At 32.8% G+C, this 124,193-nt stretch overlaps 5 protein-coding genes, 1 long non-coding RNA gene and 1 other non-coding gene across 15 annotated transcripts; 2 read left to right on the top strand and 5 right to left on the bottom strand.

Annotated features, from left to right (window-relative positions):
• The first annotated feature begins 8,782 nt into the window (after positions 1-8,782).
• LOC144545005 (phytosulfokine receptor 2-like) lies at positions 8,783-10,161 on the top strand. Its single transcript, XM_078293559.1, is given in 4 exon segments — positions 8,783-8,800; positions 9,119-9,296; positions 9,299-9,437; positions 9,439-10,161. Coding segments are annotated over 4 exon segments (999 nt in total). The 3' UTR covers positions 10,103-10,161.
• Positions 10,162-12,927: 2,766 nt separating this feature from the next.
• Positions 12,928-49,972, top strand: LOC144544736 (uncharacterized). The gene is made up of 2 exons (XR_013508320.1): positions 12,928-12,988; positions 49,654-49,972. It is a non-coding gene; the product is annotated as an uncharacterized LOC144544736 (long non-coding RNA).
• Positions 16,104-61,488, bottom strand: LOC144544727 (putative disease resistance protein RGA3). Of its 9 annotated transcripts, none has more exons than XM_078293281.1 (6): positions 60,286-61,488; positions 55,741-57,746; positions 55,558-55,641; positions 55,407-55,465; positions 51,602-51,849; positions 16,104-16,388 (listed from the first exon to the last, which is right to left on the bottom strand). In XM_078293281.1, exons 1-2 carry the CDS (start codon positions 61,312-61,314, stop codon positions 55,773-55,775), a joined length of 3,003 nt encoding a protein of 1,000 aa, XP_078149407.1. In that variant the 5' UTR covers positions 61,315-61,488; the 3' UTR covers positions 16,104-16,388; positions 51,602-51,849; positions 55,407-55,465; positions 55,558-55,641; positions 55,741-55,772. The 9 variants fall into 9 exon arrangements, with proteins under 9 accessions (XP_078149407.1, XP_078149398.1, XP_078149401.1 ...); XM_078293272.1 differs by having other exon boundaries at positions 55,554-55,636; positions 60,286-61,487; XM_078293275.1 differs by having other exon boundaries at positions 51,602-51,764; positions 55,554-55,636; positions 60,286-61,487.
• On the bottom strand, positions 18,594-24,802 carry LOC144544765 (putative disease resistance protein RGA3). The gene is made up of 2 exons (XM_078293325.1): positions 23,620-24,802; positions 18,594-20,586 (listed from the first exon to the last, which is right to left on the bottom strand). The coding sequence occupies exons 1-2, from the start codon at positions 24,670-24,672 to the stop codon at positions 18,628-18,630; spliced, it is 3,012 nt and encodes a 1,003-aa protein (XP_078149451.1). The 5' UTR covers positions 24,673-24,802; the 3' UTR covers positions 18,594-18,627.
• A 12,742-nt stretch (positions 61,489-74,230) lies between the features above and the next one.
• Positions 74,231-75,585, bottom strand: LOC144545004 (putative F-box protein PP2-B2). The gene is made up of 3 exons (XM_078293558.1): positions 75,271-75,585; positions 74,341-74,757; positions 74,231-74,257 (listed from the first exon to the last, which is right to left on the bottom strand). The coding sequence occupies exons 1-3, from the start codon at positions 75,583-75,585 to the stop codon at positions 74,231-74,233; spliced, it is 759 nt and encodes a 252-aa protein (XP_078149684.1).
• Positions 75,586-83,807: 8,222 nt separating this feature from the next.
• On the bottom strand, positions 83,808-88,609 carry LOC144545137 (cysteine-rich receptor-like protein kinase 6). The gene is made up of 9 exons (XM_078293722.1): positions 88,169-88,609; positions 87,523-87,843; positions 87,149-87,329; positions 86,455-86,586; positions 86,176-86,309; positions 85,721-85,931; positions 85,331-85,568; positions 84,788-84,938; positions 83,808-84,272 (listed from the first exon to the last, which is right to left on the bottom strand). The coding sequence occupies exons 1-9, from the start codon at positions 88,472-88,474 to the stop codon at positions 83,964-83,966; spliced, it is 1,983 nt and encodes a 660-aa protein (XP_078149848.1). The 5' UTR covers positions 88,475-88,609; the 3' UTR covers positions 83,808-83,963.
• Positions 88,610-106,385: 17,776 nt separating this feature from the next.
• Positions 106,386-106,492, bottom strand: LOC144545390 (small nucleolar RNA R71). The gene has a single exon (XR_013508492.1). It is a non-coding gene; the product is annotated as a small nucleolar RNA R71 (small nucleolar RNA).
• Between the last annotated feature and the right edge of the window lie 17,701 nt (positions 106,493-124,193).

Here is a 124,193-nt window from a genome sequence, read left to right as displayed (position 1 = left end):
AGAGACATTTTAGCTGAATTTTAAACATGGGAGCTCAAACGCAGAAGGTATTACCATAGCCATTACGTTAGCCGATAGGCCAAAAGTGAGGTCTCATCAGGACAACTATTATACAATTATTTTGATTTCAAACTGCATTGTCACAGTTGAATTTCAAAATATTATGTAATAAATAATGTAATATTTTCTGCAACTTGCTGGTAAAGGAATACTGGGCCAGCTGAAAAGAGGTTCATCAATTTTAGAATATTGTGATTGTTTTGACGAAATTTTAATTTATTTTTTCTTCGTCCATTAATTTCAGAAGAAATACCTAATTAATTTATGTCATTTAACAATCTATACAGAAAAAATACCTAATTAATTTATGTCATTTATGACACATCTTGACAGCATTATGTTTATAAGCCATTTTTACGATTTCAAAATTCAAGCAGTCGATCCGAACCGTTCAACATGATCTCCATATTAAAATGTGCTTGGAGATCAAATTTTACATTTATTTGAAAATTATTTACTACCTTTTTAGAACTTTTGAAAATCGCAGTGTTTCAATTGTTCAAAATTATCTAAAAACTGCAATTTTGTACACATCTCAAAATATATTAAAAAATTCAAAAAATATAAAATTTGGACTCCAAGCACATTTTAATATGGAAATCATGTTGAATGGTTCAGATCGACTGTTTAGACTTTTAAATCGCAAAATTGACTTATAAGCATATCGTGTCAAGATGTATCACTATAAAATGATGTAATTGGATGCCTCCTCTTTGAGAAAAATGCAATTATTTCTTTTCCAAAATTATTGTATAATTCTGTTGTAAAAAGATAATAATTACAAACAAACTATATATACACATAAATATAATCAATGTTGAGCTCATTCTGCTATCTATAGTGAAGTTTATAGACACCATAAATATTGATCTCAAAATATAGTCACTGTTGATCTCAAAAAATAATTTAAATTAAATTTGATATTGTTGTACCCCAAAAAGTTGGTATTTAGAAATAACTAAAAAAGAGCTAAAAAATAGAAGAAATGGAGATGTCCCTTTATAGTAAAATGGAGGGGATTGAATAAATCCATTTTTAAATTGGAGATAGTGCCCACGGCTCATGATATGCAATACAAATGAAATAAAATTAAGAAGGGATCAACCTTGGCCGATTAAATTGATTGATCTGGATTATGTAATAATTTAGATCAAATAAGAATAGGTTGGGGTAAATAAAACAAGTTGGGCTTCATCAAAATCAAGGAGAGCATCTTGGGCCAAGGTAAAATTGAGTCCATCAAAATTTATTTGCATCCCCTGGTTGCCTAGACCCGCTTCGTGAAATAGGTACACAAATCCAAAGCAAAAGCTCTGCTAAAACCATTTAAATCCAATATAGAAAATAGAAATAGGTAGATCTTACCATTGTTGCAATGTAAGAGACTCAAAAGTCTAGATTTTGTTTGTAATATAGCGATGAATCAATAAAAGGCTCCTTAATTACTAGGAGATTGAAATCTTGTGTTACTGTTTCATTGGCTTCTTTTATTCATTTTCTTCTTTGTTTTCTTATTTCTTCTCTGGATTGACCTGCTCTTGATCTGTTATAAATGGTAGTCGATAAACTGTGACTGGTAATCTGATCTTCTGATAAAAATAACAATAATGATGATTCTTTCCTGTGACAATCAATGTGACAGTGAAAGAAGTTTTTTTTAGTATAATGAGAGATGAGGCATGACCCAACTTAATAATTGAAAAAAACAAGAGAGCCTACTATAGGGCATGACCCGAACCTATTCTTATTTGCATTACTTTCTTCAACTTACTATAGGGACTATTTATTTATTTTTTATTTTTTTATGCTGGTAGCTACTACCATGCTTTTCAAAAAAACTTTCTTCAATTTATTTAGTCACTGTCTTTTATTATTTTCTGCTTCTTCTCTGTCTTCTTTAGTTAATTAGGTGTTTTTTATGAAGCTTGATGCTTTTGATTTGTTATCAAACCTTTTCTTACAAAAATATACACTTAAAAAGATATAAACAAATAAAGATTGCTTCTTTTTTCTTTTTCTTTTTTTTTTTTAAATTCATGAAGCTTTTCCTAAAGGCAATTAAGTAGAAAGAATGTCGGGGTTGAGCCAGCTGGTATCCCCCTTCATTTGATTTACTTGAAACTCTCATGAAGAAAGCCCAATGAAATAAAAGTTAAATTAGAAAATCATAGGAACACACAAGGTTTGGTAGTAGTCGAGCCAGCTGGCTCCTCTACCAGTTCCTCAGTCAAATTAAGGACCAAGTTACAAAAACGAAATCTCGGTTTAATCACTGTTATCAAAACCGGACCGGACCGGCCGGTTCGACCGGAATAAACCGGAACCGGATAGGTTTACGGTTTGGTTCGCTATTTGGACCGGATATGCAATAGAACCGGATATATGTAATTAAACCGGCTGATTTTATATAAAAAACCGGAGTAAAAGCAAAAAAAAACTGGTTTTATATTGGTTTTTTGTCCATTGTTGTCATGTGACTATTTTCAATTTTGAATGGAAATGAACAATTTTTTAGGAGAAAAGACAACAACTTTTTAGGAGAAAAAGTGAAATCTAATGTGTATTATTCTGTGGCTAACTTTGTGTAGTCATTTATATTTTGTAACATACTTTTGTAAATAATTATGTGTTTAAGAATAATCCAACATTTGTTGCAATATTATTTTTTTATAAACTAAATATTAATTATAATATGGATCATTAGGGGTTCACTTGATCACAAAAACTAAAGAATTTCTATGTAGTTATTCAATTTATTTATGAAGTATAAAATATAAAATTTCTTCGATGAAAAAAATATTTCATAATATTTTATTTAATTATTTTACTAATTCTAACAATAAGTTCTACATTTGAGCTACAATAGATATATTATTTTCTAATAAAAAATAATTATTCTTAATATATAAATTTACTTTTATAGTACATTGTTAATATGTATATTGAAAATTTTATTACATAAAACAAAATTATTTATAATAGTAATTATATCTTATAAATAAATATGTAAGTATTTAAAAAATCAGCAGTCAAACCGGTTGAACCATCGGTCTAACCAGTGAACCGTTAAACCGGAGCTTTACCGGGTCGACATCCGGTCCGGTTCTGATAACATTGGGTTTAATAGATGTTATGGCATTCATTGGCAAAATATCTATAAGATTGAGGGACCCCATTGTAAATTCGGTCGGAGTGAAGGTTCAAAATAAGAGAACATAAGGACTTATAATGCTCCCATGTTCCATTGATTGAGATAAAAAAATATATATATAAATAAATAAAACACAGGGTCATTTGTGAAAAATCTGTTTTGCTTCTCGTCTGACAATGCATTTGGATACTTTGATTGGAGTTTCTCTGACGAAGAGGAAACCCCTTATCGGAGTTTAACCTCTTGGCCCGCCGTGGTTGGAGTTTCTCTGACGAAGAAGAAACCGCTTATCGGAGCCAAAATCCTGAACAAGTCAAACCCGTGAAAGAATGAATCCGATGTAATCAGATAATTCAGCGCGAATCAAGGAGACAGGAGCACAGATCTTGACGCAGTTCAAACTCTTGTTAGCCAGCGCCAATGAAATGATTGATTGATGATTGGGGACCACATTGTCAGCTACGGATGAGTAAAACTCAAAAGAAAGGGAAAGAAATAGATTAAGCCCAAACAGTAAAGGCCCGAAATGAAACAAATTTTAGATAATCAAAGAGAATTGGAGAAAGCGTTTTTTGCAGAGTGGCTCTTCAAAACCCGAAAATCACTAAAGAGGTACCTTAAAAATTGCCAATGAGCCCCTTAACAATCTGAAAGTCCTCAATATATCCTTTTTTTTAATAATGATCCAAGTAAAGTTGAATGAATGTCACAAAATAATTATAAATTCCTATTAATCAAATTAAATATAAATAAAAGCCAAATTGTTCTAACCAAATTTAAAATCTTTAATAAACCTAAATAAAATCCATTTATAAATTTAAATGAAAAACAAAACTTAAATAAGCTTCAAGTAATAAACTCAATTAAACTCAATAAGTCCCGAATCAAATTCGGTTCAAGCCAAAGCCTAAAATATCCAAATTACCTCTGATTAAGTGTCACACCCCGCGGCCACGGGTCGTAACAGTCCCCCGCCGTAAGCATACCACGCCGTGTATGCTTACAAGGCTACTCACATTTCGGACCAAACAACAAGCAATTCAAACAAGTTTCTAATATATATATCAGAGTACACAGTCTGGTCAGCATATAATACAACAAAAGTATCTCATCCGGATACCAACCACGAGGCCTACCCTAAATCTATACAACAAAAGATATCTAGGGTCATATACTGGTAAGCTGCTAAGGCCTACTACTCTCGTGCCTCTCCGGAATCAGTCGCACCAATACCTGTAAAATAACGGGGAAGGTGGGGGTGAGAATAAATTCTCAGTGCGAATTTGCCACAGTTCAGACTATTGGACTTGCAATCAAACTCTATATTCAATAATGAAACCCAAACAACAACAATGCAAACAGTTATATAAGAAAACATAAATAACAGAATGCCACTACTCGACAACAGTAAATCAACCTGAAACACAGTTTACGGAATTTCCAAGATGAATCTCAAACACAACATATATTTTGGCTTAACTCGATTCCTAACTCAGTTCAGTAGGACTTGTAGCAATTACAGATGTTCTTTCGAGCTGAACCTTTATCAAACCCACATCTGTAGGGTTACTGACACCTACAGATGGCCAACCGCTGGACCCTTTATCTGACACCCATCTGCAACCGCTTGGCTTAACAGTTTATTAAGGTCTGGTTCAAATCATGTAAAGAAAATCCACTTTAGAATCGTTTCCAATATTCGTCATATTCAATCGACCATTCAAATGCATTAACACGTCGGAAAATGCCACAGACGTTACACAAGTCACCCACGATTTCCAATCACACATCTCATAACATGATCACCCTCCCTCGTCCCAACCGGTACTGGGAATATCGAGGGCCGTTCACCTAAGGCCATTTAGGATCCTGGGAATCCAAGTCAGCATACAGCCCGACTTGGCAAATTAATTGGATCCAAGTGCTTAACTTCGTAAATCCATTCACACACATATCAATCAAATCAAATCAATCGTGGTGACTTTCAATCAAATCAGATCATAATAGATCGACACAACCTACAACCATACCAGCATGCAAAAATCACTCAAGTCATATCAATTCGAGTTTAATTTGATTGGGCTATGCAAATGCTTTACACAATTGAGATGCAATCAATGATATTCAACATGACAAACGAATACACAGTTTAATTCCTGAAAATAAAGTATCAAACAAGTCCAAGAATCCCGCACCTTAGTATGACGAGCGTACCGCTTAATTTAAGGATCGGACGTCTCGTATTGTCTCGCAAGTTCTTGCTCGACCGAGCCTACACCTATATTATACGTATACTTGGTTTAATTTGGATTCAGTGGTCCATACGTTTACTTAGGGTTTGTACAGTCCTAAATCAATTCTTATGTTTTGGTATCGATTCTTTTCGGTTCTTTCTTTCTTACCAAAATCTCACATAACGGTACACAATTCCATCTAGGCCCTCTAGCCTTATACTATTTCAATTTGGTAACCATCAATCACCGTTTCACTACTTTGGTTCTCGGATCAATTCGATTCACCGTTTGGTTAACCCTAATTTGGTCAAAACCTCAAATCAGCCGTTAAATGTTCTAAAAATTCACGATCAGGAGGCAACCCTACCGATTACAAGTCTAATTGGTCGGGTTAAACAAATCAAATCACGATTATGCCAACTTTCAATTTTGGCACGAAACCCTAGAAATCAGATTTCACAAATCGGAAGAAATCGGGAAAAAGATTGACAAACAAACTAGTAAGAAGTGTAGAGGAACTAGTCCTCGAGCAATTCGAGCACAAATCTCGGGTTTAAAATGAGAATCCGAGAAATCGAGAAAATTCGAGGTTTCGAAAGTAAAAAGGAGAGAAAGAAATACCAAATAGAAGGGTTCTGAGAGATTCTCGGCTGCTTTCTCGGTTCCAAACTCGATTTCTCGCAACAATCGGGAGTCTGAACGAAACGGAAACTCACGGGATCTTTTCCTTCTCTCTTGGACGAATTTCACTTAGAAATGGGGAATGGTGGAAGAGAGAGAGAGAGAGAAGGTTTAATTTGGGTTTTAGGGTTAAAATTACCCTGAATGCGGATTAGCCAATCCGCACTGCGGGTTACCTAATCCGCACTCGAGACTTAGTCGGTTGTCAGCCAAATCCAGGAAAAGTCTGAGCCTACTGCGGATGAACCTGATCCGCACTGCGGTTCACCCTCGTCCGCACTCACTACTTAGCCGATTTCAGGAAAATTCAGTGCAATACAGAAATTCATGAGTGCGGCTAAACTCATCCGCACTGCGGATCCCTCACCCGCACTCACTACTTAGTCATTTTTTTGGCAAAAATTCCAGAAAAAGCCTGAGCCACTGCGGATGGCTTCCACCCGCACTGCGGTCAACCTAATCCGCACTGGGGCTATAAAATTCCGAAATCTCGAAATTTCGACGCGGTTTCAATTCACAATTAACTTACTTATTTAGGGGAACCTTAATTAAGGTTTAAACTTCCATTTTATTAACATGATTTATCGATTCTTTCTTTTAAATCATTCGAATTTAATTGTAAAAATTTCATAACGTAACATTAAGCCCCATTGAAATCTTATAAAACTTAAATTAGATTCATGTCTAATTAAATAAGACCGCAAAGTCTTTAAACTAAATCCATGTTTTCAAGTCCAAATTAAATCCAAATAGGACCTCAAAGTCCCTAAACTAGATATAAACCGGAAAGTCTCTAAACTATGCCAAACTCTTTTTGTGAAATCTCAAATAAATAAGTAAACAAGTTAATATATTTGCATTTCATAAATATTGTGCTCCTCGAACTGCATATGCATCATGACACACACACACATATATATATAGAGTAAGGCTTGGATGCTATGGATAGCATAGAGGGCCACCGTGCTATGGCTCAATATTCGAGTTTTCAAAATCCAAACGGTCGATCCGAACCATTCATCTTGTTCTCCATATTAATATGTGTTTGGAGACCAAATTTTATATTTTTTGAAATTTTTTTTACTATTTGTTTAGCTAGGTAGAAAATCACTTAATCTAAAAAATTCTGCACCATTAAGATATTTGATTTTTCTACCTATCTAAAAAAATAGTAAATTTTTTTCAAAAAATGTACAATTTGGTCTCCAAACACATATTAATATGGAGAACAAGATGAACGGTTCGGATTGACCGTTTGGATTTTGAAAACTCAAATATTGAGCTGTAGCACGGTGGCCCTCTATGCTATCCATATAGCACCCAAGCCTTACTCTATATATATATATATTAGTGAGAACCAACTAATATGATCAAAATCAATACATGAGCCCCTCTTTAGCCTTATACTTGGTTCACATCAAAATAGGCACAAATTTCGAAATGATAAATTATTCAGCAAATGGATATATTGGGAGATCCCGCTGATGTAATTAACCTGTATTTAAATGAGAAATCCGAACCGTATTTAACCTGTCTATTTTACGAGTGATGCATCTACATGTAACAATTCTAAATTTACAAATTAATTTTGTAAAGAATCAAGTGATAAAAAAACATTCAGAAAAATAAAATATATTTAAAATAAATTTATAAACCTTCTTTTTGACCGCTTTACTTTATACATCTTCTTGTTTAAAGTCAATTTAATATATTTTAGAATTAGAGTTCACAAAAAAGGTTGGTGAACTTGGGAATATCCTAGTGCTACTCGACTTAAGAGTCAACACTCAATACGAGAGGAAGGTAGTTCAACATTTTTGCAAAAGGACAATTATTGGTGTTGCCACATACAGGAACAAATTAGAAAAATTTAATAAGGAGGCAAAATTAAATATAAAATGTCAAATTTAACCAATATATTTAAATTCTAAATACAGCACACATTACCATTCTATGAAGCAGCTAAACTCTATAAAAAATTTAGAATAACAAATATTAATAAAATATCAAAATACATGATTAAAATTTTAACCACACCCACCTCATAGATAGATTTGCCCCTGCGTACAGGTTTAAGAGTAGAACAAGATTTGTTGTTAATCGATCTCACAGATATTTGGAGAGTTCAACTCCAAAACATATGAGAATAATTCAAATGACAAACTCAAACTGTTAAAACTGATATACTTCACGAGTAATGCATTTACATGTCATATTTATAATCTTTCAAATTAGTTTAGTATAAAGTCAAGCGGTTAAAAACAAAGAAGTTAAGGTTTATAAGTTAATTTATTATATTTATTTTTTATTGTTTTTGTCATTTGACTCTATAGTAAATTAACTCTAAAATATATAACTTTGATATGTATATAAATGCATCATTAATGTGGTAGATCAGTTTAAACTGTTTGAATTTGTCGTTTAAAATCAATTCTATAGATTTCAAAGAGTAAGCTCACTAAAATCTAGATGAGCTGAAAAAAACTCGGGTTCTACTCTAGGTTTAATGTGGCGGATAGGATCCTCACTTGTAATTACCTAATCTGGATGAAGGTGTGCATTTCATCGAACACCTTAGGTGTGTCAAAGGGCCACAAATATCCAGACCGCATAATGGAATTATGTGGGCTCAAATATTAGAGTCCGCACAGGCATTATGCAGCCTCAGACTGAGGTTCACATAACCAATATGAGACCCCAACTTTTTTTTATTTTTTACAAAATATATATTTATCAAAAACAAAAACAAAAAATAGTTTTTGTGCATGTCAGTAGTAACGTGGATGATTTTGGATTGTTGGTCACTTCAACAATCAAAATATCATTTGCAAAAGGAATAATAAAATAAAATTTACTTGGAGAATTGAAAAATATTAAGGTTCCCAAGACTTACCAGAGAAGTACTTTCCAAAAATCATCCAAGTTATTACCGGGTCTGCTTAGCTGTTGGTATTGTACTTATTTTAACATTTGTTCTTTTACACTTGTCAAGAAAAGACGAAGTAATCAGCTGAATTTGCATGAAACAGATACCGGGTCTGCTGATTCACCTGACCCAGATTCAAAACCCGTTATCTTCTTCCAAAACTCTGACACAAAAGACATTACCATACATGACCTTTTAAAATCTACCAACAATTTTGAGCAAGCAAACATAATTGGTTGCTGTGGGTCGGGTTAGTATACAAGGCATATTTACATGACGGGTCTAAAGTTGCTGTAAAACGACTTTCAGGCGATTGCAGTCAGATGGAAAGAGAGTTCCGTGCAGAAGTCGAGACCCTTTCTAGAGCTCAACACCCGAATTTAGTCTCTCAAAGGGTATTGCAAATATGGATCGGATCGGTTGCTAATCTATTCTTACATGGAGAATGTCAGCCTTGACTATTGGTTGCATGAGAAACCTGACGGTGGGTCCCACCTCAAATGGCCACTTAGACTCAAAATTGCACAGGGTTCAGCTAGAGGGTTATCCTATTTGCATAAATCTTGTGATCCGACTATAGTGCACCGTGATGTTAAATCAAGTAACATTTTATTAGGCGAAAAGTTTGAGGCACATTTAGCGGATTTTGGGTTGTCTAGGTTTATGAACCCGTATGCAACTCATGTGACAACCGATTTGGTTGGTACTTTGGGATATATACCACCTGAGTATAGTCAAGCATTAATGGCAACCTTAAAAGGTGACGTGTTTAGTTTTGGGGTTGTGTTACTGGAGCTGTTAACGGGTCGTCGACCCGTTGATATTTGCCGGGCAAAAGGAAGTAGGGATTTGGTATCATGGGTTTGTCAAATGAGAAAGGAGAAAAATGAAGAGGTGGTTTTTGATAGTTTGATTTGGGGAAAGTTGTATGAGAAAGAACTTATGAGTGTACTTGAAATTGCATGTAGGTGTATAAACTCGGACCCGAGATCGAGACCCGGTATCGAGCAGGTTGTTACTTGGCTTGATGCAGTTGGAGTAGATGAGTAGTTTTGTTAATTCATTTAGGTGCTGTATTAGTGGTAATGAATAATGAATAGTTGAAAAATGCAGTTTTGGGATTTGACAAATTATGGTCTGTTTTGTAAATATATATATATATATATATATATATATATATATATATTTTTTTTTTTTCTGATATGATTGAGATTGTATGGTGGATATTGTTTAGTTGTGATATTGCTTAATTTTAAGACAAGGCCCAAAAAACCAGGCCCAAATTAACCCAAAAAAAAATAAAAGAAGGAACAAAAGAGCATCCCAAAAAGGCAAAGCCCCTCTCCTTCTGCTAAGCTATAAATTTTAAGCATTTAACCTTTACAGTCTCTGCCAAGAATTAAAAAAAATAAAAAAAATTCAAGCATTTTGATCTCCAAACAATCTCTCAACACTGGTCTCCCGGTTCAGGTATAACATCTCTCTTACTGGTTCATTAAATTTACCTAATTAGTCCACTTTGATTAAATTTGGTTAATACATGCTGCTCTATATCAGTACCCTTTGATGAAATTTGAATACCTAATAAGTGCTACTTTGTCATTTAGAAGTAAAAATAAATTTCAAAATTAGGTCTATTTTGGTCAAATTGAAATTTGAGATGGGTTCTCTTCTAGGTACTACTTGAATTTGAAAATAAATTTGATGAAAATAGACCTGCTTTACCTCAACTCTCCGCGTACCACCTGTCTGGTACTAGTACTGGTACTTCTCCGTACCATCCTTCTTTACTGAGTAATCTCCCACCTGTACCACTTGAATTTGGTTCAAGCTCAGTACCAGTTTCACAAACCTAGGATTTAAACAACCAAGGGGCTACTAGATTGTTATCGTACCTGATCCTTTTAGTGAAATAGAGAAATTAAATAGTTTACTACCGAGATATATCAAGTCTAAAATCCTTACTAGTACCACTAGACTGGTACATAATGTCCTGGGACGGAAGCCTGAATGGTTAATGAGCAATAGATTTAGTGGTTTGGTCAACAGTACTAGTTAAACAAGGTTCTCAAGTAATAATAGCTATGCTATTTCTAATATCTGTTTAAATATAAACAGACCCCCATTTGTATAATCTTCTTTTTAAACAAAGTAACAAGTGAAACTAATTAGGGTTTCAACAACTTGGTTTAAGTTTCATTACCAGTTGCAAGCAACTAAATGTAATGTACCAGTAATGATCTAACTGATACATGACTAATTCCTGAGACTTCGACACTAGCCTTGTTACTTCCTGATTTGGTTTTATTATTAAATACATTGTTATTTCCAGTTCATTATAGTTCTTTTAAAGAATATAATGAATATATCTTATGATATAGAAACCTCTTCCAGGTGTACTGGTGCCAGATGTCAGACCAGGTTCAGCTGGGGCCCGCTCAGGCCTCCTTGCTGGTGACATTGTACTTTCTTCTCCTTCTGTCTCTGATCTGGTCATCGTAATTAAATCCAACACTGAAAAATCCATCAATGTAAAAGTCAAACGGAGCGGGTTGTCGGACCCGCTTGAAATCACCCCTGATTTGAGCCGGGATGGTACGGGCCGGATTGGGGTACAGTTATTGCCTAATTTTTGTGTTACAAGGCTGAAAGCAACTAATCTGGCCGAGGCAACATCTTTTGCCACCAAAGAGTTTGTTTTACTGACAGCATCGGTTTTTGAAGGGCTTAAACAGACCTATTTGAACTTTTTCTCAGGTAACTTTTTAAGTTTATCAACAGTTTTTAATTAAATGTTGTATTTGGAAATGACCCCCTTAACTGTGAGTTCGGATCCCCTAAAGTAACCCAATTTTTTAGTTTAGATCCGAATTGTCAAATTTGAATCGGGCCGTCAGATAAAGGGGCCCCGTGCTCTCCACCTCGGACTGGATTGGCCTGGATTCGAATCGGATGGTCCGGATTCGAATCGGATGGTCCGGATCTAAACTAAAAAATTGGGTTACTGACATTTATATATTCAATTGCACCTGACATTTATAGACAACAAACTTTGTAAGACTAACTTTAGTTTATTAAAACTGAATTAACTTCTTGATAATTAGGATGAACTATTTTCACTGATCCAACATCTAAACAAATATATTGTTTGGTTTTATTTATGTAATGGGTTATTGTTTTCATTGGAGATGAAGGGCAAATTTTTGTACATTTAATTGAATAAATGTTTCCATTAAACCAATAAAACAGTAATATCTACACTCAAAAATATTGGATTGTTAAATATTGTATCTAATTTGCGAGTGAGGCTATGGTACTATGCATAGCGCATATTGCTCCGTACTATGGATCAATATCTCTATTTTGAAACTTCATACAATCAATCTGAAATGTTCAACATAATCTCCATATGAAAATGTACTTGTTGATCAAATTTCACATTTTTTAGAACTTTTTTACTATATTTTTAGACAGGTAGAATATCACTTGATCTATAAATTTTAGACCATTCAAAAGTAGTGATTTTATACCTATCTAAAAGAATAGTAAATATTTTTTGAAAATCTAAAATTTAGTTTGTTAGTAAATTTTCATAGGAAAATCATGTTGAACGGTTCAGATCGACTATTTGAACTTTGAAGGCAAAGATATTGATCCATAGTACGGACCAATCCGCACTATACATAGTACCATAGAGTCACTCTTTAACTACTTGTAACAAGGATGAACTATTTTCACTAACCCAACATCTAAACCAATATGTTGTTTGGTTTTAACTTATTAATAATGAACTTGCTGGTTTTATTGTATCTATTTTGAACAAAGAAGAACATTATGTTAGTTCTTTTCTTTTTAACTCTGGTATTTAATCATTTCTTTTTTCAGTCAGCTGAGAAGGTTTCAGGACCAGCAGCAATTATAGCTGTTGGTGCTGAGGTAGCAAAATCAAGTGTTGAAGTTTTTATTGCAATTTGCAGCAATAATCAACCTGAACTTGGCTGCAATCAATCTCCTTCCTTTGCCTGCTCTGGACGGTGGGACCCTCGCTTTGCTTTTAGTTGAAGCGGCAAGAGGAGGCAGAAGGATTCCGAGAGAAGTTGAACACAGCATCACCTCGTCAGTTGTGTTGTTGGTAGTAATGTTGTGGTTGTTTCTTATTGCTAGAAACTAGAGTATTAATTATACCCGTTAAGGGTATACCCTACCCTACCTGCCCGTGCCCGCCACCCGGGGTACCCGGGCTCGGTCGGGTACTCGGGCACGCGGGTACGGGCAAAAAACGGACCGGACCGGTTTTTTTGGACAAATACCCGACCATACCCTACCCGACCATACCCGTAACCGACCTTACCCGTACCCGACTTTACCCTACCCGGGTACCCGTCTACCCTTACCCGTACCCGTACCCTTATACCTGACCCAATAATTCAAACCCCAAATTCAAATTTCCCCCCAAATTCAATTTAATTTCTGTTTTTAAAATTCTGTTTTTTAATTTCTGTTTTTAAAATTCTGTTTTTATTTCTGTTTTTTAATTTCTGTTTTTTAATTTCTGTTTTTAAAATTCTGTTTTTATTTCTGTTTTTTAATTTCTATTTTTTAATTTCTGTGTTTTAATTTCTGTTTTTTAATTTCTGTTTTTAAAATTCTGTTTTTATTTCTGTTTTTTAAATTATGTTTTTAATTTCTGTTTTGTAATTTCTGTTTTAATTTCTGTTTTGTTATTTATATTTATATTTATATTTTATTGTTTTAAAGTAAAAAAAAAATAACAAAAAAAAAATAACAGGAAAAAAACGGAAAAAAAAATGAAAACAAAAAAACCAGAAAAAAACAGCAAAAAAAAAAAAAATACCCGTACCCGGACCGCCCTACCCGTCAAGGGTACACAGGTACGGGTATAGGACGGGTAGGATATGGTTTTTGAAAAAATACCCGACATACCCGTACCCGAGACGTACCCGTACCCGTGCCCGGGTATACCCGGGGTACCCGTACCCACCCGACCATTAATACACTAGCTAGAAACACACTAAACCTAGATTTCATCAGAGTGATGTTATAATGTTTTTGCAAAGTGTGTGATTGTAGATGGTGTGAAAAAGACAATTTTTTATTATAGACATTATTATAAATAATAAAGGAAAACAATAAGAGTGCTGGGTTTTTTTTTTATGATATAGATGGATTAAAAAAATTCGGATCCGAACTTTGGAATATATTTTTTATTCCAATTCAAAGTGTCTTTCCTTTTCCTGAAAGAGTGTCTGGGTGTTTTTTTGAAACATAAAGAGTGATCGGTCCCGTTCGGCAACATGGATTAAGGGGTGAAGAATTAAGAGCTTAAGGAGCGTTAAGGAGTTCATGTTCGGCAAGGAAAAGATTAAGATAAAAGAAGAATTATGTATAGAAAAAGTCTATTTTATTATGTAATAAGAGACAAAGATCAATATACCCTCATCCTAGATTGTTATATAACATTATTGATAACAGTAGTTGATTCATTGTTTGCCATAGTATAATGCATTTATAAATTAAAGACACAAATTTATTATAAAATGGAAAAAGAACTAAATGTAATTTTTTTTTTATGCTTACAAGGCTCGTGCTAGAAATGTACTCGTGCTAGAATTACATTTCTGTAATTGAATTTTTTTCTAAACCAGCTATTTTTATTAGGGAGAATTTCATATATCCCCTCAAAATTTTCAATATTACGTATTTTTCCCTCCAAAATTGATAATTACATATTTATCCTTTAAAATTATAAAAATTCACGTATTTACCCAATACATCATATTTAACATTAACTTAATATTGATTCCTATTTTACCCTTATTTTGCAGATTTAACAAGATGGGTGTCAATGGAGAGAGCACGTCGAGAAGAATAGCTGTGCGGTGTCGGATTTAGAAATTATTCGTCGGAGAGCTATCAATTTACGCCGGAGAAATCAAGATTTTTCTTTCCCGCGCCTAGGGATGCGTTCCCACTCTAGACAAAGAAGATGACAGAAAATGAATTAAAAATACAAATGACCTTAAGGAGGTCAGCTAGTGAGGGCATAGTTGTAAAATAAATATACACTTTTTGGTCTTAAGGAAGCAATTTGGAGTCCAAAATCTTAAGGAAGGGGGTCCTCTGGATTAAGGCGTTGTGCTAAGGAGGAAATTTAATCTTGCAACAGGAGCTACTGTTCAGAAAGATTAACATGGATTAAGAGCTAAAAAAACCTTAAGGAGCCTTAATCTTGTTTAGTCCAACATGCACGATAAGATTTTCTTCTGAAACATCAGTTGAGGATTTTTTGAAATAAAAAGAGAGGGTGAATTTTTTTCTAAAATAGAAAACACTTTGGATCCAAAAAAAATATTTCGGACTTCAAAGTTTGGATCAGATTTTTTTTTCCGGATCCCTCTTTGCCATCGAAAAACATTATTTTTGTTTTTCTTTATTATTTAATAATAATTTCTATAAATAAAAATTCTCTGTGAAAATGGTTTTCCTGATTTATTGTTAAGGTAAAGGTATGAAGGTCTCTTTTATTTGGTATTCATCTTTGACACTGTAGAGATTGACAACAATTTTATTTTTCTCATTCTGTTTTGATTTTCTTTCTTTTTAACTCCCACTGATTCTCATTTAGGAGCAAATAAGGTTCAAATTTGTTTCATAGGAAGCATGGATTTGTACTTAACCCGATTATTTCATTTCAGAAACTTTTTATATATGCCCCTCTATTTTATAGAAATCCCATTGTTGTATTTTTGGCACCTGCAAATGCTTCCAATTCAAAATAATTATGATATTACTCACAGTAATTGTGCAAATTGATATTTGGAAATATCTTTGTCTGAATTGAATGCTTTGGAGGTGTTTGGATGCATTATTTTTAAATATTGTTTTGATTTAAATTTATAATTTATTAACGAGTTAAGGAGTTTAGATCCGGACAACCGTTAAAAAATTGATAATTTATTAACAAGGAGTTAACTTAATATTGTTTTGATAACCGTTAAAAAAATAATTCATTATTTTTGAAATATAACAATTAATCATAATCATCATAATATGCAAAATATTCAAATTGTCAATTTAGTCCAATTAATCATAATCATCATAATATGCAAAATAAAATATAACTTTTTTTGGAAATATTAATTACATCGGATTTATTTAGTGAAAAGAATAAAAAAAATGAAAAAGATTCAGCAGTTCTATTTGATAACAAGGAATGATTTTCCTTCCTGAACAAATAATCCTTTCCAAATGAATTATTTTACCGTCAATATTGTTCTTTTGCAGATTTCAACATTGGCACCTTCAGTTGCTAAATCTATAAAGCACAAACAGAAAACATAAATCAGCTGTTTAGTACTGATATTTGTATATGTGCACAAAATGCTCAAATTAACCAAAAAATATTGCTTAGATAAACCTATTGAAAAATCATCATTTAAGTGTTGCAATACACCTATATATCTCTCAGTTTTGTATTGAATGTTTATGATCAGTTGGTTAATTATAAAACCAGAATAATGCACAAAAAACTAAACCGCTATGACTGCTTCCAGAAATATTGTATGCATGCTATGAATCAGATAATTATGATATGGTCCTATTTGAGATAGCTGGCCAGAAATAGTTCATACTTCTTTCATAGTTGATGAAACAGGGGGCCAATAACAGACAAGAATATGCTACTCAAACACCCAGTTCAGTACCATACTGTTATGGAACTAAATCATTTGCATAGGTTCTTTTTGTATTTATAAGCTAAAGCAATAGGTACTAAAATTTGAATCTGTACCCGCTACACTCGTCTCTCCACATTAAATTTATATAAAAGTAGATAAAATATGAATCAGATATATGCTCATTAATATAAAGGTAAGCTAGTTAGACCATGCCAGATGAGGAATTAATTTACCTGAACAAAAAGAGTATTGGCATGAATAAGCTTTTTCTTGCTATCACATCATCTCTGACTTGACCTTGTACTTATAATTGGTGGTGAAACTGATCATGTATTCAAGTCGATTTGGACATAATCCAAATTCCAAAAACAAGTTAGATGGACTGTTATAAAAACAAAACAAAATAAATAAATAAAATAAGACAAATTTAAATTTGGAGGTTTTGTATCATGCTTTGTGGTAGTAAACTTGTGCATTACTGATCATGACTGTTACAATAGCTACATCCATTATTCAGGTTAGGGCTGCTAATGAGTTGAGCCGGTTTGTGAATCGGTGAGTTCAGTGGCTCAATATTTCATAACGAATCGGTCTCGATTCGACTCACTTTAGAAAGAAAAAACTCGGCTTAGCTCAGCTCATGTAAAGACTTACCTCGACTCGCGAGGTTGTGAGTCGGCTCGCGAGCCGGCTCATATTTTTTACTTATTTGCACTTTCCATTAAGCAAACATTTTTTATGAGCAATCGAGCAATTGTTTTGACTTTTGAGGGGTTAATACAAGCCTATTGCTTAATTTTTTTTATGCAGATAAATTTCAAAATTCAATTTCATTTTTTTTTTATGCGGATAAATTTCAAATTTCAAAGTTTTTTCAAATTTCAATTTTTTTTCAAATTCAATTTTTTTTTCAAATTTCAATTTTTTTCAAATTTCAATTTTTTTTAAATTTAAAATTTCAAAATTTTTCAAATTTAAAATATCAAAATATTTAATATTTCAATTTTTTGTTCAAATTTCAAAATTTTGAATTTTGAAAAAACTTTGAAATTTGAAAAAATAATTGAAATTTGGAAAAACTTTGAAATTTGAAAAAAAAAAATTGAAATTTGAAAACAATTTGAAATTTTGAAAAAAAATTTGGAATTTGAAAATAAAATTGAAATTTGAAATAACTTTGAAATTTATCCACACAAAAAATTGAAATTTATCCATATAAAAAAATTGAGTAATAGGCTTGCATTAACCCCTCAAAAGTCAAAACAATTGCTTTATTGTTCATAACAAATGCTTGCTTAATGGAAAGTGCAAATAAGTAAAAATATGAGCCAGCTCGCGAACTCACGAGTCTAACCAAGTGTTTACATGAGCCGAGCTCGAGTCGAGTTTGAGTCGAATCATTTTGCTTCTTTCATTGAGCCGAGCCGAACTTTAATCATTAACAGCCCTAATTGAGGTGCTTGAATGTAATACTAAATGAAAAGGGAGGGCAGAAATGTAAATTACCTCTTTGTTGGCTCTGTACAGTTGTTGTTGCAATTATCATACTTTAAATAATCTATATGCTGCATTTAATGTGGAAAGAAAAATCAAAATTCTTGGTTACATTGTGAAGATCTTACGATAAAAAATAAAACTACAAATACAATTCCAGCATACCCACGTTGCAAATGTGTTTGCATCTTTCTGTTCCAAGCCTAGCTAGTGATCCAGGCATTCGATTGCTGCATGTAATTTGATACCTACACTTTAAAAGAAAAAGATCGTTGATTATCAAATAAACAATGTTTGCTTCACAAAAGTCATAATAAAAAGTAAAAACTAAACACGGAAAAATTATAATTACACAGCATCAGAGTATATCCTTGGTTTATGACCTTAGCTGTGATCAGAATCAACTAGTGTGCCTGATAGGAATGTTTTCGCCCCATTGATAGTCACCTTGGGAATGTGCTTGAATTTGATCCTCTCAGAACCAGTTTCTTCTTGGCTTACAATCTTTGACAGCAACCTCTCAGTACAACGGTTGATCTCTAGCTTCTGTACCATTATTGTGGTCAAGTATTCTGGGAGGGTTTCCATTTCAGATTTCCACAATTCCATCGTCTGTACTTTAAGGTTACCCACAGTTATTAGATTGTCACAATATCTAATATGTAGGGACTCCAAGGAAGTAGCATGGTGGGAAAGACCCTCCGGAAGAGATCTCAAATGGGGACAATCTAGAATAGCTAAAATTTTCAGGTTGGGCATGGCTGGTTGTTCCTTATTCCACTGCCACTCTTTCCAATTGTGCATAAAGAAAAAACATAGTTTCCTCAATTTGGGAAATGCGGGCTTGACAGAACAACTCGTTGTTGTATCTCTGCTTTGAATACTCCCCAACAAGAACTCTTCTCCTATATTCACAACTGAATTGGCATCAGAAACCCCGAGAAACTCCAAATTAGGGAGTAGGCCTAATGATGCAACCTCCTCAAAGCAGGCACAATTATTGATCCATAGATCTTTCAAGTTTGGAAGGTATGCCCCAGAATTCAGCCAATTAGGAAGATGAGTACCGAAGTAATTTAGAATTGTAACAGATTCTACATAAAGTGGAGGACAAAGCTCATTTAAAACATTCTCGGTTGTCATCTTCTTCTCATTGGTTTGGGAAAGTTGTTCTTCCGAACTTAAATCAGTGTACTCTAGGGTTAGGTCTCGCAACTGATCCTTGCTCAAAAGGTTTGCTTGTTTTGCTAGGTTCATACCAGATACTTCCTCCAAACACTCTAAACTAAGAATAATTAGATTTGATAGAGTTTCTAACTCATCAAGGCTACTGAAGCCCTCCAAGTTGTTCCTATATGGCTTGAATCCGTGTAGTTCAATGAGCTTGTCTAGTTTTTTCAAGCCTGCAGGGATTTTCTCGATCCTTGATTCCGTAATATCGAGAAATTTCAGTTCTTGTAGATTGATGATATTTTGAGGGACATGTGATAAATTTGAGCAAAATGAAAGATTTAAATATACTAGATATTTGAAGTTTCCAATGGAATTCGGAAGTTCTGTTACCTCTGATCTTTTGACATCTAAGTATCTCAAATGCACGAGGTCACATAAAGAATTTGGTAGTATTGAGAAATTGGACTCACTCAGATCTAAGATGCGGAGGTTTGACAAGGCTTTACACAAATCATCAAGTCCAATTTCAGGTTTACTATGATGCAATAATAATGTTCTCAACCATTTTTCTTTTCTAATTACTCTAGAGTTCACCTCATTTCCTTCTATTGATAACCTTCGTATTTTCTGTGAACCCTCTGTTTTCACATCACTTGCCTCTCGTAATACACAATTCTCATTTTTTCCTAAATGGCGGGCGAAAGACCACAAAAGGTCATGCATTTTAAGAGATTTTTCACCATATTGATTTGTGCCAATCTCTTCCAAAAGATTCCGTAGCACTAACTCCGTATAGTGCCCTGTCCCCAAATTCCAAAAGTCTCTCTTATTTGGCAAAAATCCTTCTGCTAGCCACATATAAATTATATATGATTTCCTGTAGAAAAAATCTTCAGGAAAGAGGGAGCAAAAGATGAAGCACTGCTTCAGAGGTGATGAAAGGTCCTCGTAGCTCAAGTACAACGCTCGATGGACATCTTTTGGCAGTCCATCCTTGGACCAAACATCGCTTCTCAATACTGCTTGCCACTCGCCTTTTGTTTTGGGCTTCATGTAAAGCACACCACCTATGCTTTTAATAGCAAGAGGCAAACCATCACATTTTTCAACTAGTTGTAACCCAATTTGCTTAAATTCTTCAATCTCACTCTCCTTCTCATTTTGAAATACCTGTCAGATATATGTCAAGTGTCTTAGAAACTTAAGACCTTTAAACCAAATGACACATTGATAGATAACAAAAACTATTTTTCAAAGAAATGAAAAAAAAATGAGGATAGAAATCAGTGCAACCAACTTAATTTTGGATATATTATTTTCAAAAGCAGTGTAACCATCTAAAAATGAATTTAACACGTGAAACAAAAAGGTCGGTATTCTGTCCTATTAAACAGCTTATGCTTTTTTTTTTATTGGAGACCCGTAGGCATGCATTTAATAACAGTTCATTACATACTGGATAGAAAAGACAAATTTAAATTGCAGCTAAGATATTAAACCTAGTCCTAGATAAATTAAAACTAGAAAGTAAATGAACAGTATTGGTAAAAACTAAACTAAGTAAACAGCTTATGCTAATAGAGACTAATAAATTTAGTACAACTACTGCAGTCGACAATGGCTGAAACTGGATTTTCTTTTTTTCCTTTTAATTAAATTATTTAGATAGGCCCTTGCTTGCCATTTTTTTCTTAAAACAAGATGAAGATCTGAGCGAATTACTGAAACTGGAATTTAGTTTTACTAGATTTGAAATAGAGTAAATCAGTTTAAAACATAGTTGAAACATAGCTGCTTGATCTAAAAGAATGCAATTATTTTCAATTTCATATATTCTCTTTTGTAACGCAGGAATAGCATGATTTCTTTTATTTTCTTAAAATCCATGCAATGTTGAGACCACCAATAAGGAGTCTGGCTAGTATAACATTAGTGTAATTTCAGTCTATGTAACACCAACTCTAAAATCTATCGAATCGACTTCAAATGGTAAATCCAAATCATTAAAACCAATATACTTTATTAGTTGTGCATTTACATGCAAAATTTATAATTTTTCGAATTTATTTAGTATCAAGTCAAGCGGTCAAATGTGTGAGTTTTTAAATTAATTTCAATACATCCATTTTTCAATATTTTTACCGCTTGATTTGATACTAAAATAACTCAAAATTATAAAAAAAAAATTGCATATAAACACATCACTAATAAAATAAATCAGTTTGAACGATTTAAATTAGTCGTTTGAAATCTATTCAATCAATTTTAAAGTTAATATCATATCCCTAACACCTATGTCATACTACCCAGACTACCAATAAGGTTTAATCATGCAACTGTATAACTATATATGATACCTATTTAAAAAGAAAACTTCAAACTAAGATAAATCTAATTTATTAGATATATTTAAAATTTTCTCAGTAATCAGAATATGATACGGTCACAGTCTGCACGTATCGGTACGTCCCGATATTTAAAGGTTTCTAAACGGAGCGGTTATCAGATCCACCGCTTTAACGTATCTGGTATTTGTTGTTTGAAATATATTTATGTATCAAATGTGGGACTAAGGACACGCTAGTATCGGAACTGCTGCTCCATTCCGGACAGTGACGCTGGGTAATTTACTTGTTTCATGGAAAGAAAGCCCATTAAACTAATTGATTTTAACTTGAGATATCCGTTGTACGGTGGGGCAGCCTCTTTTTTTTTTTTTTTTCTTTTCTTCCTTCGGTTCATCTCTTCTCCTGTTCTCCATTTTTCTTTTCTTTTTTAATTTTTTTTACTTATTTTTTTTTAGTTTTATTAGTGGTTGTATTTCTTAATAATATAAATGTTAAATTAATTATAATATAAGTGTTGAATTAATAATATAAATAAAATAAAATAAATAATATATATATATATATATATATATATATATATATATATATATATATATATATAGAGTTAGGCTGGGGTGCTATGGATAGCATAGTGGCCTCCCGTGCTACGGCTCAATATTCAAGTTTTCAAAATCTAAACGGTCGATCCGAACCGTTCATCTTATTCTCCATATTAATATCTGCTTGGAGACCAAATTTCATAATTTTCTGAATTTTTTTACTATTTATTAAACCACTTTGAAAATCGCTCATCCAACGGTTTTACTGTTTTGTATAGCCACCGTTGGATTAACAATTTTGTAAAATACTTAATAAATAGTAAAAAAATTCACAAAAATGTAAAATTTGGTCTCCAAGCAGATATTAATATGGAGAATAAGATGAACGGTTCGGATCGACCGTTTGGATTTTGAAAACTTGAATATTGAGCCGTAGCATAGAGGCCTCTATGCTATCCATAGCACCCAAGCCTTACTCTATATATATATATATATAATTAGCTTATTGTCTCCTAAATTTTTGAAAATTATCGTATTGCCGTATTTGTTTCGTATCCGATACGATACCCATATCCGTATACATGCAACATAGCTATTAAGATACAAAAAAAATAATTTAGTTTTCTTTAAACCTCGAGATATAATAAATTGAATTAATTTTTACTTAAAATTGATAAATAAAATATTTGAATTAATCTTTAAAAATTAGGAAATTGAAAAGCTTCGAGGACTATTTTAGTAGAGCTTGCCAAACGAACTGGGGGGGGGGGGGGGGGGGGGGATTACAATGTAATGTTGATGCCGATTTTTTATAAATAAGAAATAAAAAAATAATAACGATAATAAGGAACATTTCTATGAAAATTCAAAATCTATGAAGAACGCTACTTTTCATTACGTCCAATGATATCTGCACGTTATGGAGGACGTCCTGTGTTTTTTTCTATTTCATTAACTAGCAATTAATTAGATATCGTTGATCAGAATGTTATAATTGATAACGTCTGCTAGACGTTATAAATTATGACGTTTTTCTTAGATTTCAAATTCTAATTCAACCTTTCACTATTGTCAATATTCTTTTTTTTTTTAAATTTCTTATTAATAAAATTTTGGCTGTTTATGTCATGTACCGTATTTTGTCCATCAATTAAAAAAAAATCTTATATGAAGAATAACAGAATCGATGACCAGTGTTTATATAGGATTAAATTATATTAGATTTGTTAATTAATCCACTATCTAATTGTTTGTTTAATTAAGGACCCAATACTTAAAATCATAATCTAAACAAAGTAGCAAGGCTAAGGCATTACCTGTTTTACTAAGAGAGACCAGCCATCCTCATCAGAGAGCTTCTTCACTCGATGTGATTTTGATGCTCCCATGCGATTCGCAACATTTCCATCCCGAGTAGTGACTAGTAGCCTACTCCCATGAGCTCCCCTACTCATGGGAGCACGCAACCAGTCTTTTAAAACTGCTTGACTCTCTTCCCAAACATCATCAAGAACAAAAAGAAACTTTTTACCCTGAACGAGGCTCTCGAGTAAAGGCACCAGCTCTGATCTCTCCTGAACATGCACAGCACCGTGATCACCTTGTGCCCCTCGGATTAAACACTTAAACACTTCCACTATTCTCACCTCCTTTGAGATGCATACCCAGATTTTTAACTGGAATCCCTCCTGAATTTTCGGATCATTGTAGATCCTTTTTGCGAGAGTGGTCTTCCCAATTCCTCCCATCCCAACAATACCATAAACACGGACATTTTCGTTCACATCATTCTCTTCTTGGGTCAGCCAGTTCACAAGAAGCTCAGTATCTTCTTCAATCTTTTTCCCCGCAATATCAGCTAGCACAATCGAGGGATCAGTCTTGCGCCTCATGACCGAGTCCACTCGGCTACCCTGATCGAAAGTCCCCGGTAAGATGGCCAAACCCAGATTAGCCTTACTCTTGGCAATCTCCTCTAGCCTCAAATTGATCTCCTTGATTTTGGAACCAATCTTATGAGCAAATGATGGGTTACGGAAGCAAGACAGAAAATGGCAGCCACAGTGAGCATTCAAAGAGGAACGGGAACTGGAGGTGGCAGGGTCCTCCTTTGCCTTGATTAGACAGAGGTCAATGACTTCATCGGCATCGTACATGACATCCTTGAGCTTCATAAGCCACCGCTCGATGGCACTGCTCGTGCTCTGCCTCCTCTCTGCATCAGCAAGGACACATTGGATGTCACGAACGGTCTCGTCGAGCTTCTCAATCTGGCCAGGGATGCCCAACAACATGCCCACCTCCTCCTGCACCATTTGCATGAGAAGTTCGCTAAACTTCGACAAGAAGGCATCAAGTATCATCGCCATTTTTGTTTAGAACGAGAGCTGCAGCTAGTGGTCAGAAGGGAAGAGAAAATGGAATGGAGAGAGTTGGAGAGTATGGTTCTGGAACTATAAAGAAAAAACTTCTATCGTTTTGAAATAAAGTTTATATCGTTTTGGGTTTTGGCTTCTCGTCTTGCTGGAAAGTAAGCTGTCAGCATCCCACGTGATTGAGACTTCGAGTTTTTTTTTTCTTCCAAGCCCGTATGCCACTTTTAGTACTTTGAGATAAAATTTAATAATAAATTAATATATAATTTTGATTATACATGATCTAATTGGAGGGATTTGATGTGTAACATGGTTTAATTTTTTGTATTATTTAGATTTTATACATAGATGATTTCAAAAATTATTAAAGATCTACTTCCGATTATTTTTGAATTATATTTGAATTATTCTGAAATCACGAATTTTTTAATCCGTCAAATCGAATCTACAAGTTTATTTTTTAAACATAATTCCCATTTATATAATTGATTAGCCCCCTAATTTGCTAGCCAAAATTAGAACAAAAAATATAATACAACATACATCATGAACATACAACATACAACATAAATTGATTCATCAGAAACATAAACAACACACACACACAATTAATTATACATACATGCTTACATTCATACATACAACATATCACGTGCAATTCTCTGTTACAGGCTTACAGTTCATCCAATACATATTTGTTTTTCACCCAATGGATTATGGATCTAACAAACAAAACTATGAATTTAATGTTTCGTACCTCGTTTACAACCTCATTCAATAACAGTGGGAATGGGAATAGGAACGGAAATAGAAAAAGTTTGAACTAAAATTTACTGTTCACGTGAGAAAAAAAAAATTCAATCTGAGTGAATTTTTTTTTTCCCACGTAAACAGTATTTTCGGAATTACATCCAAACAGGCCCTAAATGGGCGGGTGGGAATTAAAAGTTGATTGATAGGCAGGTGGCCCTGCTCCCATGTGGTGCATTATTTGGATGTTTTGTGCACGGACTTACTATTTATACTTGGAAGAAAACTTGTCATCCAAAAAAAGAATCAAACCTTCAAAGTTTTCTCAAGAGTGAAATATTTATAATGCATATTCTTAGAATATTTTATTTATTAGTCAGAAAAATTATAACTTCTTAAAAATGACTCTTATCAATATTTTTAGTACTTTAAGACATCCATGAAGGAAAACTTGAAAGAAGATATTACAGAAATTGTATTGAAAGCAATTTATTTATAAGCAAAAACATAAATTATTTTCTACAAGTGTTTAATTAAACCTCACCGTATAATTAAAAGTTTAGTTTTTTTAAGATTAAACTATATAAAACTGGAATTTCTCTTCGGACCTTGCTCCAAAAAAAATTTATTACAGTATAATTAAATTTTGTAGTTAATTTATATACAAAATAATATTCATTACACTATAATTTTTTTTACTATTTTTAAGATAGGTATAAAATCACTGTTTCGAAACAATACAAAAACAATGATTTTGTACCTATCTTAAAAAATAGTAAACAATTTTTAAAAAATTATAAAATTTCATCACCAATTATATTTTAAAATAAATATCATGTTGAGCTATTCAAATCGACATTTTGAACTTTAAAAAATGAAAATATAAAACATGAAGCATGATGAGGTATGCAAAGTATTAGTTATTGAAACCCTCCTAAAATTTTATAATATGTTCAAATTTCATAATGCACAAATCTTAGAAAATATTTTGATAGGGGTGTTGTTGGCCTTCTCCATAAGTGCAGCATGGGTCCACCCCCAACTAAGCTAACGTTGGAGCTGAGAAACATTTATTGGAGAGCGACAGGACCATCATGAATAAGAAAACTGACAAGGTACTTTTCAACAGAGCCCCTGCATTATTGGAAAATATTTTGTGAAAAAAATACTTAACAGTGAGCCATGAAATGCACAAAGAATTCGGAGAAAATTGGTCTTCCTAAATTAAGAACTACATTTCTTTTTTCTTAACTATTTTTTTGAGAATGTGGTTCCGGAACTAAATTTCTTTCATTATATATTTTTGCTTACTTTCTACTGGCTTTTGTATATTGCTAAATTTCTACTGCTTTTTGTATTGATTAGAGGACACCGAGTAAAACCTGTTATCTCAATAAAAAAATTGAAAAGAAAAGTCAAACCTTCGAATTGTTCTCAAAAGTGAGACGTTAAAATGATCTTGTAGGAATCATTTATTGCAAGTTAGAAAAATTATAACCTATTATATATCTCAATATTAATGTTTCAAAAGTGAGACTTTGTCAAGATATATTTTTTTTATACATGGAAGACATCCCGGAATAAAATCAAGAAAAAAGATCTTGGAAGCTGTGCAAAACATTCAGTATTTTGTTTAAATTAACTATATAAAACTAGAATTTGTTTATGGGATTTGCTTCAATAAAACAATCTTAATTAAGTCAAATAAATTTCATAATATTTTCTAATTTCAGGATACACAAATCTCACAAAATATTTTCATGCACGCCCCTTCATATGTTGAAATTGTATCATTGATTTAAAATAATAAAATCTGTAATCTAAAAATAAATAAAAGAATTATATTTTTACATGCGAATAACTTTTAGACTTAATAAACAAGATACATTAGTTAGATCTAATTTATTAATGTTTCCGGAGTTTATATTAGGGTTCTAAATAGATACGCTATAGCTTTTCCGAACCATAAACGCTAACCTATGAGATAAAATTGCGCTAACTCAGCTACGACCGCTATAGCTATAATAGCTGACCGCTATTACTGCTATATGAGACCCGCTATAGCTACCGCTATGCTACATTTTTTTTTTTTGCAATTTATATGGAATTCTGTACTTCTATTCTTATTTCTAATGCTACATGGTCTTCTACGATAAGTATACTAAACCAAACTATATGCTTCTATTTTTATTTGTGATTTATTTTATCATTCTATATCGAGAAATATTCAAATACTAATTCTTCATTTTGATTACTCTTTTTATAGTATTCATTTATAAAATTATTATCGTTCGTTTCAATGGAAAGCTGATTTTGATTATTATTATAATTATAAAATGTTTAAATATGTATATTGACTTCATTTACCTTATAAAATTAAATGCTCTTTGTCTATTATAATATGTAATACCATGAAGTATAAACTATTAAATAATGTTACTTTTTAAATTTTTTTCCTTCTTATTTGCGTAATTGATAAAAAATATAGACTTAGATTAGTTGTCATTTAGTTGTTACATCAATTCTCTAATATTGATTATGTTGATAATTAGTAGAAATATAGAATATAAAGTTTGAAAAGGGAATTCGCAATAGCTTTTTTTTTTAGTCTCCCTGCTATGCCGCTATAATCGCTATTTAGAACCTTGATTTATATACATGAGCAGCAAAAAGTTCACAATTTTGTAAATGTTAGAATAATCAACACATAATAAAAAAAATTCTAGAGTTAGATATATGGTGATCATTTCACAAAACAAAATATAAAATGTCAACCAAGCAAAGTATGAAACTGGCAACAATAGTTATTGCTTCAGCTAAATAATTTGTATTTGTTAAATATGGAAGCAATTTTGCTTATATTTACAATTTTAGAAAATAATATATATAAATTTTATTTGATAATTTCAGAAATCTCACATGTAGAAGAATTTTTCATAAGAGGATTCCAATTACACTTTTTTTGGTGACACATTATCACACCATTATGTTTATAAGTTGTTTTTTGCGATTTCAAAATTCAAGTAGTCGATCCGAATCGTTCAACATGATCTCCATATTAAAATGTGATTGGAGATCAAATTTTACATTTTTTTTAAAATTATGTACTAAAAATACTATAAAAAATAACAATTTTGTACACATCTCAAAAAATAGTAAAAAAATTAAAAAAAAATGTAGAATTTGGTCTCCAACCACATTTTAATATGGAAATCATATTTAACAGTTCGGATCGACTATTTGGACTTTGAAATCACAAAAATGGCTTATAAGCATATCGTGTCAAGATGTGTCACCATAAAATAGTGTAATTGGATGCCTTCTCTTTTTGAGAATAATGCAATTATGATCTTTTCCAAAATTATTGTATAATTCTAGTGTAAAAATATAATAATTACAAACAAACTATATATACACATGATCTCTAAATATAGTCAATGTTGGGCTCATTCTGCTATATGTAGTGAGATTTATAGACACCACAAATATTGATCTCAAAATTAATATAGTCACTGTTGATCTCAACAAATAATTTAAATTCAATTTAATATGTATAGTGAGGTTTATATGCACCATATGTAAATATAATAACGACATTATGCAAAATTTGAAAATTGCATTTTAGTCTTTTTAAAACTAATACATCACAATAAGATATCAATAATAACGTTGAAGCATATCTAATATGAGACTTACTTTGCTCTCAAAATGAAATATACTACGAAATCTAGATACACTTGACATATTTGATTTTTTGATCTATCATCTGATAATATGTTATTGAAATAAATAAATAATAGATGGACCTATATGTAATATTTATCATTATTAGACAGTAGCATGTGCGCAACATTTGTCCTTTTTACCAACAATTATAGCTAGAGACTCTTCGTCAATTAACGAGGAAACCTGTCTGTACTATACTTAGAATAAAGAAGACTTAAGAGTCAACACTCAATAGGAGAGGGAGGTAGTTCAAAATTATTGCAAAGGGACAATTATTGGTGTTGCCACTAGAGTGAAGAATTCGTATCTTGTGCATTAACGCACCGTGCGTTAATAGATTTGGACCGTTCGATTGAGATCTGCACTAATATTAAAGGGACCGTGCATCATAGACGAGGGTCTGATTGGTTCCAATCCTGATCAAACGGCCGGTATATATTAAACTCAAAAGAGAAGGCCGGTATATATTAAACTCAAAAGATTCTCTTTTGAGTTAATGCAGAGGATATATACGTGTTCCTAGGATGAAAACGGAGCAAATACGAAGCGGATAGTGGCAAAATTATATTCTTATTTCTTTTAAATATTTCAGATACTAATACGGATTGGATATTAGCCGGATACAAATATGGATACGGATCGGATTTGATATTTATTAAAATAATATTAAAAAATATCAAAGTTTATAATATTTATCTAATTTTAATGGTGAATAACAATATTTTTTCATGATATATATTAAAATATATGATATATATTTGTGTTCTGCATTAACGCACCATGTGTTAATAGATCTGGACCGTTCGATTGAGATCCGCAGTAATATTAAAGGGGCCCGTGCATCATAGACGGGGGCCTGATTGGCTCCGATCTTGATCAAACGGCTGATATGCATTAAACTCAAAAGATTTCCTTTTGAGTTAATGCAGAGGATACGTGTTCTTAGGGTGAAAACATGAATTCGTATCCCCTGATATATCTCAAATTTTGCATGACTTTATGGACAATCTCAACCGTTTAAATATGTTCTGCACGAATCTCAAAGCACACATAAGACTGGACTCCCTACATCACCCGAATAGGCACCGGACACGTTGGTCACGCAAAAATTGAGATATCTCAGAGGATACGCACTCTGAAAACAGAGCATATACGAAGCGGAATTCACATCCTCTCCATTACTGTAAAAGGGAATCTTTTACAATTACTAGGTCTGGACCGTTCTTTTTAACTTGGCACGTATCTCAAAGCCCAATAATACTTATGGTAGCCCGAATCTCAAACCGTAAGGTGAAGAGAATCTTTTACAGCAATGGAGAGGATACTTGTTCATACGAAGCGGATAGGTTTTGATTGCTTGACTTTATACTAAATTAATTCTAATGTTTCAAATTTTTACACATAGACGCATCACTTGTAAAGTAGGCGGATTTCGACAGTTCAGATTCATCATTTGAAGCCGATTCAATGGGTTTTAGACTTGAGTTCACCGAGGGCTTGGTGAACTCAAGAACACCCTAGTTCTACTCAATATATATATCTATTATTTGAATACGAATAATTGAAACGTAAAACCAGATTAGTATTCATATCCACACGGATATTCAGATATCGGATATCCACATGGAGTTTTTCAAATACAGATCGAATACAGATCGGATATTATCCATACCGTTTTCACCTCTAGTTGCCACAGATAGGACCAAATTAGAAAAATTTAAGAAGGGAGATAAATTAAATATAAAATGTCAAATTTAACCAATAAATTAAATTCTAACTAGAGCACACATGTACCATTTTATGAGTTATGAGGCAGCTGAACTATACTTTTTTTAGAGTGACGAATATTCAATCAAATATCAAAATACATGATTAAAATTTTCATAATGATGCGGTGGCAACGTATCCCCGGCTTATAGATAGATTCACCCCTGCGTATAGGTTTAAGGGTAGAACAAGGTTGTTCTTAATTAATCTCACTGATATTTTGGAGAGTTGAACTCCAAAAAAATGAGAATAATTCAAATGACGAGCTAAAATTGTTAAAACTGATATACTTTACGAATAATGTGTTTATATGTGTTTATATGTCAAATTTATAAATTAGTTTAGTATAATATTAAACAGTTAAAAACAAAGAAGTTAATGTTTATAAGTTAATTTTTTTATATTTATTTTTTATTGTTTTTGTAATTTGACTTTATACTAAATTAATTCTTAAGATATATAACTTTGATATGTAAATGTGATATACGCCCTATGTCTGGGAAATAGTAGGCCATACGTGAAAGGTTTGGGGTTGAACTTGTCCCGCCTTGGAAAGATGGTTCGAGATCAAGAATGTGAGATGTGGGCTCCCGAAGTGGGAAGTTTAGGAAGTATTTATATTCTTTTCTATATGATACCTCTCTTAGAAGTAAAAGTTCGACCCCGCATTAATGGGCTCTAAGTAAGTCGTCTCCCTAATTGTCTTTTCGCGATGTTAGAGCGGTTAGAGGAGTTCGCATAAAGGTGGTGATACTCGCATAAGCAGCGGTGGCCGTAATCCGAATCTGAGCTGGATCCGGCTGGGCTTTATCGGGTGAGCCTCAGATGGGCTTGTCAAGCGAGACCCAATTTGGGCCGAGTTGTTACCGGATCATGGGCTTTGCTTTCTTTAATTTTGGGTTGGCTCCTGATGGGAGTTCAAATCCCTTTTATTCTTAATCCAATAACAATTTGGTAAGGGCTTTTGACACATGACCCTATCAAAATGCATCATTCATGTGATAAATCAGTCTAAATAGTTTGATTCGTCATTTAAAATCAATTCTATAGATTTCAAAAATTTAAGCTCACTAAAATCTTAATGAGCTGAAAAACACTCTGGTTCTACTCTAGGTTTATTGCCGAATCTGAATGAAGGTGCGCATTTCATCGAACAGATTAGGTGTGTTAAAAGGTTAAAGGTAGGTGTGACTTGCTCGAGTAAATTCATCTAGGATTTAACAACCCAAATTTGGGCCGGGCCTACTTTGTGTCATGTGTTTTGTTTATTGACAATAATACCCAATAGAGACCTACACCAGCCGAAAACAGAGCATTAATTGGAGCAAAATACAACAGCTAGAACAAAAATTAATTTTCATCCATGGTTATAAAAATAAGTTTGGTTGAAAATTGAACATCTATTCCATCAACTTCAACATGCAAACTTTTCTGCTGTATTTTGAATTTGATGGATAAATTTGACGATTATATTAAGAAGAGGTAGAGATTAATTCATCCAACTATTTAATATATATCAAAGATCTTTCATTCATATTTCGAACTTGTGAACTTCCATATAGAGCAAACAATTTTATTCATTTATCAGCCAACTAGCACCTTGTTTGGATGGAGAGTAGAGGAAGGGAGGGAATGGAAAGAAAAGAAAATTTTATGTTAAATCATGTTTGGATGACAAAATTATGTCGGAGGTGAAGGATACAAGAGGTGGAAGGTTTAATTTTGTATAATTGTAATAAATAGAATTGGTTTCTCTCTCAATTTGAAGTGTAACAGATATAAATAAATTTTGTTGCAAATATTTTTTAAAAAAATAACACAAATGTCTAACTCTATATCTTAACTATATAATTTTCATACAAGTTTCTTTGTCACAAATCTACATCATGTACCGAATTTTTCATTAACCTTCTAAAATTTAATCATCCAAACACAAAAAGGTTAAATATGCGAATAACTTTTAGACTTAATAAGCAAGATAAAATAGTTAGATCTAATTTATTAATGTTTACGGAGAAGTTTATATACATGAGCAGCAAAAGGTTCACAATTTTGTAAATGTTAGAATAATCAACACATAATAAAAAAAAATTCTAGAGTTAGATTTATGGTGATCGTTTCACAAAACAAAATATAAAATGTGACTAGGCTTGTTCATCGATTCAGTTCGGTTAGAATTGAAATAAAATAGAAAAATCAAAGTTTTATTAGGTTTTCAAAAATAGAACTGAACCGACCAAAGTAAACATAGCAACTGATTAAAACCGAACCAAAATAAATTTCGGTTTGTTCGGTTAAACCGAACGAACCATTGTTTATTTGAGATTGTTATAGAACAAGGCATTTACAGCTCACAAGTTGAGATTAATACACTATAAATAATAAATTCAATAATAATATGAAACATTAATTGTACCACTGTACCACACTAGTGTAAACTGTAAAGATCATATTCACAACTTAACTTTTATGGGTACTGTGAATTAACACAAAAAATTCACTAGCAGCTGCCAATATATATTAATGATAAAACAACTACTTTACATCATGGTTTAATACTAAATAACAACCCTCTTCAACTACCCTTTTAGATCTAAAACAAACATAAATAATGTGAAAAGGGCACATGCATCGGAACTTCTCTTGTCCCTTGAATTTCCTCAATCAGGTACCAGCAGATATCAATAGGTACCCAGCGTCTAATTAAAAGTGAAAAGAACACATGCACCTAATTACCTCCTCATTAAAAGTTGAGATTATATTTGATAACCTGATTGCAATCAGAATAAAGATTAAATTCACAACAAGAATTAACAAAATTTACCTAATTACCTCCTCAGATTTACCCGTAATTGCTAAGTAGGTTAGGTGGGACTTGGGAGCTGGGTTTCATTGATTTGACCCGGGTGAAGGCGCGAAGACGAGATTTGGACTTTCGAGTACGTCATTGGTCGGTTCTGTTATTATGGTTTTTAGATATTATAACCCAACAAAATTTATAAAACTGAACAGTACAAAAATTTAAACTGAACCGGACCAATTAAACCAAAAAACCGAACAGTTTGGACTAAAATATTTTGGTTCGGTTAAAAACCAAATAAACCCGCCTCGATGAACACCCCTAAATGTGACACATCTTGACACCATTATGTTTATATGTTATTTTTGCGATTTCAAAATTCAAGCAGTCGATCTGAACCGTTCAACATGATCTCCATATTAAAATGTGCTTGGAGATCAAAATTTTACATTTTTTTGAAAATTATTTACTACCTTTTTAGAATTTTTGAAAATCACAGTTTTTCAATTGTTCAAAATTATCTAAAAACTGCAATTTTGTACACATCTCAAAATATATTAAAAAAATCTAAAAAATGTAAAATTTGGTCTCCAAGCACATTTTAATATGGAAATCATGTTGAATGGTTCAGATCAACTGTTTAGACTTTTAAATCGCAAAAATGACTTATAAGCATATCGTGTCAAGATGTATCACTATAAAATGGTGTAATTGGATGCCTCCTCTTTGAGAAAAATGCAATTATTTCTTTTCCAAAATTATTGTATAATTCTGTTGTAAAAAGATAATAATTACAAACAAACTATATATACACATAAATATAATCAATGTTGAGCTCATTCTGCTATCTATAGTGAAGTAATTTATAGACACCATAAATATTGATCTCAAAATATAGTCACTGTTGATCTCAAAAAATAATTTAAATTCAATTTGATATTGTTGTACCCTAAAAAGTTGACACTTAGAAATAAATAAAAAGGGCTAAAAAAATAGAAGAAATGGAGGTGTCCCTTTAGAGTAAAACGGAGGGGATTGAATAAATCCATTTTTACAATCGAGAGAGTGCCTATGGCTCATGATTTGCAATACAAATGAAATAAAATTAAGAAGGGATCAACGTGGGTCGATTAAATTGATTGATATGGATTATGTAATAATTTAGATCAAATAAGAATAGGTTGGGGTAAATAAAACAAGTTGGGCTTCATCAAAATCAAGGAGAGCATTTGGGCCAAGGCAAAATTGAGTCCATCAAATGAAGAAATCGGATGAGAAAAAGACAACAGCTTTACATTTATTTGCATCCCACAAATTTTCAACTATTCAATGGAATATTTTGGATTGCATGACATATTCGGTCCCTGAATATTGGTACAACTATAATTCTTAGGTTTTTTTCGTGCAAATCCAAGCTTTAGATGCCCATACATTGGAGCTTGATTATTCACATGTTAAATTGAAAATTTAAGCAATGCAGACCCTCAAATTAATATCCTAAAAATGCCTTACTTCTGTGCCTGATTTGAAAAGGGTACATCACTAGGCATGTTGGTCGGTTTGTTATCCATCTTTTCTGTGATCAATCAATATAAAAGGTTCGTGAAATAGGTACACAAATACAAAGCAAAAGCTCTGCTAAAACCATTTAAATCCAATATAGAAAATAGAAATAGGTAGATCTTGCCACTGTTGCAATGTAAGAGACTCAAAAGTCTAGATTTTGTTTGTAATATAGCCATGAATCAATAAAAGGCTCCTTACTAGGAGATTGAAATCTTGTGCATTTGTGTTACTGTTTCATTGGCTTTTTTTACTCATTTTGTTCTTTGTTTTCTTATTTCTTCTCTGGATTGACCTGTTCTTGATCTGTTCTAAATGGTAGTCGATAAACTGAGGTTTGGATTTCAGTCTTTACTGTGACTGGTAATCTGATCTTCGGATAAAAATAACAATAATGATGATAATTTCCTGTGGCAGTGAAAGAAGTTTTTTTAGTATAATGAGAAATGAGGCATGACCCAACTTAATAATTGATAAAAACAAGAGAACCTGTTATTCTCTAAAAAAGAAAAGTATAAAATGTGCATTCTTTTGTCTACTGTTATCTTCACAAAAATACAAAATCATTTGCATTACTTTCTTCAATTTATTTAGTCACTGTCTTTGATTATTTTCTGCCTCTTTTCTGTCTTCTTTAGTTAATTAGGTGTTTTTCATGAAGCTTGATACTTTTGATTTGTTATCAGACCTTTTCTTACAAAAATATACACTTAAAAAGATATAAACAAATAAAGATTGCTTTTTTTTAAAAAAAAAATTCATGAAGCTTTTCCTAAGGGCAATTAAGTAGAAAGAATGTCGGGGTTGAGCCAGCTAGTATTCCCCTTCATTTGATTTACTTGAAAACCTCATGAAGAGAGACTAATGAAATAAAAGTTAAATTAGAAAATCATAGGAACACCCAAGGTTTGGTAGTAGTCGACCCAGCTGGCTCCCCTACCAGTTCCTCAGTCAAATTAAGGGCCAAGTTACAAAAAGGAAATCTCGGTTTAATAAATTTTATGGCATTCATTAGCAAAATATCTATAAGATTGAGGGGCCTGATTGTAAATTTCGTGAGAGGGAAGGTTCAAATAAAAATGACAGTAGGTATTGTTGCCCAGGATCTGTCAAAATAAGAGAACCTAAGAACTTTTCTATGATCCCATGTTCCTTTGATTGAGATAAAAAAAAAATATATAAATAAATAAAACACAGGGTCATTTGTAAAAAAAATTTTGTTTCTTGTCTGACAATGCATTTGGATACTTTAAGCTTTGATCTTTGATTGTTGTCTTCTCTCTTGACATTTTTATCCCTTGTCTCTATTATCATGATTAGTTAGCATGGTTAAAACTCCAAAAATCTAACCTAACAGTAACCAGACCCCAATTCATGATGTGTTTACTTCCAACCAGCCCCTGGATTAATCCAAAATGGCTGTACCAGTAACCATCCCAAGCCAACACAAAGCATCAAGTACTGGTAAGGTGCAGTCCCTAAAATAGCACCAAATGAAAATTAGACAATACATCAGGTTCTAGGTAGAATTTGACAAAACTGCTACATGGGTATGTGTAGGACATCTATATGAACACACTGAAAAAAATTCTCGATTTGGAATTTTCTGTGATTTTTAGTGAATTTCTGAAGTTCACTCTCTAAAAGCGGATTTCAGCTCAAAAAAACAGCATGCTGGTATATGAATTCCTCCTTACAAATCAACATATTAGAGATAGCTACTGACCTTCATAATTTTCGAAACTTTTTGAGCATGTAGTATGTGAACTAATGAAGATTTCTACATAAAGAACTCAGGTTTTGAACTAGTACATTGCTCAGAATAAAATCCACAAGTCTGATATTCAGCAAAAGTTAAAACTGTAGCACCAATCAGACTCTATAATCAAAATTGACCAAACAAGCATGTAAAATTAATGTATATGCATCCCAGAGACTTGACTCTATGATCTAAATCACACTATCATATACCAAACCATGGAAAATTAAAATGAAAGGAAGAAAGAAACAATCGAACAGTGATGTGCTTTTGAAAACCATGAGCATATATTATGCATGAAACCAAGTTTAAATTTAATATTAATCTTGTGAATACTATGGATATAATGACACCATGTTCAATTCATAGGAATTCTGGATAAAGGCGAATCACATATGGATAATTTGAAGCATATTTCATCACAAGCCCGACTCAAGCAGATCTAATGATCATCAACCTCCGACAAATAAACCGACAAACTCCATAATTGGAATTTCTCTGACGAAGATGAAACCCCTTATCGGAGCCAAAACCCTCAACAAGTCAAACCCGTAAAAGAATGAATCCAATGTAATCAGATAATTCAACACGAATCAAGAAGACACGAGTACAGATCTTGACGCAGTTCAAACTCTTGTTAGCCAGCACCAATGATCAAATGATTGATTGAAGATTCGGAACCACATTGTCAGCTACGGATGAGTAAAACTCAAAAGAAAGGGAAAAAAATAGATTAGGCCCGAAATGAAACAAATTTTAGATAATGAAAGAGAATTGGAGAAAGCGTTTTTTGCAGAGTGGCTCTTCAAACCCCGAAAATCACTAAAGAGGTACCTTAAAAATTGCCAATAAGCCCCTTAACAATCTGAAAGTCCTAAATATATCCATTTTTAATAATGATCTAAGTAAACTTGAATGAATGTCACAAACTCATTATAAATTCCTATTTATCAAATTAAATATAAATAAAAGCCAAATTGTTCTAAACAAATTTAAAATCTTTAATAAACCTAAATAAAATCCAAAAATCCATGTATAAATTTAAATGAAAAACAAAACTTAAATAAGCTTCAAGTAATACACTCAATTAAACTCAATAAGTCCCGAATCAAACTCGGTTCAAGCCAAAGCCCAAAATATCCAAATTACCTCTGATTAAGCCCCATTGAAATCTTATAAAACAAAAATTAAATTCATGTCTAAATATGACTACAAAGTCTTTAAACTAAATCCATGTTTTCAAGTCCTAAATCCAAATAGGACCGCAATGTCCTGAAACTAGATATAGACCGCAAAGTCTCTAAACTATGCCAAATTCTCTTTGTGAAATCTCAAATAAATAAGTAAACAAGTTAATATACATCTGCATATCATAAATATTGTGCTCCTCGCGGTCTCGCACTGCATATGCATCATCACACACACACACATATATTAGTGAGAACCAACTAATATGATCAAAATCAATACATGAGCCCCTCTTTAGCTCGGAATGATGAGGTATTCAACAAATGACTTGGGAGATCCCGCTGATGTAATTAACGGTGGAGGCTTGCGTCTGTTGGGAGTTAAACGTTCCCACAATAAATAAACTATCTCGACAGACCGATTATGAAACCGTAAGTCCATCAGAAACGAACCGTAAGGAATAACAGAGAGAAAGAAATGTCTCAAGTTTGATGCCCTCTCCATATGTTTTCAAACAAGAGCACTAAATCCTGGAACATTTAAATACACCGCAACTCTTGTGCAACTTTCTGCGCCCTATAGATATCTACAGTGAGATTTATAGGAACCATAAATAAATATAATATGAGAACTTATGCAAAATTTGAAAAATTGCATTTGAGCGTTTCAAAACTAATACATCACAATAAGATATCACTAATAACCTTGAAGCATATATAATATGAGACTGCTCTCAGAATGAAATATAGTACGGAATCTAGATACACTTTAACATATTTGATCTATCATCTAATAATTAATATGTGTTTGCAATAAATGAATAATATATAGACCTATATGTAATATTTGTCCTTGCTGATTGACAGTAGCATGTGCGTTTATATAAAGTTATAACATTTGTCCTTGTTAGCCATAATTATAGGAATATTTTTTATAAACATAATTAGAAAAATGATTTTTACCAAATCAACATGATTATTTTTTTTTTACAAAAACCATAAGAACCGAAATGAATTTTTGGTCCAAGTTGTTTTCACAGATTTCGAGAAAAAGATACGTTGAAAAATTGTAAACATATCTGAGACCGAATTGCTATTTCGGTCTCAAAAAAAAAAAAAAAAAAATTTCAAGACCGAAGTAACATTTCGGTCCTTATGGTTTTTATAAAAAAAGAAGTATTTATGTTGGTTTGGTAAAAATCCTTTTTATAATTATTGTTTATAAAAAAAATTCCAATTGTAGGGACTCTTCGTTAATTAATGTTTCGTCAATTATGGTTTATAGTTGACTGGACCTGTCTGTACTATACGTAGAACGAAGAAGACTTGAGAGCAGTAGAACTAGGGAAGCAAATCTGGTGCCATTCTAAAGAGGATCCTGCAATTTCAATGCCAACCATTCATTTATTATAATGTAGAAATATAAAAAAAAGTTACTTTTTGTGCACGAATCTCGAAAATATATGAACGACTAGGATTGGAATTGTAGGGATCCTGCGATCCTTTGCAATTGCAGCATATTTATAAGTTAATTTTTTTATATTTATTTTTTATTATTTTTGTCATTTGACTTTATACTAAATTAACTCTAAAATATATAACTTTGATTTGTAAATGCATCATTGATGTGGTAGATTAGTTTAAACGGTTGGATTTCTTCATTTAAAATCAATTCTATAGATTTCAAAAACTAAGCTCACTAAAAACTAGATGAGCTGAAAAACACTCTGGTTCTACTCTAAGTTTAATACGGCGGATAAGATCCTCACTTGTAATTATCTAATCTGGATGAAGGTGCGCATTTCATCGAAAAGATAAGGCTGTTAAAGTGCCAAAATTTTTATTTATAGCATAAAACAAAAAGAAGAATCATCCCGGTTCTGAGGGATTTGGACAAATACCCAGATAGCAGATTAATTGGTTCTGCGGCCCAAAAAATATATTTATTTATAAAAAATAAAAAAATAGTTTCTGTGCATGTCAGTAGTAACATGGATGATTTTGGATTGTTGGTCACTTCCACAATCAAAATATCATTTGCAAAAGGAACAATAAAATATAATTTATCTAGAGAATTGAAAAATATTAAGTTTGCCAAGACTGACCAGTAGTGTATCGAAAATATCTGCCCGGGTCGGATCCGGACCGGACCGCCCATGGTCCATACCTGATCGGATCGTATCCGTGGTCGGGTTTGGAACGGGTAGATGGGTTGGCCGGGTAAGGGTTAAAATAGGCCGGGATCCTTTTTTTTGGAAAAAAACCCGGATAACCCGTATCCGTCCGGACCGGACTGTGAACCCGTCTACCCGCCCTCCAGAACCCGCCTGGACCGAACCCGCCCACCCGAACCCGTTTTTGATTTATATTTTATTGTTTTAAAGTAATTGATTTAACAACATTGTTTTAAAATAATTCATATTTTTATTTATATTTTATTATAACAAAAATTATTTAGTTCAAATATGCAATCATGTCAAATGAATTTCGATTTATATTTTATTGGTTTAAAAAGAAAAAAAAATAGAGAAAGAGAAAAACAGAAAAAGGAAAAGAAAAGAAAAACGGGTCCTGTCTGGTCCGGACCCGTACCCGCCCAAACCAACTCACGGACCGATGCTACCCGGGGGTTGAGCCGGGTATGGGAAGTATTTTTTTTAAAATAAACCCGTGCTATCCGGACCGAGCAACCCGCGGACCCGAACAATCCATGCCCGTGTCAACCCCCGCCCGCGCGGGTTTGACCCACCAGGTCCGGCCCGTTTTCAATCCACTACTAACCAGAGAAGTGACTTTCCAAAAATCATCCACGTTATTATCAACATGTACAGAAATCAATTTTTTTTGTTTTTTTATTAATATATTTTCTTTTAAAAAGAATTGGGACCGTAGATTGATTATGCGAACTCCAGTCTGGGATCGCAGAATGCGTGTGCGGACTTCAGTATTTGAGTCTGCAGAACCAATCTGCAGCGTGGGTAATTTTCTACTTCCATCCGAATAGGAGTGTTTTTTTTTTTCTTTTTCTTATTAAGCTATAATAAAAATTTCGGGTTAAAGGGATAAAGGCAGGTGTGACTTGCTTCATGTTTTAGATTTGAGTCATAATGGGTTAATCGGGCACAGACCCGACTCCCTAGCCGACATGGAGAACTCAGAGGTTTTGGATCTTTCTTTTGAATCAGCTTAATGGGTCCATACCCGCTTCACTAAGCAAGGTTACATTTTTGTCGAAATTTGGCACATAATCACTTAGAGGGAAAAGTGCCGACTGATGGTCAGTTCTTCAGTTTTTCGAACTCGAGTTATGAGGGAAACCCGGATTTATGTAACTCATCTTCTGGTAACTGCAACTCGACTCACATGCAACTGGGTACAACTGATCCGGGAATTTTACAACAAAGCGGGAAGCGTAATAACATAAAGGGAAGTATACTTGGAGTAACAATCAGCTTAGCTGTTGGTATTGAACCCTCTAGCCTTGACTATTGGTTGCATGAGAAACCTGACGGTGGGTCCCACCTCAAATGGCCACTTAGACTCAAAATTGCACAGGGTTCAGCTAGAGGCTTATCCTATTTGCATAAATCTTGTGATCCGACTATAGTGCACCGTGATGTTAAATCGAGTAACATTTTATTAGACGAAAGGTTTGAGGCACATCTAGCGGATTTTGGGCTGTCTAGGTTTATGAACCCATATGCAACTCATGTGACAACCGATTTGGTTGGTACTTTGGGATATATACCACTTGAGTATAGTCAAGCATTAATGGCAACCTTAAAAGGTGACGTGTTTAGTTTTGGGGTTGTGTTACTGGAGCTGTTAACGGGTCGTCGACCCGTTGATATTTGCCGGGCAAAAGGAAGTAGGGATTTGGTATCATGGGTTTGTCAAATGAGAAAGGAGACACTACACCAAAATAGACTATTTGCAACAACTTATTGCAACGGTAAAATAATTAGTAGCTATAAATTAAGGATTTTGCAACAAAAATAATTTGTTGTAATTAACGTTAAATATTGCAACCAATTATTTTTTTTGCAACTAAATTAGATTGTTGCCCGAAAAATACTTTTTGCAACAAAATTATTTGATATGGCAACGGACAAATATGTTGCAAAAAAAAAAATTCACGCGGCAAAATTCTCTCTGAGACAAAATTAGTTGCGTCAAAATTCACTTGGTTGGAAAATAAAGAAGGTTTATGTTACGGTAGTAAAGAGGTATATATTCTGGTAATAATTTTTCTTCTAGATTTTTGTGAATTCATCTATTTCTGTGTCAAAAGTATTTTGGTCGATGCTATATGTGTTTCTATTTTTAATGGTGAATACAAATAGCAAATGTTTAGAAAATTGCATTTTTATGCTTTTAAAAATAGTAATAACAAAGAGGTTAATCAATTAGTCACTTGATATGTGTATATGCTATTAATTTTTATAGCAAGCAAAAATAAGACAGAAAACAGTTGCATGTGATAGATTAAAAACTCTAAATGTATATAATAAGAGAGAGAATACCAATTTTTTCATCTTCTCTTACTCTAGGCCGATGAGCATGTGAAGGCCGATTTGGTTCATCAACGAACATGTTGGCACCGTTACAATTTTGGTGAGCAACTGCAAAAGGTCCCCCAATCATTTTTTTTAATCTGCAATTAAACTATGTGAATATATATTGAATCTTTGTAATAAACATTAATATAAGCCATAAAAAAATTAACCAAATATGATAGAACTCTTCTAACATAAAACAAATTGTGTTGTTTGCCTTTGAGATTTTTAGTTTTGTTTTCCAAAACAGTTTTACCCATGCGAATTACAACAATCTTTAATTCTTAATATAAAAAGCTAAATAACTTACGTTTGTAAAATTGAGGCAGAAATTGGAGATCGATTTGCCTCTGTGATATATTAGTACAATGATACTCCTGAATCTTAAATAGAAGAAGATAAGTAATTTATGGTAATAAATTTCCGTTAGTACTATTTGTATTTTCCAGTGGACTCATTTGATTCCGCGCCAAAAATTTGATCTCGCGCCAAATTCTGTGCACTGTAATCTTTTGTTAATATGTCATACTAGGGGTGCACAAAAAATTCGAGATTCGTGATTCGATTCGAGTTCGATTAGAAAAAGTTCGAAAAAAATTCGATTCGAAAGTAATTCGGTTCGAAATTAATTCAAACCAGTTCGATTCGAAATTAATTCAATTTCGAATTCGAACCAGGCCCAATTCGATTCGTGTGGTTCGTGAATCTGGCCCAGTTCAAAATTAATTTTTTTTAAGGCCATTTTATGGAACCAGGCCCAATTTTGAATCCCAACGGGCTTTGAGGCGCTCATTAAAGCACTTCATGTATGAGTGATTTTTTTGAAGTGTTACCAGCACGCTTTGAGGCACTCATTAAACCCTTCTCTCTCTCTGCCTCTCCTCTCCAGTGGAGACATCGCGAGGATGAGGAGCTCTCTCGCTACTACGCCTCCGCCAAAACCCTAACCGCCTTGAAGACCAGCTCCACCAGCCAGAAGACCAGCTCGAAGACCAGCTCCATACGATTAGACCAGCTCTATCCGCCTCCTCCCGCCTCGAAGACCAGCTCCGCCTCGACCAGCTTAATTTCGAACTAATTTCGAATCACATCGAATTAGTTCGAATTATACCGAACCAAATTCGAACTGACCTTTTAGGTTCGAAATCTATTTCAATTTCGAACTAGATTCGGTTCGAAATAATTTCGAATTCAAATTCGAACTAGGCCCAATTCGATTTGGTTCGGTTCGTTTGCAGCCCTATGTCATACTGGTCCACACCACAAATTCTTTGGTATTAATTTGATAATGGGCTGTTAAAGTTAGTATATAATATTTATTAGAAAGAACAAGCGTAATTATTGGCAGAAGTTAAAAGATCAATGAAATTTTTTTAATGATTAATTGACACGATTCATAATTTGTTAATTAATTTATGAAACCATTCAAGACTTTGAGTACGTATAGTTGATAATAAAACAACAAATTATGAATGTCATATTTTTGAAAAAATATTTAAATTACTTAGTGAATAACAAAATATGAACAAAGTCTTAAATTTCATATGTCATATATATATATATGAGATGAGCTACGCTACTCCATGGAGTAAAATGCGTTTGTATTCCATACCGTATTTTTATTTTGAAAGTCCAAATAACCGATCCGAACCGTTAGATATGATCTTCATATTGAAATGTACTTGGAGACCAAATTTTATATTTTTTTGGAATTTTTTTACTATTTATTAAGCAATTTGAAAATTACTGTTTTGCTGTGAACAGTAAAAACAGTAAAAATTTCTGGACCATCGGATCAGCGATTTTCAAAATTGCTTAATAAATAGTAAAAAAATTCAAAAAAATGTAAAATTTGGTCTCCAAGCACATTTTAATATGGAGATCATGTTGAGCGGTTCAGATCGGTCATTTAGATTTTCAAAATAAAAAGAAAGTGCCATATATGAAGCACCAATGCGTTTTACTCCATAGAGTAGCGTAACTTATATCTCTATATATATATATATATATTCCCCTACTATAATTGCTCTCCGTGCCAAAATTAAAAAAAATTTGTCGCCAACATTAAAAGCCTCCAGCTCGTTTCCTTATTTCATAATATTTACTTTCCATATTTCATATATATGTGATATTGTGTTATTATCTTTTTTTGGTGAACAGCAAAGAGTAAAAAAAAAAAAATTATACTCATTAGAAAGGATAAGCACAATTATTAGGCAAAAGTTTAAATATACCCATAGAAAATTTATAAGAATTATTTGACACGTACAGTTCATACATGTCTATTAAAAATGTCACTTATATTGATAAATTGGTCATGACACCGTTCTCAAATAACTCGATACTTTTGAGTAGAGTTCGTAACTCAACAATAATAATGAATTTTAGATTTAAAAAAAAAATACATTTAAATCACTTAGTGTGATCAACAAAATATTTACTACTAGTATTATTATTATAGATATAAATCTCTTAGCGAGCTTAACTTCAAAACCTATCAAATTGACTTTAATAATGAATCTAAATAGTTGAAATCAATCTACCGTACAAACAGTCGATATGAACCATTCAACATAAAATTCATATTAAAATATGCTTGGAGACCAAGTTCATATTTTTTGAAAATTTTGCACTATTTTCTTACAATAGCTACAAAATTATTATTTTAAGATGTTCTACAAATAGTGATTTTTAAATAGTTACATATTTTTTACTATTTTAATATGTTTGGGTCGATTTGTCTGATATTTGAAAATAGAGAAAAAAAATGTAAGGCATGCATGATGAGGCATTTTAACTCTACCCTTTAACAAAAAGGTTTAATATGAAGTTGATGCTATTAATTTAATTTTTTTACTACTTGACTTGTTATTATGATCAATTTAAAATTATAAAATTTTCATTAAGGATTTAAAGACCCATAAAATATCATGGTTGATACAAGGGCAATTTTAATTTTATAGAAAATGTATGAAAACTGAACGCATTAAAATTAACTTATAAACTTTCTTTACATAGAGACATATACTAAATGAATTCCAAAACTTATAAATTTAATATATAAACACATTATTAGTGAGTTAGATTAATATCAACCACTTGAAATCGTCATTTGAAATCAATTTCATATATTTTGGAGTTAAGATTGCCAAGGAACTTGGTGAGATTAAATGATACCCTAGTTCTACTATTTTTACTTAAACGTACAACTATTTAGTCAGCCTTCATAATTATCAATAATTAAATTCACCATCCATATAATAACATATTTACTTATTTATTTATTATATTCTTTAATATTATTTTTACATGGTACAGATCACGATATATATCTTATTTACCATAAAATAAGATATATGACTAAATTATGTGAGAGTAATATCTTATTTAGTTTATATGTATGATCTTGGTCTTCCATTCATTTTAGGTGACGATGCCAAAAAAAAAAAGCCCATAATAAATCAATCCAACAGGTAAATAACCTCAAGTAAATTAAAGAAAACCACAAGTTAATTACATGAAAATCATCAAGATACTTAATATATATATATATATATATATATATATGAGATGGGCTACGGTGAGCCATGGAGTAAAATGAGTTTGATTTGGGGAAAGTTGTATGAGAAAGAACTTATGAGTGTACTAGAAATTGCATGTAGGTGTTGAAACTCAGACCCGAGATCGAGACCTGGTATCGAGCAGGTTGTTACTTGGCTTGATGCAGTTGGAGTAGATGAATAGTTTTGTTAATTTTAATCATTTAGGTGCTGTATTAGTGTTAATGAATAATGAATAGTTTAAAAATGCAGTTTTGGGATTTGACAAATTATGGTCTGTTTTGTAAATATATATATATATTTTTTCTGATATAATTGAGAACTTGAGATTGTATGGTGGATATTGTTTAGTTGTGATATTGCTTAATTTTCAAACAAGGCCCAAAAAACCAGGCCCAATTAAACCCAAAACAAAATAAAGGAAGGAACAAAAGAGCATCCCAAGAATTTTAAGTATTTAACCTTGACAGTATCTACCAAGAATTAAAAAAAAAAAAAAATTCAAGCATTTCGATCTTCAAACAATCTCTCACCACTGGTCTCCCGGTTCAGGCATAACATCTCTTACTGATACATTATATTTACCTAATAAGTACACTTTGATGAAATTTGGTTAATACATGCTGCTCTATATCAGTGCCAATAGTTGAATTTTCTGATTTAAGTGCTACTTTGTGATTTAGAAGCAAAACTAAATTCCAAAATTAGGTCTATTTTGGTCAAATTGAAAATTGAGGTTGGTTCTGTTCTGGGTACCACCTGAATTTGAAAATAAAAATTTGACCAAAATAGACCTGCTTTACTGAGTACTCTCCCGCCCGTACCACCTGAATTTGATTCAAGCTTGGTAACACTATCACAAACCTAGGTCGTAACGACCAAGGAGCCACTAGAAAGTTATTGTACCTGATCCTTTAGTGAAATAGAAAAAGAAAATAGTATAATAGCTGGGTATTTTCCAGTCCAAATCTGTACCACTAGACTGGTACATAATGTCCTGGTATGGAAGCCTGAATGGTTAATATAACAGCTTCTGTTTTAGTGGTTTTTTATGTGTAGCAGTGCTTTCTAATACATTTTATCGTTTGCTATCTGTAACTGGTATGGGTAATGGTTTTGTCAACAGTACCTAGCTAAATAAGGTTAATAACTGATAATAACTATACTATTTCTAATATCAGATATATTAAGTGGACCCACATTTGTTGGTCTTTTCTTTTTAAAGAAAGTAACAAGTAAAAAAAACTAATTAGGTTTTCAGCAACTTGGTTTTAAGTTTCATTACCAGTTGCAAAGCAACTAAATGTAATGTACCAGTAAAGACACATGATTATTCCTGAGGCTTAAGTACTAGTACATTACATTAAGTAATAACTAAATGTAATGTACCAGTACTGATCTAACTGATACATGATGAATTCCTGAGACTTTGATCGTAGCCTTGTCACTTACTGATTTGGTTTTATTGAATATGACTGTTATTCCCTGGCCTTTATAGTTTTTTAAAAATATAATGAATGTATCTTATGAACTAGGAACCACTGCCAGGTGTACTGGTGCCAGATGTCAGACCAGGTTCAGCTGGGGCCCGTTCAACCCCGAAAATCCATCAATGTAAAAGTGAAACGAAATGGATCATCTGACCCGCTTGACTTGACAATCACCCTTGATCTGAGTCAGGATGGTACGGGCCAGATTGGGGTGCAGTTATTGCCTAATTTTCATGTTACAAGGCTGAAAGCAAGTAATCTGGCCGAGGCAACATCTTTTGCCACCAAAGAGTTTGTTTTGATGACAGCATCGGTTTTGGAAGGGTTTCAACAGACCTTTTTGAACTTTTCCCAGGTAACTGTTAAAGTTTATCGATGGTTTGAAGTTTTTTAATTGAATGTTATGAATTTTATATTCTATTATTCGTATGAAATTTTGCATCACAAGGATCTAGTGCTTTGTCTATGGTATCTAGTGATGCTCTCTTACACATGAATTGCTCCTTTGTATCTTTTGTTAGGAATAATTAAAGAAAATAAATAAATAAATAAATTAAATAAATAAATATAGAGGCAATAGCTTTTACCACCAAGAGTTTGTTTTGCTGATAGGGTCCGTTTTTTAAGGGTTTAAACAGCTTTTACCACCTTTTTGAACTTTTCTGATCAGGTGACTTTTATCAATGGTTTGATGTTCTTAATTGAATGCTGTATTTGCAAAAGACCCCCTTATCTGATATATATAAAATTGGACCTGACATTTATAGTCATTTAGAAAGACAACAAACTTTTAAGACTAATTTTAGTTTAGTAAAACTGAATTAATTTCTTGATAATTAGGATGAACTATTTTCACTGACCCAACATCTAAACAAATATATTGCTGGTTTTATTTATGTATGTTGGATATGATCAACATCATTTTATCTAAACAAATAATTCAAAATTTCAAACTTAAAAGTCAACATAAAACCATTGGATATAATCTACATCATTTTATGTATGCACGTATAAAAAATTATGACATTTCAATTTTATTTAGGTTGTCATCAAGAGCTTGTAAATAACGTACTAATATGGATAATTTCTAGACGTTAATTTTCCAACTTATTGATTCACATAAAAATAAAATTGAAATGTCATAAGTTTTTATGAGCACAGAGAGAAAATAACATATATCAGATCTAACGGTTTTATATTGTTTTCATCAGAGATGAAGGGAAACTTTTGTACATTTAATTGAATAAATATTTCCATTAAACCAATAAAACAGTAATATCAACACTCACATGTGAGAAATATTGGGATGTTTAAATATTGTATCTAATTTGCGAGTGAGGCTATAGTACTATGCATAGCGCATATTGCTCTGTACTATTGACCAATATCTCTATTTTCAAACTTCATACAGTCGATCTGAACCGTTCAACATAATCTCCACATGAAAATGTACTTGTTGATCAAATTTTACATTTTTTAGAATTATATCACTTGATCTATAAATTTTAGACCATTCAAAAGTAGTGATTTTCTACTTATCTAAAAGAATAGTAAATAAAATTATAAAATGGTAAAATTTATTCTGTATGTAAATTTTCATATGGAGATCATGTTGAACGGTTCAGATTGATTGTTTGATTTTTAAAAACAAAAATATTGATCCATAGTATGAACCAATATGTGCTATGCATAGTAATAATATGGAAGAAAAACATTATGTTACTTCTTTTCTTTTTAACTCCGGTTTTTAATCATTTTTTTTCCAATCACCAGAGAAGGTTTCAGGATCAGTAGCAATTATAGCTGTTGGTGCTGAGGTAGCAAAATCAAGTGTTGAAGTTTTATTCCAATTTGCAGCAATAATCAACCTCAACTTGGCTGCAATCAATCTCCTTCCTTTGCCTGCTCTGGACGGTGGGACCCTTGCTTTGCTTCTAGTTGAAGCAACAAGAGGAGGAAGAAGGATTCCGAGAGAAGTTGAACAGAGCATCACCTCGTCAGATGTGTTGTTGGTAGTAATGTTGTGGTTGTTTCTTATTGTTAGAGACACACTAAACTTAGATTTCATCAGAGAGATGTTATGATGTTTTTACAAAGTGTGTGATTGTAGGTAGTGTGAGAGAGATAATTTTTTATCATAGAAATTATTATAAATAATCAAGGATTCAAGGGAAACAAAAAGAGTGCTGGGGCTTTTAGAAAAAAAGAAGAAGATGAATTACAAAAAAAAAAATCGGATCCAAAAAGTGTGTGGGTGTTTTTTGAAACATAAAGAGTGATGCTCTCAGGATACTGCAGAGATTCACAGCAATTTTATTTTCTCATCCTGTTTTTTATTTTCTTTCTTTGTTATCACTGCTTGTCAGGAGCAAATAAGGTTCAAATTTGTTTCATATGAAGTGTGGATTTATACTTTAACCCTCTCATTTCATTTCAGAAACTTTTTATGTCACCTTGCTGTATTTTTGGCACTTGCAATTGTTTCCTATTCAATAATAATGGAGTTCAAATATGAAATTAATCTACTGTTCCAAGTGCTCTACATGATATTATTCTTAGCAATTGTCCAAATTGATGTTTGGAAATATCTGTCTGAATTGAATGTTTCGGAGGTGTGGATGCATTATTTTTAAAGATGATAATATATTAACAACGAGTTAACTTAATATTGTTTTGATACCCATTAAAAATAATTCATTATTTTTGAAATATAACTTGTATTTTATGCATATTATACTCATGGAAAATGATAAAAACATTGATACAAATTTTACCATTCATCATGTGAATTAAATTTTTTTAACGGTCCATATATTGACAATATTTGGTGAAACATGGAATGATATTTAGCACGAAAATTAATACACAACTACTTTGTAAGTAAAATGAAAATACATTTTTTTTTAATCTTTTTGCTTGATTTGAGAAAGCAATATTCAAACTGTCAATTTAGTTCAATTAATCATAATCATCGTAATATGCAAAATAAAAAAGAACTTCTTTGGAAATATTAATTACATCAGATCCGTTTAGTGAAAAGAATAAAAAAATAAATAAAAAACATTCATGAGTTCTATTTGATAACAAGGAATGAATTTCCTTCCTGAACAAATAATCCTTTCCAAATGAATTATTTTACCATCAACAATGTTCTTTTGCAGATTTAATTCAACATTGGCACCTTTGATTGCTAAATCTATAAAGCACAAACAAATAACATAAATCAACTGTTTAGTACTGATACTTGTATATGTGCACAAAATGCTCAAATTAACCAAAAAATATTGCTTAGATAAACCTATTGAAAAAATCATCATTTAAGTGCTTCGATACACCTATATATCTCTCAGTTTTGTATTGAACATTTATCAGTTGGTTAATTATAAAACCAGAATAATGCACAAAAACTAAACCATGTTATGAATCAGATAATTGTGATACGGTTCTATTTGAGATAGCTGGACTGAAATAGTTCATACTTCTTTCATAATAGATGAAACAGGGGGCCAAATAAAAACAGACAAGAACATGCTACTCAAAAACCAAGTTCAGTTCAGTACTGTATTGTTATGGAACTAAATCATTTGCATAGGTTATTTTTGTATTGGTAAGCTAAATCAATAGGTACTGAAATTTGAATATGTACCCGCTACACTCGTCTCTCCACATTAAATTAACATAAAACTAGATAAAAAATGCATCAGATATATGCTAATTAATATAAAGCTAAGCTAGTACGTTAGACCAGGTGAGGAATTAATTTACCTCAATAAAAAGAGTATTGGCAAGAATAAGCTTCTTCTTGCTGTCACATCATCTCTGACCTGACCTTGTGCTTAATTATAATTGGTGGTGAAACTCAACGGTGTCTTCTTGTAAGTAGCATATAAAGAGTCGCTACGAGATTGTCAAAAGAACAACCCTTATACTTGTAAATATAATAAAAAGATTACAACTACTTCAACCAACATGTTTTCCTTTTTTTGTTTTTGTTTTTGTCGTGGAGGCTTGGACTGCTAGTTTTATTTATATCAATAGGAATGATTTCATGTATTCAAGTCGATTTGGACATAATCCAAATTTCAAAAACAAGTTAGATGGACTGTTATAAAAACAAAACTAAATAAATAAATAAAATAAGACAAATTTAAATTTGGAGGTTTTGTATTATGCTTTGTGGTAGTAAACTTGTGCATTACTGAATCATGACTGTTATAATATCTTGATGTAGATTATTACAATACAAGTAATAAATCCTAATTGATACTCAATTCGGTTGCAAGTGTACAACCTTGTCAAGTAGTACTTAGGGATCGTCTCCACAGGGACAAGTTGGAATATTAACTCTAACCTAACAATTTAATTTAGTAAAAGAAAGCAAAAAGGAATTTGTTTGTTCAAAGGTTGGTTTGATTGTGATTAAGTTGAATTAAACTAAGTCTTTAAAGCAAAATCTGATTTTTATCAAGTATGAGAAATTAGGGTTTCTTAGGGTTCCTATCCACTAGTGTTATGACTAATTGGTTTATTAGATTTGTTCTTTTAGTTATGAAGGCACAGTTGGGTGTTGTAGGTACAAAGGGATATCTCTATATTAATACCATCTTTAAATTAGAATAAACGTTACCTCTCGGTACTTGGCTACCCTAATATAAAGTCATTAAGTTCTTACTGTCCCAATTGATCTAGAAAACCATCTTTCACCTCTCGGTACTTGGCACAATTTTCTAAACTATTAGGTAAAGTCTGTATAAGACAAGCGTCACCTCTCGGTACTTAGCCTATCAAATACTCTATTCTTTATGGTCTGGACCTAATATTCAATTTCTCAATTGTAAATATCAAATCCTAGGGTTTCATGCAATTTCGATTAAGTCCTCACAATCAATTAAAATAAATAATAGATCATAACAAAGAACAAGAATATATAAAATAAAACCAACTAAATTATAACTAAAGTTTCAAGTACAACCCTAATCAACCCTAGAAAAGCCCTTAGCCAGTCATGGCTAAGATACAAATCAAATCAAAAGAATAAAAGAGTTCCAAAGGAAGGAAAGAAAATAATAAAACCGGTTGATCAATGATCACTTCTCCCTTCTTCTCTCTTCTTGCTATTCCTTGTTCAAAACCTAGAAATTCTGCCTAAAAAACGTACTAAATCTGTTCTACAGGTCCCTCTTTATACCCAACTCAAAAACCAAGAAATAACCAACCAAAAATAGCAAATTCGGGCTCTGAACCGACCTAATTGCGGGCCGCAGTGCATGGAGGAAGTTAACAGACTGCGCAGAAAAAAACTGAAGAGTCATTGCGGGCCGCAATAAAGGTCCTTGCGGGCCGCAATAAAGGTGCATAAATGCTCTGATCTTCGTGCTAACTCATCCGTTTTGCTTCGTTAAGCTCCAAACACTTGATTACCTGTAGAACAAACATAACTAGGGCAGTAACTTGAACTTTTGGACATTTCTAACCTAATTAAACCTAATCTAATCAAAACTTGGCTTAATTTACATAACGAACCCTAGATTTCAATAGATACAATTTCAGCTTATCAAATTCCCCCAAGCTTGAACATTGCTTGTCCCAAGCAATATCTAAACTTGGACTATGATCTTGCCAAAATTTAAAAATCTCAACGTAAATTTTGTACAAATTTAAAGTGCAACCCTTGGCTAATCATGCTTCACCCCACAATTCAATTACTCTAACTTTTATTTCCTTAAAAGTTTAGAATTTGTAAACTTCGGATATCTAAATTTGTTACAAAAAATGCATTCTTATTTGCGAAAATTCTTTTAAAAATCCCCCAAGCTTGAATCAAACTTAGGTTAGAAAGTCGCGAACTTCGTGTGTTGATATATGCAAGATTTTATTTTTCTTTTGTTGGTTTTATTTTATGACACTATAAATCTTTATCCTTAGAACAAAACCGGCTAGTTATAGGTAGCTAATCCATACCCAACCGTTTTAATTCAAAAGTGCATTCGCATGCTCTTGGTTCAACCCTTCCATGACACGAACTTACATGGTTAGTGCAAACCCGATCACTTTATCGGGCAAACTAGCGGAGCAAAGTGTCTATGACTCATTGCTATAAGTACGTCATGTCGCCGTAACATAAGCAAATGAAGTCTTTCTTGAAAATTTTCAACTTGACTATTTTTCAATATTTTTGCAAAAATATCATGAATACACACATCCTTAGGCATTAATTCACACCTATGGATATCCCGATCTTTCTAAATTCGTTTTTCACAAACAAGTTGCATTTTCAAAAAAATAAATTTAAATCCCTAAGTTTTCATTTTCTTAAACCTTTATTTCCACAAAGTTTTTCGCCAAAGTATGTGGTTATTTCAAATTATTCCAAGGGTATTACTAAAAACTCGTTAAAAAGGTCCTTGCGGGCCGCAATAAAGGTCCTTGCGGGCCGCAATAAAGGTCCTTGCGGGCCGCAATAAAGGTGCAGAAATGCTCTGATCTTCGTGCTAACTCATCCGTTTTGCTTCGTTAAGCTCCAAACACTTGATTACCTGTAGAACAAACATAACTAGGGCAGTAACTTGAACTTTTGGACATTTCTAACCTAATTAAACCTAATCTAATCAAAACTTGGCTTAATTTACATAACGAACCCTAGGTTTCAATAGATACAATTTCAGCTTATCATATCTACATCCATTATTCTGGTTAGGACTGCTAGTGAGTCGAGCCGGTTCGTGAATCGGTGAGTTGAGTTGCTCAATATTTCATAACGAATCAGACTCAAAACTAAAAAAAGCTCGAACTCAACTCGGCTTGCTTTTGAAAGAAAAAGCTCTGCTTGGCTCATGTAAACACTTAGCTCAACTCGCGAGGTCGTGAGTCGGCTCATATTTTTTACTTATTTGCATTTTTCATTAAGCAAGCATTTGTTATGAGCAATCGAGCAATTGTTTTGACTTTTGAGGGAATACAAGCCTATTGCTTAATTTTTTTTTATGCAGAAAAATTTCAAAGTTTAATTTCAATTTTTTTTCTATGCCGATAAATTTCAAATTTGAAAGTTTTTTCAAATTTCAAAATTTCAAAATTTGAAAAAAAAATTGAAATTTTAAAAATTTGAAAAAAAAATTGAAATTTAAAAAAAATTTGAAAAAAAAAATGAAATTTGAAATTTCTTTTTGAAATTTGAGTTTTTTTTTAAATTTCAATTTTTTTTTAAATTTATCCGCATAAAAAAATTGAAATTAAAATTCGAATTTTATTCATATAAAAAAAATTGAGCAATAGGCTTGCATTAACCCCTCAAAAGTCAAAACAATTGCTTTATTGTTCATAACAAATGCTTGCTTAATGAAAAGTGCAAATAAGTAAAAATATGAGCCGACTCGCTAACTCACGAGTGGAGTCGAGTGTTTACATGAGCCGAGCCAAGCCGAGCTTTTTCTTTCAAAAGCGAGCCGAGTTTGAGCCGAATCATTTTGCTTCTCTCATTGAGCCGAGCCGAACTTTAATCATTAGCAGCCCTAATTCAGGTGCTTGAATGTAATACTAAATGAAAAGGGAGGGCAGAAATGTAAATTACCTCTTTGTTGGCTCTGTACAGTTGTTGTTGCAATTATCATACTTTAAATAATCTATATGCTGCATTTAAAGTGGAAGGAAAAATCAAAATTCTTGGTTACATTGTGAAAATCTTACGATGAAAAATAAAACTACAATTCCAGCATACCCACGTTGCAAATGTGTTTGCATCTTTCTGTTCCAAGCCTAGCTAGTGATCCAGGCATTCGATTGCTGCATGTAATTTCATACCTACACTTTAAAAGAAAAAGATCGTTGATTATCAAATAAACAATGTTTGCTTCACAAAACTCATAATAAAAAGTAAAAACTAAACACGGAAAAATTATAATTACCCAGCATCAGAGTATATCCTTGGTTGACGACCTTAGCTGTGATCAGAATCAACTAGTGCGCCTAATAGGAATGTTTTCTCTCCATTGATAGTCACCTTGGTGATAGTCACCTTGGGAATGTGCTTGAATTTGATCCTCTCAGAACCAGTTTCTTCTTGGCTTACAATCTTTGACAGCAACCTCTCAGAACAATAGCATAACTCTAGCTTCTGTGCCATTATTGTGGTCAAGTATTCTGGGAGGGTTTCCATTTCAAATATTTCTAATCTCATCGTCTGTACTTTGAGGTTACCCACAGTTATTAGATTGTTAGCACCATAAATATGTAGGGACTCCAAGGAAGTAGCATGGTGGGAAAGACCCTCTGGAAGAGATCTCAAATGGGGACACACATTAATCACTAATTGTCTCAGGTTGGGCATGGCTGGTTGTTCCTTATTCCACTGCCACTCTTTCCAATTTTGCATATTTCCAAAGCATAGTTCCCTCAATTTGGGAAATGTAGGCTTGATAGAACAACTCGTTGTTGTTGAATCTCTGCTTTGGATACCCCCCAACAAGAACTCTTCTCCTATATTCACAACTGAATCGGCACCCCAAAAAGTGAGATCCTCCAAATTAGGGAGTAGGCCTAATGATGCAACCTCCTTAAAGTTGTTACAATTAGCGATACATAGATATTTCAAGTTTGGAAGGTATGCCCCAGAATTCAGCCAATTAGGAAGATGAGTACCGAAGTAGTTTTCAATTCTAACAGATTCTACATAAAGTGGAGGACAAAGCTCATTTAAAACATTCTCGGTTGTCATCTTCTTCTCGTTGGTTTGGGAAAGTTGTTCTTCCGAACTTAAATGAGTGTACTCTAGGGTTAGGTCTCGCAATTGATCCTTGCTCAAAAGGTTTGCTTGTTTTGCTAGGTTCATATCGGATACTTCCTCCAAACACTTTAAACTAAGAATAATTAAATTTGACAGAGTTTCTAACTCATCAAGGCTACTGAAGCCCTCCAAGTTGTTCCCATATGGCTTGAATCCATATAGTTCAACGAGCTTGTCTAGTTTTTTCAAGCCTGTAGGGATTTTCTCGATCCTTGATTCCCTAATATCAAGAAATTTTAGTTCTTGTAGATTGATGATATTTTGAGGGACATGTGATAAATTTGAGCAAGATGAAAGATTCAAATATACTAGATATTTGAGGTTTCCAATGCAATTTGGAAGTTCTGTTACCTCTGAATTTTCGACATCTAAGTATCTCAGATGCACAAGGTCACATAAAGAATTTGGTAGTATTGAGAAATTGGACCGACTGAGATCTAAGATGCGGAGGTTTGACAAGGCTTTACACAAATCATCAAGTCCAATTTCAGGTTTACCATGATGCAATAATAATGTTCTCAACCCTTTTTCTTTTCTAATTACTCCAGAGTTCACCTCATTTCCTACTATTGATAACCTTCGTATTTTCTGTGAACCCTCTGTTTTCACATCACTTGCCTCTCGTAATACACAATTCTCATTTTTTCCTAAATGGCGAGCGAAAGACCACAAAAGGTCATGCATTTTAAAAAAACAATTACCATCGCGGCTTGTGGTAGTCTCTTCCAAAAGATTTCGTAGAACTAACTCCGTATAGTGCTCTGTCCCCAAATTCAAAAAATCTTTCTTATTTGGCAAAAATCCTTCTGCTAGCCACATATAAATTATATTTAAATTATAGATAAAATCTTCAGGAAAGAGGGAGCAAAAGATGAAGCACTGCTTCAGAGGCGATGAAAGGTCCTCGTAGCTCAAGTACAACGCTCGATGGACATCTTTTGGCAGTCCATCCTTGGACCAAACAGCGCTTCTCAATACTGCTTGCCACTCGCCTTTTCTTTTGGGCTTCATGTAAAGCACACCACCTATGCTTTTAATAGCAAGAGGCAAACCATCACATTTTTCAACTAGTTGCAACCCAATATCCTTAAATTCTTCAATCTCACTCTCATTCTCATTTTGAAACACCTGTCAGATATATGTCAAGTGTCTTAGAAACTTAAGAAGTTTAAACCAAATGACACATTGATAGATAACAAAACCTATTTTTTAAAGAAAAGAGAAACATAAATGAGGATAAAAATCAGTCCAACCAACTTAATTTTGGATAACTTATTTTCGAAAGTAGTGCAACCAACTAAAAGTGGATTTAACACGTGAAACAAAAAGGTCGGTATTTTGGCCTATTAAACAGCTTATGCTTTTTTTTTATTGGAGACCCGTAGGCATGCATTTAATAACAGTTCATTACATACTGGATAGAAAAGACAAATTTAAATTGCAGCTAAGATATTAAACATAGTCCTAGATAAATTAAAACTGGAAAGTAAATGAACAGTATTGGTAAAAACTAAACTAAGTAAACAGCTTATGCTAATAGAGACTAATATATTTAGTACAACTATTGCAGTCGACAATGGCTGAAACTGGATTTTCTTTTTTTCCTTTTAATTAAATTATTTAGATAGACCCTTGCCTGCCATTTTTTTCTTAAAACAAGATGAAGATCTGAGCAAATTAGTATTGCTTGCCATTTTTTTCTTAAAACAAGATGAAGATAGACTATTGCAGTCGACAATGGCTGAAACTGGAATTTAGTTTTACTAGATTTGAAATAGAGTAAATCAGTTTAAAACAGAGTTGAAACAGAGCTGCTTGATCTAAAAGAATGCCATTATTTTCAATTTCATATATTCTCTTTTGTAATGCAGGAATAGCATAATTTCTTTTATTTTCTTAAAATCCATGCAATGTTGAGACCACCAATAAGGAGCCTAGCTAGTATAACATTAGTGTCATTTCAGCCTATGTAACACCAATTATAAAATCTATCGAATCGACTTGAAACGGTGAATCCAAATCATTAAAACCGATCTACTTTATTAGTTGTGCATTTACATGCAAAATTTATAATTTTTCAAATTAATTTAGTATCAAGTCAAGTGGTCAAATGTGTGAGTTTTTAAATTAATGAAATACATCAATTTTTCAATATTTTTACCGCTTAATTTGATACTAAAATAACTCGAAATTATAAAAAATTTGCATATAAACACATCACTCATAAAATAAATCAGTTTGAACGATTTGAATTAGTCATTTGAAATCTATTCAATCAATTTTGAAGTTAATGTCATATCCCTAACACCTATGTCATACTAGCCGGACTCACCAATAAGGTTTAATCATGCAACCGTATAACTATATATGATACTTATTTAAAAAAAAAATTTCAAACTAAGATAAATATAATTTATTAGATATATTTAAAATTTTCTCAGTAATCAGTCCCCTCTCGTCCCGATATTTAAAGTTTTCTAAACGGAGTGGTTATCAGATCCACCGCTTTAACGCTCTTGCTATTTGTCCGACATTTGTATATAAATGTTTATATATTTACGTATCACATGTGGGACTAAGGACACGCTAGTATCGGAACTGCTGCTCCATTCCGGACAGTGACGCTGGGTAATTTACTTGTTTTATGGAAAGAAAGCCCACAAATATTAAAAAGCCCATAAGACTAATTGATTTTAACTTGAAATATCCGCTGTACAGTGGGGCAGCCTCTTTTTTTTTTTTCTTCCTTGTTCATCTCTTCTCTTATTCTCCATTTTACTTTTCTTTTTAATTTTTTTTTACTTTTTTTTTTTAGTTTTATTAGTGGTTGTATTTCTTAATAATATAAATGTTAAATTAATTATAATATGAATAAAATAATAGAAATAATATATATATAATTAGGGTATCGTATTCTAAATTTTTGAAAATTATCATATCGCCGTATTTATTTCGTATCCGATACGATACCCGTACCCCTATACATACAACATAGCTATTAAGATACAAAAAAATAATTTAGTTTTCTTTAAACCTCGAGATATAATAAATTGAATTAATTTTCACTTAAAATTGATAAATAAAATATTTGAATTAATCTTTAAAAATTAGGAAATTGAAAAGCTTCGAGGACTATTTTAGTAGAGCTTGCCAAACGAACTGAGGGGGGGGGGGGGGGGGGGGATTACAATATAATTTTGATGCTTGTTTATGCCGATATTTTATAAATAAGAAATAAAAAAATAATAACAATAATAAGGAACATTTCTATGAAAATTCAAACTCTATGAAGAACGCTACTTTTCATTACGTCCAATGATATCTGCACATTATGGAGGACAACGTCCTGCGTTTTTTTTTCTATTTCATTAACTAGCAATTAATTAGATATCGTTAATCAGAATATTAATTGATAACGTCTGCTAGACGTTATAAATTATGTCGTTTTTCTTAGATTTCTAATTCTAATTCAACCTTTCGCTATTGTCAATATTCTTTTTTTTTTAATTTTCTATTAATAAAATTTTGGTCATGTACCGTAATTTGTTCATCAATAAAAAAAAAAATCTTATATGAAGAATAACGGATCAATCGATGACCAGTGTTTGTTTAAGGACCCAATACTTAAAATCATAATCTAGACAAAGTAGCAAGGCTAAGGCATTACCTGTTTTACTAAGAGAGACCAGCCATCTTCATCAGAGAGCTTCTCCACCCGATGCAATTTTGATGCCCTCATGCCATTCGCAACATTTCCATCCCGAGTGGTGACTAGTAGCCTACTTCCATGAGCTCCCCCACTCATGGGAGCACGCAACCAGTCTTTCAAAACTGCTTGACTCTCTTCCCAAACATCATCAAGAACAAAAAGAAACTTTTTACCCTGAACGAGGCTCTCGAGTAAAGGCACCAGCTCCGATATTTCCTTGCGGGCACTGTGCTCACCTCCTGCCTCTCGGATCATACACTTCAACACTTCTTCTTTCACCTCCTTTGAGACACACACCCAGATTTTTAACTGGAATCCCTCCTTAATTCTCAGATCATTGAAGATCCTTTTTGCGAGAGTGGTCTTCCCAATTCCTCCCATCCCCACAATACCACAAACACGCACATTTTCGTTCAAATGACTCTCTTCTTCGGTCAGCCAGTTCACTAGCATCTCAGTATCTTTTTCAATCTTATCTCCCACAAAATCAGCTAGCACAACCGAGGGATAGGTCTTGCGACTGATGACCGAATCCACTCGGCTATCTTGATCGAAAGTCCCAGGAAAGATTTGTGCTTCGGTCAAACCCAGATAAGCCTTAGTCTTGGCAATCTCCTCTAACCTCAAATTGATATTCTTGATTTTAGATCCAATCTCATGAGAAAATAATGGGTTGCGGAAGCAAGACAGAAAATGGCAGCCATGGGAACTGGAGGTAGCTGGGTCCTCTGCCTTGATTTGATAGAGGTCAATGACTTCATCGGCATCGTACATGACATCCTTGAGCTGAATAAGCCACCGCTCGATGGCACTGCCCTTGCTCTGCCTCCTCTCTGCATCAGCAAGGACACATTGGATGTCACCAACAGTCTTGCCGAGCTTCTCAATCTGGCCAGGGATGTCCAACAGCATGCCCACCTCGTCCCGCACCATTTCCATGAGAAGATCACTAAACTTTGACAACAAGGTATCAAGTATCATCGCCATTTTTGTTTTGAACGAGAGCTACAGCTAGTGGTCAGAAGGGAAGAGAAAATGGAATGGGGATAGTTGGAGAATCTGGTTCTGGAACTATTAACTTATTAAGTGGTGGTGGGACGGAGAAGAGCTGGATAAAGAGTGTTGTAGTAGCTTTTGGCACAAGCAAGTGCATGTGAAGGCATTTCTTTCATTGGTAGGAATTAAAAGTTGATTGATGCATCGGTGGGTGGCGTTGGTCCCATGTGGACATGTGGTGCATTATTCGGAGGTTTTGTCCCTTTTGTCCACGGATTTTACTATTTATAAATTTACTCAATTAATTGTTTGCAAAAGTAAGCACCTAATTACCAACTTTTTCAAAAGATAATACTTAAATATGCTTATTCTATTTACCAACTTTTTCGAAGGTTAAAAAGAAAAAGAAAAAAAAGACTGCTTATTTTGTTGTTGAGGCTAAGAATGACTTTTATCAAGACTTTTTTAATATTTTGAGGACATTATATTTTGTAAGGTTATTGGCAAGTGTCGAGCACCACATGTATTGATAGAAAAAATTATTTACAAAAGATTTTAATTACAGCACGTTACTTATGAAATAAAATTGCAAGCACAGTATAGTAATCTTGTGTGTGATCTCCTACCCCAATTCTACCCCGAAAAGTAAGCATGTTGGATTATTAATCCAATGTTAGACTAATATGTAAAATATTTATATATTGTATGCTGCAATTTTATTAAAATCACTACTAGAATTTGGATTTCTTATATGGGTAACACTTGGATGGATGTTTTGTGCACGGACTTTACTATTTGTAATTTGACTAAAGATGACAAAATAAATTTGAAAATGAAAAATGAATGAGAGAGAGAGAGTGTGACTAATATGCTTTCGGTAGCACCTCGGCCGAAGTGCTACCGGTTCAAATTCTAATAAATTGCATTCGAAACTTCGAACTAAATAACTCAGTAAATTGGTTATATATTGAATTCATAGAATATCAATTTTTACTATTTTTTATGATTTATGAAAGATGACAAAAAATAGTCTAAAAATAAAAGAAAATTTTCACTATAACTTTTTTATTATTTTTTAAACCGTACAGAAACAATGATTTTGTATCTATTTTAAAAAATAGTAAACAATTTTAAAAAATTGTAAAATTTTCATCACCAATTATATTTTAATATAGATATCTTGTTGAGCTATTCGGATCGATAGTTGAAATTTAAAAAACAAAAATATAAAACATAAAGCATGATGAGATATAAAAATCATTAAGTTTTGAAACCCTCCTAAAATTTTATAATATGTTCAAATTTCATAAAGCACAAATCTTAGAAAATATTTTTGATGGGGATGTTGTTGGCCTTCTCCCTAAGTGCAGCATGGTCGACCCCCAACCCCAACCAAGCTAGGAGCTGAAACATCTGCTGGAGAGCAAGAGGACCGTCACCATCTCTCTTCTAATTATTGTGCATTAACCTTCATGAATAAGAAAACTGACAAGGTACTTTTCAACAGAGCCCTTGCATTATTGGAAAATATTTTGTGAAAAAAATGCTTAATTAACACTGAGCCATGAAATGCACAAAGAATTCAGAGAAAGTTGGTCTTCCTAAATTAATAAGTAATTAATTTTCTTAACTATTTTTTTGAGAATGTGGTTCTGGAACTAAATTTCTTTTCATTATATATTTTTGCTTACTTTCTACTGCCTTTTGTATATTGCTTATTTTCTACTGCTTTTTGCATTGATTAGAGTACGCCGAGTAAAACATGTTATCTCAATAAAAAAATAGAAAAGAAAAGTCAAACCTTCGAATTGTTCTCAAAAGTAACATTAAAATGATCTTGTACGAATAATTTATTTCAAGTCAAAAAAAATTATCACCTATTATATATCTCAATATTAATGTTTCAAAAGTGAGACTTTGTCAAGATATTTTTTTTATACTTGGAGGACATCCCGGAATAAAATCAGAAAAAAGATATTGAAAGTTGTGCTTGAAGCATTGTAGTTAGCAAAACATAAATTATTTTGGAGTTTGATAATTGTCCTCCAAACAAATTTCTCAACGTGTCTTCTAAGTATTTAATGTCTAACTTTCATTTTCAGAACATATATTCTAGTTTTTAAAGTTCTGATTATAACATTATACAATTCTACTCACAAGTATTCAAACCTCTATTTACAAGTATTTAAATTCTAAATATGAATAGTTTTAACTCATAACTATTTTCGTTTTCAAGATAAAAAGTAAAAAATTTGTTTCACTCATTCTTTTTTTTTTCTCTGAATATACTAGTCTATATTTTTTTTTCTAATGATCTGTGATAAATTTTGTGAATCTAAAAATATAAACGTTTTCTACTCGATTTTCTCTTTCAAATGAGATCTGTGAAGAAATATTTTTGTGAATCACAATTTTGTAAATGTTAGAATAATCAACACAAAATAAAAATATATTCTACAGTTAGACATATATTGCTTCACAAAACAAAATATATTAGTCATCCAAGCAAAGTATGAAATGGCAACAATAGTTTTTGCTTCTGTTAAATAACTTATATTTCTTAAATATGGAAGCAATTGCGCATACATTTAAAATTTAAGAATTTCTATATATCAATTTTACTAGCTAATTTCAGAAATCCTACATCTAGAAGAATTTTTATAATGAAATTATTTATTTTCCAAAATTGTTGTATAATTCTGGTGTAAAAATATAGTAATTACAAATAAACTATATATACACATGATCTCTAAATATAGTAATTTTTCAATGTTGGACTCATTCTGCTATCTATCAAAATATAGTCAATATTGATCTCAAAATATAGTCAATTTTGATCTCAAAATATTATTTAAATCCAATTTGATATCTGTAGTGAGGTTTATAGGCACCATAAATATAATATGAGAACTTCTGCAAAATTTGAAAATTGCATTTTAGCTTTTCAAAACTAATACATCGATTGACACCCTTTCAATCATTTATTCTATCCGTACAGTATTCGATAAGGCGAGTATGAATAATTTTTTTTCTATTAGCTTAACGGGTATGGGTATGGGTAAAGATTTCTTTTCGTTGGTTAAATGGGTAAGGGTACGGATAAAGCCTATTTCATATCCAGTACACTATATGGTAATTGTATAAAATAAAATTTTATAATACTATTTGAGCAATAATTAGTGATGGACTTTTATTATTCAGTGTTTTACTATAAGAAATATTAAACATATTACTTTTATTGGCACATTTTGTTATTTAATTAAATAATAAATTTTATCCAAAGAGATTGTGTTTTTGAATTTTCTTGTTTAATAAAAAAAATAGTTGGAATTGATTGCACTTTTTTTTTATTAGTAATGTGATTGCATATGTGTGAAATTAATGATTTTTTTATGTTCTATTTGTAAATTATAATAAAATTAATTATTATATTAGTATTATTCGCTATATATACACAACAGTTTTATTACCCGATAATTTTAACGGATAAAAATAAAGTATGGTAAGGTCAATTTTTAATGAATATGGGTAGGATATAGATAAAGTCAATTCTTAGTTATTATGAATATGAAAATACTTTCACTCTTACCTATATCGTACCCATTGACACTCCTAAATACATCACAATAAGATATCAATAATAACCTTCAAGCATATATATCTAATATGAGATATAGTAAGAAATCTAGATACATATTTGATCTATCATCTAATAATATGTTATAAGCGGATATGCGGATTAAAAACGTAATATGCAGCGCATATAATTAAAAGTTCATATGCATTATGCGGAGTTTTCCTATCCCATCCCAAATTATTGTATTTTTTATATACAATAAGACACACTTCATGTTGGTTATGTGGAAATAAATTCAACTATATATATGAATATGAATATATATATATGCGAATTTTTATTTTAAAATCCACATTAAAATCCACATATGCGTCTGCATACCGCTATGCGGTATGCATTGGCCTTCCGCATGCATGAACAAAACCGCATTTTAAAACATTAATTTGCGCTATACACTACGCGCCATACACTACGCGCTATAACGCAGAGGATATGGAGAGAAAAAACAGAGGGAAGACTTGACTTAACAGAAAAAACAGAGGATATGGAGAGAGGAGAAAATTATAAGGTCCTTGGTCTTGGAATATTAACCCGTAAGTTACAACTGATTGAAAAGCATGTTGTCTGAAGTTACGATTAAAATTAATGAAACAACGTTATAACTTTTGGCACAAGCAAGCCATGTGAAGGCATTTCTTTCATTGGTAGGAATTAAAATGTTGATTGATGCATCGGTGGGTGGCGTTGGTCCTATGTGGTGCATTATTCGGAGGTTTTGTTCTTTTGTCCGCGGACTTTACTATTTATAATTTTACTCAATTAATTGTTCGTAAAGTAAGCATCCAATTACCAACTTTTTCAAAAGATAATGATGAATACTTCAGATGCTTATTCTGTTTACCAACTTTTTCAAAAGACAATGATGAATACTTAAAGATGCTTATTTTGTTGTTGAGGATAAGAATGACTTTTATATATCAAGATTTTTTTAATATTTTGAGGACATTATATTTTTGAAGGTTATCGGCAAGTGTGGAGGACCAGATGTATATATTGATAAAAAAAAAAATTTACAAAAGATTTTAGTTACAACACGCTACTTATGAAAATCGCAAGTATAGTATAGTAATCTCTTGTTTGATCTCCTATCCCAATTCAACTCCGAAAACTAAGCACGTTGGATCATTAATTTAACGTTGGACTAATATGTAAAATAATTATGTATTGTATATTGTCAATTTTATCTCAATTACTATTAGAATTTGGATTTTTAACATAGATAACACTTAGTTGTTACATGGGTGTGAAGTGTCCATGTAACACAAATGAGATTTATGACACAATAAAACTTGTTGCATGGGTGTGCCCTTGCAAAAGTAACTCAATGTGAAAAGTTTGATGTTTGCTCATACAATTGTCTCTATTTGCCTATGTAACAAATAATTGAAGACTCGTGACTTGCCAGCAAGGCTAGATAGTATACTCTAATGAAGGTCCATGCAAAAACCTTATCTCATGCCCATGTAATAAGTCTACAAAATCGAGACTAAATAGTTTCATGGGTTGACCCATGTAACAAGTTTTGATGATTCTTTTATTATTATTTTATTCTAAAGATTCATGTAATAAGTTCTACACTACCAATGCAATTAGTCAATCTCTCTCTCTATATATATACACACACATATGTCATATATATAGGTATATATGTATATACATTAAAAATAATAACACCACACCACGATACTACAGTGAGAAAACTGTTACAATAAACGACCAAAAATGTTTTTGAGCAAATCAAGAAAACCATGCATGTATCTGAATGATTTTATAATATATACCGAGTATCAAGCAATAAGTTTTATACAACCCAACATGACTAATATAAAAAACAAATGTAAACTAAAGCTATTGATAAAGAAACAAAAGTAAACTAAAGCTATTGATAAGATTAAAGAAAATAAAGCTATTGATAAGATTAAAGAAAATAAAGCAAACAAAAGTAAACTAAAGCTATGGATAAAAAGTAAACTAAAAAAAGCAAACACGACACCACTAAATAAGATTAAAGCAAACAGAGCACCACTTGATAAGATTGAAGCAAACACGGCACCACCTTCTGATTTGTCCCACGCAAATAAATACAGAGAAAAAAAATATAAGGCACACGCAAATAATAAAATATTTTAACCCGACTCAAGTTAAAATTAGTAATAAAATTTTGACCTTTTAATTAAAACAAGTTTTTGGGGTTGTTGACCTGAGAAGACTAAGCTGCAAATGTTTTCTATTCAATAATAAAGGAGCGTAAATATGAAATCTACTATTTCTTCAGTACCAAGAACCAACTTTTTGTATATTTTCAAGAGTGTTTTATTTTTAATCAAAGAAAAAGGCCCACTATCAGCATCATAGGCTTTCTTTCTTGCTGCTTGTTTATTTTCACATTCTAAGTCCATTCCAAAATCAAATTCGTTCTACGGAAACAAATACACAATTCTGCTAGAGGTAAAGGACTTAAGATGACTCGATCACTTCATAATCGGTCAAAGAAAAATGATAACTCATAATCACTTCATAATTTGTTTTGACCATACAATAATAACTCATAATTTTGAAGTATAACAATTGAAATGTAAGTTAAAACATTATTATAAATATCATCCATGCAAAGAAAAATGATGAAATTAACTGTGTATCATCGAATGACTTAAATTTCATAACTCTCTAGCTATATTTAACAGCATTTGGTGAAATATGGAATGATATTCAAATTGCACGACGGAGGAACCCGAGAATCAATAACTTGACCAAACATGTGCGTGCAGTTGGGCGAAACTCGCACATTGAACGGGGATGACATATCTATTTAAGAAGTTAAGAAGCGTAGAGATAGTATATATAATGTGAAGAAACAGACCAAAGTTGTGAAGACTGCATGAAATCGTGTTATTAGTTAAATTATGTTTTGTTGCATGAAAAGCTAAACCTAATTTTTATTAGATATTCAGACCTTTTAGGTGGATAAACACGGTGAAATATCAAGGAGCCACTTCCCTGTTTTCATTGTAATGGAAAATCAATCAACCATATCCCCAAAATTCTTGCCATATGGAAAAAGATGCCAAAAAGGAGAGAGTAGTAGTGCTGCTCGGTATATGAATATCAAATGGTGGGGTTACCATATGGAACAAATAATAATATGCCCCCTCAAAAATGGTGTAGTCAATATGATAAGTGTTCCGTGGAACATATGATCGCATTTAAAAAAGGAATAAATGCACCACTTTCTTTACAATTGCAATGAAGTCTCTGATTTTGTCCACATGTTTTCTTTCCAATTGCAATCATTCTGCATCAATTTTCATTACTATATTCCCTTTCATTCTCTTCCACAATTGTGGACCCGTTAATTATTCTATATATTCATATTCATATGTACACATTTGTTTGGTAAATTATTTATTTTTAAAATTCTAACGGTCTATCTGAACTGTTCAACATAATCTCCACATGAATATGTACTTGCAAACCAAATTTTACATTTTTTTTTAATTTTTTTACTATTTTTTTAGATAGATAGAAAATCACTTGATCCTTTGTAAAACCTAGACAGATAAGCTCTAAATTAAAACCTTCCTTCACAATTTAATAAAGTTCTACGCAAATTTAGTCAACGATATTTGTCACTTTATATATAATACACCCAAAAAGTTAATAGTTTTGTGCATGTTCAATATAACAAGTTTTAACTTAATCAATAATACTTATTCTATAATTTAGCAAAATGTTGTTTCTATGGAGTAGTTATTATTTAAATTTAAAAGTGGAGCTGAATGAATCTTTTAAGCTACTCATCCAACAACAATCTATATTTATTGCATAATGTAAGACAGCTCATTGGCTGTATTGACTTGCAATTTTAATGATTTTATACCCATAGGATTTGTTACACAAGGGCGACATATCTCATGAAATGCGTTTAATCGTGACACGTGAGGTTTAAAGTGGATAGAAAAAAAAAAAAAAAAAAAGATTTTTAAAAGCCAAGTTTAAAGGTCAATTTTGTTTTTCAGATAAAAGCCCCTCACAGCTACTCTGAATTAAATGCAGAATTGGAATTGAAATATCTAACATCCGTTCCCATTAATTTTGTCATTAATTAGTTAATTTCTACCCCGGTGAAGCATGTTCCCTCTGTTCAAACCATTAAATGCCTTACTCTCTCATGGTCTATATACTCATATATATATGAACATCATTGAAACAGAATATCTTGATGCATCTGTGAACTAAATATATATTATTTATTGAGGGAGGCTGGACTATATAAAAAGTAAAAAAAAAAAAAAAAAAAATTAAATTTCTATATACTCAATTAAAAGTTTAAAATCATAGAGTGGCTTGATCACCTTTGGCTAATGCTTAAATTCGCCCCTGAGAAAGAACAGTATCTTTTTTATTATTGTTTAAAAAATCCCCTAAACCTGAACGCAAGTCTCCTGTTGACAGTTGTTTTCTACTAGAGAGAGATAGAGAGTGAGACAGAGATCTTGACAGCCGCTGTAAAGTTTTTAAAAAAAAAAAAAAAAAAAAAACACACACACAGAGGGAGAGAGTGACAGTTGTATTGTTTGCTAGCTTGCAGGCACTGCTATCTGCGTTGGGTATTAAAACCAAAGGCATAACAACACTTGTTATTGAGTCAAAAACACAACATCCCGTGCCTTATTTCTTCTATAGGATTATTGGTACTGTTGCTTGATGCATTTATAACACTGGTATCACTTCTGGTTACAGGTATGGTTCTCAGGGGCCTATTTTAATAATTCACAAGTTTTGTGGTCTCACAAGCAAATTTTTGGTTTTTTTTTTTTTTCTGTATTATTACTTTGTCAGAGGAACTTATTAGGAAAATGGCTGGGTTTTGATCTTGGCTGAAGATTAAAACGGGACATGGAACTTGATTTGGACATGGGCCTTTGGGCTTAAGAATTATAGAAGAAATTAAAGGAAAAGGAAAATGGAATTGGGCTGGTTCTTTTGGGGAACTTCATAAATTCAATAGAAAATAAAAGAAAGGCATGTGGTCTAGGACTTGAATTTTGCAATGGTGGGCCAGATTTGTTGGAGAATATCATTATGGCTGAAATTTAAAATTTGAAGGATTAACATATTAGGTTAGCTTATTACTATAAGATTAAGAAATAAAGCATTCCACTAATTTAAATTGTTAACAATTATAGTTAATTAAACAGGGATTCGGGGAATGATTAAAAATTTTGGATTATTTTTTTGGGAGATGATATGAGTACCCGCACTCTCATCCCCCCATTATCCCCCCAATTTTATTTGTTCAATCTCATCCACATTTTTCATGATCTATAAGGAATTTTACGAATCTAAAATCACGAACGTCTTCTACACAATTTTATCTTTCAAATGAGATCCATGATGACATACTTTCGAGAAGCTCGTCATCACACAAGTATTTATACCTCGTCATTTAAGTATTTATACATAGTATTTTTCACATATGACACTGCTGACATTTAAAAGTATTAATATCAAGTATTACAAGTATTTATATCTATGCACTGAAGTATTTATACCTATGTGGTCAACTATTTTTGTTAGAGAAAGGTTGACGCAGGGACGATTAGGGAAATGTGATGCGGAGATGCGGGGTCCACGATTGGGGATAAATACTTACAAGTATAGGTATAAATAGTTGTATGATGCGGTATAAATACTTGCACAATGAGGTATAAATACTTGTGTGACGATGAATCCGAAAGTACGTCATCATGGATCTCATTTGAAAGATAAAATTGCGTAGAATACATTCGTGATTTTAGATTCGCAAAATTCCTCATAGAACATGAGAAATGTGGAAGATATTGAAAAAAAGAAAAAAAAAACCCACCTCTAAAAATGTGTATGATTCTTCTCCCCATGTAGTTTGAGTGGTCTCCCCATGTAGTTATACATGTAAGTATTAATATCTTAATTTGCAAACATTAATTTATTATCTTCCAAGTATTTATACTAGTGTTTTGAATAAATTTAATTAAATTAGTTAGTTAAGTTAGTTTATGGGAAGTTAAAATCTGTTTAAGAGATGGGAGTATAATCCGGGTACTAGAGTGTGGGGATTGAAATAATTATTCTATTTTTTTGTTACTGAGAAAAGAAAAAGTTATTTTTGTTACATGTTCTGATATGCTAAAAGAGGGATCTTTCATACGCAACCTTACGAATTTTCTATTGTCATAATTGTATGAAATATCCATGACAAGAATCTAGGGCATATGTCTATGGTGGCTAAGTTATGATTTTACACAGACAATCTGCTAATTTGTTACTTTTGTTAAGAATGAATAAATAAATAATAATAAATGTAGCACTGCTCACTTCCCTTTAAAAAAGCAACCAATTAATATTAAATAATTTACTGGATAAGTCATCCATTGAATTTACAATCACATTTGAAACAGGGCGCTGCTATTTCGAGAGTAGAAAAAGTCTTTTTCTTCAACATACCAATTTTGCCCTTCTTAATTACTTCTTATATTCAGATTGTAATTAAATCTTGCTATAATTAGCTAGTTACATGTCAGGAAATATATTTCTTATCGTCCTTTATTTACTGTATACTCATGATCATGTGAGAATCACATATAAACTTTATATATACAAAGGACTAAATGATTCTTTATAAATAATATATAGTTACATGTAGTTGTGAACCATTAATTTTTAGAATGCTCATATAAAATTTAAAAAACATTTTATATCAAATTAGATAATGTATCCACAAATAAAAAAAATGTCCCGAAATCCACATGAATGTACGTAATCATATAATTTCTACATATGTACGCTTAAATTTATGTAACAAAATAAATACATTTTATTTATATATATTTGCATTTAATATATAAAGAGTAAATAAGTTCATAATTTTACAATTCCATATATAACATCATTTTTAGATATTATATAGTAAAAAGAAACAAACAAATTTAATTCATCAATTGGATAATAAACTTACTGTTTAGGCTTCTAGAACAGTTTTTTTATGGGTAATGTAAATTTTATTTGATCAACTTTTGTTGGTCTTGCTTTCATGCTAATTCTGAGCCAATGAGCAATTTTGTGGGAATAGTTAGTAGCTGAAAATCATAAAATATATCTATATTTGTATTCATATTGTTTTTGTTCAAAAAGAAAAACAATAGATTCTAAAATCGGAAGGTAATTTGGAACAAGAAATAAAAAACAATAGATTCTAAAATCTATATTTCTCGTGTTCCGGCCATGTCGATGGAGTTACTGTCGCATCTTCTTTCTCGTCTATTTTCTCCTCTCTATTTTCCCTCTTTTTAATTTTCTCTTTTCTGCCTTATCTTCTTCACCATTTCCCTTTGTTATTGTTTTTCCATTTCCCTCTAAATGCCCCCTCTTCTGATTTTAGTGATCCCCTTGCTTCATTTCCGATATCCCCTCTCTCCATGAGCGATTAAATTAGAGAAGTGCTTAATCAGTAACGAGAGTCATGGTGGAGTTAGGTGGTATACAAATTAAATGTCAAGTTAAAAAAAAAAAAAAAAAAAACAAATTAAATGTCAAGGTCCTTACACGTGTCTCATTCATGCGAAGTGGTTTGGTTAATAGAAATCCACTATTTTTCTTCTTCTTATTATAATATTTAGTTATTTTGCACTAAACCCCTTATATTATTGAAATTAACTTGCTTTTTAAAATACTATGTTTCTAATTCATATGATGTTAGAGTTTTTTTTTTAAATATATTACAATCATTTCAAAATTTCTTATCTTAAGACCAACAAAATTTATCGATCAACTTCTGCTAAAGATTTTATAATTACCTATTTTCCAAAATAAAATCTATGTATTTAAATGGTATTAATTTTAAATTATTGAAATGCAAAGATTATAATATACTTCAAACTCTATATTCATATTTCTTTAACACACTTTGTATTAAGTTAAAATAAATTTTCATTTATTCAAAAATTGAGCTGTTACAGGCTTTCACTACTACTGGTTATATTTCATTTTCTTCTAATAATCTTTTGATGGGTCAAAATCAGTTGTTTTTCCAACTCGAGTTAATTCGCGTAAGAAAGAAAAAAAGGACTATAATCGAAACCCTAAAAAGTGTAAATTGGGGGATTGTAGTGTGTAATATAAGTATTGAGATCAATTTGGGGTGGAATGGAAATTCAGGAATTGGAGGGAGAGAAGAGGGGAGGTGAAGTGGAGGGAAAATTATGAATCAACCGGGGGTGAATTTATTTTTTAGATTATGAGAAATGACAGCGGTCAATGTACAAGAGAACTGATCAAATTTACAAATTTAGAATTATCAATTTCTATTGTTCCGGAAGGCACTATCGGAATGTAAATCTGATCAGGTCCACCCGAAAGCTGTCAAGTCCAAAAATTAACTAAGGAATTGCTCTGATTACAGCGCGATACGGCACATCATGTTATCAAATGTTACTACACATGATTAAAATAACATAAAATTTATATCATTATTTAATGAAACCAAAATTTCAAATTTTGGACTATAATAATATTTTTTTACACATCTTTTTAATAAAGATAAAGATCAACCCTCTGATCCAAATATTTTATTTATATTTTTTTGTTTTATATATTGTTTATTTCAAAAATTTAACATTTTTTATATTTCTTATTAACAATAGAAATTTACTGTATGTTGTATGATGCACCAATAAGTGGTTTTTATTAATTTGTTGTTTTTTTTTTATCTAATCACATAAAAGAATAATTATTTGAGATCTAACCTTTCGTCATACTTTTAAATATAAGCAATATATAATATAATAAAGAATGAAAGCTGGTATAAGAGGTCTGGTATTGGTAATATCATCTATTGTTCTCGTTCTGTTCAGACATCAAAAGTTTGAAATGAAAATTTACTCAAATTTTTAATTTTTAATATTTTCATACTTGGATAAAAACATATCTATTAATGAAAAATAATTATGACATATGTACAGACATTAAATGAAAATTAAGAATGCATCTTTTTTTTAAGGTTATCGGCAATTGCCACCAACAAATATATTGATAAAAAAATTATTTACATGCGAGGCATCTACTGTTGGTTTTTTGGAAAAGTTTGAAATTCAGTATAAATTCCAGAACAAATCCTTAGATTTGCCAACCAGCTTGAGATTGTGAAAACAGAAAAGAAAAACTTGCATCACACTATTTGTGTGGCGTAGATTGTTTACATCCAGATGGAAATGACAAGAAATGAAGATAAAGTGTTCACTCAGCATATTTAGTTTCCTTGATCTATTACAAAATGAATATTTAGAAGAATAATATTTTTGTTTCTATAGCTAGATATCTCTAATATAGTCCAAGATTTAACATACAGGCCTTACTTCAAAGCCTATAAAAATTATATGATTTATCAGATATTTAGAGTATGTATCATGAATGCTGAAATGCAGAACTCGGTCTTCTCCAACTCCAGTATTAAATTCTCCCAACTTAATCTCCCTCCATCCATCTCCTCTTTTCTGCCATTTTTGCCCCATAATATCCATCGAGTACATTGAAGTTACATGGCCACTTGAACTGTCATAGATCCATTGAGTAATTTCGAGAGACTGCTCGTATGGTATTCCAGTAAAGATAATATAGGCAGCATATTTCATATTCGGAGAGAGATCTTTGCAAAGTATTGCTCCTTTAATCTCAGTTGGAATTCCTCTCAGATCTGTTATTAATATAGATAGTCTCTGTAGCAGTATTATTTTTGCTCCGCTCAACAAATCCAACTTTAAAATCTATTTCCCACAAACATGCAAACAAAAAGTAGACAAAATCTTAGAAAATTCTAATTAATTTCAATATAGTTTGTACTTTATACAAACATATTGTTTTGTATCTTATAGTACAAATGGCTCACATATATTATTCACTTGTTGTTTCTTTCTCATTTTCTTCCAAAGAAATGTTGCTAGATGGAATCAATTCACAACATATTGCGAGATGAAATCAATCAAACATTTATTGTGCTTTGTTTGTTGTGTGTTTAACATTTTATATATCTGTAATGGAATACACATCCATATATTTAATTTTATTTTTTTGGTAATTACCCTAAAGAGGAACATCTAAAAATTAGTCTTACCATAGCCTTACTCATTTTGTCAATGAAATAAAATCCTTGCCCATACCCATATCAAATAAGCTAATGAAAAATACTAACTCATATCCACTTTATCAAATAGGATACAGATCCGATAACTGGTTAAAATGGTGCCCCTGACACCCACAAATACTGAGAAAGAACATACATGTTTTGAGACAGGATGGATCCGATTGCGGTAGAGGTGGAGGTAAATCTCCTTCTTTGAGACAGGCAGCTGTTGGACATCAATCTTTGCATGGTAAGGGATCGGTGATAGATCGGCAGGCAAAAAAGCTCCCCATACATAGTTCGAATTAGCCACCGATTTAAAAGTGGTGCATACAGCTGCACATCGACATGCATCCTTTGGAGAGGTTAATTGCATAACCTTAATTAGACAATCTAGCGGTAGTTGAGAGATGTGGTTTTGCAGATCTTTGTTGTCGCTGCACTTGCCATTGGAAATGAAGGTATCTTCCATGGCATACAATTAATGTCGATTTATGGGTGTAGAGTGGATGATTGGTGTGAATTATATTTGAAGATTGTTGAATCCTATATATATATATGTGTGTGTGTGTCGAACATTTTCTTTATATAGATTTGTACTACTAATTAATGTTATACGTCCTATTTATATATATCTCAATATAGATTGTACTATTAATGTTGTGGATGCTATATAATAATAAAACCTGTATCATAATAAAAAACTGTAATAGCCATTTAACTGATCGTCATCATTTGTAATAGCCATTTAACTGATCGTCATCATTTGTAATAGCCTATGTAATGCCTATAACACTTCTTCAACGGCCGTCATCATTTGTGATTTTTAAGTTGCCGCATGGTAGGCACGAATCAGAGAGTTGGGCTGGACAAATTTTGTTGGACTCGGTAAAATTTGTAATGAAAATTATGTTAAGAATTAATTCAAAAATAAAATTTAGAATATCTCTGAAAATGTTGAGTTTATTTATAGAAGCAGTTTTTAGACATATGAAAACTCCATTTGTTGTTTTAGGCGTTGGTTTTTTTTATCACAGTTATTTTAGGAATAGTTGGCATAGGTGTTAGTTATTTTGAGCATGTTCCCTTCTTTAACTACAATCTTCGCTTTAAGGGCGTGTTCGGATGTTTGGGTTCATAATAGGAATGGATGGGTTTTGAGGTAATTACCCAGAGCTGTTCAGATGCTCGGTTTTTTTTCCAATCTATTCCCATGATTCTCCCCAGTTTCTTTCCTGCGCAATGTAAAATTGTGGGAAAACGAAAATTGAGTCTGACTCAATTATTTTCCCAATCGCGCTGTTTGTGACTCTCTCTTTCTTCAATGGCTTTTCCTCAATATGGAGCCAGAGCGAAAGTCTGTAATTATAATAAATTGCTGGTATGAGATAATGAGACCTCTGTGTATAAACAAGAAGTCAATATGTTTTTTCTTCCAACTACTCAATTTTCATAGATGTAACAACTACATTTCTAGAGTATTAATTGAATGCAAAGTTACTACATGTTCATCTTATTAAATGCTTCTTATTTAATTATAATAAATATTTTATTTTATAAAGTAATAAATAATAAGAAATGTTATGTAATTATTTAATATATTTATTTATTGCATTATTGGCAATTGTATTGATAAATAAAATTATATAATATCAAACATTTTAAAAGAAAAATAAGATTTTCCACAACTAATCCCACAGTACATCCGAACACTCAATTTAGAACATTCCCATAATTCATCCCGTACGTACCCATTCGCGTGGGTTCCCACTATTTCAAAAGTGAGTTCTCATTCGCATCAAATCCTATCCCGTGTAATTCCTTGACATCCGAACACGCCCTAAATAGAGATGTTTGTGGTAAAGAGTTATTTAATTGTTTATTCATTTGATTCATTGGACTTGTGTGTACAGTATTGGGCCGAGGACGAGCCCGAAATACAACTGGTTTAATCCTTAGCAGCTTTCTATAAATTAAACCCAATTGCCCAATCGTGAGATCTTTCATATCATGCCCAAGTCAAAAAATTAAAACCTTATTTTGATAATTCATGTACCGTGCATTATTGAAAAATTTAAAGGTAGGCAATTCAGAAAAAAAATATAATCCTCACTAAGTCACTCTTTAAGTGAACTTTTCTCTGAATATATTATCAAAGTTAATGTTTCAAGAAAGTTCCTGCATGCCTTTAGCCCAAATCAGTTCTGGGGATCATTATCAAACATTAAAATAAAAGAAAAATACAATTCATTCTTCCCTATGCAAATTTAGATTTAATTTTTTCTTCTTATAATAGTGGATACCCACTAATTTCATCTAAAATTATAAATTAAAAAATGATGCCACAAGACAATACCAGTGGGAAAAAAACTACTACAATAAACAACCTAAATTTCTTTAACTGGCTAACACCAAACACACCAAAGAAACCAAGTATCCAAATAGTCTTATCCAACCCAGCATGACTAAAATAGCTAAGGAATGAAACAATATCAAGGTAATTATAGCAAACTATTCATTTATCCCTAATACATGGAATAAATATATCCCTATACCACAAATCATCAATTGTACTTGTCTAAATTTAACATTGATAACTTTAAGTGTGTAATTCAAATTTTTACTTCACAATTTGATAGAATGATTCGCTCTTAGAAAATCAAATTACCAAGGTCTTTTATCAAACCCCACGAAGCAAACAAAATAATACAATTATTTCCAAAAGAATGAATTCAATTAATGTTAAATGCAAAAACCAAATCAAATAAATAATCTAGGCCTCTTCATTTCAAAGCACTACAAGTTAGGAGGGTCAGGTCAGAATGATCCAAACAAAAGGCCTGCTATTCAAGCAATGGCCCGCTATCGGCATCAATATGCCATCTTTCTTGCTACTTGTTCACCACAAGAAAAGGATAAGACAAAGGAAAGGCCTTTTTTCTTGCTACTTGTTCACCACGAGAAAAAGATAAGGTCATAAGTTTCTTTTCCTTTATTTATTTTTTTAAATGCTTCTCTAAAGCATTTCAAAAAAAATAAAATAAATAAAGGAAAAGAAACTTATGTGGTCATTAAAAGTATTTGATTTTACTGTTACATTCTAAGTCAATCAAAAATAAAAGTCAGTCAACTGGTAATTCGAAGAAAATTTCTCTAGGGGTAACCCAAAAAAAAAAAAAAGTTCTTGTAGAGGTAAAGAAATTAATATTAACAGATTTGGTTTATTTATTTTCTTAAATCTAACTGAATAACTAGGTACTATTAGGTTTTATAACATTGATGCTATTATTATTATGAAGCTCAATAGTATATTATAGATAGAACTGATAATATTTAAGTTTTTATCTTATTTTGTGGACCAGCGCAAATTCCAATTCCTGACCCACATTAAATATTGGAAAAAGTTAAGACTGCAGATTAAAGGTATAATATTATGATTATGATAATTGTTCCCGCACCTCTATAATCCTATTTATTCTCTTACTTAACTTCCATAACTGTCTTGGAAAGTACACAACTTCAGTACTGATTTTTTTTCTAAAATATTAATCTCCATGCATGAAAGTATTTATATCTAAAAACGGAAATATTTATACAAATAAAGTGAATAATTTTTACATAAATAATTGTCTCTCCAACTAAATCTCAAACTATATGGGGAAACCATATATGTTTTTAGAGATGAATTTCTTTTCTTCATTCAATCTCTTCCACATTTCTGATGATCTATGAGGATTTTGCGAATCTAAAATCACAAACGTATTCTATGCAATTTTCTCTTTTAAATGAGATTTGTGATTATGTATTTTTTTTATTTTGGGATTTGAAATATTTGAGCGTTGTTATTGTTAACGTAAACAAAGTTGTCAGCACTAGTAATATGTTTAAATGCTTTCTTAGGTGATTCATTTATTTGTAATATCTGGAACTGAAGTTACCTTGAATCGAGATACCGAAATAGTTTCTCCAATCGTTGTACTTTCATATGTCTTATAAATTCTTATTTTTATGCCGCCAAATTTACGCATGCTATATCACCACAAATGGTGCTCTGCAAGACGGTTAAAGAGAGAAAGAGAAGGGAGCTGCAGCCCTGGTGTCAACGTGATCAAGGAGAGAGTAGTGCTGCTCTGGTCCATAATCGGATGTGATGCAAAATCAATCAATCTTATCCCCCAAATTCTTACCGTATAGAAAAAATTGACAAAAGGAGAGAGTAGTGCTGCACTTTTGATGGAAATCAAGTGGTAGGGTTGTCATCTGGAACAGAGAATAATATGGCACTTTCAAAATTGAAATAAGAAACGAGTAATCACTTACTTGGAACTTACGTTCACATTTCAACATCGGTTGAATTATTCCACCCCACTGAGTAGTCAAGTCTTTCGCCATATTTTCTGTAAAATTACAATTATTCTACATCAGTCCTCTTCTTCCTATATGGTCATTACTACATTCCCTTTCATTTCACTTTCACAATAAATTGTGGACCCTTCAATTCTTTATATTAAAATATTTTTCAATATTATTATTTGTACCAATGAGCATATTTAATTTTTTTTTGGAATAGTAATATTTGTACCAATGAGCATATTTAATTTTTTTTTGGAATAGTAATATTTTTCAATATTATTAATGCGCATTTTTTTTTGGAATATAAATATTTGTACATAAGAGCATATTATCTTTAACTTTTTACTGTTCTACTTAAAGAGAATAAATGCAAATAAATATAAATTTATAACTGAATCGCCATGCTTTCGTTGATTGCAATTCAGGTAGGTGTATTTATGCTTGACTTTTCCTAAAGAAGAATAAATGTCGAAAAAGAAATAGCAATAAATATATATTTTTTTAAATAAAGATAACTGACACAAAATAACCAAAGCAATTATCCTCTCACCTCTCTGTTTTCTTCATGTTAACATCTTCAATGTGCACTGAACAGAGCAGCTTTCCTTCACAGTTTAAGTTTGACTCAAATTTAGTCAACCTGAGAGTTAATAGTTATGTGCCTATTTGATCTAGCAAGTTTTAACTTACATGTTGTTTCAAATGATAAATCCAAACTATTGAAATTCTTTTATCTTACAAGTGATACGTCTACATGCGAAAATTTTAAAATTTGAAATCAATTTGTATAGAGTCAAGTGGTTAAAAAAACGTTCAAAAAATGAATGCATTAAAGTTAATTTATAAACCTTCTAAATTTGATTATTTGACTTTATACTAATTTAATTCAAAACTTTAAATTTTCACATGTAGACACATCACTCATAAGGTAGAAGAATTTCAACGGTTTGAATTTGTTATTTGAAACTAATCCAATAAATTTTAAAATTGAGTTCACAAAAAAAATTAATAAACTTAGAAACATCCTAGTTTCACCCTATATAATGAACTTGTATATACACATTATTAATAAAGGATGGATCGATAGAAAAAAAATTTTGGCGTCATGCATTTGAAAGTTAAAAAACTTGTATATACACATTATTAATAACACAGAAAAAACTTGTATATACCATTTGACTTTTAAAAACTTCTACATTATAGGTGTTGTGCACGTTTGAATAAACAAACTGGAATTTTAAACTAGAATTAAGAAATAACACAGAAAAATATAATCGGGTTTACAAAAAAAAAAAAAATCGAGTTTGCTGACACATTTGAATCCGCTTTGGTTCCACACCGCTTAGTTTAAATGAATTTTGATTTAAAAATTATTGGTTTACAAAGAAAAAAAAAAAGAAAAACAGAAAAACAAAACAGAAAAAAAAGGGAAAAAAAAATGCCTACCTGTGAACCCGGACCATCCCACCCGTGAACCCGAGATGGGCACGAGTTTGAAACAGGTAGGGTAGGATTTTTAAAATTTATACCCGTGGTACCCTACCCGTGATACCCGTGTACCCGTGATACCCATGCCCGTTGTACCCGCTGCCCGCCACGGGTTTCACCGGCAGTACCCGTTTGCAAAACACTAGATCCCACACAGTTCATGGAAGAATCAAAAATTCAAAATTGAGTTATCAGTTTGTGAAGACGCAGAACTACACCTCCTTAGTAATACAGAGGATCCGGTCGTTGAAAAGGGCTGGCTGCTCTGACAGGATTGGTGGGGTAAAGAGTTCAACAGATCAGTTTCAGCTTCATGCAGCGCGTTAATCGCATGTAGCGCTGTTTTGGTTTGTAGTCAGGGACTCAGGGTGCTGTATGAAATTAGAACTGATCTGTTAAAATCATTGCCTTTTTTTTTGTGTGTGAAAATTAAAATCATTACCCGATTGGTGGCTTGGTGTATCGTTTATATCTCTCTCTGCAATTTGTGGCATAATGACAATTGACAACAGGGCCTAAGGGCCATGTAATCACCAAAAAAAAATTGACAACATGGTTCATTTTTTTGTACTTTCTTTAAGTTAATTGCCGATGGATCGAAATTGTTTTTTCAAAACTTTCAATATCACCATAAAAATATCAAAATATCTTATTTTTCCATTAAAATTGAAAATCTTTTCTTTTATGCTCTTTTTTTCATTTTATGAAATTTTGGCTCAATTAATTTATACTTCTCCTGACATGATTTAGCAGGATTTGATAAGAAAGAAAGAGAGAGATGATGCATAATTTCTCTTGTGTTTTGACTTTTGGCTTGGTCTAGTTGTTCAGCTTTAACTGATTTGATAATTTGTAGTGGCGCACTACCTTATACAACTTCATAAAGTACACAACAAGCTAACTCTTTTTTTTTTTTTTTTTTTGATAAATCACAACAAGCTAACTCATTAACTCAAACTTCTTTGGTCAAGATCTTACAAAAATTGAACTAAATTTATCCATTTGACAATTCGTAACCTATTGATTATTTCTTCAAATTATGTATAAATATTTTATTTATGCTGCCAGTGATTATCCCATAGTAAACAGAGACTAGCAAACATAACTATAGAGTATAGACAAGTATTTTGGGAGGAAGTGGCAACTTAAAATACAAACTAATACACCTTTCATTAATTTTTTTTGTATGGGTTCGAATGGACCAAGAGTATATATCAGTTTCTAACTAAATAATTTTTAATGCGATGGAGAGGAGAGAAGGGTTTATACGCATTGGAGGAAAAATCAGATGAGAGAATAAAAATATAAAATTGATTAAATGAAAAAATATATATATAAGAAAGGTTATTTATATTTGATGGAGAACGATAATAATTTTTGAAGTTTTGATGAGATTAGGGCTGTAAACGACCTGTCTCGGGCCGAGCTGGGCCTTAGCTCGGCTCGTTTATTTTGGCCCAAGCCTGGATCGAACGAGCTGGATCTAGGTCACCCGAACCAAAACTCCTGGCTCAGCTCACGACAAGCCAGTCCGAGCTAGCTCGCGAGCTGACGAGCTGGCTCGCTGGGCTAATTTATTGGGCTGCTATTATACAAATTCAAAAATAAAAAAATAAGAAAGTCCATTCAAAAAATTTAAGAAATCATCCAGCAGGCACATCTTTAAGCAACTGAAGCCTATAACATTTCTTCCCAAACCGAAAATACATCAATTTTGCATAATTGTGCCTTTGAAAATGGAACTGGACTTAAAATTATACGAGACTAAACCCTAAATCCACTGTAGCTTAACGAGCCGAGCTGGCCCGGTCCGAGCTGACCCCTGGCTCAACTCATTTATTTTGGCTCGAGCCTGGGCCAAGCTGGCTCATTAACAGCTCGGTCCACTACCGAGCGAGCTAGCTAGAGGCGAGTCAGGAGCAAGCCACGAGCCGCGAGCTTTTTTGACAGCCCTAGATGAGATATTATAATTTTTTTTTTTTTTTTTTAAATTTTAATGGATACACGGAATTAACTCTTGTTTTCCGTTGAAATATGTACGATTCCGTTTTTTTTTTCTCTTCTTTTTTACAAAAAAATAAAATTTGACTTTAGTCATGTTCAAGCAAAGTAGAAATATAAAAAGTTTGACAGGATAAAGAAGAAATTCTTCATAAACCACTGCGATTCGAATTAGGATATAAAATTGGTATAGAACAGCAGGGCACTTGTTGGTTATAAATCGCCTATAAAATCAAATGGATAATGAATAATTTTGAATAAATTAATAACCATATAATCAAATCGAAAAAAAAAATATAACAAACAAATAAAGAAAAACTATATATTTTTGTAAAAAAAAAAACAAATCAATTATATATAGCTCAACTATAAGAATATTACTTTTAAGCACATGATGTAAATAATATCACAAAACATAAAAAAAAAAATTAATTATTTTGTCCCATTATTTTTAAAAAGAAACAAACTACTAATTAATAAAACTATATAAAATATTGCATAAATCAATTTTAACATAAATAACAGATTTGAAATGATTCTTATCTATATTTTTATCGAATAAGCTAACAAAATTTGTTTTCATACACGCATCCTTATCTCAAAAAAATTCTTATTCATATCAACTTCACCGAATATAATTCGGATAGAGACAGAGTAAACAAACAAAAATATTTTAAAGAGGCCTACGTATGACAGATCTCAAATTAGTTTCTTTAATATTTTATATTTTCTGAGAATAGACACATTTGATTAAGATTTGTTTAAAACAAAAATATTGTGACAGTAGTATTTTAATAAATGGGGAGGGCCGGACGCTAAAAACGTCAGACAACTTACAAAATCCAATCCACAACTGGACCCTCTTTAACTTTTGATTGATTTTAAGTGCCACCCAACTATATATTATTTCAAAAATTTCGAGTGGTTATTTACACATTTTGTTGACACTTGACAAATGGCATTACAAAAACAAATTAAATAAATGCTATACAACTTTAGTAGTTGCTGCTATCTAGGTCCAAGTTGTAAAATTGAAATTTCATCCTGAGCCACTTGCACCGATCTGTCACCTGATACACTATCTGAATATGAAACACCTCTTCTTTTAATGCAAAATGCGGGTTTTGAGGGTGCTTCCAGAGAGACGGTTTCACTACTGAGCATGATTACGACCTCTGACATGCGGGGCCTAGCTGTTGGGTCCTCTTGCACGCAAAGTAGCCCAATGTGTACATGTCGGATCATCTCGCTTATATGGCAATCCAGTAGTGGGTCTATTATGTCAGTTATAGTTCCTCCTATCCAAAGCTCCCATATCTGAAATTGTTATCAAATATTTTATGTAAGATATGATGATAATAGTTTGCGGTACATGTAAAGACACCATATTGTTACTGCACACATGTATAACATTTCATTGAATTTGACGGTATGGGATGGGGGTTGCAATCCTGCTTTGTGTTTATGAATATTTCATTCTTTCTAAAAACTAACAGCATATCATGTATATTTTGTAGCAAAAGAAAATTTGTAAGATATGTTATTGTTACATGCACTCCTTGTCTATTATTTTTTTCTAATGCCAAAATTAAACATTTGGAGAGAGGTACTTTGGTCAATTTTTGAAGTATGAAAAGGGGGATATAAAAGGTACTATTTCATGTTTTCTAGAGGTACCGTGATATATTATGTATTGTACATATACATGACCTCGAAGGGGGTATTAATAAATGTAAGTATACGAGGTACTATGAAAATTTCCCATTGTGATTTTACGGAACTTGTACAGATAGTTATTATAAAAATTTAAAGAGATGATTAAGAATTCTTACCGAGCTTAATAAGTCTTCATCCTGCTCACCATCAAATGAACCACAATTTGCTCTCCCGGTTAGGATCTCTAAGAGTATAATGCCAAAACTATACACGTCTGACTTGATTGAGTAGACCCCGTGCATTGCATACTCTGGTGCCATATACCCACTATGCAAAATTTAACATTTTATTTAGGACCAAATTGATACTTTTAAATAAATTTTTGCTTCTTAGTTTTTCCCAAATCACATGTAATACTTGTCAAATAGGTACCACAAAACCATAGCTTGGACTACTCTTGGCATATAGCACTGAGTTATTGACTACTTCTGTTAGATACTGATAATACTGTCAATTCTGTTAATTGTAGAAGAGTTTGGTAAATACAATTAATTTCGACTTTGGTGCTTTTATCAATAAATTGGTGGTTTATCTATATAATTTGTATTGGCATTGTTGGGTATGATAGAACAACGAGTTTAATTTTCAATGAAAGACCATCTCATAATTATAAGATGCAAGTATACAAAATATGGTGATGCTATTTACAATGTACTTACAATGTTCCAACGACCCGCTTTGTCGCATATGCAGCCAGATCAACACGGAACAACCGAGCTAGGCCGAAGTCTGAAATTTTAGGATTCATATCGGAATCTAACAAAATATTGTTGGCTTTCAGATCACGATGTATTATCGTCAATTGAGAATCTTCATGCAAATACTGGAGTCCACGAGCCACCCCATTTATAATTCGCTGCCGTTTTCTCCAGTCTAATTCTTGCCTTTTTTCATTGTCTACCAGAATACCAAAAACATATTTACTTTAAAATTTAGATCTGTCATGTAGCAAATAAAAGATTCATACATCATAATGCTGAGAAAAAAAAAACTATTAATTGGTTTGATTAAAATCAACAAATTATGGATTGAGAGCAGGATCTATGTACCAAACAGAAAGATGTCAAGGCTTTGATTGGGGAGGAACTCATAAACAAGAAGCTTCTCTTGTCCTCCCAAGCAAACTCCAACAACCCGTACCAGATTCTTTTGTTGAAGCTTTGAAACTAGAACTAACTCATTTTTTAATTCCTCTAATCCTTGGCCGGAGCTCTGAGAAAGCCTCTTTACTGCTACCACTTGTCCATTTGGAAGGATTCCCTAGAGCAATTAGGTAGAGATATATATAAGCACAAAAATTGACTTTTAGAATATATCACACTAGCTCCCTAAAGTATCAATCAACCAATTCTCATTGTTATCCTTAAAAGTCTCATACGTGTCGTGCATGTAGGTTCCAAAACATTTCATACTGTTCAATTTGTTCCATATTATCATATTTCAGTGCAAAACTAGTTCACATTTCTTGGGATAATTCAACAATTACAGGGATGAAAAGAAGTACCTTATATACAGCACCAAATCCACCTTCGCCAAGTTTGTTGGTTTCATGAAAGTTATGTGTAGCAGCTTTCAGTGTAGAAAGGTCAATAAGAAGCGAATCAACATTTTCTATTTTTTCCCCGGAGTTGACTTTTTCTGATACAAGGAAAAACAAGCACAGTCTTTAGGATATTTCATTAATGTTTGCTTGCAAAGAGTGAAATAATTTGGATAACAAGATTAAAGGAGTGGTACAGTATTGTAATAATAAATTATTTTGTCAACTAAATTTAAAACTTACCAGATAGAAATGTTTTTCTTCCATGAGATCGCTTCTTATATAAACAAAAGCAAAATACTACTAATAACAAAACAGCAGCTACCACAGGAATAGTGATGGCAAGAGCTATAAGATTGCTTTTCTTCTTAGTACCTGCATATTATTAAAATTTTGTTCATAAATTATAATTCAGGACTATAATTTATCAGGACATAGCTAGAGACAATTTGACATACAGGTCCACCTAATTTACAAATTACAGCTTGAAGCCCCTGTGAGGATGAAATAAATATTATAAACTTCAGTTCTTATCAGCTTCTGACAATCAGAGCAACATATTTTGAAGATGGCATCAGTCCGAATTATATCCAAGCAAATTTGATATTCAAATCTAATTCAAGAAAAAATAAAGAGCCTGTTTCATTTAATAGAATCAACTATTCAATTTCAGTTTCTGTGAATACATGGTTTTGCAAATTTCCATTTCTTTTGTCCATTTCTGTGCAACTCATTATCTATCCATATTGTCCTCTAACTGATTCAAGTCAATAGATACTTGTCTACATTATCACATGATGGCCAAAATTATTTCCAATAATATTATGTCTAACTATTACTTCAGTAGATCTTTGTCTAGTAAATGATCATTAAAAATATTGAAAAATTGATGCAATTATGCATTAACAATAACATCTAAACTAAGTCAAAGACTTACTTTTATTTATAACAGGTGGTGGTACTTGGCTGGATGATATGCCATCAATCCGTACCATGTCAGGACCTCCATAGAAAGTATACACCTCGTACCTGATATTACAATGTATACCAATTGTCCTTGCCCCAGCACATCCATTAACATACTTAGGAAAGTCATCAATTAGTCGTTGAAGACAAACCTGGAAAACATAGATCGATATATTTAGTTCCAATTTTTTTTTCAATTGTTCGGCAACAAAACTGATTTAATTTAGAGCACAATAAATGCAATGACGACCTGCCCTTAGTGGTACCAAAGTTATCAGGTATGTCACATGGTATTTAAATACTACTCATTGGTAATATATAATTACCATGCCTAACGAATCATACCTGGCACTGGGACTTGGTCATGTCAGGGGTGCACTGCACAAGACCATAGATGACAGGAAACTCAGTTGAGAAATTTGTAGCAACTCCTGTAGCGAATAATTTGGTTGAGTTGTTGACGGCCCATGATTTCATCTCTGACATAAGCTGGAGGACTGCCCTGTCAAACCGGGCAGGGTCCACAGTAACATTGTATGCAAGGATCAGGGTCTGATGTGGTGAGTTGGCTAATGAGGAAAGAAAATATTGGCTCGAGAAATACATGTAGCAACTATTGTACCACATCCACGCCGTCTTATGGTATGGGCATAGATTCAATATATCCTGAAATTTTTATTTGAAGCCACATTACAAGTAGTTATTATGATTTTGAATTTACTAATGTATGGCTTTAACTTTTTAGTCTAATTAATTAGTGTACATATATTCGCTTGATTTAGCTGGTATGAAAAGTATGAACAATTTTATCATTCCTAATCAATTCAACTCGCATAAAATGATTATTGATAAAAACAGACTGGAATATAAGAAATTTGAATTTACTATGTAATTTTAATTTTGTAAACAACCTCATCACTGGAAAATATTAATGAAAAATAAATACAAAATTATCCATAAGAACAAAAATGAATAGTAAAAGGAAAATTACCAATGTCCATGAGAAGCAAGTGTTGCAATAGGAGGCATTATGATCACCACGGCAGAGGACAATACCGGTCACCATATTTGGTACTGTACCAACAGTACCATCCGCAAAACCATTACCAGTAGAATTGGAGCGCAAAGCTGAGAAGAGAAGGTTAAGGTTGGACTGGTACGTGCTGTTGTTCCTGTAGTTACCTGTACTATTGTCACAAACGTAATAGAAGTATTCTGTGGAATGCGGTATGTCAATTGCTTTGGCTGGAACAGGGAGGTATAAGATGAGAAGAAAGAGAAACACTAAGAAATGCATCGTGGTTGATAAAATGTTTAATTCTCTCTTATTTGGTTTTAAAATCTAGATGGAGAGAGAAAATGGCTAATCGATTTTGAGTGTGTTCTTTCCTCTCCTGGATTTAAGAGGGAGAGAGAGAGAGAGAAGGGTTAATAACATTGACGCGGAGCTGGACTCAGTTCAAGTCAATCCTGATTTTGAGTCAAGTGTGCAGCTTCCACTGAGGCCACCAATCACCAAGCAGTACAAGAGGCGCAACATATATGTTGAAGATTTCAACACCGAAGGCCCAAGGCCCAAATACATTTCTAGATTGTTCAAGACAATACATTGAAGTCGGTAGTGCATACCGAAGAGCCATCCTAGAAATGTCTAGAATTGTATAAAATATTAGAAATAGGATCCAAAGTGACATTAGTCAAAGTCAGTAGAAACAATTTGAACTATCTAGATAATTGTATAACCGACATAGATCCAAGTATAAATAGGTTAGTGGTCTATACGTGATACTATGGGTGAACCAGAGTGTCAATAAGTAGAGAACCAGATAGAATCAGAGAGATAGTGAGGCATAAGAGTTAAGAAATATATATCAGCCTTGTAAATTTTGCTCCATTAAATAAAATAATTCAAGTTATATAAACTCCTCTCTTCTCTTCCAATACCACAATCCGATTATAATTTCCAACATTTGGTATCAGAGCTTCAGGTTCGAGTTAGCGAAGTAGACAAGGGCGTTCGTGTAACATAAGAAGCATCTCAAGACGATGTCTTCAGGTATTGATGTAACTATGGCGCAATCGATGGTCCCTATATTTACTGGAGAAAATTATGCCATGTGGAAGATCAAGATGCGGACGCTGCTACTCTTGCAGGGATTGTGGGATGTCGTCGAAAAAGATTTTACGGTGCCAACAGGAGCATTGACGCCGGAGCAACAACAACAACAAATGAAGGATGCTAAGGCATTGTTTCTAATTCAACAAGGTGTTGTTGAAAGTTTATTTCCACGAATAAGTGGAGCAACTACATCCAAGAAAGCATGGGAGACTTTGAAGGAGGAGTTTGAAGGCTCCGAGAAGGTGAAAGCGGTGAAGCTGCAGACGCTAAGAAGACAATTTCAAAACCTTCAAATGAAGGAGTCGGAGAAGATCAAGGAGTACTTCTCGCGAGTCATCGAAGTTGTCAACCAAATGCGGACGTATGGAGAAGACATCTCCGATCAGAAGGTAGTCGAGAAAATTTTAATTAGCCTCACTGACAAGTATGACTACATCGTTACTGCAATAGAAGAATCGAAAGATATATCAACGCTTTCGATTCAACAACTGATGAGCTCCTTGGAGTCACATGAAGAAAGAAAGCTCCAACGTGAAGGAAATTTGGTGGAAGACGCATTCCACTCCAAGCTGAGCTTTAGACCTCGATATAACCCCACGAGTCAACAAAATATCCAAGAAGGCGGCGGTCCGCGACAAGATGCAGAGAAGCAGTCGACGCAAAAGGAGAAAGCACCAGGTTCAAATTATTCAAATTTATGGTGCGATATACACAAGAGGTCGAACCACAGTACATCTGAATGTTGGTCGACAAAGAGATGCAACAAATGCAAGAAGATCGGCCACATAGCACGAATGTGCAGATCAAGAATTAACGACCGAGCAAACTTCCTAGAAGAAAATGAGAGTCATGAAAGCATTTTCTATGCGTGCCACTCAGCCAATGAAGAGAAAGGTGATATCTGGTTTCTCGACAGTGGTTGCACAAATCACATGACCGGAAATCGTGAATTATTTCACGTCATCGATGCTTCGTATGAGACAAAGGTACGTATGGGAAACGGCTCAATTGTTCAAGCAAAAGGAAAAGGAAGTATTGCCGTGCAAACCAAGATGGGTCTGAAATTTATCCGAGATGTATTGTTGGTTCCGGACCTAAAACAAAATCTACTGAGCGTGGGGCAATTAGTGCAAAATGGATATGCAGTTCATTTTGAAAATGGAGGCTGCAAAATTTTCGATCGAAGAAATAAAAATCAAATAATAGCAAGAATACAAATGGAGAAGTCTAGAAGCTTCCCACTCTGCATAAGCTATGCTCCGCATATGGCGCTAAGAAATGAAGGGTCAAAACCAAGTGATACTCGAAGAGCTAAAGAAGGGTCTACAATATCAAAGTCATTCCCCAAGCAAGTAAGATCTTTATCCGAAATTTACGAGTCATCTAATTTTTCATTTGTTGAACCTCAAATCTATGAAGAGGCCGCAAAGCATGAAAATTTGAAGAAAGCCGTGGAGGACAAAAGTCACGAGATTGAAAAGAACAACATTCGAAAGCTTGTAGATCGACCAAAATATCGTAAAGTCATTGGTGATAAATACACCTATAAAACAAGGTTGATGACCAAAGGTTTCAAACAAGAACTCGGCATCAACTATTGGAAGACATATGCTCCAATGAGAAGGCTAGAGAAGTGGCGATCATATCAACTTGACGTTAAATCGGAATTTCAAAATAAGTACCTTGATAAAGAAATTTACATGAAGGAGCCACATGGAATTTTAAATCAAGGGGGAGTGAATGGAGGATACAAAAAATCGATCCGCAAAAGAAAAAGAAAATCAAGTCGGTGCTGAGGGGGAGTGTTGAATTACACAGCACCAAAAGTCAAGGCCCAAATTAGGCCAAATATTTCTTCTAGATTGTTCAAGAAAAATTATAAACCAATGTCGGTAGGATAAATTCTAGACTTTTGTAGATTAGTGCATTCCGTATAGTCTAGAGTCTAATGTCCAGTAGAAATTAAATGAATTAGGTAGAAGTTTCTAACACCGACATATGGTGTTATAAATAGGATGTAGCGCATGTGAATAAGCCAATGAAAAAATAGATAGAATCAGAGAGTATAGTAAGGCATATATAAGAGTTGTAAAATCTTGTGTACTCCATTAAATAAAACAAGCCAAGTTATATAAACTCCTCTCTACTGATATCATCCACAATCCGATTCTAATAATTTCCAACAATATAATCAGTAGTTTCTGCAAATATAAAAAAGATTCATTGAGATTTATTAGATTAATTAGCATGGATTGGCAGTATGCAGGATATCTAAACTTAGTAGAAAAATATAGAAAATAATTTATTTTACTTAATTAAAGGAACTGTATTAGAAAAGAAATATTAGTCTCTCTATTTATCTAGGGGGTGCTGCGCACCAAAGTAGAGAATAGTTTTTACTAAAATTTTGTTACCGTTTCCTTTAGTTTAATGAAAATTATCTTTGAGAGCTTTGTTATACTTTGATCCCTTTTCTAATTTTTGCCTGACAACCTTGGAGTAAGGATTAGAAAGACGGCCGTACCTTAATTCAGCGTCAAACATGCTCTTCATAAACAAGTTGTTAAATAGAATTAAGCAAATGCCAAAAAGATATAATAAAATAATAAAGCACAAGCAGGGTAGTAACCAGGGACGGAATCAAATCTGCTCTTTTTCTTGAGAAAAGGAGCACCCTCCTATTCTTCAATCCGAACCGTTCAAAATTGATCAGTGGATCGATCCGACTGACCCGCAGTTCGGAGCACCCGCGGATCACGCTGATTATTAGCGATAAAGACTCCAGCCCTACAGGTGTGGGATATCTGAATTATTCTTTCGTGGGCGTACTCTTACCAGTCATTCCATCTGACCTGACATCCGTACTTTATTTTTAAGTATTAAAACTGTAGAGCATGTTTATCCTTTCTGCACTATAGGTAGAATTGTATAAACCCTGAAAAATCAGAATTTACTGTATTTTAGGAGTAGAGTAATTAAATAATACTATATATATACTATTGTTAGAATATTAGGTTATTAGTTTGTCTCCTTCTCGTAGGAGACAATATATTACTATTATCATTTACGTGCATTCACATGCATTGGGGAGAGCTAAGCAGGGCCAAGTGACTTCGTTCCGTCTTGTGTCACTTGGTGTGGGACGGGCCGCAACCATTGAGCCGAGGCGTCACTTGATTCCCAGATGTCTATTAGGATTATATTATATATATACTTTGATACATACCCCTTTTCTGATTATTTTACTTTTATTTTACGTGAGTAGTTCCGATCTCGAGTTCTGTGGCACGTGACGATCTCGAGTTCCATGGCAGATTTTGGTTCGCACGGTTTTGATCTCGAGTTCTGTGGTAGAGTGAGGGCACAGTTCCGATCTCGAGTTCTGTGGCCCTGATGATGAAATTCTTACGACTTGCATTGTATGATTTCTCCTATTGGATATGTTTGGTGTATGAATCGTCTAGGTGAGATGACGCAATGGATTGATATAACCATCGGCTAGTGTGTGTATAACTTGGGGACAATGCTCGATGTCACTAGGCAACGTGTATCATCGTCCTATGTGCATAGTCCTTGGATTATATTGTTTGGATCTTTGATCCCACTGGCACGGCACGGGGTGTATATTTTTAAAATTCGTATTATTATTATTTGGGCACACAGTGCGAGGAGTACTGAATTCCAACTTGATATTATCCGCTATTCTATTTTATTTTGGGTTATTTCGCATGTTGGCATAATAGATTAATCGCATCATGACCTGAATTAAAAAGTCTTCATTAGCTATTATAATAGGATCACACTGATGCATATCTAAATTTTTATACATAACTGTACATGATTTATAAACAAATGTGCTTTGACTGTAGAGGATCTCTGAGGGATAATACTGGGTCATATATTGGGCGATTAGTCGCTCACCCACAAGTTGTTTCGTGGGTTTTAGGTACAGAGTCTGGCGATCCGCAGCAGGAGATGCCAGGAGCTGTCCCCGAGGGCCATGCCACTTGAGTAGTTGGAGATAGGCTTTGATTAGGTTTACGAGTCCCGTATTTCTTGTATTATTTATACGGGCTCGATAGATCATGTACCCCCCCTTCTATAGTTGATGTTATTTTGGATCCGAGATGGATCGTAATGTTTGTATTATATGTGTATGTTTATTTATTTGTGTATGTGACTGATGCTTGACACTTATTATTATAATTATTATGCTTCCACTGATGATTTGATTTATTATGTTGATTATGATTTAGCCTTGCGTGCTTAAGTGATTAATTAAGCACGAGGCGGGGGTGATCACACTTTAATCAAGAATTCCTGGTTTGGGGTGTGATAGTATTTATCTACATACTGCCATCGGTGGGACTATTGACCATCACTACTAGCCGATGGCATTACAGTTAAAGGGGGAGCTAGGGTTTTCAAAATATATATATCCAACAACACAGAAATGTTCTAGCGCACTCTCAAAATTATTGGTCATATCTAGGTAGCTCGCTATCTCCGTCGCTACTCCGTCGCTACTCCGTCTTGACAATAGCACTCATCGCCTGCCACCTCAACAACACCAATCGAGCGCTCTTCGTCGTAAGTTTTATGCAACTGATACTCTGTCTATATCTTAATTTTTAGGGTTTTCTAGTTTGGGAGTTTTTAGGATAATATGGTTATAGGGTTTAGTTTTAGATCTTTAGTTTTTTAAACATTAATTTGTAGTTTTGGAGGTTCCCTACTCTTTGATCTGTAATTTAATTTCAGAAATGTCAATCCAAGATTATTTGCCACTTATGAAAAGACTGAGAAGGCCCATTACTGATCCACAACGAATTCATATTACCACTGACGGTGTTGCTAGTTTGGATGTGTGGGTAAAATTCTCTAATTTCACATTTTATTGGTTCAATAACATGAAATATGCAAGAATAACCTTGCCTTGACATCCAATCACATAGATTTCATTTTTTTGAAGATTTGCATCCATTCAAGACCTGTTAGGAGGAATGCAAGAAGAACAAGGGCTTAGATATTAGCTAGAGCAAAGCCAAATGCCAACCAAGAAGCTGATTCCCCGAACTGTACTAAGGTAAGGCACCTGACTGAATAAATTAGTGTTTTTTTAAATAAGTTGCTACATGTACACGAAAGTGATACAATCATATCTACATTGTCAGGACTAGTCTATAATCTGTTATTCATTGTTTATGTTACAAGACATATATGGCTGTTAGTAATAGCTGTTAGGATAGTTAGTTACAGCTGTAACCATAGAGTTATTTATATGCTGTTATGATGTAAAGCTGATGGCTATATAAACAACTCAAGTATAATCGATTCAGACTAATGATGAAATACAATTGATTCATTGTATTCCATCTCTCTCTCTCTATCTCTATTCTATCATACATGATAGGGGCTTGCTAATGGGATTAATGAGACGGCCAGTAAGAGTATTACTGAATTGGTGCTACGGAGACAGTCAGTACCTATAGAAGGAATACGGGGTTAGGTCCCGCTTGTAAATCAGAAGGCATTGGATGAACTGGACCTGGAATTCCACTGCTACATGAGAGATATCTTGCGATGCCACTATCCGAAAGAGGAGCCTTCCGCCTCTCTATCAGGCTGGGAGCTTTACGGGATGAGAGCTTTCAGATAACAGTGGATTTCAAAGATCTCCGTGATTTTTTTTACTTTTAACGACATTGTCTCTATTATCCAAGTTTGGATGGTGTGAGTGTTTATTATTATAAACAGATCTATTATTTTTACAATCAACTTCTTTATTTCATTCTGACACTGACTATTTTCAGGTATTGCACGAAACTAATTCCTAAAGGTGCAAAAAATAATGAAAATATTGGTTTCTTGGACCCCAGTCAGCTTAGCGACACTACTATTAAATATGCTAGTGAACATTCCCTTTCGTACTTAGCCGATTCCTTGCTAAAGTTGCAAGATAAGAATCTTATATTCTTACCATGCCACAAAGATAGGTAAGCTGCTAATTATACTCATGTTTATTGTCTATTCTTAATAGGATAAAAATCTTATTTTATTACTTAAATTGCAGGAAACGTTGGAGGCTTCTTGTTATTATTCCAAGACAGAATGTTGCCTACTTGCTGGACCTAATGCCAAATAATAATGATAAAGAGTTTTACATTGTTTCCGTATTACAGCAGTAAGGAAAAAAATACATATAATTTAAAATGCAAAGTTCTTTCCATTGACAACTTCTAGGTACATACCATATACTGATATTTAATAATTCTAGGGCTTTTAAGTCATACATCTCTCAAGGAGGTCGGCACACGCCAGGGAGAAGAGCACTGGAGGTCAGAATATTTAGGTAAGAAATATTTTAATCGAGTATTTCCTTGCATCTTATTTGAAGTTCCAATTGCACTACTAATTAGATCTTCTTTTAAACAATACACATTTGATCAGAACCCTACACAAAGCAATTTACGAGAGTCCGGGTATTATGTAATGAAGAACATGGAGACCCTCATCAAAAATTATGCACGTTCTTTTTCAAAGGTTTGTCAATCGCCTGTTTCTATCATCCTTTTAGATTTAAGTTCTTAATTATATATGTTATTCATATGTTTTCATTTATTCATGCAGTGTTGTTTGTCCAAAACGTCATACAAAGAACACCAATTACATGACATCCGTATCCAATGGTGTAAGTTCTTCTTAGAATTATCATCAGTTTAATTGTCGTGCAGGTACTTGGCTGTAGGAGAATTTGACAAGTTGTTGTTTGTGGTTTGAAACAATTATTGTTTTCAGGTTCTTGTGTTCAAACACTTGATTAATTTATTGTTGGTTTTAATAATTGTGGTAAGAAGAATTAGTTTTCTGGTACAATGAACTATTGTTGTGTTTATTGGTTGTATGTTTAATAATTGTTGTAAACTCTTTTTATATATTGCTTGTGGCATGGATTGATATATATTATATGTTGGAGTACTTGTGTATGTATGTATTAATTGTTGGTTCAGAGATGGGTATGGAATGAGCGCATGCATGTTTAGCTTTGCTTTGCTAGCTGTGTTTTAAAAGTGGGTAGGCTAGCCTGTAATACGAGAATTAATAGTAAAAAATAATAATAATTACATATACATCACCATCGGTCCAGAAATTAATGACCCGCTAGAATTCTAGGATTTGCCAACGCCAACACAGACAAAACAGATGGTGCAAGACACTATAGCAAATGGCTATTGAAATTCAGTAGACATCGTTAATCACATTTGCCGTCGATTGACGAAACAAAAGCGATGGCGTTGGGTTCGTCAAACCCGATGGTCAAAGGTGCGCTGCCGATGGTATATTGATTAACGTCATCTGTTTTGATCCGATAGCATAGATGTCTACATTTTCTATCTTGGCGATATGCATCGGATCGAAACCCGATGGTGGAATGCGATTTCAACCGATATAAAAGAGTTTTTTTGGATTAGTGTAAATTTCAAAAAAATTGAAAAATTCTATGTATAAAGTCGATCAATTTCAATGATTTAGATTCTTTATTTTAAACTAATTCGATAGATTTTGAAGTTATGCACACCAAATTTTTTATAAATATCCAAAAAAATAATTATATTGAAAAAACAAACCAAAGTTGCACTGGATTTCAAAAACTATCCAAACCGCAAAAAAATTTTGCAGTAATTCAGTCTAAAACCGCAAAAAATTTTGCGGTTTTCCCAAAATCAGCATTTAAAAAAATCCGCAAAAATTTTTTACGGTTCCAATTTTTTTCCATTTTTCAGATTTTTTTTTATTTAAATAGAAATATTTATAATTTATTTATTTTTTGTATTGAAATATTAGAAATATCTAATATATTTCTTTGAAAATAGATGGAATATTATATAATTTGATTTATTAGAAAGAATGCAACAATAACCCGGATTAACATTTTTCATGTCGGATTTTTCGCGGCTGTAAGAAAAATTAATATATTTCTTTATGAGTTATTGGAAAAAAATAAAAATGCTTGGATAATGAGTTATTGATCCCGGTTTAAAAGTCACTTCTAGGTAATATGGAAAATATTGTGATCCTTCTAGTACATTTAATTTATAAAAAGTTGTATCTATTTTGAAAATTCTTTTTAATAACAATCATTAAATAACTTAAAATTTTTGTTTTTTTCAAAAATAGATACAATTTTTTATAAATTAAATGTACTAGAAGGATGACAATATTTTCTATAATACTTAGAAGTGACTGTTGAACCGGGATCAATAACTGAGAATGCAAACATTTTTATTTTTTTCTAATAACAAATAAAGAAATATATTAATTTTTCTTACAACCGCAAAATATATGGCATGAAAAATGTTGATCCGGGTTATTTGTAGCAGTCTTTCTAATAAATCAAATTATATAGTATTCCATATATTTTCAAAGAAATATATTAAGTATTTCTAATATTTCAATACAAAAATAAATAAATTATAAATATTTCTATTTAAATAAAAAAAATTGGAACTGCAAAATTTTTTGCGGTTTTTTTTTAACCGCTCGTTTTGGAATTTCAAAACCGCAATTTTTTTTCGATTTTAGACTGAATTACCTCAAAAAAAACTTTGCGGTTTGGGTAGATTTCGAAATTCGGTACAACTTTGGTTAGTTTTTTAAATTTAATTTTTTTTTTGAATATTTATTAAAAAAATCAGAATTTTTTTATTAGTATATTACAATGCTGGCTTTTCTGTTATAATTTTACTCAATTAATTGTTCATACAAGTAAGTACCCAATTTTCAAAAGATAATAATGTTGAATACTTAAAATACGTTTATTTCTGTCCACTTCTGTTAGTATTGAATAAATGGCACGTTTCTGATCACTATTGATTGTTAGGGGTAATTTCATCTACTTTTATCATTATTTTCTAACTCTCAGAGGTCCACATCCAAATCTGCTTCTATTCTTGATAATAGAAGCATCCTCCTCTTCCTCTTTTCTCTCTATCTCTCTTCAAAAGCAACAGAGAATGGGATCCGCCGTTCTAAAAAAGTGAGGTCCACTGGAGTTATTGAAAAGCAACAGTCTAAGTCTTCTATATAAATACTTGATTGATCTATATAAGCACCTGGTTCATCTATATAAGCACTTAAAGAAAAATAGAGTACTTCAGATTTGAATCCAAAGAAATGAACCTTTGTGAGCTCCATTAGAACTAGAAGTCTAAAAAAAAACCCTGTCATCCAAAAAAAGAATCAAACCTTCAAATTACTACATCCATCTACACTAAAAAAAACTACATGCAAATAAATTACTACATAAACTATTTTTTTATACTACAAATGCAACATAAATTATTTATACTACTAAAAAAATACACATAAACTATTTATACTATAAAAAGAAAAAATTACACATATACCATTTATTTATACTACAATTATTATATAAACCATTTATTATAATCATTTATTTATAATTGCGGATTATTTTTCAAAAATGAAAGAATTAAACACATACCTAATAAAATTTGTAGATCTAAAGCTTTTTCTGTTCCTCGTTCAAAAATAGACAAACTTATATGATTAAAATTAAAATTACACTCATTTTGAGAGTTTAAAAAAAAATTTGGATGAAGGAAGAAAGGAAGAAGGAAGAAGAAAGAAATGGGGGAAGGCAGCACGCAGGAAGAAATGGGGAGGGGAAGGGAGCCACTCGGCTTTAATAAAAAAAAAATTAAAAAAATTAAAAAAAAATTAAAAAAATAAAATAATAATAATAAATAAATAAATAAATAAAAAAAAATTTAAGACTGAACGAACCGTTCGGTCTGAGAAAAAAATTGGAAAAAAAAATGAAAACCAAACGGACCATTCGGTCTGGGAAAAAAATTGGATAAAAGTGGATCTTCTGTGGCCGCAGGATGAAGAATTAAAAAAAAAATTGAAAAAAAAGTGTGAGACCAAATGGTCCTTTTGGTTTGGAGAAAAATAATTTTAGAGACCGAACGGACCATTCGGTCCTTATGATTTTAAAAAAAAAAAAAAGTACTCATTCCATAACAAAAGGTTTTCTATTTATAATTTATAAAAAAAATTCTAATATGAGACTTACTTTGATCTCAAAATGAAATATACTACGAAATCTAGATACATTTGACATATTTGATCTATCATCTGATGATATGTTATTGCAATAAATAAATAATAGATAGACTTATATGTAATATTTATCATTGTTAGAAACTAGCATGTCATAACATTTGTCCTTTTTACCCACAATTATAGCTAGGGATTCTTCGTCAATTAATGAGGACACTAGTTGACAGGACCTGTTTGTACTATATTTAGAATGAAGAAGACTTGAGAGGGAGGTCGTTCAAAATTATTGTAAAAGGACAATTATTGGTGTTGCCACTAGGGTGAAGACTCAAGACTCAAATACTCTTCTGCATTAACGCACCGTGCGTTAATAGATCCGGACTATTCAATCGAGCAGATCTGGACTCTTCTGCATTAACGCACCCGTGAATGTAATATACTTTTAGTCTCTGCTAAATTGGTTTTAGTTATTGTTTTAAGATAACAACAAGTCACTTTTTTGTATCTTAAAGTGCATAACTCAATTATCCGACAATTATCCGTATTCGAATCCGTAGATTATCTGCTCCATATCCGTATCCATTTCAGGCGGATATGGTTTTAAATTTTGATATCCGTTTACTATCTGTATTCGTATCCATATCTGTATCCGCTCATTGAAAGACGGATACGGATATGGTATTAGCATTATCCGCTCCAAATCCGCTCCAAATCCGCTCCGTTTACACCCCTAAATGCATCCTATGCTACATAAGCTTTTATTTGAAGGCCCAAACTGAAAATTTATTTTAAAGATCAATTTTTTTTTCAAAGTCCAGGTTAATGTTGCTTTTAAATAGAAAAAAATAGATAGTTTATTTCATGATTCTTAGTTTTTTTTTTAATAGGAAAAATATATAGTTTATGCTATGATGCATAAGTTATTTTCAATGAAAAAAGATAGATAGTTTATGATATTATTAGAGATATTTTGAATAACAATTTGGACTTTATACTGACTCAATATGAATATTCTAATTCCTTAATCTATTTGTGGAACTTATTGATATGTGAGACTTTAGATAATATTGATAATTTGTATAAATATAAAATATAATTTTTTAAACAAAAAATACTATGTAGGATATCTTTTGCTATAGCTACGCTATTCGCGATAGCTTTTTTTTTTTTTTTTTAACCTTTCTGAGATGTCGTGATAATCACTATTTAGAACCCTTGATATATATATATAGTAGAACTAGGGGGTTCTTAATTTTATCAAGTCTCTTGATGAACTCAAGTCTAAAACCCATCGAATCGGCTTAATCAAACGACGAATCCGAACCGTTGAAACTCGCCTACCTTACGAGTAATGTGTCTACATGTAAATTTTTTTAATTTTGAAATTAATTTTGCATAGAGTCAAGTGGTCAAAAAAGGTTCAAAAAATGAATACATTAAAATTAATTTATTAACCTTCTAACTTTGACTGCTTGACTTTATACTAAATTAATTTGAATGTTTAAAATTTTCACACATAGACGCATCACTCATAAAGAAGGCGATTTTCAACAGTTCAGATTCATCATTTGAAGCCGATTCAATGGGTTTTAAACTTGAGTTCACCAAGGGCTTGATGAACTTAAGAACACCCTAGTTCTACTATATATATATATATATATAGAGAGAGAGAGAGAGAGAGAGAGAGAGAGAGATAGGCTAATGTGCTTTCGGTAGCATATGGGCCAAAATACACACGGTCCAAATTTGAAATTTCAAAATCCAAAAAGTCGATCTGAACCATTCATCTTGTTCTCCATATTAATATGTGCTTAGAGACCAAATTTTACATTTTTCTGAATTTTTTTACTATTTATTAAGCCACTTTGAAAATTGCTGATCCAACGGTGGCTTAACAAAACAGTAAAACCGTTGGATCAGCGATTTTCAAAGTGGCTTAATAAATAGTAAAAAAATTCAGAAAAATGTAAAATTTGGTCTCCAAGCACATATTAATATGGAGAACAAGATGAAGGGTTCAGATCGACTTTTTGGATTTTAAAATTTTAAATTTGGACCGTGTATATTTCGGCCCATATGCTACCGAAAGCATATTAGCCTATCTCCCTCTCTCTCTCTCTCTATATATATATATATATATATATATTATTTAGATACAAATAATTAAAATGTAAAATCATATCAGTATCCATATCCACATGGATATTCAGATATCGAATATCCACATCTTGTTTTCCAAATACAGATCGAATACATATCGGATATTATCTATACCGTTTTCACCTCTAGTTGCCACAGATAGGAACAAATTAGAAAAATTTAATAAGGGAGCTAAATTAAATATAAAATGTCAAATTTGACCAATAAATTAAATTCCAACTAGAACATACATGTACCATTTTATGAGTTATGAGGCAGCTCAACTATAATTTTTTTAGAATAACGAATATTCAATCAAATATCAAAATACATAATTAAAAAATTTCATAATGATGCGGTGGCAATGTATACCCCCGGCTTATAGATAGATTCACCATGCCTATAGGTTTAAGAGTAGAACAAAGTTGTTCTTAATTAATCTCACTGATATTTTGGAGAGTTCAACTCAATCCAAAACATATGAGAATAATTCAAATGACGAACTCAATCAAACTGTTAAAACCGATATACTTTACGAATAATGTATTTACATGTTAAATTTATAAATTAGTTTAATATAAAATTAAGCGGTTAAAAAAGAAGAAGTTAATGTTTATAAGTTAATTTTTTTATATTTATTTTTTATTTTTTTGTAATTTGATTTTATATTAAATTAACTCTTAAGATATATAACTTTGATATGTAAATGTGATATGTCATATCTCTGGAAAAGAGAGTAGGCTGTATGTGAAAGGTTTGGGGTTGAGTAAATTCATCAAAGAGAGTAGGCTGTAAATGTGATATGTCATATCTCTTAAGATATATAACTTTGATATGTAAATGTGATATGTCATATCTCTGCCTTACTCTAGTTCTTCTCTTAGGTTTAATTGCCGAATCTGAATGAAGGCATGCATTTCATCGAACAGATTAGGTGTGTTAAAGGGTTAAAGGTAGGTGTGACTTGCTTGAGTAAATTCATCAAGGATTTAGGTGCAGTAGTTTAAAAGCCCGTATGAAGCCCAACGAATTCAGCCCATCTAATAATTCTGTCCTCAGAAATCATGCGTCGTCTCATCCCGTGTCACTCCAAGATAACATAAAGATGTGCAGTAGCGTGTATGATATTATGCATGTCACCTCTGGATCGATTAAGTTGGATTGAATATTCTGAAATTAAGCAAAGAAAGGTATTTGTGCAAATTAATATTTGGGTAACTGTCTGAATTGAATATTTTGGAGTTGTGTGAATGCCTTATTTTTAAACATGGAAATTTATTTACAACGAATTAACTTAAACTTTTTTTAATAACCGTAAAAAACAACTTATATTTTGAAATTATTATTACAATGAAAATATAACTTATATTTTATGCATATCATACACAGAAAAATGATACAAATTTAACCAAAAAAGAAGTTGACAACCCAAATTTGGGCCGGGCCTACTTTGTGTCATGTGTTTTGTTTATGGACAATAATACCCAATAGAGACCACCAGCCGAAAATTGAGTATTGAAGCAAAATACAACAGCTAGAACAAAAAAATAATTTTGTGAAGATGGTCATTGGTTATGAATAAATTAACAATTGTTGTATTTTATTGGGTTTATATTAAATTGAGTGTCAATGTCTACATATATAACAAATTTTTGGTTTTACCTTCTTCTTTCTAATTTTGGTGAATAAAAACAAGGAGTTATTGGATATTCCAAAAATCTGTGTACACTACTGCAAAAGTAAAAGAGCCTCTGGTAGCTAATTTTTTGTGTTCGTTGTTTGTGATGGTTAAGCTATTTATCTACTGTATACTCTATAATAAATGAATAGATTAGGAGTTGATTAAAAGTCAAGTAATAGGAATTAGCATTAGTATAACCATTTTCTGTTACATTCTGTTAGGTAGTTATTCAGTTAGTTTGCTTGTTCAAAAGTCTATTAATAGACTAAGAAATTTAATCAAGATTCAACCAATACAATACCATTCATTTTACATCTCTCTCTCTCACTCTCTCTCTCTCTCTTTCGAAAACCTTTACAGAGCCTGCGAAGTTGTGAGGAGGAATCGAATTCTCGACCTTTGGATAACAATTAGTCTTAGAAAAAATTTTCTTGCTAGCTGTGCTACAATACCATTCATTTGTACCCCCCCTCTATCTCTCTCTGTATCTCTTATAATCTCTGTAATTATGATGGTGCAAGTTAAGGGGGATTGATATTTGATATATCAAGGCTTATATAAGGCTAAAAGGAAAATAACTTTTATCAGAATTGAACATGGTTGCAACTGAAAACCAATATGTTTTACAAATTGGTGCTGCTAATTGCAGGTCCGAAGTATATTGACCATAATTTTTTTGTGTGTTAATACCAGCACTCAACATGTTATCATACAAATGTTTATTTCATTAGATTCTTCAGGTAAAAATTGAAGAATAAATAAAAGACAATTAAAATAACCACATAACAAATTTAATATTAAAAATGTATACCTGCAAGCTAGACAAATACAGAATAAAATAAAATTGGAGGGACTTCTAAAAAAATTATAAATTAAGAATTTTGGTTGGGATTCCATATAATATAAAGAATAATTATATTCATTCCCACACTCTTGTTTCACCTCTTTCGCCGCAGCAACATTAGAGGAAAATTGTACTATGGTCCCCTCTTTCTCCTCTTTTTTCAATCTCCATCCTCGTTCTGTGTCAACCATTATAGGTATAAATAATTAAAAAATAATAAATAAATACGTGCAAACTAAGATATTAATATTTCCATGCAGAACTTGATATGACCACCCCTTTTTCAAGTCCCTCAGTGTGATGAGTGTAAATTAGGTATACTTTTACCTAGGGTTTTGTGTCGATAACTTGACCAATTTTCATGTATTTAGTTTAGTTATGTTTAATTTAGCTTAGAAATACACCAAGAATCAAGTTACTTCCGAATTCTGTTTAAATTACAGGAAATAGAGCAAATTATAGATTTTCTCGCAAGCTTTCCGAATTTAAGGAGGCCGAAAAGGAAGCCCCTGGGGGCGCAATCTGGGGCATTAAATGAGATATTTCTCACCAAAAAAAGGGGGGTTCACCACTGGAACTTGGACAAGCTTTCTTGGAGCAAAAGACAAGAGGAGGAGAGGAGGAAGAGAAGTGAAAAACGCGAGTTTGCAACGGATCTTCGGATTTCTCCACTGTTTTGTCATGAACTCTTTTATTTTCTGTTATTTGTGTTATCTTGTGAACATGAGTAGCTAATTTACTTTGTTTCTAGGGTTAAGATGTAGTTTCTAGTTTGGTTTTGTTTGCATGCTACTTGGATTTTGTGTTGAATGCTTTGTTTTTACCTTGTTGAGTAGTATCTTGATTGCTTTATTTGTGCTTGCTTGAATTGATTAGTCATCCCGTTAGATGAATGCGCACATCTAAGTGTTAGGAGCCAAGTCTATGACATTTAATCCAACCGAATAAAGTATATGAAGTAGGGTGAAACCAAGGAGTACCCGAAAGGTGAAACTTTCCTTGAGGCGAAAGTCCTTGGATACTTTTAGTAAACCAACAAGTAACTTAGATAAATTAGGCCAAAATGCGAAAGTTGAGGTTTAACGCATCTAAGAGGGAAGTATTTGAGTCCGGTAATCGGGTACTAGGCCAAAATGCGAAAGTTGAGGTTAGGTATCTAGATCTGGTCGATAGAAACCCTAAACATTAGTATCAACACAGAAAACAGTAGCTGCAGCATTAACTCGGGGTCCCCTACGGGCCGTACGGGAATCCGTACGGGCCGTATGCCTCGGGGCTGAACAGAAATGAAATCTGAACCCTGGAAACGCCTTTCTATCAATTGAAAACAACTCTAATTCTTTTTTATTGCTTTTTAAACTTGTCATAAATCAGTAGAATTATTAGAATTAAATCAAACCAATTTCTCTCACTTCTAGAATCTCAAGTAATTTTAGGATAAGTCCGGTCATTTTCTTCCGTCCCTGTGGATCGATACCTGAGCATACTCATCGATAGGATAGTGCACTTGCTATCTGATTTGACAGAGTATAACAAAGGTTTAAAAGGTATAGCTTGCTATACTGAAACTTTGTAGCATATATTCTGTGCGAACAAGTTTTTGGCGCCGTTGCCGGGGACGGCAACGAAAATTCTAGACTTTTTCTTATTTTTGCTTGATTCTAGATTTTAATTTTAATTTTACTTTTTCCATATTTGCAGGAACATACTGGAAGAGTCACGGCCCAAGAACAGTTACCATCTCAGAAGCAAAGGGCAGACTTCCAACTCATTCGTTCCAGCACCACCGCATCTGTCAGCTCTCCGTACGGCCCGTACCAGCCGACAACAGAGGCCAGACAGACCTAGAACAAGGCGCAATGAATAACGGCGGAGCTAATCCACCCATCACTGATCCACCCGTCAATGATGCACCCATCCAGGACCCTCCCGTAGAGGATCAATTATCTGATGATGATGGAGCAGACTATGCGCCAAGGACATTGCGAGAGTTCAATGTCCCGAGAGCAGGAGATGTTAGAGGAGCAATCCGATTGCCAAGGCTTGCCGGCAACCAACCCAACTTCAATCCGGGCATTGTCAACATCGTCCAGCAAAACACATTCCATGGCATGGATCACGAGGATCCGCATGCCCATGTTCAAACTTTTCTTGAGTGTTGTGCCACCATTAAAATCAATGGCGCAACAACTGATTACATTAGGCTTGCTTTATTTCCTTTCACTCTTAGGGATAAAGCCAAGAAATGGTTAGGGTCACTACCAAGGGATTCGATTACCACTTGGAGGGAACTGTCCAAACTATTTTTGACCAAATTTTTCCCCCATAAAAGAACTGCCAATGTTAGGACCCAACTGACCAGTTTCAGACAAAGGCCTGATGAACCACTGAATGAGGCCTGGGAAAGGTTTAGGGAATTGCAATACTCTTGTCCACATCATGGTATTCCCTAATGGTTACTTGTTCAGTCTTTTTATGCTGGTTTAACTGATACCACTCGTACTTCAGTTGATGCAGTTGCAGGTGGAGCTCTCATGGATCGAGGGGCTACCGAGGCAATGAACTTAATCGACAATATGGCAACCAACCAACAGTGGTCCGGCCGAGAGAGCACTCGAGCAACTGGAGGAGGCCGACTTGAGGTCGATCAGATCACCGCTCTCAACGCCAAGATGGATGCCATGCAGAAGGCTTTAGACAAAATGAGTGTCAAAGCGCTTGGGAACCATCTAACACAGCCACTGTCCTGTTGCATGTGTGGAGAGGAGCACTCTTACGAACAATGCCCACTAGCCCAAAGGGATGAGGAACCTGCACAAGTCAACTACCTCAACAATGAACCATCATATTTTCAGAGACCACAGTTCAACAACCTTTCGAACAGCAACAACAACCGGAACTTCTTCCAGAATGCTTCTTTTCCCAGCTCGAACAACCGATCATTTCAATCCGGTCCTCCCGAGCCGTATATCTCTCCCGCTGTGAGTGATTTCATGCATGAGCAAGGGAAAATGAACCAAATGATCTTGGAGCAATTGCAGACTCTCAATGCCCAACTGGCCAGTTCAGCTGCTCAGAAAAAAGGAATGAACAAATGGGTCACCAAGCTGCCTCTACACAACCACCTCCTGGAAGACTACCCAGTCAACCAGAAATCAACCCCAGATGGGAAGTAAAATCCATAACCTTGCGAAGTGGGACAACCAAGGACCAGCCATGCATGTCGAGCCAGAAGCCAACCATACGGCCCGTACGAATCCCATACGGCCCGTATTGACATCCCCTGTGATTTCCGAGCAGTCAGAACCTGATCTGATTGAAATTGTGAATGAGAAGACAAACCATACGGTCCGTACCAATCCCGTACGGCCCGTACAGAACGAAGCTGACAGACAGAAAAAGAAGGTGACTGAGAAACCACCACCTTACCGGCCACCTGTTCCTTTTCCTCAGAGGCTAGTTGAGTGCAGACCCGACAGTCAATTCGCCAAGTTCTTTCAAATGCTCAAGCAACTACACATCACCATTCCATTCACCGATGCCTTGACCCAAATACCAACATATGGCAAGTTTCTCAAGGACATCCTCACGAACAAGCGAAGCTTGGAGGGGCGTGAGACAGTGAAACTCACAGAGCAGTGCAGCACAATCTTGAGTAACGAGCTCCCACCCAAACTGGAAGATCCTGGCAAATTCTCCATTCCTTGCGAAATTGGGAAGGCTACCATCAAGCGAGCACTATGTGACTTAGGGGCCAGCGTGAGTCTCATGCCACGCACCATCTTTGAGCGCATGGGAGTAGGCGAGCTCAAACCCACGCGCATGACTCTGTAGCTTGCTGATTCTTCTGTCAGGGTACCACTTGGCATAGTGGAGGATGTGCCGGTTCTGGTCGGTAAGTTCTATGTACCCGTTGATTTTGTGGTGATGGAGATGGAGGAGGACAAGGAAATCCCAATCATTCTGGGATGACCATTTTTAAAGACAGCTCGAACACTCATTGATGTGGAGAATGGGACTCTGACTCTGCGGATTGGCGATGAGAAAGTGGAGTTCAACCTCAACCGAGCTATGAAGTACCCATCTGAACCATCTGAACCGGAGACATGCTACGCCATCGACGTCGTTGATCAATTGGTCAAGGAACAAAGCCGTGAGGATTATGGTAAATCTTTTAAAAATTACTCTGATTATTTGGCTGAATTGCAGGAGAAGAAAGCGGCTCAGGAGAAGGCATGTGCGGCAGAAGCAAAACCCGACACTCTGGAAGACCTGACACACAGCCCGCATACATCTCACACGGACCGTATACCACAGTCAGGAAAGCTGGAGATAGCATCACACGGACCGAACACATCTCACACGGACCGTGCACAAGCCCAGACAGAGCAACAAACTCTTGAACTCAAGCTTCTCCCAGCTAACCTCACATTCTTCGAGAATTTGAAAGCTCTGCAAATGGTGATTCAAGGTATTATAATGAGAGCTCAGCACACTGTGATCGGGAACTTGATCGAGAAGGTGACAGGCACAAAACCAGCCACATGCGAGCTCAAGATTTTACCAGCAGACTATCATACGGGCCGTGTAGATCAGCACACGGTCTGTCCACCTCAGAGGTGGGCACTCCGCCCATACCCACCCGACCCACCTCCCACCAATCGGTGAGGCGCCCTGCCTCACCCCTCACTCCATGTCTGGTTAGTTTCCATATTTTCTTCTATTTTCTTTTTCTTGTGTGAATTCAAGCATTGAGGACAATGCTTCATTCAAGCTTGGGGGGGTGGAATAGAAGAAAACTGTATCTGCATTTAGGTCATGTTTATTTTTCAAAAATTTGTATTTTTCAGTGATAAATTTGCGTTATTTCTTGAATTAGGGACTTTTGTGAAAAGTTTTGGTTGTGTTTGGAATGACCTTGAGAATTTACAACTAACCCCATAATTGATCAAAGAACTAATTAGAAAGGGATGTTTTGAGAACTTGAAAATATGAAAACTTGAATTGTATCGAAAAGTCATTTTGAAACTGAACTCTGCCTTTTAAAATAGAGAATTGGGGATTTTAAATAATAGAAAGGTTGGGATATCCATTGGTATGAAAGAATACCTTGGATGTGTGTATTCATGATATATGCAAATGAAATAAATGAAAAGATGGAGAAAATAAGAGTACTGGCAATAAGTCCTACTGGGCGCCTTTGAGCTCGTCTTTCAAATAAAAAAAAGAGTACTGGCACAATCCGACGGGATGCCTTTGAGCTCGAAAAGTTTCAAAAATATTTGCAATTATCAACACATGAAATTCGCGACTTTCTAACCTAAGCTTGTTTCAAGCTTGGGGGGGCGAAAAAGGAAAAATCACCACAAACGAGGGCATAATTTCAATGTAATAATGAAAGATTGATCAATTCAAGTAATTAGTTTTTTGCAAATATTAAAGCATCTCAAAATATGAAGTTTGATTAATCGATTAGTGGGGTGAATCAAAATTTATCAAGGAAAATCCAAATTGTATCCAAAAAGATTCTCATGGTTCTTGATAAGAGCAGTTCATGTAAATTTTCACATTTAGGAATTTATTTGCATTTAGGTAATCCAAAGACCAACCCTATACCCATGTTGGGATTTTTGCTTGAGGACAAGCAAAGTTCAAGCTTGGGGGAATTTGATATCTCCATATTATATCTAAATTACAGCCCTGATTTACACTGAAACCTGTGCTTTAAAGCCTATAAATGTGGACTTTTTACTTATATTTCGATGAAATGTGGTACTGCTATGCTTTGTTTGGTATTTTGCAGGAAAAAAGGGCGAAAAACTGGATCTGACTACTTTTCATACGGCCCCTGCCCAACTACACATAAGGTTCCACAACAGAGGCACAAAGTCTCCAAGACAAAGCACAGGCATACGGCCCGTACGGGGTCCCCTACGGCCCGTAGGGCGCTAATTCGGAAAATCCAGCTGGAATCTGAAATGAGCATAATTTAAGGAGGCCGAAAAGGAAGCCCCTGGGGGCGCAATCTGGGGCATTAAATGAGATATTTCTCACCAAAAAAAGGGGGGTTCACCACTGGAACTTGGACAAGCTTTCTTGGAGCAAAAGACAAGAGGAGGAGAGGAGGAAGAGAAGTGAAAAACGCGAGTTTGCAACGGATCTTCGGATTTCTCCACTGTTTTGTCATGAACTCTTTTATTTTCTGTTATTTGTGTTATCTTGTGAACATGAGTAGCTAATTTACTTTGTTTCTAGGGTTAAGATGTAGTTTCTAGTTTGGTTTTGTTTGCATGCTACTTGGATTTTGTGTTGAATGCTTTGTTTTTACCTTGTTGAGTAGTATCTTGATTGCTTTATTTGTGCTTGCTTGAATTGATTAGTCATCCCGTTAGATGAATGCGCACATCTAAGTGTTAGGAGCCAAGTCTATGACATTTAATCCAACCGAATAAAGTATATGAAGTAGGGTGAAACCAAGGAGTACCCGAAAGGTGAAACTTTCCTTGAGGCGAAGTCCTTGGATACTTTTAGTAAACCAACAAGTAACTTAGATAAATTAGGCCAAAATGCGAAAGTTGAGGTTTAACGCATCTAAGAGGGAAGTATTTGAGTCCGGTAATCGGGTACTAGGCCAAAATGCGAAAGTTGAGGTTAGGTATGTAGATCTGGTCGATAGAAACCCTAAACATTAGTATCAACACAGAAAACAGTAGCTGCAGCATTAACTCGGGGTCCCCTACGGGCCGTACGGGAATCCGTACAGGCCGTATGCCTCGGGGCTGAACAGAAATGAAATCTGAACCCTGAAAACGCCTTTCTATCAATTGAAAACAACTCTAATTCTTTTTTATTGCTTTTTAAACTTGTTATAAATCAGTAGAATTATTAGAATTAAATCAAACCAATTTCTCTCACTTCTAGAATCTCAAGTAATTTTAGGATAAGTCCGGTCATTTTCTTCCGTCCCTGTGGATCGATACCTGAGCATACTCATCGATAGGATAGTGCACTTGCTATCTGATTTGACAGAGTATAACAAAGGTTTAAAAGGTATAGCTTGCTATAATGAAACTTGGTAGCATATATTATGTGCGAACATTGGACCATACTGTTTGTGTGGTGTACAAATAAATATTAAATACATTAAGGTTCCTTATATTACAAAGATAAATTCGTTAAAAAAATAAAATATTTTTCTCTAATTTTGGACTCTTGACAAATTGATTATTGTTAAAGTGATTTTTGATTTTGTTATAATTTTCAATTACAGATTTCATTAAATGAGTCGAACTAAATAGTTAAAATTTGACTTAAATTTGACTTGAAATTTTTTGGATGTGTTCATTTGAAATTGATGTTACAAGAAATTTTGCATGTCGACTTAGCGAGAGGGAGGTAAGTTTAATGTGACCTATCATGCATATGTTATTTGCTTCTTCATTAATATATATATATATCTATTCAATTTCCGTGAATGAAACTAATTTTGAATTATTATTTATGTGAAAAGAGTTAAAAGAAATTATTGGCAAATACTTTGCATTTTTCTATTTTTAATATTATTTTTATTGAAGAATTAATTAAAATATAACATTTGACAGAATAATTATTTAGTGAGAGATTAGAGAAAATCAATGAAAATATTTAACAAGATAATAAATAAATAACAAACAAATTAAAAGTTATGCACTTAGGAATGAGAAAATCAACTATTTTGCCTTTATTTAGAATATTGATAAACAATTCTTACAATTTTTATTAAAAGTTTCCAAAACGTTATTTTCATTATACTCAAATGTGAAAAAATTAAAATTGCATAAATATTTGTTAAGTTCTCTCATATATTTCTAGTTTGAAAAAACTTATAAGTGAAAATTTCTTATAACTATGAAATATCATGTTCGATCTGTACAAACTTTACTAGTATTGAATTCTTTATCAGTTATGTATTTATATTTAAATTTTTTTTCTAATTTATTTATTTTATTCAACATAATTGTATTACTAAATATATTGTTTTAGATGTTATTAATTTACAGAGAATTCTTGGTGGGGCTAACCACAAATAATATTCTTGATCACTAACGCATGTAGTTTAATTGATTTCTTGTTAAATAGTTTTTTTTTGTTTTTTTAAATGATTTCAATTTATAATTTATTTTAGTGAAGTGATATAGCATACTTTTACTTTAAATATTATTTCAAATGAATTTTTATATGTCAACATTTAGAATTGACGTCAAATTTTTGTTTTGTATGTGGAGTAAGAGAGAGAAATAAGTTTACCATGTTATATCATGAAAAAGTTACTTTATTTTGTATTTAAATGCCTGTTTAATTCCATGAATCAAACTAATTATATATAGTTCATTATCTATGTGAAAAGTGTTAAAATTATATTGCAAATACTTACATTATTTTAATATTAAATTTAACAAAAAAACCAATTATCTAATAAAAAATTTAATTGGAAATCAGATAAAATCAATTAATAGACGCGGTAAAAAATATTGGCATTATATTTGAAAAAAAATCATAACATAGTTTTTCTATGCTGTATAATATTTTAATCTTTTCTGGATTTTAGTGTATCAGACTTGTTGTTTTGTATACATATTTACAAATGAATGCAAAATGATGAAGGATTTTAACCTAAATAGATAAATTGAATATTTTTTTTTTTGAAAAAGTGGGATTTTCCTACTGATTTCATTAGAAATCATATAGTCTTGCTGTAACTAACTCCAAAAATCTGGAACTAGTACAATTACAAAAACTGGAATCACTCCAGTAACAAAAACAAGCAGTAGTAAAATAAAATGCCCTCACAAAGGCAAGTCAACCATACTCCAATAACTGACAAGAAAGAAAAATACATGCTAACACTAAAACTAAAGATGGCATAGAACCAATACTGGTACTAAGCTAAAAAAAACCAAATAGAAAGGCATCGGCTACTGAGGAACTCTATCCCACGCATAGGAATTGTATCTTCTGGATCCTGTATTTCTGAAATTAGTGCCAAATCTCATAGATAAATTGAATATAATAATCACATTTTTTTAAATAATATTAGTATTATATTTGGAATAAATCATAACATAGTTTTTCTATGCCGTATTATTTTTCAAACATTTCTGAATTTTAGTGTATCAGGCTCGTTATTTTTATACACCTATACAAACAAATAAATACAAAATGAATAAGGTTTTTAACCTAAATTAGCTCTTGAAAACTTGACTATTTGTGCACCACGAATTTGATTTCGAAAGAATTTTTCAAATATTTGTTTGAAATTGATATTAAAAGAAAATTTTGCATATTTAGTTAAAACAGAGTGAGAGAAGTTTAATTTAATATACCATCCAAATTTATTTAACTTTTTATTTAAATATTGTTCAATGTCGTGTGTTAAACCTGTTATATATGATTTAATTATATATTTGAAAAATAATAAAAATATATATTTGGAAAGAATTCTTCTTCTAATATTACTATAAATTTTGACAAATAATCTATCTAATAATAATATTTCGTAGAAGTGTATTAACATTTTATTAAGAGATCAAAAGATATCAATGAACTCATGTGATCAACAAATTTTCAGAGTTGTTATAAAGATAACAAATTAAATATAAAGAGAAACTAAAACAAAACAAAAATTTTACTTTCCCAAACTGTGATTCTTTTATATTGACAAGCGACAGTACAAAAACATTAGCAAAACATGTTGAGCATGTTCCGTTCAATTAATTTTTTGGTTGTTGACTGAGAAGATTATGCTGCCACTAATATCCTGTCATACAATTCCCGGACTTGAAGACTGGGCTTAAAAGTCGTGCACGCAAACATTCAATGGCCACTATTTTCCATGCTTACCAAACATTCAATGGCCAAAGAACTTATTGACACATACAAGGCGTACAATCAGAAAGCATGAAGCGGCATCTCGCAAATGTTGTATGATCAGATCTGCATTACGTCCATTACGGGCCTGTTCGACCTCCAATTGAGAATGGATATGGACACAGGAATTGAACTGAAAAGTACTGTTCACGTGGGATCAACTAAATTTTTTTTTTCCCACGTGAACAGTACTTCGGCCGAAAAGGCCCTACATTTGCATGCACTGAAAATTTCAAGTCCATTAGTCAATGACATTCACTGAAATTAGTAGTTAAATAGTGATTGCTGCAATCGATTTGAAGTCAAGGAAAGAACGTTGCTTGTCCAATTTTATTTTTTGTGAATTAAATATTTTGGAGGTGTGTGGATGCATTATTTTTAAAGATGGGAACTTTTAACGAATATTTAATTATTTTATATAACCATTAATTAAAATGTAACTTAAAACTTTATTATAAGTATCATCCGTGCAAATGAAAAATGATGAAATTAATTACAAATTTACCATTCATCCACTGTTATTAAAACCGGACTGAATCGGACGGGTGGACCGGAATAAACCGGAACCGAAACCAAGTCCGGTTCGGTTCGTCTATAAGACCAAACATACATATAAACCGGGAAAAAATAAAAAAATCAGACGATTTTTTCAAAACCAATGAATCAAACCAACCGGTTTTTCATGTTTTTTTTTTAAGTTTGAACTAGCAGCCAACAGGGCCCATTTGGCCATTTATTCCTCGGTAAAAGGAAAAGGTAAAATGCACCTAACATGTGATATTTTGTGAGCAAATTTCTGTAGTCTTTTGTGTTGCTATAATGTATTCTATTTTAAATAATTAGGTATTTGAACATGATACGCGTCATAATATTATTTTTTTTAATAATTTTGGACTTTAGAAAATTTAATATGAATTTTTAATAGTTCTTTTCTATCACAATAAATAATTTTTTAGTCTTTCATCTCTTTTTTGTTGATTTTTATCTCATCCATAGACAAATTAAACTTTTATTTGATATATTAGTTCAACAATACACATTTTTATACCCTTACACTTAGTTAAAATGAATTAAGGAATTAAGGACTAATTAATACTTTTGTTTTATTTGAATAATAACCTTTTTATTAAATAATTCAGTGTTATTAAAAAATCAGCGGTTGAACCAATTGACCCACCGGTCCGACCAGTAAACCATTGACCCGATGTATTACCGGGTCGATGTCCGGTCCGGTTCTGATAACATTGCATTCATCGATTGCCTTTAATTTTATAACAGTCTATATTTAACAACATTGGACGAAACATGAATTGACATTCAAATTGCATGAGAGAGGGAACCAAGAATCAATAACTTGATCAAACATGTGCATGCAGTCGGGCAAAACTCGCACATAGAACAGGGATCTAGTATAGATAATGTGAAGAAACAGACCATAGTTGTGAAGACTGCATCAAATCGTCTTATTAGTTTAATTATGTTTTGTTAGATATTCAGATCTTTTAGGTGGATAAACACGGTGAAGGAGAGAAAGATCAAGGAGCACCAGCCCTGGTGTCATTGTAATGAAAAATCAATCAATCATACCCCCAAAATTCATGCCGTATGGAAAAAATTGCCAAAACGGAGAGAGTAGTGCTGCACTTCATATGGACTTCAAAAAAGGAGGAGTCAACATCTACTTTTGTATTATTACAAATAGAACCTTTTTGCTGCGAAGAGTCTATATATTATTACTAAAATGTTCTAAATAATCACATTTAAAAAAGGAAAAAATACACCTGTTTCTTTCCAATTGCAATCAAGTTTCGGATTAGTCAAGTCTCACCTCAATTTTGTTCACATATTTTCTTTCCAATTGCAATCACTCTACATAAGTTTCTTTATCTCTTCTTTAGCCATGTCATTACTACATTCCCTTTCATTTTCTTTCACAATAAATTGTGTACTCGTTAATTTTTCCAAAAAGTATATTTCTTTTCTTTTTTACTTACTGTAGTTAAAGCCATAAAAAATGGAAATAAATTTTAATTTAAAAGAAAATCTCCTTGCTTTTGTTGATTGCAATTCAGGCATGTGGATTTTCACTTCAAAAAAATATACAGGAACACACAAGATACATTGAAACCTTTGATTGGTACCCGAGCAATTATCCTTTTTCCTCTCTGTTTCCTTAATTTTGCTCTTTATACCCGGCAAAATTTCTGTAGCGTCTCAACCTGTTCCCTTTTCCCTCGCTTACTAAATATTCCTAGACCATATTTTCTTCTATTTTTTTTTTTTGTAAAGTCAAAACTTTCCTATGTTCATTTAATTTTGCACGTTCTTATATCTTTTGTTTCCTTTAATCCTTTTGCATGGTTTATACATATGGATACTCATCATTTTTTAATCAAGCACAGCCAGTTTGTACATATAATTAAATCAGTGTATGCATTCTAAGCATTATCGTAATAATTCAAACAAATTATTTCTCTATCAATGCAATCTCAAATTCTAACACTATTTAATCAATATGACTCATGTAACATCTAATACTAGAGTTGTTGTGTCAACACAAAAAAGACATCTTGAAAACAAAAACGATTCAATTTAAGATCCTGATTGGATTACATTATTGGCGACACTAATTATAATAACCACTGACTCATGATTTTGACCTATCCACAAAATTTTGCCTCATAATTTTGACCTATCCACAAAATTAGTGTCGTAATAACTACTGACTCATGACAATGATCTTGACGTATCCACAAAATTAAATAGAGGAGAGTTCAAATGCACCCAAATTTTTGTGCATCCAAATGCACCCTATCTTTTTTCTCCATTTTCAAAGTCTGAATAGTTAATCCGAACCGTTAGATGCGATCTACATATTAAGATGTGCTTGGAGACCAAATTTTACATTTTTTGAAATTTTTTTACTATTTATTAAGCCACTTTGAAAATCGCTGATCCAATGGTCCAGAAAATGTAAAATCCGCGATTTTCAAAGTGGCTTAATAAATAGTAAAAAAATTCCAAAAAATGTAAAATTTGGTCTCCAAGCACATCTTAATATGTAGATCACATTTAACAGTTCGGATTGACTATTCGGACTTTGAAAACAGAGAAATTTTCTTTGAAAAATAGAGTGCATTTGGGTGCACAAAAATTTGGGTGCATTTAAACCCTCCTCAATTAAATAACTACTGACTCATGAGACACTATCTACAAAATTATATAATAAATTTTCGGGGGAATAATAATTTTTGTTTCTATAGATTTTTCTTATCTTGTCCATGATTACATACAGGCCTTACCTCAATGCCTACAAAATTTGGATCATTTTCCATAGATATATTGTAGTAACCACAAATGATGAAATGCACAACTTGATTTTGGCTAACGCCAGTATTAAATTCTCCAAACTTAATCTCCCTCCATCCATCTTCTCTTATCTGAGATTTTCTCCAAAAAATTTCCATCGAGTAAAATGAATTTACACGACGTGAACTGTCATGGACCCATTGAGTAATTCTGAGAAATGGCGAGTCGTGTGTTCCTGTAAATATTATATAAGCAGCATAGTCCCTCTTGGGGGAGAGATCTTTGCAATGTATCTCTGCAGAGGGATATTGTTTTTGTAGAAATATTATCTTTGCTCCGTCCAACAAATCCAACCTTAAACTCTTTTTCCCACCAAACATGTAAACACAAACACGAAGTAAACAAAATCTTAGAAAATTAAATTCAATATGTCAAGTATAAAGTACAAACATTTTTTTTTTGTTATTGTTTCTTGTAATACTAATGACTCAAAATTATTACTCACTTATTGTTTCTTCTTATACAACAGTCCAAATATTAGATAATATTAATTATTAATACATAGCCTTCCTGGATCGTTTTACATACGAAATTATGATTTTATTCAAAATTAAATTTGGGAGATGGAATCAATTCACAGCATATTGCAAGATGAAATCAATCAAATATTTATTATGTTTTGTTCATTGTGTATTCAACATTTTATATATCTGTAATGAAATACACATCTATATATTTAATTATTTATTTTGTTAATTTTCCTATAGAGTAACATATAAAAAATAATCTTTACATTTTTACCCGTTTTGCTAACGAAAAATAATTTTTACCCATACTCATACAAAATAAGCTAACGAAAAAAACTAACCAATATATACTTTATTAAATATGATATGGATCCCATAAACGGTTAAAAACCGTGCTCCTGACACCCCAGAAATAGATGAGAAAGAACATACTATTTTCTATGAAATTTATAAGAAATGAAAATTAAAAATAGTAAGATCACCTTTGCGCCGCCATCAAGAAGGATCCAATTGCGGCAGAGATGAAGGTAAAGCTCCTTCTTTGAGACGGGCAGCTGTTGGACATCAATCTCTGCACGAGAAAGGATTGATGAAAGATCGGCAGGCAGGAAACTTTCCCATACATAATCCGAATTAGCCACCGATTGAAATGTGGTGCATACAGCTGCAGATCGACATACATCCTTTGGAGAGGTTAATTGCATCACCGTCATAAGACAATCTAGCGGTAGTCGAGAGATATAGTCTTGCAGCTCTTTGTTGTCGCTGCCCTTGCCAATGGTGGAGGTTTTCATGGTATACAATTAATGTAGTAAACTTCGGATGTATGTTGCAGCCTTTGGTCCTACTCTCTGTGTTCCAACTAGTAGAGAAATAAGATTTCTGAAAAATGCTAGTAAGCAGAAAAATGATTTCTGAAAATTGATCAATTTTATTTTCTTTTGAATTGCAGAAGTTCATGCGTATTTAAAGCACTAGTCTATAGCTAAACAATAACCACCCGCTACTTCTTATAAATATATTTTAAACTAAATTGATATTGATATTGTTATATTTTTGTATGTTTAAAATTCGCGTTTCCTAAATTAATATTATTGCTATATTTTAATATAGATTTGCATTATTTATTTGTGGATGCTATATATATAAGCTTTGCAACTAATAAAAATTTATAAAAAGCACGAATAATAGAGTTGGATTGCACTTCTCATAATAAATATATATAATAGGCAAGAAAATAATAAATATCTACAATAGACACAAATCTATTATTTTGTTGGACTGATCAGTAAAATTTGGAACGAAAAATTTGTTAAAAATTAACTCAAAATTATGTTTACAAGATCTCTAAATATGTTCAGTTGATTTAAAAGCAGTTTTTAGATGTATAAAAACAGCAATTGCTAATTTAGTCATTGGTTATTTTCTTCATAATTCGTTACAGAAAAAAAAAATTATGAGAATTTGCACTGTTATTTCTCAACCTCTTCTATCTTTTGCATACTGGCACAAAGCAGTGCAGTATTGAAAACAATGTTTATTCCAACAAAATGAAGGCCTGCCATTTAGAGACCCAATAATTTAAACATCCATGAATCAGACTATATGTTACTAGCTCCTTTAAAAAGCACCAAAGAGATCCTATTAGTTAGAAGCTCAATAATTTAAAGTTGCATTTGGTGGTCTTGGTTAACCGCCTAGAATTAGATGGAAGGATAATCGAAAGTTCTCTCCGTGCTAAAGGATATTGACCTTGAGGTTAATGGTATTACAATTTCTGTGGATACAAGCCCCTGCACTACGTATCTTGATGAATTGCTCTTACTGTATATATATTGCATTAGTAAATTTAATGAAATTTACAAATGTCTATCTGATCGAAATTAAGTCATCTTACCTCCAATTACATTCCCATCAGTGCTCTGAACCACTGCTAAGCAATATCCTAAAGTGAACTATAAACGCTCCAAGAAAAAGAAAGAAACGCTCCAAGATTGTTCGGCTCCAGTTGGGTTTTCTTTACCGGTATTCAAGACTTGCTTCGACCGTTCTCTCTATTGGGCTTTCTTTACATCTGGTCCACGCTGGGGATGGAGATTTCCTCCGTGGTTTCAGATATTTCTCTATCGCTGAAGCGACTCGTATAGCTCACTAGTCGACTGGAGCAGTCAAACCGAGTCACTCCACCTTCTCTTACTGGGGCCACATCTGATCCAGTAGCGGCGATTCAACGACAAGAATGAGACACTTTTCGCGAGGATAAAAAAATGACTTTTTGCGACGGACTACTCTAATTGTTCAGTTTTTTCTTTTTGCGACGATACTTTTTGCGACGGACGACCGTCATAAATACGTTTTTTCCTCGCAAAAAGTGTATACTTTGTTGTAAATACAGTATCGGATCCGCACCTGTTATCCACTTGTTCTAAATCGACAATTTCTGGGGCGGATGGGACTCCGATAGCAACAACGGGTGTTTCTTATGCCGTGGTGTTAGGCTCTTCTCAACAAACTCCACAACCCGATTCAAGCAAGGCTTTAGATTGCAAGCAGCTTACACCAAAACCCTCACCTCCAGTCTCTTCACATCAGCCCCGATCTCTTCAATCCAAGCTTGCTCAGATTCGACTTTCCTCTTCTACTTCTAAACCGATCTGCTATAAGTGTGGAGATTCCGGCCATCTTGCAAACACCTCGTCTATTAAGTGAGAATCTGTTCTTGATCGATACGCCTAATGCGTCGTGGAGAGCTACAGTTATTGCACAAGGACATCTTGTATTAGGTGATGTTATATTTCAAATTACTCCTTTTCATTTTCTATCTCATGATGGGGGAACCGATCCAGTTCAGGTGTGGGTGAATATCAAGGGTTTTCCTCCGAAATTATGGAGAATACAAGAATATCGAAGATTAGTAGAGAGTTTTGGATGATTTTTGATAGATGTTGATCCTCGTTCCAGTGGTCATTATGATTTCACAGTTTTGACGCTGAAGGTGGGAGTTCCAGATGTGAGATGTATTCCGAATGCTAGAGTTTTACATGTTGTGGGGGATGCACAACAGCATAGGTATTACTTTCTGACTTTTGAGATTGATGGTTCGAAACAAGGGCGTGGTACTAATATTTTTAGGCAAGGGGCGTATTGGCAAAAGAAGCTAGGTAGGGAGGATGTGCTTGTGCTAGATACGGACACCAAGGTTAGGAAGGTAACTGAGAGGAAGGAATTAGGTCAGGGGATAGTAATAGGTGAAAGGAAGTATGAGGAAGTGAAAAGTAAGCCGGTTGAGGAGGTGAAGGGGAAAGGAAAAAGTGTCATGTTAGCGGAACAACAAGCAATTGAGGAGGATGAGGATGAAGATCTTTTAGATAGTAATCAGTTTTCAGTTTTGGGTGACAAGAGGACATTTAGGGAGAGAACAGTGGAGAAAGTTGGAGAGTCTTCGCGACAGATTACAGTGGTGCCGCCACCAGTTCATTCGGAGCCACGCCATTATTAGATTTATCCTTCTCTAGAAAGCATAATCATTGTTTCTGAAGTATTATTCAATGGAATGGGAAACAACAAAGGCACTTCAAAACAAACATTTTTTAATGAATTTCTCGATCAGTCAAACACAAAAACATGTAGCTAGTGAATGCATCAATATTTCTATAATATAGCATATGGTTGGAAGTATAATTATCAAGTACAAGATCATACGCATGCAGAGTTATATATATATCATGTAGCCTGTAGGTTCCTCTTTTCTAGACTACCAAACATATTAAAAGCTTCAGGTAATGAAAACCCAGGAGAAGAGAGATTTTTCATGTTAGTAAAAAAAAATAACAAATGAAATTCAATCTAAGTTGTCTTATTTTATATATCTCAAAATTAGATCATGCAGTAGCATTTTTAATCTAAATGACAGCTACATCACCATTTGATTATTGCTGCAGTACATCTTTTGTTATAGACAGATATTATATATCATATGTAGGATATAAGAACCTCAACAATCTAAATCAAAGCAACATGAATTAATAACAACTAATTGATTATGCTTAAATTAATTATATATAATTGAAATTAAAAAAAAGTAAACATGTTAGACCTTATTAGTCCATATCACATGAATCAAATAGTTGAAAAGAAGAATCAAAGCATTTAGATAAAATGAAATCGGGTAAGGAAATATATAATAAACCTGGGGCTAGGAGCCGGGGTGCCTCAAGTCCTCAACATTAAAACGGAATTCTTTATAGTCCCACAACTTTAAACTAAAATTTTGAAGGCACTGGAGTTCCTATAAATAAAGCCGCCCTCATTATCTTGAAATCAACTCGACTAGACAATTAAGTCTGGATGAGTATTAAGAATTGAGTTTGGGTTTATACCCGATAACCTTTCTGAATACAAATTTTAGGATCCGAATATGAACTTTTTTGAATAAAAGGAAAATATTTGAAGTGGACTTTAAAATTCGCATATTATTCTGCATAGCCAGATTCTATGTGGTCAAGGACCGCAAACGCATATGCGACTGCATAGACCGCATTTTATAACACTGGACATATCAATGAAATAAGAGAAATTTAGATATATGCCCATCATAACTTCATCAATTATATAGTTACCCATCAAAACTTTAAATTTAGTTATTTCCCCATTCAAAATCATTCAAATTATTTATATCCCTATTTTGTGATTTAATCAATTAAAAACATTAATTTCCAGTGATTAAAAAATAAAATTACATTTTTACCCTAATCCCTTCCTTCTCTTTGCTAATTACCAATTTTCTTCCATTTTCATTATATTTCTCTGCTGACTAGTTGCTTAAAATCAATCTGTCTTGCTACCCCGCTTGCTTGTCCACCTGACCTCTCTCTCCTTGAGCCCTCTCTCTTCTTAGTTCCTTCTCAATCCAAATGGACACACATTCAGATGGCGATTTCAGATTCGAGTTCTAATTCAAAAATCCTTAAATTGTTCTCTTTTCTGCTTAGATTCAATCTTTTAGCACAAGGGTCGGAGAGGTGCACTGGAGATTGATAGAGCAATAAGGGAGAGGGCTGATAGGCGCCTCCAGACCAAGTACTAAACTGCGGGACAATTAAGACATAGAAAGTTGCAATGGATCTTATCATTTAATAGTCCTTTTGAAGTTATATCATCTCTTGTTATGCTTTATATTATATATTTTCATGAAAACTTTGTATTATATATTTATGCATCGATTCATTCATTTGGGTTTTTGATTATTTATTTACTGGTCTTTTCCCCAATGATCTTTAATACATGATATTCTAATTATACGCAATATGTATTTTTATAATTATTGATCCACAAGAAAAAATAATGTTTCTTTAATTTGCTTGTAAATTAATAATTTTGGAAAGTCTAGAGGAGACATTCAGCCATGCTCCACGAAGAAAATGTAAGAAGAGAGGACCGGAAAGAGAATGGAAGGATAGAGAAGATGAAATTTTCTCCTTTTCCTTCTTGTTAATTTATATAACAAGCAAAATTAATTTTTACCCTCCTCTGCCATCTTTTTTTTTCATCGTGACATCTTATGAAGCATAACTTTAGGATTCTGAAATCAGCCAACCAAAAATTGACAAAAAAAATAATGTGATAGGAACTGAGAAGAGAAGGCGCTCAAGGAGAGAGAGGTCAGGTAGACAAACAAGCGGGGCACCAAGAGAGAGTGATGTTAAGGAACCAGTCAGCAAAGAAATGAAAATGAAAATGAAAGAAGAATGGTAATTAGCAAAGAGAAGGAAGGGATAAGGATAAAAATGTAATTTTATTTTTTAATCACTAGTAATTAATGTTTTTAATTGATTAAATCATAAAATGGGGATATAAATAAATTGAATGATTTTGAATGGGGAAATAACTAAATTTAGAGTTTTGATGGGTAAATATCTAATTGATGAAGTTATGATGGACATATATCTAAATTTCTCATGAAATAAAAGTACAGTAATATTTGTCTAAGGGTACCATATATTGAACATATCATTGAAATAAAATTACAGAAATATTTGGTTGGATTGGTCTAACATAGAATCAAGGTTCTATATATAAAACGATTATTATTGCATGAACACGGAAAAGCTAGAAAAACAGCAATAGTTAACTACTGCATCAAATCGGCTGATAGCTAAAGCTATAGTGCAGCTATTGAACAGCTAGTGCCAGTTATAGCTAACTATTTAGAACCTTGCATAGAACCACTGTGCCTAAATAAGATTCATTTGCATAAAAGAAATTGTGATCTACTACTGATGAGATGAAATATATTTTTCTCTGAAGATAACCATTTGGAAAATTGGAATTGATTGTTAATCTTGAATACTCTCTATATATGTTCTACCTATAAATTTGCACAGTTGAGGTGATATTGACCTGTGT

The sequence above is a fragment of the Carex rostrata genome, chromosome 27 (genome assembly GCF_964058835.1).
Source record: "Carex rostrata chromosome 27, lpCarRost1.2, whole genome shotgun sequence".
Classification (NCBI taxonomy): Eukaryota; Viridiplantae; Streptophyta; class Magnoliopsida; order Poales; family Cyperaceae; genus Carex; species Carex rostrata.
Note: the sequence above shows the minus strand (reverse complement) of the source record. Positions and strands in the feature narration are given on the sequence as shown.

Bases quoted from the DNA above. Each gene is read 5' to 3' on its own strand.
- LOC144545137 (XM_078293722.1), bottom strand. From the start codon at position 88,474: ATGCATTTCTTAGTGTTTCTCTTTCTTCTCATCTTATACCTCCCTGTT. The intron at 87,330-87,522 runs GTATGATTCGTT...TATGTTTTCCAG, and splicing joins TGACCAAGTCCCAGTGCCAG to GTTTGTCTTCAACGACTAAT. The intron at 86,587-87,148 runs GTAAGTCTTTGA...AATAATATGCAG, and splicing joins ACCACCTGTTATAAATAAAA to GTACTAAGAAGAAAAGCAAT.
- LOC144544727 (XM_078293281.1), bottom strand. From the start codon at position 61,314: ATGGCGATGATACTTGATACCTTGTTGTCAAAGTTTAGTGATCTTCTC. The intron at 57,747-60,285 runs GTAATGCCTTAG...TATATCTGACAG, and splicing joins GGTCTCTCTTAGTAAAACAG to GTGTTTCAAAATGAGAATGA.
- LOC144544765 (XM_078293325.1), bottom strand. From the start codon at position 24,672: ATGGCGATGATACTTGATGCCTTCTTGTCGAAGTTTAGCGAACTTCTC. The intron at 20,587-23,619 runs GTAATGCCTTAG...TATATCTGACAG, and splicing joins GGTCTCTCTTAGTAAAACAG to GTATTTCAAAATGAGAAGGA.
- LOC144545004 (XM_078293558.1), bottom strand. From the start codon at position 75,585: ATGGAAGATACCTTCATTTCCAATGGCAAGTGCAGCGACAACAAAGAT. The intron at 74,758-75,270 runs GTATGTTCTTTC...TGTGGGAAATAG, and splicing joins TCCATCCTGTCTCAAAACAT to ATTTTAAAGTTGGATTTGTT. The intron at 74,258-74,340 runs GTATGTTAAATC...ATTTTGTAATAG, and splicing joins TAGGCTTTGAAGTAAGGCCT to ATCAAGGAAACTAAATATGC.